Source organism: Saccopteryx bilineata, chromosome 1, assembly GCF_036850765.1.
Source record: "Saccopteryx bilineata isolate mSacBil1 chromosome 1, mSacBil1_pri_phased_curated, whole genome shotgun sequence".
NCBI lineage: Eukaryota > Metazoa > Chordata > Mammalia > Chiroptera > Emballonuridae > Saccopteryx > Saccopteryx bilineata.
In genome coordinates, this window is record NC_089490.1 from 305,871,232 (window position 1) to 305,981,579 (window position 110,348).

The 110,348-nt window shown below is 43.5% G+C and overlaps 4 protein-coding genes and 1 pseudogene across 5 annotated transcripts in view; all 5 read right to left on the minus strand.

The window, feature by feature from the left end:
• Window positions 1-4,616: 4,616 nt before the first annotated feature.
• SCN2B (sodium voltage-gated channel beta subunit 2) lies at window positions 4,617-16,703 on the minus strand. Its single transcript, XM_066245834.1, has 4 exons — window positions 16,448-16,703; window positions 9,628-9,794; window positions 9,112-9,322; window positions 4,617-8,441 (listed from the first exon to the last, which is right to left on the minus strand). The coding sequence occupies exons 1-4, from the start codon at window positions 16,515-16,517 to the stop codon at window positions 8,242-8,244; spliced, it is 648 nt and encodes a 215-aa protein (XP_066101931.1). The 5' UTR covers window positions 16,518-16,703; the 3' UTR covers window positions 4,617-8,241.
• Window positions 16,704-24,851: 8,148 nt separating this feature from the next.
• On the minus strand, window positions 24,852-55,808 carry JAML (junction adhesion molecule like). The gene is made up of 12 exons (XM_066245846.1): window positions 55,331-55,808; window positions 55,058-55,142; window positions 54,809-54,940; window positions 48,403-48,464; window positions 45,772-45,926; window positions 43,802-44,027; window positions 37,642-37,754; window positions 34,467-34,701; window positions 31,503-31,641; window positions 29,149-29,209; window positions 27,159-27,242; window positions 24,852-25,337 (listed from the first exon to the last, which is right to left on the minus strand). The coding sequence occupies exons 4-12, from the start codon at window positions 48,443-48,445 to the stop codon at window positions 25,245-25,247; spliced, it is 1,149 nt and encodes a 382-aa protein (XP_066101943.1). The 5' UTR covers window positions 48,446-48,464; window positions 54,809-54,940; window positions 55,058-55,142; window positions 55,331-55,808; the 3' UTR covers window positions 24,852-25,244.
• On the minus strand, window positions 37,941-40,369 carry LOC136331161 (mortality factor 4-like protein 1 pseudogene; annotated as a pseudogene).
• A 275-nt stretch (window positions 55,809-56,083) lies between the features above and the next one.
• On the minus strand, window positions 56,084-91,576 carry MPZL3 (myelin protein zero like 3). Its single transcript, XM_066245859.1, has 6 exons — window positions 91,440-91,576; window positions 77,071-77,237; window positions 73,954-74,164; window positions 72,570-72,735; window positions 71,398-71,461; window positions 56,084-58,788 (listed from the first exon to the last, which is right to left on the minus strand). The coding sequence occupies exons 1-6, from the start codon at window positions 91,510-91,512 to the stop codon at window positions 58,762-58,764; spliced, it is 708 nt and encodes a 235-aa protein (XP_066101956.1). The 5' UTR covers window positions 91,513-91,576; the 3' UTR covers window positions 56,084-58,761.
• An 8,207-nt stretch (window positions 91,577-99,783) lies between these two features.
• MPZL2 (myelin protein zero like 2) overlaps window positions 99,784-110,348 on the minus strand; it is a 22,002-nt gene continuing 11,437 nt past the window's right edge. The window contains exons 4-6 of one of the 2 annotated variants that reach the window (XM_066245886.1): window positions 107,075-107,222; window positions 104,289-104,364; window positions 99,784-100,074 (exon numbers count right to left, since the gene is read on the minus strand). In XM_066245886.1, coding sequence (XP_066101983.1) covers window positions 104,301-104,364; window positions 107,075-107,222 — 212 coding nt within the window. In that variant the 3' untranslated portion in view covers window positions 99,784-100,074; window positions 104,289-104,300. Of the gene's footprint in view, window positions 100,075-104,061; window positions 104,365-107,074; window positions 107,223-110,348 lie in introns of those variants that run through there. The other variant, XM_066245875.1, reaches the window with a different exon arrangement.

The following is a 110,348-nucleotide window of genomic DNA, read 5'->3' on the forward strand; positions in this document are numbered from 1 at the left end:
CATTGCCACCCTTACCATGGTGTCCACAGTCATTCTGTGGTTAGCTCCAAGTCACCCTTTACCCACCCACCTGCGTCTGGGCTACAGGAGACCCACTCACTTCTTCCTCACAGTGTGATGAGACGGCTTTGGCGTCACCCACCCTGAGAATGGATTCTCTCTTTTCTAGCCATATCATGTTGTATGTATACAGACTTAGTATAACAGAACCTTGGTCTCCTCATCTATAACAGTGAAGAAAGAATGCATATTTGGAAAGTTGTCCTAAGGATGAAATCAGCTGTTATATGTAAAATACTTAGCTAAGTGCCAGGCACTCAATAAACAATGGCTATTGTTGTTACTGGCCAACTCTGTCATTCTACCCCTCCACACACACACCCTCCAAGCCCTTTCGGGCTGGCTATAAACCCATCTTCCCACCCTTCCCAGCAGCATCAGGGCCCAGAAGGTATGTGCTTGCTGCGAGGCAGGGATGGGGAGCTAAAAGACTTTGGCAAAGCTGACAGGGCAAAGGGAGGAAAAGGCCAAGAGGACTATAACTTTTTTTTCTCCAGTCTTGACTGGAAGGACAGAGAAAATTTTTCCCAGGCTGGAGGGCCAAGGATGAAAGTTAGACTTGGGCCCTGGCTGGTTTGCTCAATGGATAGAGCATCAGCCCAGTGTGCAGATGTCCTGGGTTGATTCCCAGTCAGGGCACATAGGAGAAGTAACCATCTGCTTCTCTTCCCCTCCCTCTCCCACTTCTCTCTCTCTTAGCCTCTCACAGCCAGTGGCTCTATTGGTACAAATGTCAGCCCCAGGCACTGAGGATAGCTCAATTGATTCAAGCATCAGTCCCAGATGGGATTGCTAGGTGGATCCCGGTTGGGGTACATGTGGAAGTCTATCTCCCCTCCTCTCACTTAAAAAAAAAAAGAAAGAAAAGAGGTTAGACTTGGCCTACTCTTTGGAAAGAAGTTTCCTAGGTTGCATCACTCCTAATTTCTACCCTCTCTCAGCCTGTTTTGCACTGTGAATGGAGCTCATCACTTTCCCCTACTCACCATTGATGAATTGGCTAAGATGAATGAATAGGTAAAGGGGTACAAAGGTACAGAGGCCCCAGGGAGGAGCATGACTGAGTGAAGGCAGAGGGACAGGAGCCTGCCCGTGCAAGTATCGTGTTTATCTTTCGGCAAGCAAGAGTCAATCCCACTTCTATCATCTGAACCCTAGAAGAGAGCTGCAGAGGGCTGTTGTCAGTAAACTTAGGGGGCATCTAAAAATACGCACCTGACATGAATCTTCTCGACAATACCCCCAAGCCATGCTTGAATACCTTCCGGAATGGGGATCTCATTACCGCAGAGAAATTCAACCCTCTACAAAGCTCTGACTTCCACTCGATCAATATGCCTTTGCCCAGCAACCCTAATGTTTCGCCTTGGGGAAAAATGGGACAAGTCTAATCCCTCTCCCTTGTGGCTATAGCCCCTGCCACTGTGTTGGCCAATAGCTATAATGCACACTTCCCTTCCTGGTGGAACACACCCTCTAGATCTGCCCATTTGCCTACAGGAGTGACTCTTAATTTGTCAAGGCAAACAGTTCCTAGTCCCTGTGCCACCTGTTTCTGGGAAATTTGTCTCAGTTTCAAAACAGAGACAGCTATGGTTGAGGTAAAGGTGATTTTGCCATTGTTATAAGGGAAAGCTCATCCCATGGAACCCCAAGTAGCCAAGCTGAGTGTCCAGGGACCCTTGGCCCCTCCCCTAGCACCTCCTGGATGGACTCTCCAGGTCATTATTGCCAGAGAAAAGGAAAAAGTTGCTTCTGCAAGCTACCTACTCCCAAAGCAACTCTCCCACGCCCTCACTTACTTCCGCCACTTCCATCCCTAGTCTGTCTCCCTTTTCTGGTCACAGCCCTCCCCAGCTGTACAGGGGTGCGAGGTTCTAGGCTAGGCTAGGCTACTCTATTTTAGGACCAAATCTACATGCCATGTTAAGATGCCAGGCTGTAGTTCTCAACTGGGCTTCCTTCCCCAATGCCCTATGGAGCTTTTTCAACTCAGTGGCCAAGCCTGTCCCAAAAGGAGGCTAGAGCCCTGATATCAGCATGGTAACAGACTGCCAGGAATGACTAGAACCCAGTGGGCTTCAGGGTGACAGGTCCGTGGGGGAAATGCCACAGGGCCATCTGGGAAGACTTCTTGCAAATCCCTGGCATCATGACCTTCTGAGCCCCCAAAATGCCAATGGACAAGGGTAGAAGACATTGGGGAGGGGCTTCCTGTCTCTGTGCATCCAGCTGCCCAGCTCACATCCCACCAGGCACTGCCCCAGCCTCCTCTCCCTTGAGGTTTTAGATCCTATGCCCACTCCTGCTAGATGGAAGAAAAACAAATGGCCTTTAGGGGCCCATCTACAAACCCGTCACACTGTCGGGTGTGGGAACGGGACTCAGAGAATTATAGCTAACAGACATGTGTCTTCTTGCCTGTGGACATCAGGTCAACCTCAGGAAAGCCTTTCCCTGGGGTAGAGACTTGAGTTCCAGCCCAGGCTCTGTCATTAACCAACTGTGTGACTTTGGATGAATCACTTTCTCTCTCTGAAACTCAGCTTTGAAAACTGAGCCCTTACAGGAAGTGTAGGGGGCTCTTCTAGTTAAACTCAGGCTCCGCTGGGGAGGGACAGGCAGGAGCCTGGGCTGATGTATGATGAGCTATGTGCTAGGCCCAGACTGTGGGAAGGACAGCTGATCTGGAACCTTATGGGAGGTCCTCTCTTTGCCCCTTACTTATCATGTGACCTTAGCAAGTAACTTCCTGTTCCAGTCCTCGGTTTCCCCTGCAGGAAAATTGGGAGGCTTGGCCTGGTAGTCCCTGGGACCCCTCTCATACTGATGTTATAAAGGCCTACTTTCCCACCCCACTGCTTTTGGGCCTCAAGACCTGTCCTAGGGACTCCAAAAGATTAGGAGTACGGGCCCCTGTTCCTGGCAGTAGGCAGTGAGCAGGCCAGCGGCGCTGCCTGAGCCCTGTGAGGGCTCCTGCAGGAAGGGAAGGAGCATTGGGAATGGGGGGGGAGGCTCTTGCATGGGCACCTCCACCTTAGTTGAGAGACACAGAGAGCCGGTGACCAAAGCTGAACCCAGAGAGCTAGCCCTTCCCCCACAAGACAGCTCATTCTGCAATCAGACCTACTCTTCCAGGCCCAGGCAGGCTGGACTAAAAAACATTAATTTAGGGGAGATGCCCGAGACAAATTCAACCCTCCTAAAAGCCAGGCCCAGCTCCGAAGTGTCCTCCCAAGGTCTCTGGGAGAAAGTCCCTAGAGTGAGAAAGACACTGTCTCTACCCCGGGAGGACCAGCAGGACTCTCAGGGGTTTCTGCTGCTGAGTCTGTGTCCTTGCCTCAGTTTCCTGTTTAGCAGAATATCACCTCTCTGACATCCCGTTTTTGGAAAGTTCCAGCAGCGAACACCCTTTTAAAATTATTATTATTTTATTTTATTATTGATTGGAGGGAGAGGCAGAGAGGCAAAAACACCTATCTGTTTCTGAACTGGGGATTGAACCCCCAACCTTTGCATATCAGGACAATGCTCTAACCAACTGAGCTATCTGGGCAGACACCCTTCTAAACCAAGGTAACTGGTTCTGTCACATACCAGTCACCACTGTCTAATGCTGCCATTTCCTTTCTGGCTTCTCTCTTGGTAGCAGTAGTAACTCTTGCAGGCATCGGGACTATCAGTATCAGGATCCTCCTGGAATATTCTAAAATGCACCTGGCCACTAATGACTGGCAAAGGTCTCTAAGTCATCAGGAAGCAAACAGAAATGACAAATAAACCAACAGAAAAGGAGGATCTAACGACTTCAGCATTACCTTACCTATCTAGAGATTGTGGTGTGTGTGTATGTGTGTGTGTGTGTGTGCGCGCGCGCACATGCGCACGTATAAAAAGAGAGAGAAAGGCAAAGAGATATAAGAACAGGGACCAGAGAGTAAAAGACCAAATGTGTTTGCAAAGTGGAACCCGTAGTTCAGGGGCGGCCTTTGGTCCTGACCTTAGGACTGATCCGTAGTACATAAAAGGGATGCAGCAGTACACAGATGGGACATGAACACCCTGACTCTTCCCCCGCCACCCTCGTTTGTGAAGTTGCATGAGGGCAGACTGGCCAGCTGTCATCTGTTTTTCCCCGAATCTGGAGTCAGCAAAAAAAAGTCTGCCTAGTTAGTCACAGCTAAGAAACAGGGAGCAGGAAAGATGACCCACCTATTTGTGGAAAGAACAGACAACATCAGGGTAACAGTTAGCTTGGTTTAGAAGGTTGTTGTTCTAAATTATTCCAGAAATAACCAAGAACCCTCCAAAAAGTGGCTTCTCAGCCACCCTGTCCCCAGGGTGCCTCTGGGAGTCTCCCAGGTTTCTAGGAAGACAAAGGGGAAGAGACAAAGTGTCCACCAACCAGAGTGAGCTAGAACCTTATCTTTGGTGGGGTCCTGGCCATATCAATGGTTTTCCCAGGAAGGGAGCATCAAGGGTCCCTGTCAGGATCCTAGCAAAGCCTCAACTTACCTCAGTTTCACCCCTGAAAAAAAAGCCACACTCTAGGGAAGTTCAGAGAAAACAATCTGTTTATTATAGCAATAGATCCAATCGAGAAGACAAACTGCAAAAGAAACTCGGTCTGCTCCAAAAAGCACACACATCACAGCAATTGGGCCACAGGGGACCATTTGAGTTTCTCTCCCCAACACCCCTTGCAACCACCATATAACACATAAAACCTTGAGAGTGCATAAGTAGTTGAGTTTTCCCCTCCAAGTACACAAAAAGCAATAAAAACATTCCATAATCTGACTTGTGTGAATCAACTCAAAACACTGAGAAATGATTATTTCCCTCCCCACTGTAACATTTGGGGTGGATATAGTGAGGTCTTATATTTGTATATATATCTATACCTATATAGAGACTAGAGACTGTGTACAGAGGCATCAGCAAGCTTTCGTAAAGGAAGACATATCAGCAAGAGGCACGGCAGAAGATACAGGCTGTCTGTCCTTAAGACATAAACAGGAAGGAAGATGTCATTATTCATCACCCGTTCCAAATTCACCAAGCCATTGTTATGGCTTGGGACTATCCTTTGGATCTGGCCAGTATTTCGATTGTCCATCTGTTTCACCTGACCTTGTCAATACCTATCAGCCCAACCTCCCCAAGGAGACTCCCAGGGAGAAATATGGACCCAGTCAACTTTTCCTTTTTATTAACTGGGAATAGAGGTGATTAGTCCATATCTAAGGGGCAGATATCTCCAAAGCCAGTTCCAAGGCACCTCAAGGCGTTTCAGTCCTGAGTAATTGTGCTTTGTTCTCATAAGCTAAATTCCATGGGCTGGCCAGCCCCCGTCTCTTTTTACAAGGGCCCTTAGTTAGAAAGAGACAGGCAGGGGTTCTGGGAGAGCAGGAGTAAGGGTGGGGAGGGGTGCTGTGGAGGAAACCAGCAGACTGAGCCCAGCAGGCGCAGTGATGGGAACATGCAGTCAGAGTGGGGCTTGGACCCCACAGTGCAGAAAAAGCAGCAGCTTGCTGGTATAAACTAGACAGCAAGGTAGAGAGCTGGCAGCTGTGGGAACATCTCTCGCTTTCCCATCTCTGTTCACAGAAGCCCTGTTGGGTTCCCAACCTCCCTGCCCTGGGGGAGCAGCTCTGAGCCTTCCTTCCTGAGGAGATTCCGAGAGACTTGGGGAAAAGTGCGAATGAGCATGGGCACCTGTGGCAAAGGTGGTTCCTGGCCCCTCCCCATCTGCTCAGGCCCCTGAGGCCCGTGAGGAGGACTTGCCCTACCTATGCCCCACTGGTTCAAGGCAGAGACAGGAAGGAGCACAGAAGTCTTGGGCTACTTTATGGAGAGTTAGGATTTCTTGGAATAAACCTGGGGAATCTTACAAATAATTCCTCTGAATGTTATGAGTCCTGGAAAAAGAAAGGTCCTTAGCATCAGCATGGATCCTCACTCATCCTGGGAGAGGCGGGCACTTGAGAGGCTGCCAAAAAAGTGGTATCTGCAAACTGCAGAAGTGTCTTACAACCACCCTTGGTTTCAGCTGGCATGAGGGACCCACCACCCATCTCTCCCCTCTCGGTTGGTTGGCTTGAAAGATGGGCAATGTCTGCCTGGCCCAGGCATTCTGGTGGCGTAGCCTACCCCCCTGGCAGTGTGTTGATTGGCAGTTAGGTACTGAGCAGAAGAGTTAGAATTTCCATGTGGACTGGACCCTCCCTACCCAGGAGCTCTCTGGCTGGTCGCCCATCCACCACTATGTCAGCCTCTCACCCTCTTCCCTGTTGTCTCTTTCTCCTTTCTTTCCATCCCTCTTTTCCCAGGGCTCAGATTCTGAAATTTCTTCCTTCTTCCCTAACTCCAGCCCTGGAAGCAGTGGCTGCACAAATGGAATTAGATGCACCAAAAAAATTCATCTTAGTCCCCACAGTGCTGACCTGGCAGTTCCCGACTCTGTTATGGCTTTATGTACACCCCCATGGCCTGACACGGTGCCCGGCACACTGGAAGTATTCAATAAATGGATGTTGAACTAAAGTGAATTAAACTAAATCTCCCATATGCTATTGCTCACTCCCCAAATTGATCATCTAATGGGCAGAGGCAGAGAATGGGCCCTGAGACTATCACTGTCCTGGCTCTACCCCCTACCCCCAGACTCATTTCTGCTCTGACTCCCTGCGCCTGCCTGAGGCAGGGGAGGGGGCATTGTCAGCAGCTTTGTCCTCATTCCCATCACTCAGCCCTGCCTCAGTCATAGCCTGGACAGGCTGGACTCCTGGGAGGTGAACAGGGCTAGATGGACGCACCTCCCCCCAGGACAACTATGGCTCTGTGCATTCAAATGGGAAATGGAGGGGCCAGAGGAAAAGATGATAGGACCCTCATTTCTGTCAGCTTCCCCTTCTGCAGTATGAATGACTTGGTTAGTTGGTCTCTGAGGGTCTTCCAAGGTAGTGTTCTTCACACCAGCAGTTTCTCCCTTGGTCCCTCTCCTTCTCTTGAGATTCCCTCTCAATGAGAGTAAAATGGCAGTGAAAGTTGGCTTCTCACAGATGCTACATCCTTCCCCATAGGGAGCATCGGGGTAGGAGGGTGTAACATGCTCTACATGGGACGGGGCCGCAGGACCCTCCCGTCTCTCTCGAGGCCCTCCCTTCCCTAGCCTCTAGTCAAGTCGGATGGAAACTCTGCACAGGGTAACTGGGAAAGTCTGAATGCCACTTCAAACGAAGCCTCCACTCCGCACATCAACGCCTCTGCCCGTGGCCTCCGTCCCCTCCTAACCTCAGCGCCTTGGCTGCTCCTGGCCCAGGCCGGCGGTGGTCACCCTTTTAGAGAAGGAAGTCTGCAGTGAACTCCATTTTACAGTGATTAAAGTTTGTCTCCTGTTGGTGGGCAGCTATGGTGGGAAATGACCACTACCTGGAACAACACGACCTCCCATGACCCAGCTGAGGAGCTCCTCAGTACTATTTTCACCAGAACCCCCAAGGGATCAACAGCCCACAGAGAACCACATGGCTTCCATGGCAGCAGCCATCAGTGGGGAAGGAGGTGAAAGCAGAGCTCCCCGGACCAAAGCTCACCCCCATTCGCCTCCAATCTTATCTTTCCTTCAATGCCCAAGATGTGTGCACACTTGTCCTTTTAACATGCCCCACCCCCAAGTTAAAGGAACCCATCACACCCCAGCCTGATAGGGCTGCCCCGGGCCAGAGGTGCAATGTCCCAGCCCAGGCCTTTGAGAGGCAGCACGGGAAAGCCTCTGCCCTTCCCACAAGTCCTCTCTGTCGCTGCCATCAGATAAGTCTGTGCACTGTGCGGGCTGGACAGCTGACCCCTCCTCCACCACTACCCCCCTTCCTCTTCTCCCTAGGACCTAATACACACCTCCTGCCTCCTCTCCAGGCCTGGCAGGTTGAGCCCACTTACCCCCCCCCCAGGACCCACATAGCCCACACACCACGGCAGGTTTCTCAAATGAAAGAGAGGTGGGTTACTGTTGGTGCAGGGTAGGGGGTATGAAGTGAGAGGTTCGGAGGCCACCAGGTCGGCCCTGGGATCCTGGTTCAAGAGAAGCACACTAAGAGATGGCAGGGGGTGCACATTATACAGGCAGAGGGTAGGAAGAAGACGGGACACGGGAGGGGCCGCAGGGCCAGCCGCCTGTTACTTGGCACCATCGTCTGCATTGCCCTCACCATCTGTCTTGCCCTCCTCTTCTGTCTTCAGGTCATCCGTGCTCAGTTTTCGCTCTTTTTTCCGCCTCACACACTTCACCACCACCAGCACCAAGATGACCACAGCCAGGAAACCCCCCACAGAGGCACCCACAATCACCGCCACTGTGGAATCCCGCTTGGGGGGCTCTGGGGAAGGAAGAGAAACAGACCTGCTGAGCACTAGGGCTGGGAAGGGAGTTTTCCCCCACCCACTGCTCCCACAGTATGTGTGGGTGGTCCTGACTTTACTCTCCTCCTAGAAAGAACTTTAGTCAAAGCCAAAAATCAACCCAAGCCATTTATTTACCTCTAAGTCCCCACCTTAAAATCACAGGCTGTCTGACAGCCCCAGGGGAGGGCAGTGTGATGTGGTAATTACAAGATCACATAAACCTAAATGTGGGTCCTGATTGTATTCTTCATTAACGGTGTGATCTTAGATAACTTATCTTCTCCAAGCCTCTGTTTCCTCATTTGTAAAATAACAGTACCTCCCTCTTAGGGTTTTAGGAGGATGGAATAAGATAATTCATATATAGAGAGTTTAGTTCTCTAGCAGAGACATAGTAAGTGCCCAGTAAACAAAAGCTGCTATGACGAGTCTTAAGATCCTGACCATGACTGATAGCGGTATAAGGCCTTTCTGAGATGCATTCCCAGGCCTTAAGGACTGGAGGAAAGAAAAGGGATGCCTTGTGCCCAACACGAGCTCCCTCCCTTCAGGAGGACACAGCCTCGCCTCTCTGAAGTAGCCCTGAGCCAGTACTGCTGCCGCAGTGAGCTGCTCTGCTCCCTACTCTGGCTGCCCGCCCCTCACCTTCCATGAGAACCTGCAGGTAGATCTTCCCATGGCCACGGTGGCGGTCGGGTGGGTTCATGATGTAGCAGTTGTAGAGGCCCTCATCCTCGAGCTGCACATTTCTCAGTGTCACTGACACATCGTATTTGCTGGGGTTCCCCGAGAACTCCACGCGGTCCCAGAACCGCTCCAGCTTCAGGTTTATGATCTTCATGCGGAACTGGAGGAACTGGGGGTGGGCAGGGGACAAGACGTGGGGCTGGATGAGCAAGGACCTGCAGGGAAAGAGGTATACCCCTCCTCCCATGCATTCTCTTTACCTGGAAGACAGGCAGCTACCTCCAGATTCCCACCACCCTCCCCAGGGCCACCCAGGCATAACAACACACCTTCTACCGGAGTCCTCTGAGCAGACAGCCTACCAGGGAACCACAGGGGCTTGGTCCAGTGTAGGGCAGGTGGCAGAAAACGGGGACTTCATGCTGCAGGGACTCCTGCCTCCTCCCCCAACCCCACCTCTATCCCAGGACTCACCATCTCCTCAGAGCAGTTACTGCACTCTTGGTAGGTCCAGTTCAGGGAGAACTGTTTGTGGTTCACTCTGTAGCAGGAGTTGAAGGTGCAGGCCAGGCGGGCATCAGAGCCATTGAGCACGTTAAGGGTAGTAGGTACTGTGACTTCCATGCTCCACCCTGGTGGAACTGCGGACAAAGTCACAAACTGGTGAGTATTCTGGCTGATATGGCCAGGCAGGGGACAAGGCTGCTCTCTCTGGTGAGAAGTGGAGTGGAGCTTAGCGAAGGTGAGTTCATAATGGCTGGAATTATTCAGGGGGCAGGGTGGGGTAGGCAAAGGTCTTAAGGGGTAACAAATGTGGCCTTGGGGGAGAAATGGGGGGGCAGAACAAGGTTAAGGTAGAGAGAGACCAAAATCATCTATCAAGCCAGGGACAGACAAATGGCCCCTAGCCTCTCCCAGGACCTTTACAAGGCAGACCCTCCACCTGGCCATCCTACTCCAGTCCCACCATTGCTGACTGCTAGCTGAAGACCTTGGAAAAAATTTCACTGTGCTGGCCTCAGTTTCCTTCGTCTTCACCACCACTTCCAACCATCTCTGCTGAGCCAAAGCTATTCCAGCTGAAGCTGCAGTGACCCCAATGGGCAGGCAGCCTTGAAGGCAAACAGAGGTTCAGAAGGCCTCACACTGCCCCCCAAGTTCAGAGCAAGTGCAGCGGGCCCAGCCCCAGCACCTCCCCTAGGCATCAGGCAGACAGGAAAGAGGGCAAACAAGCAGCGGGAGGGAACAGGTGCCCCAGAACAGACACAGTCCCAAGGGACCAGCTGATGAGTCTACAAGGACAAGAGTCCCTTTGAAGATGGCAGGCCTAGAAACACTACAGCAAGGTGCTGACATGGGGTGAAAGGTTGGCAGAATGGGAATTGCAGACCTCTGTGGAACTCTGTAAGGGCACCGGACTTGGTCCAGTAGGCCTGGGTAAGGGGCTGAGAAAGGCTCATCCCACTCTGACACAATCTAGGGCAGACAAACAGTAATATTCAGCATCAATCATTCATTCACTCATTTACCAAATATTTATAAACTACCTACTATGCCCTTCATTTCATCTAGGCCTTGGGGGGTATTGTTATAAACAAGACAGGCAAAGTCACCGCAACATGGAACCTGTATTCTAGGAAGGGGACAGACATTAACAAGGAAAGAAAATAATAATGTGACTTTAGGCAGTGATACATGGCAAGGCTCTAAGAAATAAAGCAAGGTAAGGGGGGGGAGTTGTTTTATATCAGTGGTCGGGGAAGTCTGCTCGGAAGAGAGGACATATAAGTAGCCCTTGACTGAAGTGAGAGAGTGAGCCGTTTGAAAATTTGAAGAAATCAAGTTCCAAGGCAGGGAACATCAAGAGGAAAGTCCCAGTGGCTGAAATGAGCTTTGTGTGTCTGAGGCACAAAGAGCAGAGTGATCAAGGGGGCAAATGGTGAGACCTGAGGTCGCAGAGTCAGGCAGGGACCAAGTCAAATGGTCTGTGGACCAGAATACGGACTTAAGATCTAACACCTAGGAGTGAGACTGGAAGCCACTAGAGACTGGGAGTGGGGAGGGCAACTAGGAAGCTGTCCAGTCAAGAGCTGTTGCTGTCTCTGCATGAATACCACCTGAGATCTGATTAGATGTGGGCTCAATCCCAGCTCTGCCTTCAGTCAGCTGCGAGACTGTGGGCAAGATCCTGTACCTTCTAAGCCTCGGTCCCTCTACTGGGGAATGCAGCTGACGATGCCCACTTCCCAGGGTTGTTATGATAATTAAATAAGATAAAATGGATAGAGCACAATGCACAGTCTGCCTAGTCGTAAGTACTCAGTAATAGGAGCTCTCGCCCTGAAAGTCCAAGTCCTGTCACCTAAAAAGAAAAGGCTTCTGGAGCAGAGTACGACCCCTGTAGGACTCATTTTTCAGACTGTTCTGTTGTGCAGGGCCCTACTCAGACTGCAGTCTGGTAGAGGGAAGACCAAATCTTTTTGCTAGGCCATGCCTTAGGATGAGGGGCCAGGGCCAGTGGGAAGGAGTTCTGAACAGGAGATGCTCTGCTGCTGGCCCCGGAGGTCAAAAGGAAGCACTAGATGGAGGTCTAGGCATGCAGACCCGTCTGCAAGGCCTTGGCTGCTGAGTGTGCACTGAAATGCCCATCAGGGAGTATGAACTAGGGCGGCCAAGGAGAACAGCAAAGCCCAGGTCCCCTCTCCCCACTTTTGCTGCCATTATGAGAGCACCTAGTACAGATCCAGGCAAGGAGGAGGTGCAGAGAATGCCATCACCACCCCCGCTCTGCAGAGGCAGAGAAATCTGCAGAGGAGGAGCTTGGCAGGGCCTTGTCCTGAGCTTACCTCATCTGCTGGGAGCTCCCTGCTTCTCTACCACCTTCCCTGGAAAGGGTCTGCTCCCTTCCCAGGGCCCCCAAGCCAAAAGGAGCCTCCAAGTGACACCAGGAAATAGGTGTGGACCCATCCCTGGCCTTTGTCCCACCCCAGCCCACAACATCATTTCAGTTATAACTTGAATCCCATGAGGCAGGACCCTTCACATTGAAGAAACCGGCACCCTGCTGTGCAGGAGGGCAGAGCCATGGGGTGCAAGGGAACTTTTGTAGCTGGCAGGGGGTCCCTCCCCCTAATTCTGACAGCACAGGTCCTGCAGGAAGCACTAGGTAGAATAGGCGTGCCCTCTACTGGTCAGAGAGGTCAACTGCCAAGTCCCAACTGCAGAGGAAAGGAATAGGCAGTCACAAAATCACAGGAAGTCAGGAATTGTAGATCCAGCACTGTTTGTCTTACCAAAGGGGAAAGTGAGGCCCTGAGAGACACACACAGAGGACAGGGCAAGCTGGACCAGAACCATGGTCTCTGACTCCCAATCCAGGAGGCCCACTTCAGCCTGAGTCCTTACCTGGATCTCAGGCTCAAGGCAAGGACCGGTAAGCCTTTCACCACTCCAGGCCCTCACTAAAGACAAGGAAACCATCTCAAGGAGGTCAGAGCTGTAAGCAAAATCCTGGTCTCTTGATGAACACTGCTGCTTCAGTAAAGTACCGAATCCACAGCTAGGGACACAAAAGGATGAAATAATAGCAACAAAGTGCTCACTGTGTTCTAGGCCCTGTTTAAGTACTCTATAGATATTACTTCGTTTAATGCTCACATCTCTATTCCACCTGCACCTTCCAGATACGGAAACTAAGCACAAAGCAGTTAAATGAGTAGCCCAAGTTAGTAAGTGGCAAAGTGAGATTTGAACCCAGGCTGCCAGGCTCCAGACAGAGGCTTGAGGGGTTGAGGCTGGGTGGGGGTGTGATTGTTTTCCAAGGAATCTCAGGGACCAGACCTCTTGCTGTCTAACAGTAGGTCCAGCCCCCATGTCTGGGCAGGCCTGTCAGAGGGGCGCAGTTCTACTTAAAGGAGCCTCCATACAAGGGGAGCCCTTCCTGGTTCTCTGTTTGGAACCAGGTCTGGGCCTGGGTATGCTGATTTCCAGCCCCCACCCCAAAGGGAAATGATGATCAACAGGGTGCAGTAAGGAGGTAGTATTTTATCTCGGTTCCCAAACATCGCTAGCACTAATCTTCCTCATTTTCTTCAAGCACAGCTGGCCTCTCGGGTCCCGTGTCATCTAGGGTTCTCCTGGGCCATCTTGCATAGATCACAAAAATTTGCTCATCACTTGCCAAACACTATCTCCTACAGAGACTAAAAATTAATTCTCTTCACTCTTTCCAATCCTCTAGCAAACTATGAGGTATGTTTATTTTCTTCCTGGTGAAAAGAGAGAGAGTGTGTGTGTCTAAGCAGAGAAATTGTCTCCTCAATCTTCTGGACCACACTGTCCCTTCGGGCAGCCCCTGCCTTTCAGGTGAGTATGAATCCTAGCGCATTTCTACACTGCCTTCCCGTTCAGACGGGCACCCACCCCGGTCCAACCCCATGCAGCCATGAGAGCGTTTGCCCCCAAACCTCCTCTGGCTCCCTGATGCTCTCAAGGTCAAAGCCCAGTATCTTGGGCACAGCTTCCAGGCCTTTTGCAATCTGGGGCAAACCAGCATGCTCATCTTGTGTCCCCTGCCAGCTTCCAGCCCTCCATGCTTCCTCCACTCCAGTGACCCCAGAGCTCCTGAAAGCACCACTTTCACTCTTCTTTCTTTCACACATGTTTTTGCTTCAAGTTGAGAAGCTAGTTCACCCTTCTGCACCCAGAGTCCTCCCACTCATACTGCAGACACCAGCTAATGAGGCATGGCCCCAGTGACAGCCTTCTGCCCTTTTCACTGCCTCCACATGACCGGGGGTCACAAAGTGGCCAAGACCAGGGCTGCCCTGGTCTTATCTTAGGCAGCATAATTAACATCCCAGCACCTGAGTTTTCTCACCTGTGAAATGGGAGACAATAATAGTTGTGAGGATTAAATAACTTACTGGTGTATAAAGCTCACAGCAGTGCCTGACACATAGTCCTCAACAAAGGTTAGCTGCTATCATCATCATCATCATTATTATTATTGTTACCACAGCATATTCAGTGCTGGGTTGCTATTATTTGTTTATGTGCTTGCATCTCTTCAGAGGCTCTGGGGAACTGATTCTTATTCATGCTGGTATCCCTGGACCCAGGACACTATGTGACACATAGTGGGTGCTCAATAAAAGTCTATAGAAGGAAAGAAAGGCATTGAGTCCCTGCCTCCACAAGCAGATATATGCAGTGGACTTGAGTGAGGACCAGACTCCACTTCTAGGCCTCTCTTAACATAACCCAGACTTTGGTAACCAGGTCAGTGACCACAGAGCCAACAGTCTTGAGAAAAACTCTAGGGAAGCCCAATCATTTGGTTTGTTTCTAGCTAAAAACTAATCTCACATGCTTTTGTCATGTGTACACAAAGTTCCCCAGCTCTGCAGTCATCCTCACAAATTCAGTCTCTGACACAGTCTCCTCCTCCCTTGTCACCTGTAGTATCTCTCCGTCTTGAGAACTGATGCTACTACAACCCCCAAGTTCCATTGTCCACTGCGGCCATCAGCCTTGGAGTGCCAGGGCATGCCTCATCACAGCACCTATCAAGTTCATGTTCAATGTCTCCCTTCCTATATCCTCTCCCCACCCAGGTTTCCAGAGGCTTTAGCTTCCTGTCATCACCACGTCGCAGCCCCTATGCCCTAAGCTCTTCATCCAAGATCCACCTTTCCCTAAGTTACACCCTAGTCCTGGCCACTGAGCCTCCTTCCTTTCTTCCCTTAGATAAGGCTTTCACAGGCTGCCTCCCTCCAGTAGGAAGCTCCCCCTAACCCCAGATGGAGGCCACCTGTCTTCCATCCCCAGCTCCTTACTCTCAACTTTTTGCCTGCAATTGAGATCTTCAGCCACTTAGGTTACCATAGCAGTAACATTTCTTGAACGTTGGGGGCAGTAGAGTTCAACACTTAAGAACGTGCTGAAATCAGACAAGCAGGTGTTCAAATCTTAGTTCACCTTAAACTCGTCATGTGATCTTATTGGGCAAGTTACTTTGTACCCGGTTCCTCACCTGTAATGTGAGAGTTATAACAAATGTTTTCATAAGGGTTACCTATTATTGAGCATGTGACTTGCTTATATGCCAGACTCACAAAACACCTAGAGCAAAAAGCAAAAAGCTGGAGAATGCAGTAGGTGTTCTCCAGGTTACCCACGGAAGAACTGGAGCTCAGGAGGGTCAAGTAACTTGCCAACAGATATGAAGTACATGACAACGGTGGCCTTAAACCCAGATCAGATGCCAAAGTTCATACTCTGTCACACAGTCCTGCTCTGTTGTATATGTCCAATAACTCGGCAAAGCTAATTGGTCTTATCACGCCGTCTTTCTGGGGCTCCGCTCTGCCTCTGTGTGGCACTCCTGCTGAATAATCCAGTACAGCACACCAGAGAGAGAGAGAGGTTCTGTGATATGGAGTATTCCTATGGACAGTCCTTGGGCTTGCCCGTCAATTGCTATACCAGCAATAAATAAGTTTAGGAGTAAGAATGAAACTAACTATAAAGCAATCTTGCAAATAACTCTCTAGCCCACCTGCCCACTAGAAAGTTCATGAATGATCAAATATGAAAATTAACATTCGGCTCTCTTGACAGGGCAGTCTGCAGGGCTAGGCTGGACACTGCACTGGTCCATGGTTTTCTTTCCTTCTTCCCTGATCCCTTCACCTGGCCCCTCCTCCACTCCATCTGGCCCAGAGGCACGTTCTGCTGCCACAGGCCTCCTCCACTTCTCAAGCCTGTTTCCCACCCACTCCCCAATGCATTTCGAAAATCAATGGTGCAGGTTTTCAGGAAGTCAGATTCAAATTCGACTTTCTGCCCTCAACTCTCCTGCACAGTCTCTCCTAATATCCTAAATCCACCAGCCTCCCAGGATCAAGGTTCACAAAAGAAGCCCTTTGAGGAAGCATGAAGTCTCAGGACCCCACATTTGCATTGGCTTTAAAAAAATTTCGTGAAGAGACTCTGCAGATGGATCTATCCACCCCCACCCTCCATACACACACACATAGGTCCATTTCAAGGAAATCCACACGGACATCACCTCCTTTGACAAGTGTCATCCCTGAGCAACACGCAGCATATCTGTAACCAAGCAGTCCCAGAATTACGCGGTCCCCAGCAATATGTCCCCCAGTTCTGGCACCTCCCTTCCCAAGGACACCCAGGAAAGGCTCCGGCAGCATCTCTACCCCCGCCCCATCCTCTCCAGCTGCGGCAGCACCGCTGGCCCTTCGGAAGCATGCAGATGTGCAGTCTGACTTACCCAAAGAGAAAAAGAGACCGAGCCCCGTGAGACCGAAGACAGGGCGAGGTAGCCAGGCATCTTTGTGCATTTTCAGAGACAGAGATGTTAGTTGGGAGGTAGGAGAGGGGGGTTTGAGGGGCCGAGGGCTACAAGGGAAGAACTGTTAGGTGCTAAAAAGAAATGCACAAATGTACTTCAAAGACACATATAACATTAAGGAAGCTTTATTTCCATCTCTCTAATATGGCCGGCTTGTAGGTTGCTACTAAAAGAAGAAAAAAAAAGGGAGTGTGTAAGGGAGAGAGAGAAAAAAGAGGGATGGAGTAAATTCTGTGGTTGTTGGATTTGGAAAGCAGGTGGGAGGGCATAAAAAAATCTTTCTGAAAAGAAGAAAGTTGCCCAGAAATTTTTACCCTCTAAAACAAGAACTAAAGCAAATCCTGCCTGTCTTCTTAACTTGGATAATTGTTGGGTTTTGAAAACTATTAGAGGAACTTATTTAATTCCAAGCTGCTTGTAAGGGTGAGGGGATTCTTTTTATCGTTCAAACATACCCAAAAAAGGAGATACTTGTTATTTGGAAAGATTTCAGGGAAGTGAATTAGGAGACTTTCAGGAAGTAAGGACTTCCTTATTTTTCAGCATTTTCACTGAAAACAGAACATGTCAAAACAAGCTGCAGTAAAAACATCTAAGAGATCTTATCATTGAATCTGATGTGAATCAAATCAACAATAAAAAGACATTTTTGAGACAAGTGGGGGAAAAATCAATATGGACTAGGTGTTAGATTATATTAATGAACATTTCCTAATTATTGTGGCTATATTCTTCAACATCTTTATCTGTCATACACACCGGAGTGTTTATAGGTGAGATGATGTGATGACTGGAATTTGCTTTAAAATATTCCAAGAAGAAAAAAAATATTCCAAGAAGAAGAAAAAAGAGGTGGTGGAGGTAAGTGTTGTTGGTTGTTGAAACCTTTGAAAGGTACAAAAGGTTCGTTACACAGTTCTCTCTTCTATCATGTATGTTTGAAATATTTTTCTTTTGAAAAGTGAAGTAAAAAGAGGCTAATATCGCAAGTAGGAGAACTCGGGGTAGAGTACCAAGGAGGCCCTAAGAGAGAAGGTGACCCCCTTTTCAGGGAGATGTTTGAGTAGAACACAGGTTCTCATGCAGCAATCATGTGCACTTCTGCGGGGCCACTGATGCATCAGAGAGAGAATCTCTAATATTTCTGAGCATTCACTCTGTGCCAAGCACCCTGCATGTGATTCTTCAACCTGCATCCCTGAGATAGACGATTTCTTCTCCTCCTCCTGCTCCTCCTCCTTCTTTTTTATTGCAAATGAGGAAACAGAGGTTGACAAGTTTACATGTGTTTGGTAGTTAAGGAGAATCCGAGCCGGGATTCACAGTGAATCCCTGTGAAGCACTGGGTGTGTCCAGTATCCCACATTGCCCGTCACAAAGAGGAGACCCTCTCTCAGCTTGTTTAGAGACATGGAAGAGAAAGTTGGGTTACATAAGCAAGTGACATTACTCGGCCTGTGACATAAAGAAGATGCTAAGGGGCAGGGTATAGAGTAACAAAACGGGGTGCCCGCTCAGTGGTTGGCTCAGAGCAGTCACTCCATAATCAGGTGATGTATAGCTGTGCAGGGCCAGCCCTGAGTGAATGAATGAATCTGGAGAGGGGGTGGGGGAAAGCAGACACCATGAGGAATCTGGCCGGGGCCACTGCTGCTGTTCTAGGCACGGAGCAGAGCAGTGGGCCAGACTCTGGTGGCAGTTGCTGAAGGCGGAGGGCTGGTGAGGAGACCGCTGTGGTTGTCCACCACACTAGAGGTGATTGTTCGTGCCTGGATCTTGCAGAGAGTCTCTGTCTCCAAAGTATCTTCATCATTTTGTTCGAGTCTGGCTGCGGCCGGCTCATCCACGGGACACACAGTCCATAGGAATGAAAACAGGGTCAGAAGGGGCAACCTGGGAGAAAAGTGTCCTCCCGTTGCCACAGCCAGGCTCCTCCGCAGTGCCCCCAGGCCCTGGCCTCCTCCACAGTCAGCAGTGGCGGACTGGCAAGTGTGCCTGGAGGGGTAGACGGGCAGTCTAGCCCCGGCTGCTGCTCCAGACTCTCATCCCGGTCCTGCAGCGGCACCGTCATCCGGCTGCCGCCGCAGGCACATGTCAGGCAGAGAGTTTTGGTTTGACGTAGCCGGCCTCCTCCTTTTTAGCAATACGGCTGAGGGTGTCTGTGAGGCTCAGGGAAACCACTTATCTAGAAGCTTCTGTTTGGGGACATCTGAGATAAGAGGTGGATCCAGAAGTTCCTCTGCTTCTATTCAGTATTTAAGAGAAACAGGTGTGTGACTGACAAAGAAGGGTCAGAAGGTGCCAATTCAGAGGTGAGTCACCCCGGCAGCTGGAAGCAGATAAAGAGCCCCCCACCTCAGAACCTTGCTCACTGGGGCCTCCTGATGCTCATTTGGTCCAAAAGAGCAAGTCTTCCTGAGGAGCTAACAAATCCTGGGGAGCAGAAACTCAAAGAATTATTTTGCAGAATGAAATACTAATATCAGAGATAAACTATTTGGAGAGTGAAACCCTATTTTGGGCATTTCTACCAAGTACCATTCACCCCTGCAGATTTTACTAGATAACACTCGTTACTGGACTTGCTGGATGAAGCAGAATTACAAATAATCCAAAGGAAGATCGTTTCCTTGGCCTTTGGAAGGTCTGGTTGAGGCCACAAAGAAGCTGCCTAGTTACATGGGCCCTAGGGCCTCACTCCTCAGAGTGTGGTCCCCAGACTAACATCCTCATCAGCATGACCTGAAAGCTCCTTAGAAATACAGTCACAGATCCCACCTCAGGCCCAAGAAATCAGCATCTTCATTTTTAACAAGCTCTCCAGACACCCAGGCCAAGTGGCTCAGATGGTTGGAGCATCATCCCAATGTGCAAAGGTTGCTGGTTCACTCCTCAGTCAGGGCACATGCAGAAGAAACAGATCAATGTTTCTCTCTCTCTCTCTCTCCCCCTCTCTCTCTCCCTTCTTCTCTCTTTAAAATCAATCAATAAATGTTTTTAAAATCTCCAGGTAGTTTTTTTGTTTCATTTTGTTTTTTAAAGGATCCTTGAATTCTTTTTTCTTTTTTTTAAAATTATTTTTAGGCCCTGGCCGGTTGGCTCAGCGGTAGAGCGTCGGCCTGGCGTGCAGAAGTCCCGGGTTCAATTCCTGCCAGGGCACACAGGAGAAGCGCCCATCTGCTTCTCCACCCCTCCCCCTCTCCTTCCTCTTTGTCTCTCTCTTCCCCTCCCGCAGCCAAGGCTCCATTGGAGCGGCGTTTGCCCGGGCGCTGAGGATGGCTCTGTGGCCTCTGCCTCAAGCGCTAGAATGGCTCTGGATGCAACAGAGCGATGCCCCAGAGGGGCAGAACATCGCCCCCTGGTGGGCATGCTGGGTAGATCCCGGTCGGGCACATGCGGGAGTCTGTCTGACTGCCTCCCCGTTTCTAGCTTCGGAAAAATGGAAAAAAAATTTTTATTTACTTATTCATTTTAGAGAAGAGAGACAGAGAGAGGGGGTGAGGGAGGAGCAGGAAGCATGAATTTCCATATGTGCCTTGACCAGGCAAGCCCAGGGTTTTGAACCAGCGACCTTAGCGTTCCAGGTCGACCACCAGAGGTCAGGCTCCAGGTAGTTTTCTGAGCACATTGAAGTTTGAGAAGTATTGCCTTCATCTAGTACTAAAAGGTCTGCTCCCCATGAGCAAGGGGCCAGGTTTGCGGTTGAGAAAAGGGGCTGGTAGGCAGGAGCAAGTTTAGGATTAAATGCTGGCCTCAGGTGACATGCAGAACACTTGGAAGCCTACTCAGGAATCACAAAGTAGAGATCTGTTTGATTCCCCTCCCTTCTCTGGCCCACGGCCGTGTCAAGGCACCCCATACCAGGTAAGGTTTCTTTTGCCTCACGCGGGGCTTCACGTTCTGGTGTCTCTGCCTCTGCAGTTCCCTCTTCTAGGAACGCCCTTCCTCTCTTGTCTGCTCAACAAGCTCCCAGTCTTTTCTTTAAAAATCGCTACAAATTCACCCACTTTTTAAAATTATTATTCATTTTTAGAGAGAGAGAGAGAGAGAAAGAGAGAAGGGGGGGGGCAGGAAGCATCAACTCCCATATGTGCCTTAACCAGGCAAGCCCAGGGTTTTGAACCGGCAACCTCAGTGTTCCGGTTGACACTTTATCCACTGTGCCACCACAGGTCAGACTCACTCACTTCTTACCTTCTACATATCTCTTCTCTCTTTGCTCCTGTGAGACTAAGTGCATTCACCCATTTGTGTATCAATTCCCTCATTCAACAAACTCAAATATCTATTTAATGCCCCACATGTGACAGACTAAGCTAGAATCTGCAGACCCAGAAATGCATGAAACACAGCTCACCCTTTGAGAGCTGACATTCTAGATAGGTAGACAAATGGATAAACTCTCACTATAACACAATGAGGACAATACCATTTCCTAAGGAATGGGAATCAAGGTACACCTGGTATTTGTTGGGTCTTCATGTTAATAAAAGTTGGAGAGTATTGTCATTTTTGTTGACACTTCCTATCTCCCCAATTAGACTGTAGCTCTTTAAGGATAGGGATTGTCTTATTATTCTGATGTTCTGCTGGGCCTCTACTGGTCTCTGAGCAGATGAGAATGAATGAATGGAGAACAAATGTCTGTTTGTATCTAGCGCCCAGTAGAACCTCCATCAGCCTGACCTTACACAGCCTCGCACAGTGGTCGAACCAGGACTGGGAGCCAGGTCAGCAGCTGCCTGTGCACATTTTCCCACTCCACTCCCCAGGAACTCCATTCCACAAAGGATTGTCTCACATGGGGTCAGATGCTGCAGAGCTCACAGAAAGACCTAACGCAGGATCTCTAAGAGCTTAGGAGCTCTGGGAGAATTAAAGCCCTACACCTAAAAACAACTAGAGGACAACAGAAGATAAAATCTGGTAAGTGTAGGGACATCTAGGAAGATATGAGAAATAGGAAATTCCCCAGGCAGGACTCACGCAGCACCTTAAAGGAGTATTGATTTGGGTAGGTAAGAAGAGAAAGGGAGTTCTAGGCAGGGGAACACCAAGAGCAAAGACTCAGAAGACGGAAAGACAAGGCTATATGTAACACAAGATTCCTGTCATGAAAAAATATGGACAGTGTGGATGGATAGACAAGATGGCACCTGAATTCTGAATTCAGAAGGCCGTGAACATACGACATGGAGTTCAGACAGGTGCTTTGGAAGTTCTCGCCACAAAGGCCTTAGCTTTCTGAGAAAGCTCCGAGTTTCCTTATTTTTTAATAAAGAAGAGGTGTTTTGAGAGTTGGGTTTTACAGAAGTGGTCATGGGTTGCCTAATCACTCTTGAGGAAGACTAGACCACATTTGCAAACAACCTGGTCAGGACAGGTCTGTAGTCCTGGGAAACTCTGTCTATTCTTAGTAAGAGGACGAAACTTGGAACCTAAGCTTGTTTGGCTCTAGGTAGCTGAGCTTATTCAGCGGCAGCATGAGCTCTGCCAAACACACACACACACACACACAGTGGGGGTTTTTTAATGGCCAATGTAGACATGTAAGCACAGTGACCAGGCAAAAGGGAAAAAAAAGAGTGGGGTGGCAACAAGGAACAAAAGACTGAAGGACAGGCGGAAGGTTGAAGCCTTTTAAAGAAAGCAGATCCTCTACTGGTCCCCAGTGGACAGACTGAACTGTTTTCAATGCCAATAACCAAACTCTGGTGCTACAAATGTAGCGTCATCTGATGCTTCATTATTCATTGGTGGCCCCACTCCCTCCCCCTCAAACTGCTTTCTGTTGGCAGAAACCTGTGTGCTTCTGGCAGCCTTTGAACATGGAGGCATCTGGGATTCTGTAGACTTAACTCATGGCAAATTCTTGTAACAAAACTGCTTGCTGATGGGCTTACTACAAGGAGACCTAACTCACTTCATCTCCAGCAGCTTTCCTGCCCTTCAGAATGGCAGCCCTCAGCTATGCAGACCTCTTCCCCAAGCTCTGCTTCCCAACTCTCTCCTTGGAAGGGAAGAGGGACTTGGGTATTTTGGGTTAAAGGGGTTCCTGCAAATAGAATAAAGAATTAAAGAGAGATGGGGACTGAATCACCAACTGGGGAGCACACGTTGGAAGAGGATGGAGGGCTCAGACCAGGCAGTCATCCCTGAATGACCTCATCTAGTCCTCCCCCCAAAATATTATGACTCTCCATTTCACACGTAGAGAGAACAGCCTCAGTGAATTGAAGGCCGCAATACTGGAGAGCAGAGCCAGGATTTAAGCCAGGCCTGCTGGACCGTGAAGCCCACTCCGTGTGCCCTATGCCTCCATGTTCCTGAATGTAATACAAAGTCACCCCTAGGAGAAAGGCAAGACGGAGCGAGCAGGTCTTTTTCATGGCCCCCTGCAGTACTGTCTTACTTTTAGGCAAAATTAATATTTGACAGCTGTGGGTTTCTACTCTCAATCTTTTTTTTTTTTTTTTAAACTTTATTTATTCATTTTACAGAGGAGAGAGAGAAAGAGAGAGAGAGAGAGAAAGAGAGAGAGAAGGGAGGAGCAGGAAGCATCAACTCCCATATGTGCCTTGACCAGGCAAGCCCAGGGTTTTGAACCAGCGACCTCAGCATTCCAGGTCGAAGCTTTATCTACTGCGCCACCACAGGTCAGGCTCTACTCTCAATCTTGACTCTATCCTGCATAAAACAGGAAGGTTCATGGGGAGGCAGGATTGGAAGACAGAAGTGGGCTTCCTATGACTCTCCCTCAGTTACAACTGCTGAACCAGAATGGAAGTCAAACTTTGAATCAAATTCAAATTTAGGCAAGTCAAACTTGAGGGGTGTGCCCACACTTCCATGATCAAAAGGCCCGGCCCTGGCCGGTTGGCTCAGTGGTAGAGCGTCGGCCTGGCGTGCAGAAGTCCCGGGTTCGATTCCTGGCCGGGGCACACAGGAGAAGCGCCCATCTGCTTCTCCACCCCTCCCCCTCTCCTTCCTCTCTGTCTCTCTCTTCCCCTCCCGCAACAGAAGCTCCATTGGAGCAAGGATGGCCTAGGCACTGGGGATGGCTCCTTGGCCTCTGCCCCAGGCGCTAGAGTGGCTCTGGTCGCAGCAGAGCGTCGCCCCGGAGGGGCAGAGCATCGCCCCCTGGTGGGCGTGCCGGGTGGATCCCGGTCGGGTGCATGCGGGAGTCTGTTTGTCTCTCCCCGTTTCTGGCTTCGGAAAAATACAAAAAAAAAAAAAAGGCCCCTTGTTTGGCCCACCCTCCAGCTCTTACCCCAATTATTCTCTTCAACCCAGAATTATAGATATGAAACCACTGTCCACCCACCTAATCCTGTGTCCTGAAGGTCTTCATCCTATGCGGATAATATTCGAGGAAGTGGAAAAGGCCCACTTGGCCCAGGACAACATGTTATTGAATAGCCCAGAAATGAAACCACTTCTCTATGAACTATTAGGATATCAAAGAGTCATCATGACATTAAGTGCCCTTCTAGTATGTCTTGTACAGGATATTGCCTTCAATATACATATTATAAACTATTGACATATTCCTCATTTAGAGCTAAACGGTAAGAAGGAAATATTTAACCCTTTGAATAGTGAGTTTTTTGTTAACCCTTTGAATGAGGAGGTACGTGAACAATTGTACTACTCAAAGGGTTAATGACTCCTAGCTGTGGCTGAACAACAAAAAGAAGCTAAGGGCCCACAAGTGGAGACCCTGAACAGCTGGAAAAGAGAGTTAACAATGGGTGTGTTATGAGGGTCCTGATCTTTAGAGAGATAAAAGGGATTTATTTTTAATGTAGCTTCACTTGAAATTGTATCAGAAATCAGAGAACCATAAAAAGGCCTCTTTCTCATGCCCTGAATAGCTAATAGAAAGGGTGGGGTACAGAGAATGAGTAAGGGCCCACAGCAATCAAGGAAAGGGCTGAGTTGGACCCAGTCTAGAAACAGGAACTCAGAACCAAAATATTTTAAAAACTAACCCCTTTAAATCTTACAATAGTAACCAAAATGTATAGGAACCTCAGAAGAGTTAAATTGTTATCTTCCCACCTAGGAATTCCAGGGTGCCTCTGGTGAGACTCAGCAAAGAGCCACCAGCAATTCTGATACCCAGCCAGAATTAAGAAGCACTGGGTCATATCCTAGAGGTGTGTTCAGACCCCACTTCTAACCTCCCCCAAAATTTTCCCAGGACCAAAACCAGTCCCCAATGTGTTAAATCACAGTATAGCATTCCTCCACTCCCTCCAGCTGTCTCCGTAGTGCCTCACCAACACTCCACTCGACCCTCAGCCAGGCTATACAAACAGGACAATTTCCACAAACCACATTTATTTAGGGATAATGTGCCAAAGGAATCATTTGGTTGTTTTTTTATTTCTGCAATTCTTCTCAGTAACTCAATCCACAAAGAACGCCATCCACACTGAGTGTCTAATCAGATGGAGTGCTTGACGCTGCTTCAGCAGCTCAGACGGGGTCCCCAGGGCCAGTGTCCACACTCCCTCCATTGGAGCCTCTTCTGCCAGGTTGCCCCATCTTTCTGCCAGGCTCTGAACCTTCCATCTTCAGCCCTCTGACCAACCAATGAGGCAGGAGGACAGCTGGGAGTGGGTGGTGGTCTGCAATAGCGGGCACAGCAACTCAGGATAAACAGAGGAGCATCCCTGCCCCTCCTAGAGGTAAAGCAAACTCTCCTTTCTTCTTAAAAGGTTTGCTCTGTTCTTGGCATTTCCCCGGTTGGGTTTTTTCCAGGTGGGTTATTTGGTGCTGACCTCAGAGAAGGCCAAACTGGGTTCTACAGGGGAAGGGAAGAAAGAAACACAAAGAACATTTGTAAAAAGTATTTAAATCAATAGTTACCACTAATTGAACTCTTTCCATCTATTCACCCAGTTTTGATTTTTATATGTGCTATTTCTTCTGATCCTCACCACCTACCTGGGAGGTAGGTATTATCCCATTTTAAGGATGGGAAAACTGAGGCTCAGAGAGGCTGTCACCTGCTCAAGATCATCAAGCTTCTAACAGAGTCAGGATTTGAACCTGGGTCTGTCCAACTCCAAAGCTTGTCATGTTAGCCACTGTGCTGTACAAACCCAGAAAGGGGACGCAGCATGATGCCCCTTCATTTAAGGTAATTTAATCAATTCAACAACAACAACAAAAATTAAAAGTTCTATGCTACCCCTGCTCCCTATCCGAAAACACCTCTATACTTGAGCTCTCAAACAAGTGGCCTGCAGGCCAGAATTTGTCCACAGGCTTATTTAATTTGGTATATAGTGTTTTAAAATAACTTGACCTTGGGGGGAAGGGGTGAACACACTATACGGTGTAAAGAGATGTGCTGTAGAATTGTGCACTTGAAACCCATATTATTTTGTTAACCAGTGTCAACCCAATAAATTCACTTAAAAATAGATCAATAATATCAATAAAGAAAAAGAAACCAATAATTTGAGCAGTCTTGGTCCTGGCCCCTCATGCACTCGCTTTACCAGATCCGTTTCCAGAAGGCAGAGGGGCTGCTTCCTGGAGTGAAATCACAAGCCCCTGAGCACTGAGCATGGGGAGGCAGTTCACACCCACGTCATCTCTACCCCACAGGCTGTAGAGACAGCGTCACCCAGGTGGTGACATACTCGGTAGCAGCCACAATGCCGCTGTCTCAACAGGTCTCTAAGAGGCAGGATGAAGCCTGGAAATTACCATAGTGTCACATGGCAATAATGGGAGAAGGACTGATGGACGGGGGAGGGGCTAGAGTCAACTGCAACCTCAGCATGGAGCTACCTTTCCACTGGGTGGAGCCAAGTCAGGCCTGACCTCCCTCTTTCCTGGCGGAACCCTTCTCTGCGGCAATCGGCATTCATCCAGGAGTCATGTGCCCTCAGTGAGGGCTCACCAAGAACAAACACGAGCCATGGCCCACCCCGACCAGAACACTGTGCTGCTCACAGCCTGGTGCCTATACCTAGTCTACAAATAGCATCGTGCCCCTTGCCAGCTCACTCCTTTTGTCCTTACCCCTCTCACTACACTCCAGGTGCCTTTTCTAGGTGCTGCACTTCTGGGGAGGTTGAGCAAAGAGAAAGAAGGAGTCAGACTCCATGTCATCATACAGAATTTGGCCTTCCTAGCAGTTAAATTATGTCAATGCATAATGTCACAGAATAAAAATTTTAAAAATCTAAGAGTTGGGAAGGACCTTTTGATAAAACGGAAAACAACCCCTTATAACACAACACTTGTCCAAGGGTCTGCGGTGCCCCCTTTAGTAGGTTCCATCTCCTGATCAGGCAGAGGCACTTGGCCTACGCACTAATGAAGGTCCCTCTTTTCACCACTAAAATCAATCCCCTCTAACCTTAATGCCCCTTAGCACTCAAGATTGGGTGTGAAGAGAAGTTTGATATGACTCTTCTACCCAGCAGAGTTTCAGCTTCTGACTTTCCTAATACTTAGAAAAATCTCTGACCTCAGCAGTGTCACCTCGGATCCCCTCCCCCGCCCCCCAGTGACCTAGACACATTCTACCCCCTCGCAAGTGTGCCACATTCTTCCCGGGTCCCCCCATCTCCAGACACCTGGCTCAGCCGCCCAGAATCATCCTCACCATGGTCATGTAGGTGGCCTCCGATTTCTCACTTGAGTCTTCTTCGATCACCTCCCGTGTCGTTATTGAGGAATACACATGTTTCTAAAGGGGGGAGGGGATGGTATCAACATCTAAAAATCAGAGGATCTTACATGACAGAGAAAAGGCAGGCCATCGGCTACTATTCGCAGGTGTCACCCACGAAAACTGGCAGGTTCAAAAAAACAAAATAAAAATTAAAAAAGTAAATAAGAAGAAAAAGAAAGCAACAACAACAAAACGCTGGAAGGGTGAAAGGGTTATTGAGAGCTAGAGAATTATCAGTAACGATAATTCAGTCCTCAGTAGTCCTGAAAATTAAGTCAATTAATCCATTAGCAAAGGGCACTATCTTAAGCCAAATAGTCCTTGTTCCTTGGGTGTTTGGGGAGCAGTAGGAGTCCTTCTCTTGCCCAATTACATCTACTCTGGTACTTCCTTCTAATTAGCACCATAGCAGGACAGCTGGCATCCATCGGCAGCTAATTCGCTGTTGCTCTCCCAGGGTTTACATGGCAGGGCAGCCCTCACATCTGTGAGGTCAGTGGCACTCTATGACTCCCCTTTCTGTTATTATTTGGGGAAGCAGTGCCACCCCATAAAAAGTCCCTAGGCTTCTGGAAGCCCTGCACTACACTGTGAGAGAGCCCTGCTCTGGGGTCACAGACAGGCCAAAGGATGGGATGGTAACTTTCCAAGAAGTTTTTTCAAGTTGAAAAGAAAAAGGGAAAGGGAAAGGGAAGGGGAAGGGGAAGGGGAAGGGGAAGGGGAAGGGGAAGGGGAAGGGGAAGGGGAAGGGGAAGGGGAAGGGGAAGGGGAAGGGGAAGGGGAAGGGGAAGGGGAAGGGGAAGGGGAAGGGGAAGGGGAAGGGGAAGGGGAAGGGGAAGGGGAAGGGGAAGGGGAAGGGGAAGGGGAAGGGGAAGGGGAAGGGGAAGGGGAAGGGGAAGGGGAAGGGGAAGGGGAAGGGGAAGGGGAAGGGGAAGGGGAAGGGGAAGGGGAAGGGGAAGGGGAAGGGGAAGGGGAAGGGGAAGGGGAAGGGGAAGGGGAAGGGGAAGGGGAAGGGGAAGGGGAAGGGGAAGGAAAGGAAAGGAAAAAATAATAAAGGTTCAAGGAAATGAATCCATTTCTCAGTCCCTAGAGAAGCAATCATGTAGAGCCCCATTATGGACTAACATGGAGGAAAAAGTGCTTTTTGATCCTCTCTTTGTAAAGGTCCCTGAATATTTAATTCTTTCTTAAAGCACTGAAATGCTTTTTATTTTATGTAATGATTTTTCAAAGAGAGGAAGGGGGGTGAGAATGAGAAGTATCAACTCATAGTTGTTTTTTCACTTCTTTTTGTTTTTTTTTGTTTTTTTTCACTTTAGTTGTTCATTGATTGCTTGTCATATGAACCTTGACTGGGCAAGCCTAGGGTTTTGAACTGGTGACCTCAGCATTCCAGGTGAACACTCTCTCCACTCCACCACCACATGTCAGGCTGAATAGTTCATCTTAACCATTAGGTCCTTTCAAATGTATCATAATTCTCCCGTATATTTACACACTGCCTCGAAAACTATGAAACATTTTCATGTCATCACGTTATTAGAACCACACAGCAGGGCCTCTATGTTTGTCCCTATCCCGGTTTGATGAGAAATCTCAGTCTCAGAGAGGCAGCAGAGCTGGACTTGAATGGGGACTTTCTGACTCCAAGGCCAGTGCTCTTTCCTCAGGCCCGCCCAGGATGTGCTGGCCATGCTGGGTGGGCCCGGCCTGCCCCACCACACTCTGCAGGTGCCTGTATTCCAGTGGTGATGAATTCCTGAGCCCCTGCCCTGTGCCAGTCACTCACCTGCGTGTGGAGACATAATGACGAGTAAGGCACAGGTTGTGGAGAAATGATAATGACACCACCTTGGTCCTGGAGCGGTATTCCCCTCACCCTCATTGGGCACAGCAGCAAAGTGGCAGCGGGTTCTCTTACCTCTGGCTGAGCCTTCTTTGTGTTCTCCAGGCTTCTTACCAGGGCTGTGGAAGTTTCTGAACTGCAAGGCACAAGACACATGTGGAGTTAACTGGCCAGCACTGTACACTCACAGGTGCCTACAGAGCTTTGTGAAGGGAGAGTCCAGGGCAGGAGCCATTCTCTCTAGACTCCTACCCAGTTCACCTGGAAATCTGTGAAGTGCATCTCTCTCGTGTAGAGCAGGAAGGTGTTCTGGGGAACAACAGCTTCCACGTCTCCATTATCACTCTAGGAAGTTTCTGTCTACATCAGTGTTAAATGAAGGCACAGAGCCAGACCCCGGGATTGGACTTTATTATCTCTGAGGATGAGGGAGATGGAGCTGCACCAGTAGGACGGGCAGCTAGAGCACAGCGAGATGTCAGTTCAAAGGGCCACACTGAACTGTCCTCACAAACATCCCATATCAGAAGCCCTGGCCCCTTCCCCATCCTCAGCCACTGCCTTTAGCCCTTGCCACTGAATTTGCACTTTTTTCTATTCTGGCCTAAAGTACAGCCTAAAAAATAATTCTAGTTAAAGCTAAAAAAGAAACATATATATATATATATATATATATATATATATATATATATATATATATATAGTTTCAAGTAGAAATGTTTTTATTGCATTTTCTAATTATAAAGTTATATATCCTCATTGTTAAATACATAAAATAATATAGAAATGTAGAGAGTTGGAGGCTGACATTCCAGCAAACCCTTTACCTTCATAGGACCTACCCTTTATTTTATACCAAATACTACTGTTAATATTGAAGAATTATCCTCCCAAACTTCTCATGATATACACACAAGTACACTCACACAAAATACATTCACAATATATGCTGCTAAAATGAGCATTATGTAATTTCCTTTTTTTATAAGCATGAGGTCATACTATATATTCTATAATATGGAACTGGGTATCTTTCCACATCATCGCATACAGGGTTGGGTGGTTATGTCACTGAATGGAATACCAAGTATTTGAGTAACCACCTCTCTGACAGACACTGAGGATGATTTCAATTTTTAATCATAAGAAATACTACAGTGACCACATGTGTGCACACAGTGTATGAGTATTTCTTTATAATAAACTAGTAGACATGGAAGTGCTGTTCTTCATTCTCAGAAAAACTGAGGCCCAGAGGGGGGAAGTAAGAGGGTATGGAACCCAGCTGGTTTAACTCGGTTTGGTGCTGCTACCAGCATGCCCGGAGCAAAGACTCTCAGAGAAGACAACCAAGTTCAAAACCAAATCAGAGGACCCTGAGGAGTAGAAGTGCAAATGTAGCAGGCATATGCACTCTCTGTAGAATCCATGTTACATGGGAAAAGGAGGCTCAAAAGCCAGCCTTACTTAGTCTTAATGAGGGCCCTTTCCCATGAACACTATTTCAATGACTGAGTCAATTTGCTCCAGCAACATATGTCATCTGGGCAAACAGTCAATGAAACAAACACAAGTGCCCATGTCAGAGCACCTGGGCATTTTGAGAAGGTTGGAGAACTACTGATGAAAATCAAGCCTTTAAAAATACATTCCAACGATCAATAATTTAGGACGTGAGGGCATCCATTCAAAAATAGCCTGTCATAATTAGGATGTGGTCCTTTAAATGAAGTCACTTACAGCCCTCACAATCTGAACTTCTATATGAAGCATATATTATAAATAATTTAAAAATTATTTCTCTCAGGCATTGAATGGCACCATTATAGTTCATGCTTAAGATTTATACTCTTAATTATACTCTACTCAGACCACCTTTTGTAAAAGAGCTGGTAATCTTGTGACCATAGATGGTCAAGGAACCCAGGGGAATCTATCCCATTAACCAAGATGGCTACAGGAGAGGTTCCTACACCAAGCACAACAAAAGCTAAAAAGATGAATGGACAGGGCCCTAGCATGCCAAAAGTGAGCAAGAAAACTAGATAGGAAAAAATGAGCCCTCTGCCGTCCATATAAGAACCACAGGCTTGAGCAGGAAGGGGAGATGTTCTTTGAGACAGGAGTCTACCAATCTCCCAGGCTTCAGCACTGGAATAAACCTCTTTGCTCTGCACCAGCACCTGTCATGATTTTGACTTTTGTCAACGCAGGTTATAATCTTCACAAAATATCAAAGTGAGTGAGGGGCGGGGTTACTATACAGATGACATCTAATATAACATTGTCCACAGATGATAGTCTATTTTGAAACAGCCCTTCTGTAAAAATGGCACAGTGAGGGTCCCCTACCACTCCCTTCCATTTCAGGGTAGTGGCAGTCCCATACCTCCAGCCTCCCAACCCAAGAGGTGAGAGCAGCCGTGTACCTCTTATTCCTGTGGGTCCTCTTCACAATCAGTATCAGAACAGGAAGCAGCACGATAGTGGCACAAACAATCCCCACGATGATCACCAGCTGATTGCCACCCAGGATCTCAGGTCTGAGGGCCACTGGGGTTGCCCATGCTTGGGAAAGGAGAGAGGCAAGGAGAGGGCCTCAGTATTCCAGAAAAGGGCTCAGAGCCACACCAGCTAGATACAGAGTAGCAGCAGCCAGGTCAGGAATTTGGGGCAGAAGGCCAAACTCCACTCCATGTTAAAACACTAAGACCCCAGCTGTCTCTATTAGATTGAGAACCAAACCTATTAGATTGACTGACTCCCTTTGCTTACTCCTAAAATATAGATGAAGGTGGGTAGAAGAGGATCGCACCTCACCTATAGTAGGGTTTCCTTTTGCGTTAACAATTGTCTTAAAATGTGGCTTACCAAATGAAATAACAGACATCTTAGAGGCTACTGATCTTTTTACGGGAAAGTGATTTTTTTCAAAAAGATCTAGGCTTTAATACTCAGTGTCAAGTAAGACCTTCAGAGGCACTTCCAGCCATATGGTACCCTTCACTCATCTCCTCAATTCATTCTCTAAATAAAGACATCATAGGCCTCCTGGGCACCAGGCATCACAGACACGGAAGATACAAACAGGAATAATGTGTGGTCCCTGCCTCCAAGGAGAGGGACACCATGTGAACAGAAAACTCCAGACTGCTAGATAAAAGTCCACATGGGGTGCTGAGGGGCACAGAGAAAAGGGCATCCAACTCTATATGGAGATGAGGATTTGTCAGCAAAAGTTCTGAAGTTTAAACTAAACCTTAGAGGGAACGTCAGGTTTGTTGGGCAGATAACACAGAGAAGGATGGCGGGGACATCGTGTACAGAGTCTGGAGGCCTGACAGGATGGTGTTTTTAGAAACAGTCCCATGGGTCTGGCGCAGAAGTTGCATTGGTGAGCGTGGGGAGGAATGAGGCTGGATTGAAAACTGGATCTCCGTCATGAAGGACCTTGGTTATCTCGACCAGGAATTTGGCATTTTTTCTGTAAGCAATGAAGAGGCCCCCTGAAAGTTTAGAAAGATGGAACTGAGCACTGTGTGAAGAGTGAGCTGTGGCCGAGAATGAGGGGAGCGATCAGTGAGAGGCCTGCAGTCCAAGATAGAGACAAAGGTGATCCAGATACAGACAAAGACGATCCAAACTGAGGTGGTGGTGAGCGACCAGAAAGGGGGCAGATTCAAAATCAGTGGTGGAAAGGACAGGACGTGTTGACCTCTTAGTTTGGGGGTCATTGGAAAGGGAAGAACCAAGTGCATTCCACAGGCACCCAGTTAGATAACTGTGTAGATGGTGGTGGCACCAACCGAGGTTGAGGAGATGGGCTGAGATGTGTGCAGGGGAGGCTGGATACCTTGTGTTTGAAGCAATTGTGGAATGTTTGAGTGATATACAGAGATAGATAAATATTTGAGTGATATACAGAGACAGATCAATAGTGTCCAACATAGAATCTACTGAATATATACAGAATGCATTATCCACGGCTCCTGAGGCAGAGAAGGCTGAGGATGTGCGATCAGGGGGCGGTCGGTGATCTAAGCCAGAACAGAGGCCAGCGCAGAAGCCAGAGCTCGGTGCACCGAGGACTTAACAGGAACTGAGATGAGAGACACCACACAACCCTTTAGCAAGCTATTGGGTTACATTGAGAAATATACAATTGATTGTGCTGAAGGCTGCACAACTCTGAGTATACTAAAAAAACAATGAGTGGTGTACCTTAATAAGTAAATTGTATGGTATGTGAGTTGTATCTCAGTAAAGCTGCTTAAAGAAAAAGAAAGAGACAGGTGAGAGCTAAAGAAGCCAAGGATACAAGGTAAGAGGAAGAGTTGGGCAGATTTACATGCTGACTGGTAGAGGCCAATGGAAAGGGAGTGAAGAGGAGCAGAGAATGCACCTGAGCACAGGGGCCCAGATGAGCCTGGGCAGAAGGCAGCTCAGGATGGCGAGGATGGCGAGGCATTGATAAGGATGGGGGCAGATACAGACGTGTTTGTGGCCCAGAGGGCTTGGAAGTTGAATGAGCTCCCACTAAATGGCTTGTATTTTGTTTGCAAAGTGTACATAAGACTTCTGAGGGTGAAGAAAGCTATCTTCCCTGCTTCCCTCTCTATCTGGGACCTTTGCTATTAACAAAGAGGGGCCTCCATAGGTTTAAGTCTCTGGCCAGCGGCATCAAGGTGTGTTTCATCCTCACCCCATCCCCGCCCTCAACCAACCACGGCCAACCCCTGAGGGCCTGAGAGAAAGGCAAAGTCCACAGGCCACATCCTGACTGCTAACTGGGTTATGGTTTAACTTTAACCCCTCACTTATCAAACCACTCTCAGTCAACACAATTGAGTCTTTATTCTCCTACACACTGGCCTCAATGTTTACTGTTTCCCAGAACACAGAACCTTTGATCAGAAAACCCCTCTATTTTTGGTTCTGGCCCCTTCCTGTTGTCTCTGTTCTTTGCTGTCTCTCACCAGCTCAAGATCATCTTCCCCTCCACTACAGATCACAAAACCCCTTTCTTGAAGCTGAGTAAAACTGACTGAACATCAACTCTAATCTTCTAAGTTCCTGTATCGTTAAATTGGTAGATTACACTGGCAACAAGTGAGATCTGGTGGAGGGCCGGTGTTCACTAAATATTAGCTCCCTTTTCATTCACCTACCAGCAAGGCCAGAACTAGGGTGAGGCGACCGAGGTGCCCAGGGTAACAGATTCAAGGAGGCGTCAGTCTTAAGGTTGGTCTCAGGGTCATACCAGCACAGGCAGAACCTGAGGGTGATGGCGCAGTCAAGTTGGCACTCTCAAAGCCTCTAGAGCCTCACTCTAGTCCTGGCCATGCTTGCCGGCTAGGAGGTCCCTAACCCCTCCCCAATCCAGAGTTAGATACTTTGGGGTTCCTTAGGAGTCACACGCAGCACAACGGTTTTCCTGAATATCAGGTTCCCCAGGTGGATAAGGCAGGTGTAGCTTCCTGCATCAGATTCCTTCACTCCTTGAAGCACGATGGAGCCATCATTGTGGGCAGTGTCCCCCACCAGGTTTACACGGTTCTGGAAGCGGCCCCAGCTCTGGGGATACCCCACAAGGACTTCGTTGGGGTAATAGCGCAACATAATCTCCTCCTAGAAGGGAAAGACAGAGTGCATGAGATGGCAAGGTGGGGTTGGGGTGGGGGGCAGGGGTGAGGAGGGTTATGAGCCTTGGAATAGGTAGGCAGTACAGGTATTATTGGTAAGTATTAGATAACATGACAGTGTAAACACACACACGTGTGCAGTCATGTGTAGTTGTGAAGGATGCCGCCAAATTACGAACTGTTCTACCTGAAGAGAAGGGTGAGGAGTTGAGCATGAGGACTTCTTACTTTGTACACTCCTCTAGTACAAGGAAGTGAAAGCACACCCTTACTCTTGATGGCATTTCCAGTTGGATTTCCAATAGGAATTCTGAAAAGACTAAAACTGAACTTCCAAGTTTCCCCCCCAGATGCTCAGGCTAAATATCCTAGAGTCATCCTTAACGCCTCTCTTTCTCAAACAACTCACATCTAGAATCCCTCAGCAAATCCCATCACCTCTACCTTCAAAATATATCCCAAATCTAGCCACTTCTCACCTCCTCCATGGTAGCCACTGGGTCCAAGCACCATCTCTCACCTGGATTCCTGCCTTACTTGTCTCCCTGCTTACTCCCAAGTACAGTCTAATCTCAGAAGATGAGTCATCAGAAATACAAGCTAAATCATGTTACTCCTCTGCTCAAAACCCTCCAATGGCACCTCCATTTCTACTAAAAGTACAGACCCTTTTCCTCTTTGACTTCATCTTTTACTTGTTCATCCTTCACCTTCACCTACCTCCCCACCATTTTATTCCAGCCAAATAGACCTCCTTGCTTATCCTGGAGTACTGGCCTCAGGGCCCTTGCATCCGCTGCTCTTGATACCTGGGACATTCTTCTCCCCAGACATACACAGGGTTTGTTCCCTCATTTCCTTCAGACCTCTGCTCAAATGTCACCTTTTCAGTGAGGCCTCTCTCACCACCTATATAAAATAGCAGCAAGATTCTGCTTTCTTGTCCTCCATAGCTCTTACTACTACCTAATGCATTCTGCATTTCTTCATTCTTTTACTATGTATCTCCCTCCATCTTGATTGTAAGTCCCCTATTAGGGCAGATGCTTTAAAAATACTTATTAAATGAATAAGTGTTACAATTTTTTAATTAAGGTATGTAAATATAGTTTTTTTAAAATTTTAAGAAAAGGAAATGAGAATGGGTATACAGACACAAAGATAAATAAAAAGACCTCGCCCCTAACCTCTTGTCTCTTGTGATTCAAATTCACAACTCAAAATGTCAATCCTCATTCTATGTTCTGCTGTGATTCACTTCGTAGATGATACTTAAATGCATAACAAGGTATGTAAATATAGTTTTTTTTAAAATTTTAAGAAAAGGAAATGAGAATGGGTATACAGACACAAAGATAAATAAAAAGACCTCGCCCCTAACCTCTTGTCTCTTGTGATTCAAATTCACAACTCAAAATGTCAATCTTCATTCTATGTTCTGCTGTGATTCACTTCGTAGATGATACTTAAATGCATAACAAACTCCCAGAGGGGAACCTGAGACTACATGTAATTCCCCATAATCCACCATGATGCTACCCTTTCTGACCTACTAAGACAGCATGTAGGAATCAAGTTTAAATGACCTTTTGTTTTAAGAGAGAGAGAAGGGAGAGAAACACCAGTTTGTTGTTCCAATTATTTATGCACTCTTGAATATACTCTGACCAGGGACTGAACCAGCAACCTTGTATATTGGGTGACACTCTAACCAACTGAGCTACCTAGCCAAAGCTGAGCTTCAGTGACTTTTTTATAGGGATGACCTGAAATACGTCTCTTTTAAAAAAATTTTGATTGATTTGAGAGAGAGAGGAAGGGAGAGAGACAGAGTGTAAAACATCAATTTATTGTTCTACTTATTTATGCATTCACTGGTTGTCTCTTATATGTGCCCTGACCTAGAATCAAACCTACAACCTTGACATATTGGGACGATGCTCTAACCAATTGAGCTATCTGGCCAGGGCTTCTGGAATATGTCTTAATTTATAATATATTTTTTGAAGACTTTATTCAATTTTCAGAGAGGAAAGAGAGAGAGAGGAGCAGAAAGCATCAACTCCCATATGTGCCTTGACCAGGCAAACCCAGGGTTTCGAACGGTGACCTCAGTGTTCCAGGTCGATGCTCTATCCCACTGTGCCACCACAGGTCAGGCCTATTTATAAAAGCTAAAACTTTTATAAACTTTCCACCTTAACTTTTCTTAACAGTAAGGTATTCGGGATGTCCCTAACAACACAGCCTGATCCATGAATGCATCACCATGCCATAAGTGATATCAGTGGTCTACTGAACTAACTTGCTATTCATTACTTCACAGTTCTCATGAAATACTCCTCACCCTGGCCCTCAGGATCTACTAATCCCAACATTATGTGATGGAAGTTCCCTCCATCACAAAAATGGGGTAAGGGAGCACAGAAGAAAACTCACAAAAATAACCCCAGTAAGAATAAAAATGTAATCATTCTTATGTCTAGCCCATAGCTTTTCTGGCTAGGCCACAAAACCATCCCCCTCATTATCCCATGAACTCTACAAAGAGAAAGAGGGAGAAGAGGGAGGAAACGAAAATGGAGCTGCCAACTTGTGTATGAACGCTTCATATGAACTATCTTGTACATGTGCCTTCACTATCCTAAAAGCTATGCATTTTATTCTCCTTCTCCTTCTCCTACTCCTACTTTACCTTCTCCATTATCTTCATCATCTTCATTAGAGCTATTTTTCCCACCAGGAAGCTAAAATTGCTCAGCCAAGTGGTCAAGCTAGGAGAAGGCTCACTTCTGACAAGATCCAAAGCCCAAGCCTTTGCAATGCCACAACATGGCACCTGATGCCTCGATTCACTCCCTCCCCCCCTGTCCTGACACCACTGGCAAGGGGCTTCCACCATGCAGTGATGGTTCCTCCTCTTTACCTTGTTGTGCTCCCTTGATGAGAACATCCAGACTACTCTGGTCATGAGCTTCTCTTCTGTACTCTGGAAAACACAGCCCATCTGAGTTGAATCACCCACATGGACCATGAGCTCTAGGGATAAAATAATACATCAGGTCAAACCCCAGATATTATCTATGGAAACAAAGAACTTCTAAAAGAGATCATGTTTTGTCAAAGATCCTCAATAGTAAAATCAACGTTACCAACAAATACTACACACATTCTCTCCACAGATGATCCAGATGATCTTGTATGGAAAAAGTAGTCAGAAGCCTCTCACTCTAACCAACATGAAAATCCAAGGCTAAGAGAATACCCTCTAACCAGCCATATGTAACAAGTCTAAGGGGTCCTGTTGTCTCCGTACTAAACACTTTCTGGTCTTCTTTAATTCCCTTCTCCCTCCCCTTTGCAGGATTTTCTCCATGAGCCCCAATTCCACGTCAAATTAATACTAAAGAAAGGACGGGAAATCTTGAAGCCCACCACTTTCTGTTCACCTACTTAGATACCACATCTGCTTAACATAAACAGGAAGTGGAAAGTTATATAACTCTCATACACACACACACACACACACACACACACACACACACACACACACACACATCTCCTAGCTGAAAAAACAGAATCACGGGCGAATTTCCTCAATTTCCTTTATTCTTTTTACAAGTTGTCTTAGGACTTGCTTAGGACAGTTCTGGCTACAGAATAGGTCATAGGACTCCTTGCAAATTAAGCCAAGACAACAGACAGTTTTCTCTAAATTTTATTTCTGTTTCAATCCCTGCCTGCACTCCTCCACCTGATTCTCCTTCGCATGCTTCTGGCTTTCCAAGTACTGGGCTATTCCTTCTGCTCATAAATTTATAAGCAGCTGGCCCCATCATGTTTTACTGCACAAGTCATTTTAAGAGGTCCTTGAAAAAGAAAACAACTAGAAAAATGTTTCCAATTTTTTTTCAATGATGCTCTACATAAATCAACCACAAAGTCAATTAAGAAATGAAAGGTATGGCCTGACCTGCGGTGGTGCAGTGGGTTAAAGCATTGACTTAGAATGCTGAGGTCACTGGTTCAAAACCCCAGCCTTGCCTGGTCAAAGCACATATTGGAAGCAACTAGGAATTGATGCTTCCCACTCCTCTCCTTTCTCTCTCTCTCCTTTCTCTAAAATGAATAAATAAAATTTATTTTGATCTGCAACCCAAATCAAACAGAAAACAAACATCATACAGAAAACAAACATCCATTCTGTTATACATTAACATTTTCAAAGTACATCATTTGTACAAGAGAAGGACTAAGAACAGAAATGTGTTGCAGAGATGGGACATTAAGTGTAAGTAAGCGCCTCACACCTTTCTGGTGGTGCTCAGGAGGAGCTATCATAATGGCCAGCACCAAACAAAGCTGCAGAGTTCTTTGCCAGGTGTTTTAGGAAATCATGAAGATAATTCAGTAAAAAAGCAAGGCTCTCAGCCCTGGCCAGTTGGCTCAGCAATAGAGCATCGGCCTGGCGTGCGGGGGACCCGGGTTCGATTCCCAGCCAGGGCACATAGGAGAAGCGCCCATTTGCTTCTCCACCCCTCCCCTCCTTCCTCTCTGTCTCTCTCTTCCCCTCCTGCAGCCAAGGCTCCATTGGAGCAAAAGATGGCCCGGGCACTGGGGATGGCTCCTTGGCCTCTGCCCCAGGCACTACAGTGGCTCTAGTCGCGGCAGAGCGACGTCCTGGAGGGGCAGAGCATCGCCCCTGGTGGGCGAGCCGGGTGGATCCCGGTCGGGCACATGCGGGAGTCTGTCTGACTGTCTCTCCCCGTTTCCAGCTTCAGAAAAATACAAAAAAATAAAAAATAAAAAAATAAAAATAAAGCAAGGCTCTCCTCATCCAGAGGTACTATGCATAGGGCTACATCACTCCAACTGGTATAAATAATTCCAGCAGAGGTGGCGCTCCATACACCTGGGACGTGGGTGCATCCAGGTGGTCTGCGAGGGTTTCAGCATACTGTGGTCTCTCCAACTTGTAGAGCAGCTGAGTGCCCAACATGACATCGAAGTATTTATTCCTCTATGCCTGCCACTACTTCATTAACAGCATGCTCATTATCTGTGTTTCCTCAAGATTCTCTGTCATTTGCATAACTCTCCAGAATGGAATCCACATTTTTCCTGACAGGAAGACAAAGAGCTGTTTCTGTGGGGTAATTAAGTCCGAGTCATCAACAAGCCCTGGTTTCAGTTCTTCAGGATCGATTGAACTCCTTCTGAGTGTTTCCCCAGCCTCAAAGGTTCTACTTTAGCTCTTTTCCTCACAAAGAGGTCTAACTAGGACTGCCACCGTCTCCCTTTCCAGGTGTTTTCTGTTTGTTCGCTTCTGTCTTCATGTCAACATTGTCCTGTTGCAGACCAGCCGTCCTCTGGCCTGGCGCAGCCCTCACATCTTTCCCTTTGCATGCTGCTCCTGGTCGGCTTTTCAGACACTCCTGCTGTTTCTACAGATCCTTGTCCACGTACTTGAGTACTCTGCTTCCTGGAACCCATTCGTCCCAATTTTTATTCCAAACACTGTAATGTGTAAAGTATTTCACTTGTTTGTCCTTTATGATGACGTTTACACACGTTGCTTGGTGAAGAGGCCCAGGAAAGCACAGCACTCATTCATGGTCCTGGAATATAGGCTTCAGGTCCTGCTTCAGGGCCATTTCACTGCCTCCTCCTCCTCCCACCACCCCAACTACTGCCCCACTCACCACCCCCACCCAGCTCCGTGTGGGAAGCACCAACTCTACATCCTGGGCATGAGTTGCTGGTTAAATAAATAAAATCTTTTTAAAAATTAAAGAAAAAAAGAAAAGAAATGTAAGGTACAGCCCTGGCCAGGTGGCTCAGTGGATAAAGCATCAACCTGGCACACCAGAGATCACAGATTAGACCCTAGTCAGGGCACATATGAAAAGCAATCAATGAATGCACAAGTAAGTGGAACTAAGTAGAACAACGAGTTGATGCTTCTCTATCTCTCGCTCTCCCCCTCCTTTTCTATCAATCACTGAAAAAAATAAAAAATAAAAAAGAAATGAAAGATAGGATGGTATTTAGGAAGACACAAGCCTAGGTCTTAACTGGATAAAGTTCCTTCAAAAGAGCACTAAAGCAAAGTTCATGAAGGAACAAACACAGTGCATAAGCTGACCTTTTCATCCAAATTGTTTCCCTGGGAGAATATTAATTTCCTGCCCATCATAAAAAAGGCATAGTGAAAGAAAAGCAAAAGAAAATACTATAAACCTAAAACTCTGTAGAGAAAATTATTATGAAAGTAATAAATAAAAATTCACTCCAAAGAATACCAGTAGAGAAGGAGACACCCTCTAATTCCAGCACTACATTAAAAACTAAACTTTATTTTTTTTGTGTGTGACAGAAACAGAGAGAGAGACAGAGAGAGGGACAGATAGAGACAGACAGACAGGAAGGGAGAGAGATGAGAAGCATCAATTCTTCACTAAGGCACCTTAGTTGTTCCTTGATTGCTTTCTCATATGTGCCTTGATTGGGGGGCTACAGCAGATTGAGTGACCCCTTGCTCAAGCCAGCGACCTTGGGCTCAAGCCAGTAACCTTTGGCCTCAAGCCGGCGACCCTGCGCTCAAGCTGGTGAGATTGCACTCAAGCCGGATGAGCCTGAGCTCAAGCTGGTGACCTCGGGGCTTTGAATCTGGGTCCTCTATGTCCCAGTCCAATGCTCTATCCACTGCATCACCCTCTGGTCAGGCAAAACTTAACTCTATTTTTTAAATACTATAATAATAACTAAACTTCTAAGACTTTTCAATGTACGAGGCATGTGCTAGACACCCTGTACATAGTATACCCGCTAGTTATTACAGTATTTTTAGATAGTCACTATTACCCTCAATGGGGAAGCTGGTCTCCCCAGAATTGGTAAACAGCTCACACAAGATGGAGTCAGTGTGGACAAGTCCATTGATAAGAACCGGCCATGCATTACTAAGTGAAACAGGCCAGGATGGTACACATGTGTGCCCGCCTTATACAATTGATAATGTCACCCCCCACTTTTTGTAATCATGGGTTGGTGTCACTTTTGTGTGATTTACTATAAAACTCCTGCATGCTGCATCAGGCTGTCGCTGATGATACTGTATCTGGCTGCCGCTGCCACCCAATAAAGTATGTACCATCTGCCTACAGTTCCGCCCATCTTCTTTCAGCTCCTGGCCCCTTGCACCCCTCCGTCCCTTGCCTCTGAACTCAGACCCAACACCCTCCCATTTTACAAAGGAAGAAAGTAAAAGAGACCAAAGCTACACGGCCAGTAAAACATGGGGTCAGCAGAAACCCAAACCTGAGTGAACACAAAGCCCAAGCTTGCTCGCTCACTATACTCTACCACCTCACATAAATGGAAGGATGGCTGCTCCAGAGCAAAAGTACAGAAGATGACTATTATTATATTTGTAAGACTATTTTAAAATATCTATAGTATTTAAATAAGAACTATGAAAAAAGAAAGTAATAGAATCAGAGAGTTTATAAGTTGAATGGGTACTTTGTAAAGAAAATTATAGATGACTGCAAGAGGAGTTCTCACCTGGGAGGAGAAAGAGCCTCCATCAGGCAGGATAGAGGACTTTGTCCTGGTCACCAGGTGAATTGTTAGGGGTTGTATCTATTCCCACTCTGGCTAGAGAGAAAAATATAGACGGGCTTTCCTCTTGCTACTAGGGAAATATCTAACTACCCCAAAATTCATTCTAGCCTGTTTCTATGGATTCAACTCTTGAAATCAGCTCCTTGTGGTTCTCTCCATTTGTTTCTTTTTGAAGCAGGAAAAGGCACCCATTTGATAAGCTGTGCTTGTAGGGACAAGTGTTTGGGCATTAGCATTAAAAGACAAAGCAGAAAGACACAGCCCAAAGATAATCCCTGGGAATACAAGCAGCTGATTCGCTTCCTCTTCCTAGAGGACTACTGCTTTGGAATCAAAAGAAAAATGTCAATTGAAAGAAAGGTAGCAAAAGTTAGGAGAGAGGCCAGAAGCTACCTTCTACAGCTCTGTTTTTTTTTTAGAAGTCAAATTCAAGTGAATGACACTAATTCCAGAATTGCACTCATTCAGCACGTTTATTGATTGCTTACTCTGCACTAGGCACCGTGCCCAGGACTGGTCAGGAGACAAAGAACATGGACTCAGGCAAGCAGGGAAGACCCAGCTGAACAGTGTGATGAGTATCACCAAAGAGGACAGGGTGCTCTAGGGGAGCTCATTAGAAGAATGGGCCGGGGGTCCAGATTCTAGTTCCCTAACTAGACCGCAAGCTTTCCTGAGGCCTCTGACTATTCCTTCTATCTCACACTTTTAATGAACGTATCGAATTCTGAGGTTTTCAAACTTTTACAAAGTAGCAGAATTCCTTCTTCAAACAAAATCTTACCTGGTAGCCCAATAATAAACTCAACTATTTATATAAGGGCTGTGGCTGCAGTGAAGGTGGAAGTCGGAGGCCCTACCTGCCCAGGTCTCCTATCACCACCTCCCTGTTCTCACCCTCTGTGTAGCCCACCAGGTTCCTTGGACCTTGAGGGTTCTGCAGAGCAGTTTTTAAATACCATCAGTCCACTGAAGCCACTCTCTCCATTCACAGATGGGGAAATGAGAACCAAAGAAGTTAGCAACTCTGGCTCATTTCTTTTATATCTCCCACAGCACTTACCAGAAGTCCCTAGAAAATATAGATGTGGCATCGGTGTGGATAACTGATGGGGAGTATCAGGTATGAACTCTGTGGTTAGAGGTGACAAGGTGCCAAGTACTAGATATGACATTTGATAAATAGGGATCCTTAGGCAGACTCACTTAACCTCTCTAAGCCTCAGCCACTTCATCTGTAAAAGGAAAAGAACAGTACTTCCTTCACAGCATTTTCAAGAGGATGAAATGTATCTAAAGTAATAATAAAATAATGATCATCATTAGTTTAACTTAAAAAGCGCTATTTACCAAGGACTCAAAAAGACACAACCCAAAGGCTGGTATATACTCACTAAATCAGTCCCTCCCCTCCTTGTTCATCAAATCGCTAGCCCCTCTCTGTCCTCGCATTCATGTACCTTTGGGCTCCTCTGGTAGTACACGCAGCACCAGTGACTTTTTGAACACCTGGCTCTCCATTTCAAGGCGGACTTCGCAGGTATATTTTCCCTGGTCAGCCTCTTCCACATTTTCGAGCAGGAGAGAACCATCATTGCGTAAGACGTCCCCTACCAAGCGCACGCGATTCTGGAAGCGCCCCACAGGTACGCTGAGGTTGGCGTAATAGTACAGCACGTAATCATCCTGGATGGCAACACAACATCGGGGAAAACCTAAAGTCAGTGCCCCAGGGGTCTGGACTCAAAAGACCCAGTTCTGTGGAGGCAGCACAATCATGATCATCATCGTCGTGATCAAAAAGTACTTGTTCCCCAGTTTTTAAACCACCAGTCCAATAATGTGCAAGGTAATAATCTAACTTGCACAGCACTCTGGGGTTCACTCATACAAAGACAAATGGAGAAACACGGTCCACACATTTTCATCTCTAACAGTTTAAGCTAAAGTGTAACACCCACTCTGAAGATCACTCTAAAGACTCAAACTCACAATTTCTGAAAACCACCTCCCATCCTCACCCTCTCTCTCACCACGGCCCCCGGATTAGATGGCATTCGAAGGCACAATGTAACCCATGGCTGTCTGTACTTCTCTGGGCAGCTCGGCATGAGGCATGAGAAGGAGTCGTCAACAGCAAGTGGTTTATAGACTGGGATGGGGAGCCCTGGAGGATTCTCACTTACATGGTGGGGATATCCCTCTTATAATAATAAATCGCAATAAGGCCCTGGCTGGTTGGTTCAGTGGTGGAGCATCGGCCCAGCATGTGGATGTCCCAGGTTCAATTCCCAGTCAGGGCACACAAGAGAAATGCCCACCTGCTTCTCCACCCCTCCCCTTCTTACTTCTCTCTCTCTCTCTCTCTCTCTCTCTCTTTTCTCCCCTCCTGCAGCCATGGCCAGATTGGAGGTAGTTGGCCCCTGGAGCTGAGGATGGCTCCATTGCCTCTGCCTCAAGCGCTAAAAAATGGTTCCTCATTGCAACGGAGCAAGGGCCCCAGATGGGTAGAGCATCACCCCCTAGTGGGCTTGCCAGTGGATCCCGGTTAGGGTGCATGCAGGATTCTGTCTCTGCCTCCCCTGCTCTCACTAAATAAAATAAAGTAAGACAAAAACAAATAAATTACAATAAAAATTTGAGTGACAGGAACATTATAGGAATAACCTGTTCTGAGCTATAAAAATAACATTTCATTTGCAAACATTGGGAGCTTGTTATTAATAGCACACTACTTAGGATGTATTTCACAATGATCCTGACATGTAAGTATCTGCAAAATCTCCGATGAGGCTTAACACTCTTGTTTCCTACTCCAAAGAGCTCCAATGAGATGCCCCCACTCAGCTGGGCTGCATCTGCTAATCCCAGCCTGCCCAGGTCTCCGATCGCCCTCTCCCTGTTCTCACCCAGCATGCACATCAATGGGGCAGTGGAATGCTCAGAAAAACTATGACTGTGACGTCATTCTTAGGCTTAGGCCATAACCCTTCTGTCTCGACCAATGCTCTCATACCATCTCACTCCTCCCCCACTCCACCTATGCTCCTCTATTTTAGTATATGTGCTGCCGAAGCGAGCACCACCTATGCTCCTCTAAAAAGCATAGAAACTGAGAAAAGAAACTATAAGAACTTTATGTGTATGTTCCCCATTAGCTTCTCCATCACCCGAATAGTTAAGCATTACCGTTATGATAATTGTCTTCACCTTCACAGATGGGGAAGCAGAAACTCAGGAGGGTGAGTAACTTGCCCAGCCGATCACACGGCCAAGCATCCAGGCTGAGAAGAGTTCTAACAAGCTCCAGAGAGCCTAAACTCTTGCAACAACACCTCATCACACCTAAAGACCTAACTCCCTCTTCCCACACTGTCCGAACACCATCAGCCGGGGGCTTCTACTATGCTGTAATGTTTCCCCCTTTTACCTTGGTGTGCTCCCCTGATGAGAATATCCAGTCTACCTTGGTCACACGTTTCTCTGCTGTGCTCCGCAAAACACAGCCCATCAGGACTGAATCGCCCACGTGGACTGTTAGCTCAAAGGAGGAAACAATCAAGTCATTCAGGCTCAAGAAATAACCTACAGAAGTCAAAGGCAAGAGGAAACATCACTTAGACAAATACCATCAACAACAAAAATCAGTGTTAATCACCAAGTACCATACACCTTCCCTCCCCAGATGACCCAATATGCACAAAGGCCTTCCCAAGGGTATTAAACCACCATCTAGCGACCCACATGGCTAAAGTCGGGATTCTGCAATCTTCATACTACATAAATGCTAACAGGCCTCCTTCTCCTGGCTAGACCCTGACCCCTTTTCCAGGCTTCCTCCTCCCACCTCCACATCTCCTTTTAAAAAAAGAAGAGAAACCCTGAAGGCCCTCCTTTCAGGTCATGTATTTAACGCCATAAACAGGAACTGGGATGTGTCTTGCTCTTAATTTACCACCAGTCCCCTATCTGAAAAACCAGTTCACATGTGTTTTTGCTTCCTTCCACTTTTCTCTTTCTTTAGTTCGAAAGCTTATCTCTGAACCTGCTGAATGATTCTGGCTGTAGTGCAGGTCCTTGTACTTAGGCCAGTGTAGAGCACAGCTCTTCCCTTGACTTTCCTTTCTGTTTGCCTTCCTCTCGTGCCCCCTCCAGCTTTGCCGACAGCCCTGGCTTTTCAGCTTTTAGGTGTTTGCAGACACGGTGCCACTCCACTATCTGCTCAAGTAATTTCTCTTTTCACTAAAAGATTAAACTATTATATGGATATTTCTATTTTCACAAGATATGCTCTATTCAAAGAGACAACAACATCAAGAAAGACATATTTAGAGGCTGATGGCTGACAGAGGGGCGGGGGTTGGAGGACTGGGTGGAAAAGATGAATGAATTAAGAAGTACAGACTGGTAGTTACAAAGGAGTCACAGGGATGTAAGGTACAGCACAGGGAATATAGCCAATAATATTGTAATAACTGTGTATGGTGCCCAGTGGGTACTGGAAATATTGGTGGGGGGGGATACTTTTCAAAATACATGATTGTGTAACCACTCTACGCTGTAAAATAAAATCGAAAAATAAAGTTTAAATTTAAAAAAAAGGAAAGACATGTTTAGATAGTGGGCAGTTTATATGAAAGAAGAGCCAAGGGAACACATACAGTAACAGTGCCAGTCTTTTCATCCAAGCCGCTGCCCCGAGGGGAGAGCGCTGACTTCCTGCCAACAGCAGGCACGCACAGCAGGGAGGGCGTAAAAGAAAATATGAACTCCAAAACCCTCTGCAGGGAGTGCTTTTGAAAGGAGTCAAAATTGGCTCCAAAAACAATTTGGAATTTTCCTGTCAAGAAGAATGGAGCAAATTTACATGTGGTTAAAGGTATAAGAAGCTAATTTAATTTAACATTAAGCATGCTATTTGCAGAATTAAATGAAGGTTTGTCAGAAAGCAAGATCAGCAACCTAAGCGAAGAGAAACTTACACCTGATGGGTAACCTATGTAGAGAATGGCTGAAGGAAAGAGGACTTTCTGAAAGAGGAAAACCTGTCCACAAAGGAGTACAAAACCCCAATGCCACCAAGCTATCATCTACAGGGACAGACTGTTATCTCTGGATAGAAGGACAAAAACCTGCAGGCTGCTTTATGGACCTTTGGAAAAATGTCTAAATAACCTCTGAAATCATTAACTAGCATGACTAAAGGATGAAAACAATTAAAGGGATTCCAAGACTTTCTTTGGTAATTTCATTTCCTGATCTAACACAAGCTGTGGTTTTATTTATTTATTTATTTATTTATTTTTAATTTTTTTTTTTTTTTTTCTGAAGCTGGAAACGGGGAGAGACAGTCAGACAGACTCCCGCATGCGCCGACCGGGATCCACCCGGCACGCCCACCAGGGGGCGACGCTCTGCCCACCAGGGGGCGATGCTCTGCCCATCCTGGGCGTCGCCATGTTGCGACCAGAGCCACTCTAGCGCCTGGGGCAGAGGCCAAGGAGCCATCCCCAGCGCCTGGGCCATCTTTGCTCCAATGGAGCCTCGCTGCGGGAGGGGAAGAGAGAGACAGAGAGGCAGGAGAGGGGGAGGGGTGGAGAAGCAGATGGGCGCTTCTCCTGTGTGCCCTGGCCAGGAATCGAACCCGGGACTTCTGCACGCCAGGCGGACGCTCTACCACTGAGCCAACCGGCCAGGGCCACAAGCTGTGGTTTTAAAGATGACCACTCAAAGTGCCAGAATGTAGGAGGGAGGTTTTCTTTATATAAGAGGAGGGTCTCAGACCACCCAGTAAGGACCCAAAAGCATTCTGTTTCTACCAGAAACAGAGGGAGATGCAACTTTCCAAGAAAGAGTTTGCTACACGGCTTCTAAAACAGCTGTTTGAGCAAAACAACTGTTTCAGCAAAACTATGAAGTTTCAGGTTAGGGTTTTCCATTCCAACAAACCAAGGGGAAATGAAAATACACAAAACTGGCTTTAAAAATTCATGAGACTTACAAGAAGTCACAGATCCCCACCCCACCCCCATTGCCACTTGGTCCCTTGGCTTCCACTTACCCAATAATACTGGCATCAGGGTGAGTTTCAGTAGGCAAAACATGCTGCTCTCAATTTTCAATCTTAAGATAAAAGGAAAAAAAATCAGAAAATGGTTTCAAGAGGAGTTCATTAATTTAACAAGCCAACAGTGAGTTTCTCTGTGGGCCAGCCTTTGCCTGAGGCTCTGGGATGCAGCGCTGACCGAGTCAAGGCCCCTGCCCACATGCAGTTTGTATGTGGGGGAGGCAGAGAGAAAAAGAAGCAACTGAATGAAAAATAAAATAGCAGAGGCTGGAAACTGCTATGATGGAACAGAACAATGGTGCTGGGAGAGTCACTTGGGGGCTGCTTCAGATTAGCTGTAAGTGATGATTAAAGTTGCTTTCCAAGTGAAATAAAACAAATACTTTCAGCACACCCTTGAGATGACAACCCGAGTCATTCTACAGCCTGAGAGTTTCACATAAACAGAATATTCCAGGATTGCCTGAAATTCTTAGCTATCTCTGCAACTAAATTAAAATGACTACTTTTATAAATATATGAAGAATATTCAGGACACATGGGAAGGATATATAAAAAGAAGGGGAAATATTTTAATTTAGTTAAGGCATTCACCAAGCTCAATGACTAAGAAGCCACATAAAAGCTTTTTTATTTCCTTCTTTACAACATTTTTAGGCACGGCAACCTGGGTAGAAGAAGAACTGGGCAAAGTATTTTTTAAATGTCTATATGATCTCTGTGGTATTCATTTCATGGCAGCCACCAGCTCTTGGGAAAGGAATCGCTATTTTATACAATGTCCCACAATTTTCTTAACGAAACAGAAGGACCCAATTCAAAGGAGTTCCAGTTCAACCAGCCTCACATGCCTACCTACTCCTGCGGCTGATCTCGGCCGTGACCCCTGCACCTCGAATATCTGGCACTGGAGGGATCCCACCTCAGAACCTGCTAGGAGTAAAGGTCTTTTTTGTGTGTTCGCCTCTACCCAGCTCTGGTGAGAAGCACTTAATGGTGGCCTTTTTAATTTATAAAAAAAATGATTTCCTAAAAGACTCCTTACCTGGATTGTAATTAACAAAACCTTCCATCTGGAAAATCAGGGTCAAACTGTTCAAGAAGGTCCTACCCTAGGTCCCCACTTAGGCAGAGAAGTAAGTTGACCTTGCTGAATCTCAGTTTCTCACCTATAACATGGATCAACTATGAAAACATAGATAACAGCGCTTTGAAAAAAAGAAATCATTACTATGTAAGCTCCTATTTTTTATAACATAAAAGTCAGATAGGAAATAGAGTATGTACAGCTTTCAGGGGAGATTGTGGGTTCACAGCATCTATCTTTAGAAGAATGGCAAATGATTTATCAGAATGAACTGGAAACTTTGAAGTTTCAACTTTTAAATCCCATCACAATGATCGTAGATAATTACTACACTGACTCAGATATACCAAAAACAACATTAAGTTTTCCCCCGTGTAAATACGTCTAATGCAAACACAGATCTCTCTCAAGATAACCACAGCCCTACCGCTGCTCCATGATACCAACATCACCCCACATATGCACGGGTGAGCATGACACAGGGCTCCCTTTATACCACGTCATAACTTTAACACATCATATCTGCAACCTAAGATCCCTGTCACGTTCTGGACGAATTCTTTCCCAGGGAGTTGGCTGCACTCCCTCCTCTGCCTAGCTAATAGCTCTTGTGCATCTTCCTAAGCAGTGCACCAACTGAATGGAGAAGTAATAATTGATTTACATGTCTAACTCCAAGCGCATAAAGTCTACATTCCTGAGGGCAGAACCACACGTGTCTTATGTATGTGCGCCCTGTGCCTGTGCTACCATACCAAGTAAAGTGCCTGGCATCTACTGGATAAGTGTTGATAGTCGCTGTTATGAACATCAACTTGAAATCACCTCAGATATGCTGCAACCGTACCACTCTAAGAGGAAACCAGCAATCCCAAAAGGATCCTAAATAGCCAAAACTCATCACTCAGAAGCCCACCCAAACCATTTTCTTTCTTTTTTTTTTTTTTTTGGATTTTTCTGAAGATGGAAATGGGAGGCAGTCAGACAGACTCCCGCATGCGCCCAACCGGGATCCACCTGGCACACCCACCAGGGGGCGATGCTCTGCCCCTCCGGGGTGTCGCTCTGTCGCGACCAGAGCCACTCTAGCGCCTGGGGCAGAGGCCAAGGAGCCATCCCAAGCGCCCGGGCCAAATTTTGCTCCAATGGAGCCTCGGCTGCGGGAGGGGAAGAGAGAGACAGAGAGGAAGGAGAGGGGATGGGTGGAGAAGCAGGTGGGCGCCTCTCCTGTGTGCCCTGGCCAGGAATCGAACCCGGGACTTCCGCACGCCAGGCCAACGCTCTACCACTGAGCCAACCGGCTATTGTGCTTTCCTTTAGGGCTCTGGTCACAATCTCTAATTTTTCTATTTACCTATGTCCTTGGTTGATTAAAGTCTTGCTCTCCACCCTAACCCTTCTATGACTATAAGCTCCATGAGGCAAGATCTGTGCCTCTGTGCCCCTGAATCTCCAGTGCCATCGTGGAGGGAGGCCCAGGGTGAAAACCCAGTGACCACCTGTCCAATGAGTTAGTATCATAGGGCCCAGAACACTCTAGTCAAGTTTCAATGTCCTAGTTAATTAGTAATTACTCAGAAATTCCTATCATATATGTGTACATATATATGGTCACCAAACTATGTATAGTCACGTACATATATATGATAGGAATTTCTAAATATACAAATGTTTATATATAATTAATTATATCTCATTAATAAAATTCTGAATTTTACATATAATACAGTTGATCCTTAACATGCAAGTTAAGGGTGCTGACGCCCGCACAGTCAAAAATTCAAGTATAACTTCTGACCTCTGAAACTATTAACTATTAATTACCTACTGCCGACCAGAAGCCTTAATGGTAACAAAATTGATCAGCATGTGTTTTGTACGTTATCGGTTATATACCAAATTCTTACAACAAAGAAAGCTAGAGAAAAGAAAATGCTATTAAAAAAATCAAATAAATAGCAAATATATTAACAGTACTTACTGTACATATTTATTGAAAAAAATCTGCATATAAGTGGGCCCACACAGTTCAAACACAAAATGTTCAAGGGTCAACTGTATTTATGTACATCAGGTCCTTAAATAACCTTTTTTTTTTTCAACATCATTTCATTGTAACACTGATAAGCAAAAAAAAATTGGTTCCCAAACAGGGTCACTGTGTGTATGAAGTCTGCACTTTCTCCCCATGTCCATGTGGGTTTTTTTCATAGAGTTCGGTTCCTTCCACATCCCAAGGTGTGTGTTAGGTTAACTGGCGTGTCTCATTTGTCCCAAGCTGAGTGAGTGTGTGGGTGGGGGTGGGGGTGGGGGTGGCCCTGCAGTGGAAGGACATCCTGTCCAGGGAGGCTTCCTGCCTTGTGCCTGAGCTGCAGGGATAGGCTTGGGCCATCGGTGACCCTGGACTGGAAAAAGTGGGTCGGAAAATAATTATCTTAACTAGCTTTTACTAATCTTTTTTATTATATGAATAGCTCACTTTTATTTCAATGTTTAACATTAGATGTGTTTGGAGTCTTTCTTTAGAAGTTGAGAGATGCTTTGGTGACTAGAAATATGCTGTGAGAACTTAATTCTTGCTTATATCAGTCTATGGCAAAATCAGTTGTTTCCTTCCAAGCACTTATTGAAGACATTAAGTAAGGACGCATGGTATATAAAATATATTGTCTTTAAAAATCCAACAAAGCATTCAGATGCACCTTAGGCCCATTAATAATAACAGACTCCATTTGAATTCTCAACTTCTACCCTGCCTGCTTCTTTCTCCAGATACTGATTTATCTCCGCAGCAGACATTCCTGAGGTAACTCTACATCAGGGGTTGGGAACCTTTTTGGCTGAGAGAGCCATGAACACCACATATTTTAAAATGTAATTTCGTGAGAGCCATACAACACTCATGTATGTTACGCATTATCCAATAAAAATCTAGTGTTGTCCCAGAGGACAGCTATGATTGGCTCCAGCCACCTGCAACCATGAACACGAGTGGTAGGAAATGAATGGATTTGTAATACATGAGAATGTTTTATATTTTTAATGTTATTATTTTTTTTATTAAAGATTTGTCTGCAAGCCAGATACAGCCATCAAAAGAGCCACATCTGGCTCACGAGCCATAGGTTCCCGACCCCTGCTCTACATAGTTAGTTATCTCATATCTTGGCTAAATGTTTTGACCTGAACTCATGGCTCTTTCACCACATAACACCTGGCAAATACCTTCTCTCATTCCTGGGAGCTGTAACCATCAGGACCCACTCTCTTCCTATTAACTGTGCAAGGGAATTGTTATTCTCAACACAGTTACAACAGAAAAAAAAGTCTTCAGAGAAGAGACATATAATGGTAAGACTCCCACAAAGGACATGAAAGTAACCCCACATATTACAATATTACAAGACAAAATGGAGAGGTATCTCAGAGTGTTTGCCCCTAGTAAGAAAAACTAACCACTGAGCAGACACAGCTGCACAGCCTTCCCTCACCCACACAACGGGCACCACCTGCAATGCTCTGTCCCCTCCATTTCCACAGGGCGGTGTCCTCTACAGTCTCCACTGGCTTTAGGTATGCATGTACACGTAACCATTCTGAGGCATGAACCTCTTAAAATATGCCCTCATTTTGCCTTCCACAACCATTTACTGCAGACTTAGGTTCAAAGCTTCTTTTAACAGAGTCTAGTTTACGTCAATCAACCTTCTACTGGAGTGAGGCAGGATAGAAAGGAGCTAGGAAAATTCCTGGGTAAGTGGGACAGGGAAATTGAAACAAAATAATTTAACGCGGTCAATTTGTACAACTCACAGCTAGTGAACAGCAAGACCTTCCCTTCCCTAGCCATGGATACCTGAAAGCAAATGGTTTATACCTCTTCTCCTGGACCAGAGAGTGAATAACCTAAATCACCCTAGTCAGGGAGAAAGGCAACAGAGACCCAATTAGTGCCATTTGTGCTAGCCAAACCCAAGGGCGGATGAAGTCAGGGAAACAAATAACAAAAACCCAATTAGAGCTAGAGAAACCCAAGATAAAAGTAGAGCAGTAAAACTGATCATAAAATAATCCCAAACTCCCCTATACACTCATTTGACTAATCAACATGTTGACACACCTGAAAAACTAATGAATATTCTGATAAAACCCTGCCCTGAGAACTCCCCTAGGATTCCTGCCTGGAGAATTGAGATTAACCTCAAAACAAAGACCCAGCATGAAAGCCCCTTCTCAGGCATGAACTTTTTACATTCTTTCTCCTAAACTCTAAGGGTCCACACAAGACGTGCAACCAGGGAAACAGCAGGCAGCATCAATGTGTCCCAGGCTTACCCTTGAACCTGTCTCCAAGGCCCCTTTTCTCTGACTTTCCAGTGAGCTAAAACCAGTCCCACCTTGGCTCGCTTCTTTCCTATAATATCTCTACAGAGCCAGAGCAGCCCCATCTAGGCTCTCTCCTGTTGCTTCTTTTATCCTAGACTTTCCAGTGAGCTGAGAGCAGCCCCACCTGGGCTCACTCTTTCCCGTAATGTTTCTACACAAAGCATAACACTGCCTACTCTTTCTCCTGTTGCTTCCTCTACCCTAAGTCCTTCCTTTGTTTCACTGTTCCCAGCCTTAATAAACATCCTCTCAAATTCACCTAGACTCTTTTTGTGAAAGTTTTCCTGCACAAAGTCAAGAACCCACACACTACTGGCCGGCCTAAGGCAGACCCACTCTAGCCCAGGCCCCATCGGGAAACAGAAGGGACTGTGGAAGTCAATACACCTGCTCATGCCTTATGACCAAGTTACCTAAACCATGGCTACATCATCAGTCTTTCATGAGATCAGGACTACACAGAGGGTGTGACAAGTATGGACAATAGCCTAGATCTCTTGCAAGGTTTAAGTTCCTGACTTCTGTAAGGTTTGATATTAGTCTGCCTTGGATTGAGACAAGAGAAACAGTGAAGGAAGAGTCTTGCCATGAGTTCAAGGACGAGTCGTAGCTTTATCTAGAATCACAGGTTTGTAGTTTTCAGCATCAAGCTGAACTCAAAAGTTAAAGCTTTATCATCATCAATCACATTTTTATTAAAAGCAAACCTCACACCTCTCCACTCTGAGGACCTCTACACTACTGAAAGGGAAACTGCACCCACCCCTGGACCACCTGATGACAGTCCCCCCGCAGAGGCTGAGAGTTCTGCGATTGTGGCCTCACAATCCAAGAGGACAGCCATTAAATGAAAACCTTCAGAACTAGTCTCCTTCTGAGAGAGAAAAGTTCAAATCATGGCTTAAGAAATACAGAGCAACTGCTTACCCAACATGAAGAGAGCCCAGGAGAAGCGACGCCCTGCACTCCCACAGCTGCTGTTCTCAAGTGTGACTGAAGAGACATCTGCCGGCACAGGGTCAGGCTCAGAGAAAACCAAATGCGTGAGCTCTAAAGTGGCTGCAGAGACACAAACAGGAACATCTGCATTCAGGTTCTCGTTTCAGTCATCCTGCCTATTACCTAATTTTTATTTAATACTTTCCATGTAAAAAAGAGGTAATAAGTTCTACTTACTGAGAAGAAGCTCATACTTCAGCCCTCTGCTAGATTACAAGCTCTCCGAGAAGTGGGATCTTGAATGGCATCAGGAAAACATTTGCTGAGAAAGAAAACAGCCTCATGCAACAAAATACCAGAAATTTAAGATGAACACAAAACATTGTGCTCTGTGTTTAAAATATATATAGCAACCTCTTATTTTTCTCTCTCAACACAGAGGTGCCACAGAGGCAGGCAGTCCCCCAACCCCTGCCTCCACAGCTATGCCTGCCCAGTCCTCGAACTTACCATCTAGATATGTCAATTTCCTCTGACCCTGTGATATCAACATTTCCAGAAAAAAAAGATAGTATCTTATTCCCCAGAGAATTCCTTGGGTGACTTGGACATCCTAGTAAGAACTCAAGGTTTCTTCACTTGAAGGTATCTTCTGCTTTTAAGTTACCACTTCAAAATAATGTTCTCAATGTACATGCCTTCAGCTCCACTGGCTTGACCTATACATGGGCATACTTCTTTTTTTGCAATTTCTGTATCATTTGAAAAATTGTTGAATGCTTGCTGTTCTCAAGGCTTCATGGCTCTTTAGGAGTGGTGTACTGGTAAGTCAGCAATTTACCTAAATACACCCACCATGGCCTATATCAAACTACCAAAAATGTAACAATGAGGAATTGAAATATTCCTAAAAATTTAACAACTAGCTCTTGCTGTGTGAGCTGGCTCCAGCACCCCAGTGCATCTATGCAGGTTCTTGCTGGGGCACGGCTCGGAGGAGAACGGCTGTTTGATGCTGAAAACCACAAACCTACCCCTCTTTCACATGGCAGTTCTCATCTTATATATCAGTATACACTGGAAAGTGCAAGGACATTTATTAACTATGATGTGGTAAAGAAGATCAAGAGTTACAATATCTATGCATATGGTCCAATAGTGCATATCCTCCTACCCCTTTTACAAACAAACAAGCAAACTCAGTGAAATGTAGCAATTAAACTGTGGCAGAAAAGTTTTGAGTTGTGCAATTAAACGGTAGCCTTTTTTTTTTTTTTTTGGTTTTTCTTCCTCTTTATTGATTGAATATTGGGTTGACACTGGTTAACAAAACTATACAGGTTTCAGGCGCACAATTCCACAACACCTCATCTGTACACTGTATCATAGTCTCAATTCACTCCCTGTGGATCTTTCTACAGCTCCCCTTTGGAACCATTACAGAGTGACACAATAGAACATTCAGATTCAGGATCTGGCCTCCAGTTTTTAAGGCAGGGACATGCCACGTTCCCCGTTGAAGCACCGGTGCCTAATTTGGGAGCTGCAGAGAACTAAGCTGTTCCCCAAGAAAGCCCATAGACCATGTGGGCAGCAAAGCATTTTATAAGTTCACATTTGGTTATAGAATTAAGAGCTTGATGCACAATATTCATAAAGTAATGTAACCACAAGTCAAGATTTCAGCAGCCAAAGAAAAATTCTGAAAGGCTTTTTCCCTTCTGAAGACTTTAGAATGAAATTCCTTTTCTAGGCAAGGCTAGTCCCCATACAGTGTGATAAAAACTCATGGAGCATCAAAAAGAAAAAAAGATAAATAGCACCTAGAACATATTAGAACAGTGGGTTAAAAAAATAAAAAATACTTTATCTTCCTTCCATCCTTAAAGAAAACAGGTATCCAAACACTGCTTTGTGCTCCTTTGAAGAAGAAAAGCTAGTGCCCAGACCTCAATATAAGGGATGAAGAAGGAGAGCAGCCTTATGACTGTGATATGAACACAAACCCATTGAGCAGACAATATCAACTTACTCTCTTCCCATGAAGGGCTCTATTGTTTATTAATTTCAGAAGGAAGGGACTGGCTCAAATCATGATCAAGACTAAAAAATAACAGGACTAAGGATCATCTAAAGTGATTAATCCTCAAAACATGCCTAAAAGGAAATTATAAGCAAACCTAGCTAAAACTGGTTCCTCATTAAATGGGATGTGGCTTTAACAGGGTTCCTGTAATATCTCTTTATCGGAAAAATGAAGACTCACAAAGAGTGCCTCACAATTAGATCTCTATCTTCAAATCTCCTAGCACCCAAATTGTTTATTCTTATTGTTCAAACTGTTTTCCTCTCTCTGTTGAGGTGCCAGACAGGCTCGCTACATTGGCCTCAAACAACCACATACTTAACAAGTAGCCCAAGACTGTGAGGTTTAACCACTGGAAATGTAAACTGTCAAACTGTCTTGCCTCTTCTACTTCCTTACATGACTGGAGGTAAATCACAATATCTATTAACTAACCAGACTTTCTGATCTACAGCCTAGCTTAACAAAAGAGGCCAGGCCAACTCTATGAGACAGAGTTAACAACCCAGATTTTTAAAAATAGATCCTAGCAACAACAACAACAAAAATCAAAGTGATTTTTAATAACACATACAGTGTAAAATGCTTTACTATGAAAATCTCCTGAGTAACCTAGTGAAGAAGCATGGAAAGGGACTATCCTCTTAGAAAATCAAAAATGGGAGGAAGGAGTAATTTTGTCTCTCGTAACTGAGAAAAGTGAACTCGATCACTTCATTACAGAAGACTATACTGTCAATCCTTCCTGACACATTAGACATATTTCTTACTGGATTTTAGAAATTCCTGTGTAAATTAAAATTTGAAATAGATTGCTGTAGAGAAATGGAGGAAGTGATTATAAGGTTTTGAGAAATCAGAAGGGAGAAGTATAGGTTATATACAACATCACTTCCTTTTCTCAAATATTATGTAAAAAGTTTGTAAATACCTCAATTCACTCATATTTGGTGCAGTTCAGAAATCAAAAACGTTTTGAACAATAACACAGGTTAAAAGAATATTTTATATTCAATAACTGGTAGAATACTTTATACAGTCCCATACTTTATCTTCCTTCCATCCTTAAAGAAAGCAGGTTATCCACAAAATGTTTTGAAGAGTTTTTCTTGTCTCTGATCTTAGAAGTCAAGAAGGAAACCTGCTATAAGAAAGTAAAATAACAAATTGTACCTGGCATGACAATAGAAAGGACTCCTCTACCTCACCACTCCTTAAACTGTAAATTGATGACACTTTAAAAACCCAGTCAAAGCACTGACTCCTGATCCTGCCTACTCTAAGGAAATTAATGTTATACACTCCAAGTCGCCTAAACACAACTGATGATGAGATAATCAAACCAGTGGGTATATGCTGTGTGCTAACTCACAACAGAAAATGTACATGGAGCAAAAAACAAAGAATACTTATCTCAAATAAACATTGTGTCTGGCAGCATATCAGGAAGCCACAAACTCCATCTCAATTAAAAAATATATACATTTGGCATCAGTAGTGTGACCAACATGTAGGATTCTCCTTCCAATAATTGGAAGAAAACATGTAATACATTCAAGATCAAAGGTGAGATAAAAAGTATCTTTCTATTCAGGAAAAGAATTCCTTCATTCAATTCGAGTATGTTATAAAAGGGGTATTTTTGAGTCTCTTCTGAGTTTCTGAACAGTCTATAAATACAAAAAGAACACTTCTTCAATAAATAAATGGCTCCTAAAGTCTTTCCTGACCAGTTCCAGAATCCTCCATCAATACTGTGCAGGTCAGCTCCACATTTCTGAGAGACTTTAGCTGCCAGCGGAATGGAATATTTTCTTTTATTTAGGTGACTCTTCTTATATCCTGCAGACTTTCATCAATATGTCTCTTCATAGTCTGAATCCTGGAGGGGAAAGAATAGTATGTATATGAAGTATAATACCACCATCAGAATTTAGGCAAAGGCCACACACTGGGATCCCCCAATGGAACCCCACTGGGGAAACATTGCAGTGAAGTGGCACTGACTCGATATACCTAAATTCCCATGAAACATGAAACGTCACGGGGCCTCAATAGAATTGGTGTCTATTTGATGAATTTCCGCTTTGTAACCCTAAGTGTTCCATTTTCCTTGATGAAATTTTTTTAATTTCAACACTCATAGAAAGGTGCCTGTTTGCTGCAGAATGTATAAGATTGTAGCTTGGAGTTTAGGTTAGGAGTCAGCCCACCTCTGAATTTCAATCCCTTACTGGCTGTGTGATCTTGAGTAGAATTATTTAACTTCTCTAAAGCCTCAGTTTCCTCATCTATAAAATAGGGGTAATAAAAAGACTGATACCACATAGAACAGCTATGAGAATTGATTGAGGCACTATATATAAATCACATAACACTCTGCTTAGCTCTTTGTAAGCACTCATTCAAGAAAAGCTACTATGACCATTATTCTTATTTTTATTATTAAACTCATTGCTTCGAACCTCAAGTGGACCATTAGAACTACCTGGCATACCACATTTCTCTAGTTCATTCATTCTCCTATTCTCCTAGATGACTATTTCATACTTTCCCCTCTTTTCTCAAACTTCCAAAAATCTCTTTCTCACTTCATTCTCAGCTGAGGAGCTTGTTTTCTCCCATCATGGGAACAAAGAAGCAGTCAAGAGTGAACTTCCACAAGCTCCCATTATCATATTTATCCACTCACGTAAACCTGACCCCATCTACTTGGCCTTCCTTACTCTTTTTATGAATGCACCCTCCCTGCCCTTATCTAAGGCCAATATCGTCACTTATGCACTAGACCAGAGATCGGGAACCTATGGCTCGCGAGCCAGATGTGGCTCTTTTGATGGCTGCACCTGGCTCGCAGACAAATCTTTAATAAAAAAAATGATAATGTTAAAAATACAAAACATTCTCATGTATTATAATCCATTCATTTCCTACTGCTCATGTTCATGGTTGTGGGTGGCTGGAGTCAATCACAGCTGTCCTCCGGGACAATACCAAATTTTTATTGGATAATGTGTAACGTACACGGGTTGTTGTATGGCTCTCACGGAATTACATTTTAAAATATGTGGCGTTCATGGCTCTCTCAGCCAAAAAGGTTCCTGACCCCTGCACTAGACTCTGGAGTCACTCCAGTGATCCTCACCTCTCTCGCCTGCAGGTGAGGATCACCTACCATTGCCTATAAATATGCTACAATTTCTCCCATCTTAAAAAGAAAAACAACTCTTTGACACACACCTCTCTCTACCTTCTGCCCCATTTCTACACATCCCTCCACAGAAAAACTCCTTAAAAGAGTTGTTTGCACCCACAGTCACCAGTAAATATGTTCCTATTCTTTCTCAATCTTACCCAGTCCAGCTTTCATCTCAATATTCCACTGAAGCTGCTCTTGCCAAAGTCACCATTAACCTCCACATTACCAGATCATCCAATAATCAATGATCATTTTACTTGACTTGCCTCAGCAGCAATTAGCACAATCATTCTCTTTTTCCTTTTTAAAACACTTTCTTCTCTTGGCTCCCAGGATACCCAAGTCGCTGGTATTCCTCCTACCTCAGTGGATATTCCTTCTTAGCCTCCTTTGATAATTCCTCCTCATCTCCCCAGTCTCTCAACCTTAGAAACCTTTAGGGCTCAGTCCTTTGACTTCCTCTCTATTTATATTCATTTCCCTGGTAGAAATAGCTCTACCAGTCTCTATCTGCTAATGACTGCTAAATTTATACCGCCACTCTATACTTCTTTTCTGAACCTCATATCTATATAACAAGTTGCATAGTCCACATCTCTGTTTGGACATTTACAAGTATTTCAATTTAATATATCCAAACTCAGCTCCTCATCTTCCTCCCAAAACTTGTTGCACAAAGACTTGTACATATTAGAAAATAATAGCAAGTCAGCCCTGGCCAGGTAGCTTAGTTGGTTGAAGTGTCACCTGGATGCTCCAGGTTTGTGGGTTTAATCCCCACTTAGGGCACATGCAAAAATCAACCAATGAGTGCATGGTTAGGTGGAAAAACAAATCAATGTTTCTTACTCTCCCTCCCTTCCTTTCTCTCTCTCTAAAAATCAATCAATAGATAAAAATTTAGAAAAATAAAGAAAATAGCAACTCTATTCTACTAGTTGCTCAAGACCAGAACCTTGAAATAATCCTTGATTCCTCTTATTCTTTCACATATACATGTAACCCATCAGTAAATCCTTCTGACTTTACCTTCAAACCATAATCAAAATACAACCACTTCTTACCATTTGTACCACCACCCTGATCTAAACCAACACCATCTCCCCTCACCTGCATTATTCCTAAAGTCTCCTATCTGAACTCATTGATTCTTTTAAGATCCCTTACCACCTGTTCTCAACACAGAAGCCGGAATGACCCATTTAAAACATGCATCAATTCATAGTGCTTCTCTTGTCAAAAACCTCCAGTGGATTCTATTTCAGTAAGAATAAAAGTCTAGGTCATTACAATCACTATACTACTCTATAAGACATGACATTATCTCTCTGAAGAAATATAGGGGTAGGCAAAGTAGGTTTACAGTTGTGAGCACACAGAACACAGAGTTTATTCTTATACTATTTTTTATTAATTATTATATTATTTGTCTTATTACTATTTGTAGTCATTATTTTGTATCCTTACTTATGATTTATGTGTTGGATAATGACCGCTGGTGATTTAACCAATGACCACCAATGTGGTCCTTCTGCCCACCCTGTACCAATCTTCACCTTGCTCCTTCATTCCCACCACACTGCCTCCATGCTGTTCCCAGAACATGCCAATTATGGCCTCTTTTCAGGGACTTCACATCTGCCATTCCTATGCCTGAACTACTCCTCCACATTAGCCATATGGCTTGCTATCAACATCTTTTAGGTATCTGCTCAAATACCATTTCAACAAGGGTATTCCTGACCATCTTATGGATTCCTACCCCATCCATCCATCCATCTCAACTCCCTTATCTATTTTATTTTTCTCTATATCATTGAGCACTATATGATATATATTTTTTTTTTTATTTTTTTTTTCATTTTTCTGAAGCTGGAAACAGGGAGAGACAGTCAGACAGACTCCCGCATGCGCCCGACCGGGATCCACCCGGCACGCCCACCAGGGGCGAAGCTCTGCCCACCAGGGGGCGATGCTCTGCCCATCCTGGGCGTCGCCATGTTGCGACCAGAGCCACTCTAGCGCCTGAGGCAGAGGCCACAGAGCCATCCCCAGCGCCCGGGCCATCTTTGCTCCAATGGAGCCTTGGCTGCGGGAGGGGAAGAGAGAGACAGAGAGGAAAGCGCGGCGGAGGGGTGGAGAAGCAAATGGGCGCTTCTCCTATGTGCCCTGGCCGGGAATCGAACCCGGGTCCTCCGCACGCTAGGCCAACGCTCTACCGCTGAGCCAACCGGCCAGGGCTATATTTTTTAACTAGCTATTTTTATACCTCAATTTAAGAGGGGTAGGTGACATTTCAGCTGTGCCTTGGAGGATGAGTTTTCCAGCCAGGGAAAAAATGGAAGTTCACAGTCAACACGGCGGCATAGGTCAGCACTGTACTTACGTCCTCCCACAACCACATCAAAATTACAACTAAACTATAGAAAAACCATCATTCAGAACCACCTACTGACTAGGCAGTGGCACAGTGGATAGAGCGTCAGACTGGGATGAGGAGGACCCAGGTTCGAGACCCCAAGCTTGCCAGCTTGAGTGCAGGCTCATCTGGTTTGAGCAGGGCTCACCAGATTGAGTCCAAAGTCGCTGGCTTAAGAAAGGGGTCACTTGGTCTGCAGTGGCCTCCCGGTCAAGGCACATATGAGAAATCAATCAATGAACAAGTAAGGAGCCTCAACGAAGAACTGATGTTTCTCATCTCTCTCCATTCCTGTCTGTCTGTCCTTATCTGCCCCTCTCTCTGACTCTCTCTCTTTCTGCCACACACACAAAAAAAGAACCACCTGAAATCAGGATGTAAAGTAGACGCCACAAGACTGGTTGAGGGGCGGAGATGCAGAACGGGCTGGTCTCACACTCAGATGTGGTAGATAAAAATGGAGAGAGATATCTCAGCTGCAAAGGTCCCCCTAAGAATTGAAGAGTCCCAGCCCCATACCAAACCTCCCAGCTCAGGGTTCCAGTGCCAGGAAGAAAAGTCCCCATAATGTCTTTTTAATTCACTGATTGATTGACTGATATTAGAGAGAGGAAGAGAGAGAAAGAGAGACAGAAGTACCAATCTGTTTCTGTATGTGCACTGACCAGGGATCAAGCCAGCAACCTCTGCATATCGGGACAGTGCTCTAGCCAACCAAGCTATCTGTCCAGGGCCCATAACTTATGACTGTAAAAACCAGCAGAGATTGTGGCAAAGTGAGACAGAGGCCACTGGAGTCACAGGCCACCCCTCTTAAAGAGTCTGCACATGGACTTGCTCAACTCCCTCACTCTGAGCTCTAGCACCAGGGCAGCAGCTAAAAAGGTACCAGAAACATACAGGAAAGAACTAAGCTGTATGGCATTAAGAAGAGAGCCAGAGGGACAGCTTTCTCCAAGACAGAGGTGCTGGAAGAGGCCATTGTTCCTTTGCTGAGCCCTGCCCACACAGAGCTGGAAGGAGGGCACCATACCTGAGTCTCTATCAACCTAGCTCACACTGTTCACCCTGTACTGGTGATTCCCCAGAACCCACCCCACCAACTTATGGGCCCATCCAAGCTGCTTCTTGCAGTCTTTCCATACTAATAGCCTCTCTTGGCTCATGCTTCAGACTTTTCTAAAATCTCTCAAACAAGCATCATCTGGTCTCAGCATACCCCATACCTCACACTGAGCAGCCCCAGGCCTAGCACTAGCATCAGCTAGCCTTGGTTCTCAGCTTAGTCTCTCCTGGGAACATCCAGGCCCACCACAAGTAGCAGCGATCTGAAGATTGCTTTGTAGCTCATGGCAGGTGGCCCCAGACAAAATAAAAATGGTGGCTGACCTTGACCCACATCTCCCAGTAGGTCCCAGAGCCAACGAACCCAGTGGACAGCTTCAGACCATGTCAAAGCACCACCCAACACCTCCATAAGTGACATGCTCAAGGGGAAGACTCAATGGGTATCAGAGCCTGGCCTAAAGTAAGTACTGCTCCACAGGGTGGACCTCTGCACAGCTGATCCTCCATGGTAGTCAGAGGCGGTGGTCAGTTATCACACCAAGTCCTTGCAGCTGATCGGCCTGGGGATAAATCCCTCCCACTGACATGCCAACAGCAATCAAGGCTCAATTACAACAGGAGGGTGTATACAGCCCACATGAGGAAGGGCTGCACCTGACATGCCCAGCTCAAGTGAACCAGGAGGTTGTGTCACTGGACCCTACAGGACACCTACTACATTAGGCCACTCTATCAATCCCAGGAGATGTAGCACCTCTACCTAATACACAGAAACAAACACAGAAAGGCAGCCAAAATGAGGAGACAAAGAAATATGTCCCAAACTAAAGAACAGAACAAAAACTCCAGAAAAAGAACTATACAAAATGCAGACAAGCTATCAATCAGATGCAGAGTTCAAAACACTGGTTATAGGCCCTGGCCGGTTGGCTCAGCGGTAGAGCGTCGGCCTGGCGTGCGGGCGACCCGGGTTCGATTCCCGGCCAGGGCACATAGGAGAAGCGCCCATTTGCTTCTCCACCCCCCCTTCTTCCTCTCTGTCTCTCTTCCCCTCCCGCAGCCAAGGCTCCATTGGAGCAAAGATGGCCCGGGCGCTGGGGATGGCTCCTTGGCCTCTGCCCCAGGTGCTGGAGTGGCTCTGGTTGCGGCAGAGCAACGCCCCGGAGGGGCAGAGCATCGCCCCTGGTGGGCGTGCCAGGTGGATCCCGGTCGGGCGCATGCGGGAGTCTGTCTGACTGTCTCTCCCGTTTCCAGCTTCAGAAAAATACAAAAAACAAAACAAAACAAAACACTGGTTATAAAGATGCTTGATGAACTTAGGGGAAGAATAGAGGAACTCAGTGAGAACTTCAATAAAGAGATAGGAAACAAAAACAGAACTAGAAAACATTAAAAAAAAACAGTCAAAAACGAAGAATACATTAACTGAAATAAAGAATATATTACAGGAAGTCAATAGTAGAGTAGATGAAGCAGAAGATCAAATCAGAGATTTGGAAGAGAAGGAAGCAGAAAACACCCAATCAGAATAACAAGAAGGCCTGACTTGTGGTGGCGCAATGGATAAAGCATCAACCTGGAAATGCTGAGGTCGCAGGTTCAAAACCCTGGGCTTGCTTGGTCAAGGCACATATGGGAGTTGATGCTTCCAGCTCCTCCCCCCTTCTCTCTCTCTCTGTCTCTCTCTCTCCTTTCTCTCCCTCTCTGTCTCTCTCTCCTCTCTAAAAATGAATAAAATAAAAATTAAAAAAAAAAAGAAGAACAAGAAGATAAAAGAATCCAAGAAAATGAGGACAGTATAAGGAGCCTCGAGGATAACTTCAAGCATACCAACATTTTGCACCATCATGATGGTGCAAAACGAAGAGAGAGAGCAAAGAATTGACATCCTATTTAAGAAAATAATGATGGAGGCGATCCCATCCTAAGACAGGTTGCTGTGGGGGCTGTGCACCAACCATGAGGAACAATGTTTAATGGCCAAGCAAAATTGGCATTCAAGACCAAGGCTCCTGGCTTCAAGTTCAAGATGGCAAAGTCAGAAGGTCCTGAGTTCACCTCCTCTCACTGAGCAAAACTATAATTACATATAGAACAGCTATCTCTGAGAACAACCTAACTACTAAAAGAACAGATTTTCTACACCCCAGATATAAAAAAAAGAACACATGGAAATGGGTAGGAGGGGTAGAGACTAAGTCTAGTCAGGTCCTACCCTACCCCACATTCCCATGTGGTGACTCACAAGTGGGAGGAATATTACATCCGCGGAGGTAATCCCTGGAGAGTGAGGGGTCTGGACCCTAGCCTGGGAGACCTGCACCAGGAAGAGGAGCACCCATAACACCTGGCTTTGAAAAACAGTGGGGCTTACATCTGGGAGAGGCAGAAGGCTGTAGGAAACCCAGGTTGTATTCTTTCTGAGTGCTAGGACAGAGGCAGCCATTTGAAAAGCACCTAGGTCATACACGAAAGAGATATGTTAACTAATTTTAGGGTCTGTGTTGGAGGGACAGGAATTTGTTGGAACTTTCTCCTGAGAGGTGCTGGCATCTGCCATAATCTAGCTGATCTGACACTGGCAGGCACCATTTCTGACATTCTCCATTAGCCTTGAAAAGACTGTTCACCTCACCCTGGTGTTTTCCTGAGGACCCATCCAGGCTAGCATCCCTCCAAAGTAACTCTTGTTTTGCTATACCAACTGGGTAGCCTCAGTCAGCACCAGCACACACCAGTGTGTCTGCAACAGCATGGCTGAGCCTTGCAGCCAGCCACACCAAAGCCTGCCCTGCACAGGCTTTGGTGACTAGTGAGCCTGTGACAGTTGTGTCCAGGGCTCACAGCCAGCAGGCCAGAGACCAGCCTCACCTGCCAGTGTGTCCTTAGAAGTTGTGGCCCAGATACAGCAGCAGACCACACTAGTCCACCCAGGGAACACCTCTGGAGCACCTGGCTCTGATGACAAGGGAGTTCCACCACTGGGCCCCACAGGCATCTACTAAATAAGGCCACTTTTTCAAGACTAGGGATTCAGCCTACATTCCTCATACCCAGAAACAAACAGATAAAATGAGAGAAAAGAATGTTCCAAACAAACAAAACCCCAGGAAAAGAACTAAATTAAAATAAAGTAAGCTGCCTACTAGATAAAGAGTTCAAAGCAATAGTCATAAAGATGTTCAGTAAATTCCTCAACAAGTGGATAAATTCAATGAGAATTTAAAGAAAGAGATAAAAATTATAAAAATGAACCTATCAGAACTGAAGAATATAACAATTGATATGAAAAATACACTGAAGGAAATCAGCATCAAATCAGATGACACAGAAGAAAGGATCAGCAATCAGGAATACAGGATAATGGAAAATACCCAATTGGAAGATCAAAAAAAAAATAATAATTAAATAGAATAAGGATAACATAAGGGCCTTGTGGAACACCATCAAGTATACTAACATTCAAATAATAGGGGACCCAGAAAGAGAAGAGAGTAAGAAAGGGATAGGAAACCTATCTGAAGAAATAATGACTGAAAACTTCCCTAACCTGGTTAAGGAAACAGATATCCAAATCCAGGAAGCACCGAGTCTCAAACAAGATGAATACAAAGAGACATTATAATTATATTGTTAAAAGTTAAAGATAAAGGTAGAATCTTAAAAGCAGCAAGAGAAAAACAACTAGTTACATACAAGGGAATACTCGTAAGACTATGCAGGCCGGAGGGAGTGTCATGGTATATTCAACATGATGAAAGGAAAAACCCTACAACCATGAATACTTTATTCAGCAAGGTTATCATTCAGAATTGAAGGAGAGATCAAGATTTTCACAGATAAGCAAAAGCTAAAGGAGTTCATCACCAGTAAACTGGCATTACAAAAAATGTTAAAGGAAATTCTTTAAGTGGAAAGGAAAAGGCCAAAATTAGAAATATAAAAATATTTAAAAGAAAAAAGTTACTAGTAAAGGCAAACATAGTAAAGATAGACCAATCATTTATAAATCTAGTATGAGAACAATGAAAATGGTAATAAGTACATACCTAGCAATTATTACTTAAATATAAATTGACTGAGTGTTCCACTGAAAAAACATAGGGTGATTGAATGGATAAAAAGACACATATAGACAGAAGGTGAAGGGATAAAAAGATATTTCATGAAAATGGAAACAAAAAACAAAAAAAAAAGGAAGCTGGGACAGCAATACTTGTATCAAGACAAAATAGACTTTAAAACAAAGGCTATAATAAGAGACAAAGAAGGACCCAGCAATTCCACTTCTGGGTATTTATATAAAGAAAACAAAACACTAATTTGAAAAGATATATACACCTCTATATTCACTGCCACATTATTTACAATAGCCAAGATAATGAAGCAACCTAGGTCTTCATCAATAGGTGACTGGATAAAGAAGTGGATACACACACACACACACACACACACACACACACACACTGGAACATTACTCAGTCATAAAAAAAGAATTAAATCTTGCCATTTATGACAATATGGATAGACCTAGAGGGTACTGTGCTAAGTGAAATGTCAGAGAAAGACAAACACTGTATCATTTTACTTATGTGTGGAATCTAAAAAAATGAAACAAACACATAGATTCATAGATAAAGAAAAACTGATAGTTTCTAGAAGGTTGTGTGGTTGGGGTATAGGCAAAAAAGTGAAGGTGATTAAGAAGTACAAATTTATAGTTGTAACATAAATCACCGGGATGTAAAGGAGCACATAGGGAACAAAGTCAGTAATATCACAATGACTTTTAATGGTGACAGATGGATAGTGGACTTTTTTTTTTTTTGTATTTTTCTGAAGCTGGAAAGGGGAGAGACAGTCAGACAGACTCCCGCATGCGCCCGACCGGGATCCACCCGGCACGCCCACCAGGGGGCGATGCTCTGCCCCTCCGGGGCGTCACTCTGCGGAGACCAGAGCCACTCTAGCGCCTGGGGCAGAGGCCAAGGAGCCATCCCCAGCGCCCAGGCCATCTTTGCTCCAATGGAGCCTTGGCTGCAGGAGGGGAAGAGAGAGAGAGGAAGGAGGGGGTGGGGGTGGAGAAGCAAATGGGCGCTTCTCCTATGTGCCCTGGCCGGGAATCGAACCCGGGTCCCCCGCATGCCAGGCCGACGCTCTACCGCTGAGCCAACCGGCCAGGGCCTGATAGCGGACTTTTTGTGTTGATTACTTTGTAATGTATATATGTGAGAAATCTCACTATGTTGCATGCCTGAAACTAATATAATGTATGTCAACTATAATTTAAAAAGAGCTTTACATTCCAGAATAAAAATTAGGCATGAAAAAAATAATAATGATAGAATAAAACATACAAGTCCAAGAAGTGCAGAGAGTCCCAAACAAGATGAACCCAAAGAGGCCCACACCAAGATATTATAATTAAAATGCAAAAGTTTAAACACAAAAAGAGAATCTCAAAGGCAGCAAGAAAAAAACTTTGGATAGTTATCTACAAGGGAGCTCCCATAACACTGTCAGTTGATTTCTCAACAGAAACTTTGCAGGACAGAAGATTGGCACTAAATGTTCAAAGAGGTGAAAAGCAAGGACCTACATCCAAGATTACCCAGCAAGGCTATCATTAAGAATTGAAGAACAGCCTGACCAGGCGGTGGTGCAGTGGATAGAGCGTCGGACTGGGATGCGGAGGATCCAGGTTCAAGACCCTGAGGTCGCCAGCTTGAGCGCGGGTTCATCTGGCTTGAGCAAAAAAAGCTCACCAGCTTGGACCCAAGGTTGCTGGCTCGAGCAAGGGGTTACTTGGTCTGCTGAAGGCCCGTGGTCAAGGCACATATGAGAAAGCAATCAATGAACAACTAGGGTGTCACAACGAAAAACTGATGATTGATGCTTCTCATTTCTCTCCATTCCTGTCTGTCTGTCCCAATCTATCCCTCTCCCTGACTCTCTGTCTCTGTAAAAAAAAAAAAAAAAAAAAAAAAGAATTGAAGAACAGCTTTCCAGACAAGTAAAAGCTAAAGGAGTTCATCTCCACCAAACCAGTATTACATAAAATGTTAAGTCTTAAGGTGAAGAAGAAAAAAATATCAAAAATATGAATAATAAAATGGCAATAAATACATACTATCAAAAATTGAATTTAAAAAACAAAATCAATGAACAAGCTAAAGAGAAACAGACTCATAGATACAGAAAACATTTTGACAGTTGCCAGATGAGATGGTGGTTGGAGGGCTGTGAGAAAAACGTGAGGGGATTAAGAAGTACAAATTGGAGGTTATAAAAATAGTCATGGGGATGTCAAGTACAGCAGAGAATGTAGTCAATAATGTTGTGATAACTATGTATAGTAGCAGGTGGGTACATTTATTGGGAATATCACTTATTAAATTACATAATGTCTAATCACTGGGTTGTACACCTGAAACTAATATAATATTGTATATCCACTGTAATTGAAAAATAAAAGGTCCTGGCCAGTTGGCTCAGTGGATAGAGCATCAGTCTCGCATATGGACATACCAGGTTCAATTTCCAGTCAGGGCACATAAGAGAAGCAACCATCTGCTGCTCTCTCCCTCTCTCTCTCCCCCTTCTCTATCTCTTTCCCTCCCACAGGCAGTGGCTTGGTTGGTCCAAGAATCAGCCTCAGGTGCTAAAAATAGCTCAGTTGACTCAAGCATCTGCCACAGACAGAGGATGCCTGGTAGATCCTGATCAGGGTGCATGTGGGAATCTGTCTATCTCCCCTCCTCTCACTTAAAAAGAAAAAAATATAATAATACTGATAATAAACTAAAGAAAAAAATAAAATAGAATGTATGGGAAGTTTTTTGACATCCAAGATTTTTGTCAGTTTTGTTCACTATTTCCTAAGTACCTAGAATCATATCTGGCACATGTCAGATGCTCAATGAATAACTTGAATGAATTAATATCTGAAACATGGATAATAATATTATAGACAATTACTTCTTTTGTGTTATCTAAATATCCAAACCCTAAAGGTTTGGTATTAGATCCTCTCCACTGGCACTATCAACCTTTCCCTTCTCCTACCTATTATACTCAAGTACATGCGAGAAAGAGAAACAGAGAACACAGCAATGAGTAATTAGGCCACGGTCATCTAGTTAATTGCTGAGCTTGGAAATAAGTAGAAAGAGGACTCAAGTTTAAACCCAGAAATGACAGGTGTGCTTTCTATTAGGTCATAAGTTGCTTTTGACCTGTTTCCAGTTTTACCACATCAAAGAATCTTTCTTCTCCCTAGGATCCTGGGATAGCAACACAAGCCTACCAGTCACAGCAGGAGCTCAAAAAGGGAAGGATGATGGCCTTTTGAAATTTAAATCAAAATTCTGGCTTTATAATCTGAGTATTTCTTATTGACAAAGCCATCACCAAAAAGGTTCTATCACTAATTCCCTGGGAGGGGGGGGATGGGACTGAGGCTCTACAGAAAGGGCTCTAGATCCAGCCAACAGGAGTCTCCAGGCATGACCTCAGTAGCAAAAGACACTCCTCTCTCAGAATGTTCTCTGTCAGTGAGCAGAGACTGTTCTACACAGTTCCCTTCCCTAATCCAAAGATACTGCTCTGTGCCCATGCAACAGAAAACAAAAAAATAACAATTAGAGTTGCAGGCGGGGTCTCATGAAACCAAAATGCTTTGGAGGAAGACTTTGGTTGATACCATGCTTTGGACCTATGGGCATACCCTCTGCTGCACAGTAACCCCATAAGTAAGCAAAAAAGTGAAATAGGAACAGGGAACAGAAGAAATGGCATGGGCTTACCAAGCAGTCAGCACAACGAACACAAAGCCTTGTCATGCAATCATCTTTCTCCTCTTGGTCAGTGCTGAAAAAAAAGAACAAACCAAGTTAGAACAGTCACTAGCTTACTGTAATGGAGCAGCTAAAAGCACAGGTGCTGAAGTCAGACAGGTCTGGCATTAAATTCCAGTTCAGCCACTTATTAGCAGGATGACAGGGCAAATTACTTAAGCACCATGAGCCTGTTTCCTCATCCATAAAATGCAGGTATTATCAGCTATGCTTAAAGGACAGTGGTTAGGAGTAAATAAAAAATAAACACATGTAAAACACATACCACAGTGCCTGGCATATATGTAGTAAGTGCTCAAAAAATAGGAGCTAGTCACAGTCATTCATTTGGAAATGTACTGAGCACCAAGCATGTCTGTGGCATTGCTCTGGACTGGGGACAAAGATGTTAATGAAGCACAGTCCCTTGAAGAGTTCAGTCTCATGGGGGAGAGAGACCTTTTGAAACTTAACATGTATGTCATAATACAGTGTGATAAATATTTTAATGAAGTTTAGATCAAACTGCTATGGCAGCAAAGAGGAGGGAGTGACCAGTTCTCCTGGTAGGACTCAGGAAAACTCAAGAAAAGGGGACGCTGCAACTTGGTCTTGGAGGATAAGGAAGAAGAGTATTCCAGGTTAAAAAGGGGAAAATGCTCAATGAGGGGATTCTAGGTGAGAGAAAAGTATGTGGAGAGGGGATGAAGTATGACCTGAATGAGCAAAGAAAAATAAGCTAACTGTAGCTGGAATGCAGACTGAATGAGAAGAAATGGAAGGAAGCAATGGGACTTGAAATTTCCTGTTAATTTTGAAAGAATGGGACATCCACTTCAGAATTTACATTCAGAACCAAATAATCATACCATCTGATTTCCAAAGCAGGAAACTAGGACCATACTATCAAACCCCTCCATCTCTCTCCAAATCAATATCCACAGGCTTCACTTTCAACTTTCCTACCAAGAACTATTCAACCTTCCTTCAGCAGAACTATTCTCATCAAAATGAAGTTTCACCTGCAGAAATTAACACAGCCTGGAAGAAAGGAAGACATGGCTAGGGACCTGGGTACTAGCAACAAAGCAGGGATCTGAAGAGGCAATGGGTTTACCGCTCAGGGCTCCAGCTGGACTTACTCATCTGAAACCTCAATAGATGACTTCTTATAGCCAGATTTGCTCCTCTTCTTCAGCCCCGTAGACTTCTTCACCATTCTCACCAGCAGCAGAACAACCACCACAGTTGAGGGAATGAAGACAAGAATGGAAAGAAGGGCCACAGAGGAGAGCATAATGCCAAAACCTAGAGGAGGAAAAAGAGAAGGTAAAAGAGAGAGACATGCAAAATGTTTCCCTTGACATAAGATAGGTTTTACTTTTGCTCTTGCATTTCTTCTCATTACAAAAGAAATAGATCCAATGTAGAAAAGGTAGAAAACATAAACAAAAAGAGAATGAAAATTTACCTATAATCCTACTACCTAGGATTAACACATTAGTGTTTATATGGGTCTGCATCTAGGGAGGGCAGTGTATATTTTTTAAAGTATAAATCGTATTTTACATATTATTTCTAACCTCTTGTTTTACTCAATATATGATAAGTATTTTCCATGTCTATTAAAAGTTACTTCCAGATGTTTTTTAATAGCTGCAAGGTATTCATCATATTGAGAAGTTTAATGAATCAGTCCTCTCATTCTTTGAAATATGAGTTATATGACGATGATCATCTTTGTACATAAATCTTCATGTTTAACTCTATTTCTTTAAGATAAAATTTTAAAATGGAATTCTAGGTTAAAGAATGTATACTTTTAAGGCATCTGATTCATACTAAGAACTGTTTTCCAGAAAAACAATATCAGTTTCTATTCCCACCACCGGTAGGAATGTGCTCATGTCTTTGAAACTTAAAGGTTATTGTCTTAAAAAGTAATAATAATAATGTACTCCTGTATCTCTAAGTCTTTGGTTCAAATTCAACTAAAGACTAGAATGACCACTCATAGTTAAGAGGGAATAATGTGGGGAAAAAAGTTGTCTTTATCCTACTCTCCGTTTCATACTAAAAGGAAACCGCTGGTCTTTGCAACATAAAAGACACATGCTGTATCCATTATTGGGGTGGAGGGTACCCTTTAAGGACGCAGACAAGAACACTGTCTCGTAACTGATGCTATGAACAAATTAGGAAAACCAGAATGACCTCTATCTCACAGAAATAACAACCCTCCATTTATTCAAGGATTTGACATACATCCCACAAGACCTCTGGTCCCCTGAAGTAAAAAAAGGGAGAAGGCAAGAATGGAGAAACTATGACAATATTTGAAGAAAAACTTCAGTTTGCAAAATAAAGATTAAAAAAGTCATCCTAATAGACAATTCAGGATGGCAGAATGCTCCAAAGACCAGCTGGCTTACAGAGATAGGTAGCTTTGCTTATCATGGGTCTCTCCAGAAAGCACCATAGTAGTCACCGAGTCGTGCAGAAGAAGGCTGCTGACAGGTAGCTTACCCCTTTCTGTGACTATTAGTTCTGTCATGGGAATATTATGGTGCACGTCTGGGGGATTCTTCACAGCACAGCTGAATGTCCCATTGTCCTTTATGGTAGGGTTGCTTATGCTTATGGATGCGTCCCCTTTGTACACATCTCCAACCCAGGAGATTCGATCTCGAAATGTGCCTGCTGTGGTTGGGTACTGGAAGGACTGATAATGAAAAATCTAAGAAAGCAATACCATGAGAAAAAAATAGTTAATTTGGAAAATGCAATAAAAATCTAAAGCTTAATAGGTCTAAAGTAAAATACAAATGTATAATGGGTTTTCTCAGTTGGGCAATTTCTATGCTTTGTTCACCTCCATCCCTTAGGTTAAAAGACAGGTTGATGGAACATCAGAAAAAGGCCTGATAAAAGATCTTGGTGCCCTAACTCTGGAACCTCTTCTAGATTCTCCCTGAAGTCCTAAAGCAGTGATTATCAGCCGGGGACATGGTGCCCTCCAGGGGACACTCAGCAATGTCTGGTTGTCAAAACTAGGGGGAATGCTACTGGCATCTAGTGGGTAGAGATCAAGGATATTACTAAAAATTCTACAATGCATAGAACAGTCCCTACAACAAAGAATTATCCAGCTTAAAATGTTGACAGTACCAAAATTGAGAAACCCTATTCCAAAGTAGCCTAGTTTGGTTTGCAAATGATTTCTATGCATTTAGTCATTTGAGTCTCATGACAACAATATATGGGGTAAGTAGACTGTTTCAAGTTTATAGAAAGGGCCCAAACAAGGCCAAAAACAAAAAACTAAGTGAGTCACTCAAAAGCACAGAGCTACTAAATGGGAAAGGGGAGATTTTTGTATATTCTCAAAAATCACCAGGAGGGCATAATGTAATCAAGACTTGAGTCTCAAGTTATCTATCTAAGCAATAAACAAAAATCCTAAGTCAAATGCATGATCAGTACTCAATGAATATATGCTGAATTAAAATGAAGCTGCTTCAGGGAAGTGATCAGATACTTCATCACCAAAAGCACCTAACTATATCTGGTGGTAGGCCCAGCAGGTACTACAACACAATATGATCTCGATCTCTCTCTCTTACACAAGAGTCAAGGCTTTCCTCTTTCTTTGTTTACTTGGTACCTCACCACTTAAGAACAATTTCCCAATTTTGAATAGCAACTTCCCAAAGAAGATGCTGAATCACTTATTGGTTCATTTGGTCATGCATTCATTCAACAAATATTTACTGCACACGTACTATGAGCCAGGCACCGTGTTTAAGCAAAAGGATATAGTGGAAGCCAAACAAGCACAGTCTTTGTTCTCATGGAATTTGCAGCCTGGTGGAAAATACAGATATTAAGAAATAATAATATGTGTAACAAAATAATATGTGTTCCAAAAAGGGAGGTAAAGAATGCCTTCTGCTGATTACCAGCATCAACATAAAAGGGTGTGGAATTCCTTATTGATAAAACAAAGCCTACTGTGTATCTTCGAGATGAATCTAACCTCTAATTCCAATTGAAATTAGTGAGACTCCAATGCTTGCTAACTGATTAGTCTCACAGAACCCCGACTGACCACATAACTGCAACATAATATTATGTGACTTTTAAGATCCACTAATTCCAACTTTGACCAGCCTTACAGAGAATAGCGCCATGTGAGAACAGCTTGCTGTTGGCATTTAAGGTTTCTGACCCAAAAAAATCTGCATAGTTACTGACCGAAAAAAATCGCCATTGCTTTCTCTCTCCTACTTCTGGCCACAGAGGCAAAGCCAGTAAGGCTAGCCATAGTTTCCAACCTATCAAAATAAAGTGAACTATTTTAAATCTAAAAAAAAAGGACCATGAATAGAGCCTAGCTTCCTTCACTGGAGTCACCTACCGACCCCCAAGCTACATGACATTCAATAACAGCTCCTAATGCAAAACTCAAAGATATACATTAAAATCAAACTGGAAGTTTTTCCAATGAAGGAAACAGAAAAAACAAACAACAGGTACTTCAAATATACAATCTTATATATAATCATGACATCCACATTCTTGATAGCATCTCTCCTGAGCTAAGGATACTGCTGGAAGCACAAAGAGAAAGGGTATTTTATAGCATGGCTATCTTCAGTCAGACATCCCCAACAGGATTTGAACCATGAATGTGTTTTATATGTGTGACTAAAGTATACTGCTGCTAATATTGCAAGACCATCTGTCATCAACATAAGGTGCCACCATTTCCTTCTAAGGGAATAATATAAATCAGTGCAGATGTTTACACAGTTTGGAGAAAATGCCAAGATAAATCTACAGAGTATAGATAAAGAAGCAGATACACCCACTGAGACAACTTCACGTGACAGGAAATGAGCAGCGTTAGGAAAAAAAATGTCTAAACCTGGAACCTACGAAATTTTTCTATCCAACAGTCTAGGAGGTGCCATTTTTCAGTATAAGGAATCTGAAAATAAAGCTATGAAGCCATGCAAAAAGAAACAACAAAGAGGAAACAAAACTAAACCACATTTTCTCTGAATTTCTGACCATTTTTTCTATAGCTTATTTGCAAAATTCTTACAGAGAAGAATAAAAAGACTTATATGACCAAATGAATGTCAGGTAGAGTAAAAGATCATCTCCTATTCTAAGATGAGAAGACCTAAGGAGTACATGGGACTTGGAATAAGATTTCAGAGGTGTTGACCACAGAAGACTCAAAGGAGAGTTTTGTTTGTTTTTGTTGTTTTGTTTCATTTAAGAGACCGGCAGGAAGAGGGAAGCAGAGACAGGAACATTGAGCTGTTACTGTATGTTCCTTGACCGGGGATCAAACCAGCAACTCTGTACTTCCAGACGACGTTCCAACCAACTGAACTATCTGGCCAGGGATTTTTTTTTTAATTGATTTTTAGAGAGACAGAGAGAGGAAAGGGAGAGAGGAGAGGGGGAAGGGGAGTATTCATTTGTTGTTCCACTCAGTTGTGCATTCCTTGGTTGCTTCCCATGTATGCCCTGACCAGGGACCAAACCTACCACTTTGTCATTTCAGGACAATGCTCTAACCGACTGAGCTAACCAGTCAGGGCCAGAAATTTATTTTAAATATACACTTACTGATTCTGTGCGACTGCTGCTGGGAGGGCGGTATGTCCAATCTATGGTGAGTTTGTCAGTAACAGAGGAAGTCGACTTGAAAGTGCATTTCAGCTTGATCTTTTCTCCAACATAACCCCGAACATGAGCATCCACTTTAATGTCCAAGGAAAGGACAATGTGAGCACCTAATCAAAGCAACCCCAAACATTTAAAGTGTTTTCATTCGGGTGGAATATACAAATGATTAAACAATATAAAGATGTTATCATGTTTAGGGCTTTCATAAAAACCATAGCAATAAATACCTTCTCACACAAGTTCAAAGGGACAAGGAATGAATGTCTATGTTACTCAAGGATACTATTTTTATCATTTTACAATATTAAATCAGAGGATGAATGTTTGGATAAAAATTCAAAAACTGGTTGCAACAACATTTTTCTAAATACAGACTTGTGGTTAAACAAGCAGGTCAGCCCACAAGAGACTAAAACACCAGTCACTCTCCCAAAACTCACTCTCTCTCTCTCTCTCTCTCTCTCAATATATGTCAGCTGTTGTGGTCTAAGGCAGTGGTTCCCAACCCCCGGGCCGCTGACTGGTACCGGTCTGTGGGCCATTTGGTACCGGTCCGCAGAAAAAGAATAAATAACTTACATTATTTCCATTTTATTTATATTTGTCTGAATGATGTTTTATTTTTTTTAAATGACCAGATTCCCTCTGTTACATCCATCTAAGACTCACTCTTGACGCTTGTCTCGGTCACGTGATACATTTATCCATCCCACCCTAAAGGCCAGTCTATGAAAATATTTTCTGACATTAAACTGGTCTGTGGCCCAAAAAAGGTTGGGGACCACTGGACTAAGGGGCTTACCCCAAGTACAGCAAGGTTGTAACCCGAGAGTTAACCACTGCCTCAACTACTAGCAAAATGGGAACAGAAAATAAGAACAGTATGTTTCTTTTTCAAAGAATCTTATAAAACTGCCAAAGGTGCTATCTAGTTTTGTTTTGTTTTTTCCTTTCTTAAAATAGGTTAACGAATCACACATCCATTAAAAGTAAATCAGGGAAAGGAAAATAGAACAACTTAATGCCTTCTAAAATGTAAAATTAAAATATCATATTCAAATTCCCAAGAGACTTACTCTTTCCAAAACCACCACATTATCCAATTTTGACACTCTACTACCCCAAAGAAGTTGGCACCAACTTCTAACCAATCCCCTCTGCTTTCAGAGAATGGCGAGTAGAAATTTATCTCCCCCACTAGGGAGCCATTTTTTAGGAAAGTAAGCCTCCAGTGTTTTATTTTTCCTGCTTCCTTTTCTAAGAAAGTAAGTCATGATTCTTCTGGCAGGCTAAAGGCAAACAGAGCAGCAAGGTCTCAAAGACAGCAAACCCATGCACTGTCCTGAAAACATAAGAGTCCTCCAGTAAAGGCTCCAGTACTACCATTTGCCGGCTCTGTGGTCTTAGCACATTTCTTTACGTCTTCAGTTTCTCACTTTGGTAAGAATGAGAATAGCACTTATCTTAGAAGCTCGTTGTGAGGAATAAATGAGTTAAAACATGTACAACACTGAGAAGCCTAACTAACTCAGAGTAAATGCTCAGTACATGTTAGATAGTTTCATCATCATTATTGCCACTTCTTCGGTTCTGCCGGTCTCTCCCAACCCTTCCTATCACAGACCCAGTTATGAGTCATCCATTCCACTCCTTTATTTCTGCTGCTTTGAATCATTTTTCTTGCTCCTCTCTAGACAATCTGGTCTGTTCACATTCCTCTTAAAGGAGGAGCTCAAGACTGAGCTCACAACTCTAATAAGAATATGACCCATCCCAAAGATGACACTTACTTCTGGTTCATGAATAGCATCCTCTCTAACTTTGCCAGGCTGAACTTATCATTCCTTCCAAGCCTCTGCAAATGCCATTCCTCTGCCTGAAAAGCTTTCGTCCCTCGGTACCTGCTCTCTTCTGAGTCCTCACTCCTGATCCAGTTCTTTAAAAAGGAAGGTGTAAATGGATAAACTACACTCTCCCTATACTCCATTCCTTTATTCTAAAACATAAGTACAGTAGAGAGATTTTTAAATATGGATTTAGAATTAGATAGACCTGGATTTCAACTTCTAGACCAGCTACTTTCTAGCTATAAGAACTTGATTAGTTACCTAATCAGTTCAACCTTCTATTTCCTCACTTGGTAAATGGGAATAATAAGATCTACTTCACTGGGTCCCTGTGAGGATCTAATAAGATTATATAAGACAACCACAAAATACTTAGCAAAGCACCTGAAATAGAAACCTTCAATAAATGTTAGCTACTATCATTAAAATAAATACCATAAATATTCAAAATCCTTCAATAATTCTCTATTGGGCTATAGAATAAAACCCAAATAGGGACAATCTGGTCCCAAACTTTTGCTTCTTCACCCACCTACCCATCCCATCCCCTTCACCATGCCTTGAATGTTCTTCCATCTCCTAAATTTACTATGTCCTGTCACACTACTGTGCCTTTTTTGGAATGTCTTTGTCTGGAAGGCTCTCCCCATCCCTACCAATCCTGTCTGGGTTGTTTTCCCCACACGACATCCCCCACATGTGAGCTGGGTGCTCACATAGGTTCAAAACCCAGCTCAACTATCAGCCCCCGGTGGGGCCGACCCCATTCCTTGATGCAGGTCACTGTTCCTTTTTCAATGATCTCATTACATGTAGCACGTAATGCTACTCAAGTACATATACCATTGACTACACTCAGTTTCAAAAGACAACTTCCTCCATTAATGCAACAATCTTTTTTTCTTTTTCTTTTTTACAGAGACAGAGAGAGGGATAGATAGGGATAGATAGGAACGGAGAGAGATGAGAAGCATCAATTATCAGTTTTTCGTTGCAACACTTTAGTTGTTCATTGATTGCTTTCTCATATGTGCCTTGACCGCAGACCTTCAGCAGAATGAGTACCCCCTTGCTCGAGCCAGCGACCTTGGGTTCAATCTGGTGAGCTTTGCTCAAACCAGATGAGCTCATGCTCAAGCTAGCGACCTTGGGGTCTCGAACCTGGGTCCTCCGCATCCTAGTCTGACGCTCTATCCACTGCGCCACCGCCTGGTCAGGTTAATGCAATGACCTTGAGGGCAAAATTCAGAAGGAGGGGAGTAGGCAGAAAGTGACTGAAAGAAAAAAGTGGACAGGTCACCAGAAATTCTAGTACAGGAATAAAGTGCACTCTATAGTCACCCACTCTCTTCCTATCCCTCCTTTACAGTATTTTTTAACATTACTAAGACCCCTACACGCCTATGTGACCACTCCTAGGCTATTGCTGGGGTACAATGAAGGAGGAAAATCACAAAACTGCACAGATAGTTACCATAAGAAATTCATGGATTTCATCCATAGCTGAGCCATTAATGAAGACTGATGGCCCTTTACCCAGCCTTAGTTAGCTCCTTGTTCTGAATCCTCAAACTCTGCAATTCTCTTTCATCCTCTGTATACCTACAAGCCCCTCATTCTCAGAAGAAAATGTCTCCTCTTACTTATTCAAGAAACTTGAGGCCATACACACTGACCAGCCACACAACATCCTGCATCTGCATTTATCCTTACTTCCAATCTCATAGGGTGCCGTGCCCCTTTTCCTATGCAAGGTCAACTCCTCTGCTCAGCCCTCGACCAGTCCCCTCCAAGTCCTGCTCTAGCACAAAAACCCTCTCTACTATCTTCAACCTCTCCCTTCCAAGAGAGACTCTCTATTCTCATTCTCTAAACACAAAGAAGTCTCTCTCATCCTTAAAAACAAGCAAACCAATAAATCACAACAAACAAAACAACAACAATCTTCCCCTAACCCTGGAATACTATTCATTACCAACTACTCCTCTCTCTTTCCTTTCTAAGCCCGCTTCTACACCTAATATCATTTTCTCCCATCCCATCCACTGCTGGACCCTTCAGTACAAGCTGGATTCTACTGCCACTTCTGATAAAGGGCATCAGGTCTTAAAACTGCAAAATATAAGGAATTAAAACCCCAGTAGGTACTTTTCTACCCTGATTTTACTGGCTCTCTCTGCAGCAGGGACTGCTTTACCTTCTCTATACCAAGGCTTCCATGACAAATTCTCTCACTCATTCACTCAATCTTCATACACGTATTCATTGAGCAGTGTTCTGTGCCACCCTCTCAGCATGGAATTAAATGTGAGCCAACCAAATACACTCCCTGCTTTGGAACTTAAAATACATAAGTTCCATATATTTATCAAATCATAAAGACAAATGTATAATGACAAGCTCTAATAAGCACTGTGAAGAAAAAACAAAGAGAGAGGCTATGAGAACTGTACTTGTCAATGTAGGGTTAATGAAAGCATCCCTGAAAAAGTTACTTTTGAGATGAGTTCTGAAGGGTAATAGGTAATGAGAGTATTCCAGGCAAAGGAGCAGCATGCGTAAAGGTTTGTGCCAAGGAGTACAGTCAAGTCAGAGAACTGAAATGAAGGCAGTATGGCTGCAACACAAAGAGAGAGAAATGAGGTATGGCTAGGAGGTAAGAAGGAAGTTAAAAATTTGGTTCCTTATTCTTAGAGAAATGGAAAGCTGTGAAAAATACATAAATGTGGACCCTGGCTGCTTGGCTCAGTGGATAGAGTATTGGCCCAGCATGCAGATGTACCAGATTCCATCCCCAATCAGGGCACACATGAGAAGCGACCATCTGCTTCTCTTCCCCTTCTTCTCCCCCTTCTTTCTCTTTCCCTCTCACAGCCAGTGGCTCAACTGGTTTGAACATTGGCCCCAGGTGCTGAGGACAGCCTGGCTAGTCTGAGCGGCAGCCTCAGGCACTAAAAATAGCTCAGTTAATTCAAGCATCAGCCCTAGACGGGGGCTGCCAGGTGGATCCTGGTCAGGGTCCAGGATAGAGTCTATCTATCCTCCTCTCACATAAAAAAAAATACATAGATGTGATACTGAGTGATTAAAAGATATGATAAAGCTTGCATTTTTAAAAGATTACTCTAGGGAAGACAATCAGGGGGAGCCAAGAGTGAATATAATAAGATCATTTAGGAGGCAACTACCATAGTCAAGTGAGAAATAAGAATAGCTTGATCTAAGATAGTGGGAGCGGGCAGGAGAGAACTAGGAAGACAACAATAGTTACAAGGTAAAATCAGCAAGAATTGGTGATGGATCGGACATGGAATGTTAGAAAAAGAAGAGTGTCAAGGATGACCCCCCAGTTCCTGACTGGGTGATACTGTTCACTGACACATCCAGGGAAGACTAGAAAAGTACTAAGCTTGGAAGGAAAGAATATAAGTTGATTGTGGATAAATTTAAGGTGCCTTTGAGATACACAAGGGATGATTCAAGGAGGTAGCTGGTTTAGGGAAGGGTCGGCAAACTATGACACACAGGCCAAATATAGCCCTCAACATCTACAAAAAATGTGGGGTTTTTTGTATTTTTCCAAAGTTAGAAGTGGGGAGGAATGAGACAGACTCCCACATGCGCTCGACCGGGATCCACCCGGCATGCCCACCAGGAGGCGATGCTCTGCCCATCTAGGGCATTGCTCCTTTGAGGCTGGAGCCGTCCTCAGTGCCTGGGGCAACTTTGTTCCAATGGAGCCTTGGCTGCAGGAGGGGAAGAGAGAGACAGAGAGAAAGGAGCGGGGGAAGGGTGGAGAAGCAGATGGGCATTTTTCCTGTGTGCCCTGGCTGGAAATCAAAGCCAGGACTTCCACATGCCAGGCCGACACTCTACCACTGAGCCAACCGGCCAGGGCCATACAAAAAGTTTTATTAGAACACAGCCATGTTGACTCATTGACATACTGTGTCGGAATGCTTTTGTGCTATTCCAGTAGAGTTGAGTGGTTGCAAGAGACCATGTAGTCCACAAAGTGTAAAATATTTATTCTCTGGCCTTTTACAAAGTGTAAAATATTTATTCTCTGTGTGTCAAACAGTTTAGAACAAAGAATATGGATTAGAGAGTTATAAATCAGAATCTCACTAGTCTCCCTCCAACCAACCGTCCACACTGATTGTGTTATATATTCACATACACACACACACAAATTCCTGTCAAATCTCTTTTTAAGGATCCCCCTTTCCTACCCACCCCTTAAACACGGGTGTTCCTTAGAGTTCCACCATAAGTCCATGATCTTTCATTTAACACATTCTCCTTGGACAATCCTATCCACTTTTATAGATTTAATAACTGCTAATAGGCTAGTGATTCCCTAATTTATATTGCTAGCCATGACTTGCCTCTGAGTATCCAAATATTATTGGATATACCATTGAATATCACCACAACAGGATCTCAAATTGAAGGTAGTGAGCTTTTATTTGTTGCCAGCTCTATCCATTCCCCCTATCTCCTTTCCTAACAATACAAATTTTATTTGGCTCTCCAACCTTTTCAATGTGGCCCAAGAGCTTGGGGAAAGATGCTGGTCCATGCAGGAAAGAGAAGGCACAATCAGCAGCAACTTTGAAAATTGTATGGACTACTTTCCAAAAGGGACTTTTCTCATGGTAAAGGAAGTCAACAAAGGCATAAAGCCTTTGCCATCCCCAAGCCTGAAAGAGCAAAGGGGGAAATGGTGTTACCAGAGCCTGGTATGGTATAGAGCTATGGCTACCTGATAGAAGTTGTAGCCACAGAGGGACACAGCCACTATAGATCATGCACTAAGACAAGGAGGGAGTAGGGAGGAAATGCCCTGATGTCTTTCACCTCCTGCCCTCTAATCTGCCAATGCCTCCCACTGACCAAACCTAAGTGAGAGCCACAGAAAGCAAGCCTGGCTGATGCAATCTAAAGGATCAGCTTTCCAGGGAGTAGAGAAGAACAGAAAAGGGAAGTAAAGGACCTAGTGAGAGAGGAGCAAACTAAGAATAACTAGCAACTGACCCTACTCCCAGCTCAGCGAAGGACCCAGACTGGACCAAACCAATCATTAGTTCCACAGGTGTGCTGATAAACAGCTAAAGGAAAAAAAATCAGATATGTAGGCTTTGACAATTTCTGTAATAAAATATTTTCACCATGGCTAATTTCAAGCTACAAAGGCAGCCTCCAATGCTGAATTAGGAAGAGATGTGCATAATCAGCCCTTGAAAGCCATTTGGAGCTGACTTTAGCACACCAGCCTCCTGCCCACAGAGGTATGTTTGGAAGTAACCCTGTATGCTTTAAGCTAACTCAATCAAAGTAAATTTCAGAAAATTTGCTTGGAAAGGTATTTTATGTCTCCATGTCTTGTTTATGTTCTTCTGTATCTCTGGAATTTTCCTCACTCTTTTATCTATAAGTAACTTTCATTCTTCTTTTAAGATTTAATTTTGATCAGACAAAAAAAAAAAAGAAAAAAAGGCATCCAAATCGGAAAGGAAAAAGTAAAAGTGTCATTGCTGACATGATACTGTATATAGAAAACCCTAGTCTCTGCCAAAAAACTACTAGACCTAATAAATGAATTCAGCAAAGTAACAGGATACAAAATTAATATTCAGATATCAGTGGCGTTTTTATATACCAATAATGAACTATCAGAAAGAAAGTTAAGGAAACAACCCCATTTACTACTGCAACAACAACAACAAAGTACCTAGGAATAAATTTAAACAAGGAGGCAAAAGACTTGTACTCAGAAAATTATAGAACATTGAAAAAAAAATTGAGGAAGATACAAACAAGTGGAAGCACACACCATGTTCATGTATAGGAAGAATTAACATCATTGATATGTCCATACTACACAAAGCAATCTATAGGTTCAACACAATTCCTACTAAAATACCAATGGCATACTTCACAAATCTAGAACAAATATTCTAACAATTTATATGGATCCAAAAGAGAATCCAAATGGCCTCAGCAATCTTGATAATGAAGAACAAAGTGGACGGTATCATACTACTTGATATCAAGCTATACTACAAGTCCACTGTAATCAAAACAGCCTGGTACTGGCATAGTAACAGGTATATAGATCAATGGGACAGAATAGAGAACCCAGAAATAAACCCACACCTATATAGTTAATTAATACTTGATAAAGGAGGCAAGAGTATAAAACTGAGAAAAAATAGTCTCTTCAATAAATGGTGTTGAGAAAATTGGACAGGTACATGCAAAAAAATGAAGCTAGACCACTAACACCATTCACAAAAAATAAACTCAAGATGGATAAAAGACTTAAATGCAAGTCATGAAACCATAAAAATCCTATAAGAAAACATAGGTAGTAGACTCTCAAATATCTCTTGTAGCAGTATTTTTGCTGATATATCTCCAAGGGTAAGTGAAACAAAGTTAAAAATAAACAAATGGGGCTACATCAAACTAAAACGCTTTTGCACAGCAAAATAAACCATCAACAAAATGAAAAGATGAAAAGACAACCCATTGTATGGGAGAACATATTTGCTGATATCAGACAAGGGGTTAATAACCACAATTTATAAAGAACTTATAAAACTCTACACCAGAAAGATAAACAATACACTTAAAAAATGGGCAAAGGACATGAAGGGACACTTTTCCAAAGAGGACATACACACAGCCAATAGGCATATAAAAATTGCTTAACAACACTAATCATCAGAGATGCAAATTAAAACCACAATGAATATCACCTCACACCTGTCAGAATGGCACTTATCAACATATCAACAAACAAGTCCTGGTGAGAATGTGGAGACAAGGGAACCCTAGTGGTGGGAATTCCCTGCTGGTGGGAATGCAGACTTGTGCAGCCACTGTGGAAAAGCAGTATGGAGTTTCCTTAAAAAATTAAAAATGGCTCCGCCTTTTGACCCAGCTATCCCACTTCTGGGAATACAGTGTGTCTGTAAAGTCATGGTGCACTTTTGACCAGTCACAGGAAAGCAACAAAAGATGATAGAAATGTGAAATCTGCACCAAATAAAAGGAAAACTCTCCCAGTTTCATACCTATTCAGTGCAGTTCGATGTGGGCTCATGCACAGATTTTTTAGGGCTCCTTAGGTAGCTATCCCGTATAGCCTCTACAGACTCATCACTGACTGATGGCCTACCAGAATGGGGTTTCTCCACCAAACTGCTGGTTTCCTTCATCTGCTTATCCCACCGAGTAATGTTATTCCTATGTGGTGGCACTTTGTTATAAATGTGCCGATATTCACATTGCACTTTGGTCAAGGATTCGATTTTAGTGAGCCACAGAACACACTGTACTTTCCTCTGTACCTACCATCCACATCTCAACTGGCATGGCCATGGGCTGCTCCACTGTATACACGGTGTTAATTCATCATCTGCACATGCGCACATGCTGCCACATCATCTTACAGAAACTGGGAGGGTTTTCCTTTTATTTGGTGCAGATTCCACATTTCTATCGTCTTTTGTTGCTTTCCTGTGACTGGTTAAAAGTGCACCATGACTTTATGTACACACTGTATATCTTAAGAATACCGAAACACTAATTCAAAAGAATATATGTAACCCCAAGTTCATTGCAGCATTATTTACAATAGCCATTTCTGGAAACAACCCAAGTAACCATAATTGGATGAATAGATAAAAAGCTGTGGAATACTATGCGGCAGTAAAAAGAAGGCAATGATTGCCACAGCATGGATGAACATGGAAATTATTGTGCTAAGTGAAATAAACCAGGCAGAGAAAGACAAATACCGTATGATCTCACTTATATGTGGAATCTAATGAACACAATAAACTGATGAACAAAACAGAAATAGGAATGGAACAGACAGACAGCTGTCAGAGAGAAGGAGAGTGAGGTAACTGGATGAAAGGTGAAGGAATTAGCCAAAAAATATACATAAATAATACATAAAACACAGACAACAGAGTAGCAATAGCCAGAAAGGAAGGGATGGTGGAGGTAGATGGAGGAGGGCACTGTTGGGGGGAAATGAGGGCAGAAAGAGACTTTGCTATGGACGGGGGGTGCACAATGCAGTGTATAGATGGTGTTATATTGAGTTACACACTTGAAACCTATATGGTTTGGCGAACCATGTCATCCCAACAAATTAAAAATAATTTTTTTTAAATACTGGAAATAAAGCTGTTAAAGAGCAATTCTGTACTCTAAAGAAATATAAAAAACAAAAAGATTCAATTTTGATGACACCTTCAGGAAGTCTTCCTTGTATCCTCATGGCAGATTAAGGGCCCTCTTCTGTGCACCTATGGTTTCTAGTGCATAACAGAAACATGCCTCTTAGTACAAAATTCTAAAATCTGTTGACTTGCCTGTCTTCTGCAACAGAGGCTAAGCTAATCAAAACAGAACCTAGCACATTGTGGATGCTCAGTAATATTTATTCCATTGAACCAAAACAACAATTTCCTTTTTATAAGACAAAAATTTTTACAAAATAAACATAAAAATGAAAAATTCTGGCCCTGGCTGGTTGGCTCAGTGGTAGAGCATGGGCCTGGCATGTGGATGTCCTGGGTTTTATTCTCAGTCAGGGCATACAGAAGTAACCATCTGCTTCTCCACCCCTCCCCATTTTCCCTCTCTCCCCCTCCCACAGCCATGGGCCCAGGCACTGAGAATAGCTCCCTGGCCACTGCCTCAGTTGCTAAAGATAGCTTGGTTGCCAAGCAATGAAGCAAACTGTCCAGATAGGCAAAGCATCTCCCCTTAGAGGGCTTGCCAGGTGGGTCCCAGTTAGGGTGCATGCAGGAGTCTCTCTACCCCCCTACTCTCACTGAATAAAAACAAATAAGTATTTTTAAAAATTAAAAATTCTGCCTGACCAGGTGGTGGCGCAGTGGATAGAGCGTTGGACTGGGATGCGGAAGGACCCAGGTTCGAGACTCCAAGGTCGCCAGCTTGAGCGCGGGCTCATCTGGCTTGAGCAAAAAAGAAGCTCACCAGCTTGGACCCAAGGTCGCTGGCTCCAGCAGGGGGTTGCTCGATCTGCTGAAGGCCCACGGGAAAGGCACATGTGAGAAAGCAATCAATGAACAACTAAGAAGTCGCAACGCGCAACGAGAAACTGATGATTGATGCTTCTCATCTCTCTCCGTTCCTGTCTGTCTGTCCCTGTCTATCTCTGCCTCTGTAAAAAAAAAAAAAAAAAAAAAAAAAAAATCTGAGCACATTTGGTTACTGAACTATATATAGTAAGTACACCGTTAATAAACCTACATACCTACAAGATCTTTCTTGTTGATATGTTTGAACTCCATGTTCATGAACGTGGTTTTGCCATAAAGTTATCAATATTACTGTAAAGTCCCTGAAATCTAAACACTACTTAAGCAGGTCTTAGATATACAGTTACAGAAAAGTAAGATCCATGAATGAACTAGTCTATATTACTAATCTATCCATCAGGAGATGGGTTCCTCTTGGGGGAGAAGAGATAAGGACTGGAAGGAAGCACAGGGAAGGCTCTGGAGTGCCAGCACTGTCCTTTATCCCAATCCGGGTGCAAGTTACCCAGGTGTGTTCAGTTTCTGGAAGGCAGCTATGCTAACCACTATACCAACGCCACTGTTCAGTTTCTGATAATTCATTGAACTGTATGCTTATGACATGTGCACTTTTCTCTCTATATATAAATAGTATACTAAAATTGTTTTTTAAATCAATGGATGTAAAATAATGTCTCCTTCGCTCATAATAAAAATAAGAATATCAATCCAATATTACATTCATTCAGAAATTTCTATTGTAGGCCTAATGTGCTTATACTTATCTTTTCACATGAGTAAAAAAATTTATCACCGGGTAAAAACAGCTAACTATAGAAATACTCATGATAATTAAAATGTTTAATCTGGGAGGAAAACAAGAAAATCACATAAGAAATTTTTGACAGTTTTCCAAAATATAAATCTGTCAGCCTTTGATCCATAAAATTGCCCACTTAAATGGAAATGCGAAAGTTTAAGAACTTTCGGTGCCTCGTCTGAGTGGTGGTGGTGGTGCAGTGGATAGGGTGCTCACCCAGGATGCTGAGGTCCCAGGTTCAAATCCCTGAGGTTGCTGGCTTGATTGTGGACTCATTCAGCTGGAGTGCAGGCTCATCAGCTTGAGGGTGGGATCATCAATGTGATGATCACTGGCTTGAAGCCCAAGGTCACTAGCTTGAACAAGGCATCACTGGCTCAGCTAGAGTACCCCATTCAAGCCTCACATATGAGAAGCAATCAACAAACAAGTAAAGTGATGCAACTATGAGTTGATGCTTCTCATCTCTGTCCCTTCCTGTCTGTCTGTCTCTCTCTCTCGTGAAAAAAAAAAAAAAAGGCAGCAAGCAAGCTTAGGTGCCTCACCTACTGTTTCTAGTACATACTTAGACAACTGATGTAGCACTAGTACTTAGATAACTGATATAGCGGTACATTAATAACTTAGGGAGAATTCAAACAAGCTAATAATTTAATGGGTCTTATCTTTAAAGAGGAAAGACAAACACTGGTAAGAAACAAAAGGTATCATCCAACAGATTCAAAAGATTTTTTTTTAAAGAACCTTGAAAACATGCTAATTGAAGGAAGCTAGTCACAGAAAAAAACCAGATTATAGGATTCCATTTATATAAAATGTCCCGAGTAGGCAAATCCAAAGCAATAGAAAGTAGTTTGATATATGCCAAAAGGTAGGGGAAAAAGGAATGGGGAGAACTGTTCATGGGTACGGAGTTTCTCTTTGGGGTGATGAAAATGATGCCAAATTGTAGTAATGCTTGCACAATTCTGTAAATATACTAAAAATCACTGAAGGGTACACTTTAAACGGGTAAATTGTATGCCATGTGAATTATATCTCAAAAAAAACTGTTTTGTTTTTATTAATTGATTTTGGAGAAAGAGGAAGGGAGAGAGAAAGAAACACCAATTTTTTGTTCCACTTATTTATACATTCACTGATTGATTCTTGTATGTGCCCTGACCAGGGATTGAACCTGCAACCTTGGCATACTAGAACAACACTCTAGTCAACTGAGCTACCTGGCCAGGGCTCAGAAAAATCTTACTTTTAAAAGGCAAAAGATAAATCAATTTGACAAGCATACAGATCATAAAATCAACTTTTAATGTTTTAATAGTTTGGCTTGCTAGATTTGCTGCATGCTAGATGTGAAATGATGTCAAATTTAATAACCCACCCATAATTTCTATATTTCTTTAAAATAGTACAGTATTTGAACTTGCCATAGTGGGGAGGAGGTCTAGGATTATTATTTGGAATGACAGTAGGTCAACCTAAACATTCTATTGCAAAATAATTTAGCTGAAAAACTGGACACTTGTAATGACACAGGTAACTGGGAGGAATCAGGAAGTGTGCTGGCAGCATGATTACTCATCAAAGAAATAAAAACTTCCCAGCCTTACCCACTGAGATTTAGAACACCTTAAGTCTTTATGTTAAAGGTCCCCTTCAGAAATTTCTATTACTCACAGAGAAATATGTTAAAATTCATCTTGATGCTAGCTCCACTAATACATGATTCTTTCCTCCAAAAAACCCCATACATACATGTTTTTTTTAATTCAGCAAATAACTGCACCCTAGAATAAAGGTAATCAGGTTGGATTAAAATGTATGCAATTTGAAAACTGCATAAAAGCAAAACTTAGCCAAATTTTAAGAATGTCATAGGATGAAAACTGTGCTTCTGATATTAGTTAATACTATACATTAACATTTTAACAGAATTGAGTGCCCTTTCTTGTATTTTTTAAAAATGTGCTATTATACAGAGACGTGTGGTAGAATTGGGCACCTTAAACCTGTATGTTAACCAGCGTCACCCCAATAAAATTCAATTTTTAAAATAAATATTCTATTAAAATGTTAAAGCAGTTGCTTTTTCCTCAACAAAATACGCCTCTATAACCAAATCACAGCACATCTTTCCTGTAACTAACACACGTTTTACTTCATAGGCCTTGTTAATCAGCCACCAAACATAAACTTACCAACTCATGTTCTTTTTTCCCAAAATACTGGGACAAACTACTACACTCTAGAACTGCCCTTTCCTAATCACGGCACGCAGGCCACAAAACCAAGCGGAGTCCCTCAGTCACAAGACTAGCAAAACACAACTTGCGCCATCACCAGAAGGCATCGCAGTCACGCAAGGTGGTCGAGGTCCCAAGGGGCTCCAGAAAGTACTCACAAACCACTAGCGCCACTGAGTGGGCGGTGACTACCCACACCCTCCCGCATCCTTCCTTCCTTTTCACAGAAGCTTCTTGGGGGCTTTCCTGAGACCACCGCGGCCGGAACCGGAACAGCGACCATCTTCCCTAGCCCCCGACCGGAAGTGGGTCTGAGCCGCGGGCTACTCGCCTTGGAAGAATAGGACGCCCAGCAGTGGAAGCAGAGTGCAGCCACGACCTCGTGCCACGCCGGCTTGCTGCATCCCGTCAGCTCTCCAGATGTTTGCACACCTTGTTTACCGCTCCCAGTAACAACGCAGGTAACACCGGAAGTGATGTAGCGAGAGGCAGCGGAAACGCTTAAAATGGCGATTCAACGTTGCCATGGGAACATGGCTCCCCCCCCCCCCCCTCGCCCCAGAACCACACCTGAACTTGCTCACTGACCAGCGATTCTTTGTCATGTAGGAGTTGGTTTGGTTTATTCTCTTTTGCTTGCAAGTGAGATAGGCTACAGGCTTTGAGAATTTTACTGTTTAATTTTATGGACTCCTGCAGGACAAGCTAATCTTATTCTCTGACTCTTCCTGAAGGTTTTTTGGGTTTTTTTACTCCTTATGTATTTTATTTGAATGCTCCCATAATAGTAAAGTTAGAGTTCAGAGGACCTAAGAGATAATACAGGATAAGGCAATAAATACATATGTGTTAGGACTTCGTGGTGAATTTAAATGTGCCTTAAGTCTCATGTTATTTTTTTGTTTGGGGGTTTGTTTGTTTTTTGTATTTTTCTGAAGTGAAAAGGGTGGGGGCAGCAGACAACTCCCGCCTGTCCCCGACCGGATCCACCCGGCATGCCCACCAAGGGGCCATTGGCTGCAACCAGAACCAATCTAGCCCCTGCAGTGGAGGCCATGCAGCCATCCTCAGCGGCGGAGCCAACTTTACTCCAATGGAGCCTTGGCTGTGGGAGGGTGTTGGGCAGATAAAATATATTATGCTCACTTTGTTAAAGATGGCGCTGCCCACATGGAAGCTGTTGCCCAGGTGATATTAATGTGTGTTGGGGGCAGGCTGTGGGCAGGCAGGATCCTTGTAGCCTGGGGTTAATTTCTGGATTAAGCCTTTCCCACCTTTTTTTTTTTTTTTTTCTGAAGCTGGAAACGGGGAGGCAGTCAGACAGACTCCCACATGTGCCCAACCGGGATCCACCTGGCACACCCACCAAGGGGTGATGCTCTGCCCATCCGGAGCATCGCTCTCTTGCGACCAGAGCCAGTCTAGCGCCTGAGGCAGAGGCCATGGAGCCATCCTCAGTGCCTGGGCCATCTTTGCTCCAAGGAAGCCTTGGCTGCAGGAGGGGAAGAGAGAAACAGAGAGGAAGGAGAGGGGGAGGGGTGGAGGAGCAGATGGGCGCTTCTCCTATGTGCCCTGGCTGGGAATTGAACCCGGGACTTCCGCACACCAGGCCGATGCTCTACCACTGAGCCAACCGGCCAGGGCCCTTTCCCACCCTTTTTGATGTGGGGTGCTACAATCCCATCTTGACTCAGATAAGTGACTTTGTATTAGAGACTTCCCTATTTTGTATATTGGATTAAAGGTTTGGATTTCTACACTATAAAATAGGGGCAGAATAGGAGCTTGTTCTCTTGTTTCCTGAGATTATCATTAGAGGAGAGAGCAGAGAGGAGAGCAGAGAAAGACCACGTGGAGGAGAGGAGAAGCAGCCAAGATGGTGGAGTGTTGAGTGAGAAGCAAGTTTGTGCAGGGAGAAGAAAGGAGATGGGGAACAGAGGTGAATAAGTCTGGTGAGCTAGAAACCTTTGATTCTAGGAAACTCGGATAAGTCAGTAGCTTTGTGAGCACTGAATGTGAGTGGGGTTTGGAGCCCAGTGTGTGTTTTTACTTGCCCGCTGGGTGCAAGCTAGGATTAAAGATGATGGCCCACCAGTTTTTGGCTCCGTTGTTTCTTTACCGACTGTCCGAATCCTATGCGAACCTGCACAGGCCAGGCGGCTGTGATGGTGGCTGTGGCCACTACTGGCTTTACAGAGGGGAAGAGAGAGATAGAAAGGAAGGAGATGGGGAAGAGTGGAGAAGCAGATGGGCACTTCTTCTGTGTGCCCTGGCAGCGAATTGAACCTGGGACTTCCACACGCTGGGCCAAAGCTGTACTGCTGAGCCAGCGGGCCAGAGCTCATGTTACTTTCTAATGTAGCTATTACATAATCCAGCTCAGTACCTACTGGAATTGAGTGTTTATTAAATTGCTGTTGACAGTAGTATTGAAACTATTACAGCATTTAATAGAGGGGGAAGGAAACTGATATTTGTTTATCTTTTACTTGATAAAGTGGGAAAGTAATGTTTTCACGGTGCTTGAAATGGAAAGAGATGGTGACACATTCTTCTGGAAAAAATGTGGAATGGTACCCTGCTTTAATCATTAGTCAACCTAGAATCTCAGTATACATATTTATTGAAAGCAAGAGGGAAACAAAATTCAGCTTTTGGGAACATTTAATAACTTTTCATTTTTCAACTCATTTTTTTACTAAACTTGAAAGCCAGTAGTTTTCACTATTAAGAAGGTAATGCAAAAGTACCAAATGGAATAGGTAATACTCTTCCTTTGAAGGAACCCCCAAACTAAGTGTTTGTTGTGCCAGATTCTGAGATAACCAAAGCAATGTGAAAATTCTGTGGAACTCCATATTGGTTTATTTATCCAGTAGAAATTAAGTCTATCTATCATTGACTTCTAAGTGGCCAGAAAAAATTTTTTTTCAGTTAAGATAAAATACATACCCATCGGCTTTCTGTTACCTGGTGTGTAAAATTTAGATTTGTATGTAAAGCAAGTTATATAACTGGTAATTCTTTATTGCTAAAGGTTATTTACATAAATGTTTAAGGCATAATAGAATTTTAAATTATGATACGGAAGTTCTCTTTAAAAAGAAGACACTGAACAACAGGGCCATTGGCCTTTGAGTATTTAGCCAAGACATAGCTACAAGTTTTGCTGAAAAGGCATTCCATGAGTTTTTAATTACTTCTTCATTACACTTATGGCACACCATCCAGGCTATTTGTTTTGTTTTTGTCTTTTGTTGTTGTTAAGTGAGGGGAGGGAAGGTAGTGAGACAGACTCCCACATGTGCCCCCACCAAAATCCACCTGGGCCAATGCTCAAATCATCCAAGTTATTTTTAGAATCAGCCAAGCCATCCTCGGCACCCAGGGCCAATGCTTGAACCAATGGAGCCACTGGCTGCTGGAGGAGAAGAGGGAGAGAAAGGCAAGAGGGAGGGGGAGAGAAGCAGATGGTCAGCTTCTCCTGTGTGCTCTGACTGAAAATCGAACCGAGAGACATACCATTCCCCATGTATAAGACGATCCCATGTATAAGACACACCTTAATTTTGGGGCCCGAAATTTGAAAAAAAATGTATTACATAAAGTTATTGAACTCAAGTTTTATTCATCATAAAATTCATACAACTCCTCATCACTGTCAAAACTCCCATCCATTAGCTTGTCCTAATTTGTGTGTGTTGATGAATCACTGTCTTCAACAATGAGCACAAAAACAAGTGCAAAAAAACAGAAATGCAAGTAAAAAAATCTACAACCACTGTATAAGACGCACCTAGTTTTTAGAGCCTAAATTTTTCGAAAGAAATTGCATCTTATACATGGAGAAATACAGTAATATACTGGGCCAACGCTCTATCCACTGAGCAACTGGTCAGGGTCCAGGCTATTTGTTTTAAGAAACATCCAGTTTTTATACTTTGAAAGCGTTGATTATGGAGAAAATAGAAAACATGAATTAAAAGTTACTATAGACTTTTTTTAAGAAGAAACTTTTTTATTGATTTTAGAGAGGAAAGGGAGAGAGAGAAAGAGAAACACTGATATGTCGTTCCACTTATTTATGCATTCGTTGGTTGATTCTTGTATGTGCCCTGACCGGGGATCAAACCCATAACCTTGGCATATCAAAATGATGCTCTAACCAACTAAGCTACCTGGCCAGGGAAAAAGTAATACAGACTTTAAATTTAATTTTTAGTTTCAAAACTAGGTATTAAAACTTTACTTCTTGGAGCAACCATGACAGATTGAGCAATTCAGTCTCATACTATTCATCACCAGAACGCTGCAGCCCTGTGTAAACAGTTTCAACTTTCTCGGGAAGCAGCATGGCAGATTGGGAAATCCTGTCCAAGGGGTCCTATACTACAATCTGCCCCTTCATTTGGAGTTAACCCTCAAGGACCCCTACCAAGACAACTTTGGCAAATGGATGTTACTCATATACCTTCATTTGGCAAATAGTCCTATGTCCACGTTACAGTGGATACATATTCTGGATTTATAGTAACCTCTGTCAGAACAGGAAAGGCTGCTAAGCATGTTATAGCTCATTGTCTGTATGCATTGTTCTATTATTGGATTTCCTAAACTGGTTAAACTGAAAATGCTCCTACATATGGAGCAAAAGCATTTACTGTATTTTGTCATTCTTACAGTCATAATACATAATACAGTTAAGGTATTATTAAAGTGTACCCAGCAAATATTTTAAGGTCAATTTAAAAAAATTTAAAAGGGAGGAGTCATATCCTGGAACTCCTACGGGTCTACCATATCATGCTTTTTACTTAAAAAATTTTTAAATTTCTTTTGAATGCTGATGAACAGGAGGCACCAAATCTTTTTCTCCTGCAACTACCTTCTTTATTTCATCCAGCTAATGACACTGTTTTGTCTTTTACCAAATAGCTCCAGATATATGTAAAAGATTTATATAGGCGGATGGGGATCCTCAAACCCCTCAGCGAGATCTACTGAGCATGGCTTTTAAGATACCTAGAGGCAGAAAAAGCCCAATAGAGATCAGGGGAACTACCAGCTTTTAGGATATGCCCTTAAAGGCTCCAACGCCCCAAAGGGGTCTCATAGGATGCCATCTGGGTCCTGCTTCAATAGTGGAAAGGAAGGTCATTGAGCTAAAGCCTGCCAGACTTACATGCCTCTGCTGTGAGGAAACAGAGACACTGGAAGGTAGGCTTCCCCCTCGCTCCTCTAAGGGAGGGTTCAGTCTCTTCCAGCCCTGCTCCAGCCACCTATGACCTAACCTTGCCCAGAATGCAGGGGTTTGCCACTGAAGGCTGAAGGGGCCCAGGGCTGTCGGCCCCATCTACAACACTGTGGACGGAGCCTAGGGTATTTCTTCCAAGAAGCAGGTAAACTGATCTCATTTGCACAAGGGCCACTTAACTATGTCTTGCCTGAATAGTCAGGTTTTTTATTCTTCCCTCGAAGATCTCTGTTGTGGATGTTGATAGTCCTATTTTCTGCTGCTTTGTTTAATATATAGTGTTTCCTTTATTCCTCCCACCTCAAGGCCCCACTCATATTTCAGGCTGGGACCTACTCCTAATTTAGAGCTCTCTTTCCCCCTTTTGCCAACTTCTATTATGAATCTACCTTTGCCACCCAGCTTAGTGTATCCCAAGGTTCTCTTTACCAAGCCACAGTCACAGAGCTCCAGGGAAAAGCAACCTGGTCTCATCTCTCCAGGCAGAGGAGAACAGAAGCTCCATCTCCACACATGCTGCAGATGGCTTTTCCAGTCTACCTGAATCATTACCAGCTAGAAGCTGTGGTCATTGGGACTTGGACGTGAGCTGCAAAGTATAGAATTGTGACAATTCCAGTGCCATGCAGACTTTTCCTGGATGTGTACTTTTCCTGGACTCCTGCTCCTTGGGACAGCTCCTAACAGACTGAACTGGAGTTGGGTTGCACTTATCAGGGACTTGGCATGGTGTTGGAGCCAACTTAGACTTGGTGAACTTGTTAAGGACACTACTCTTTTATGGATTCTTGCTATATTGGCCAAGAGTTTGCTTAAAGGCTTTAATCACTGTAAAAAAAAGATAGAGGTCTGGATAAAGAAGATGTGGCACATATACACCATGGTATACTATTCAGCCATAAGAAATGATGACATCAGATCACTTACAACAAAATGGTGGGATCTTGATAACATTATACTGAGTGAAATAAGTAAATCAGAAAAAAAACAAGAACTGCAGGATTCCACACATTGGTGGGACATAAAAACGAGACTAAGAGACATGGACAAGAGTGTGGTGGTTACGGGGGGCAGGGAGAGGGAAGGAGGAAGAGGGGGAGGGAGAGGGGGAGGGGCACAAAGAAAGCTAGATAGAGGGTGATGGAGGACAATCTGACTTTGGGTGATGGGTATGCAACATGATTGAATGACAAGATAACCTGGACATGTTTTCTTTGAATATATGTACCCTGATTTATTGATGTCACCCCATTAAAATTAATAAAAAATTATTTATTAAAAAAAATCTTTATTCTGAGCAGGTGGTAGCACAGTGAATAGAGTGTTGACCTGGGATGCTGAGCACCCAGATTTGAAACCCCAAGGTTGCTTGCTTGAGCATGGGGTTGCCAGCTTGAGCATGGGATCATAGACATTACCCTATGGTTGCTGGCTTGAACCCAAAGGTCTCTGGCTTGAAGCCCAAGGTTGCTGGCTTGAACAAGGGGTCACTGGCTCTTCTGGAGTCCCCCATTCAAGCCCCACATATGAGAAGCAATCATTGAACAGCTGAAGTGATGCAACTACAAGGTGATGCTTCTCATCTCTCCCTTTTTGTGTCTGTGTCTGTTTCTTCTGTCTGTTTCTCTCTCACTCGCTAAAAGAAAAAGAACTTTAGACAATGTAATAGGCAAAACGAGAGAGGTATGAAATGTATTTGAGAAGCAAGGTTTGTGTATAAATTATACCAATTTTTTTAACTATTGAAAAAAATACCAAAGTTCAGCATCTTTAAATACAGGTAACCTATTTGAAAACTTCCTTTTGTTAAAAGAAATAACATCTTCACTTTCACCAGTGAGTGAAAACTGAAAATATTATGTAGTAAAGGTTTTTGGGAGCCTAAACCTTTTTTTCTTTTTTGGAGGGGGTGGGTTATTTATTGATTTTACAGAGAGAAGGGGTGGAAAGCAAGAAGTGTCAACTCATAGTTGCGTCACTGTAGTTGTTCATTACTTGCTTGCTGTAAGTGCCTTGACCAGGCAAGCTCTGGGTTTAGAACCAGTGACCTCAGAGTCCCAGGTTGACGCTTTATCCGCTGTGCCACCACAAGCTAGGCAGGAGGCCTAAACTTTTAAATGTTTTCTATCTTTTGAATAAATGCTGCTAAAGCTTGTGTTTGGAAAGAAACCAGGAAACTAGACACTTTATAAAACACTCTCTCTTGCCTGACCAGGCAGTAGCACAGTGGATAGAGCGTCAGACTGGGACGCAAGGAAGACCCAGGTTCAAAACCCCAAGGTCGCCAGCTTGAGTGCAGGCTCATCTGGTTTGAGCAAGGCTCATCAGCTTGAGCCCAAGGTCGCTGGCTTGAGCAAGGGGTCTCTCTGTCTGCTATAGCCCCCTGGTCAAGACACAGGGGAGAAAGCAATCAATGAACAACTAAAGTGCTACAACCAAGAATTTATGCTTCTCATCTCTCTCCCTTCCTGTCTGTCTGTCCCTCTCTCTGTCTCCCTCTGTCCCTGTCAAAAACAAAACAAAACAAAAAACCTCTCTTCTTTTTATAGACCACTTATTAAGTTTCTTTTATCTACTAGTATAAGAGAAAAAAGAATAAAGTTGGTTTCCTTCTGTTAGTTTTGGTATTTCTTTGCCCTATAGCAAATTCTCTCCCAAAACAAGCAAATTTTTAAAAAGAAAAGAAAAAATGCAAATAAATTTTTCAATTCTCAGAGCTTTGTATAACACTGTACAAAATCATCATCATTTAGGGTTGAATTTTTTCACCAGCCCTAAATTTTTAAGGTCGTAAAATACTATTTCAGAATTCTTCTATTTAACTGTTTAATGATTCCAGTCTACAAATCAATGAGCATAGACTTTGCTCTGTTGTCATAGATAACTGAAATCAGGGAAGAGGTGGCAGGAAGGACAGATAAGCTAAGCAGTCATTCACTGCTCATAGAAGACCTGCACTGTTGATGGTTTTTCTCAGCATAGAAAAAAAGTGACAGGCAGATCATCCTGAGGTTGGCATTTGTCAATCTATTAGCATTTAGGTAACCTTTTCTTAATTACTCTGTGATTGAGACTTGCACTATAGTAAACCTTAGATCAGTTGACAAAGAAAAACAATCATTATTCTAGGATATTGAAAGAAATTCAGTAAAACAAGATGTATCCTAAATTTAAAGAGAGCCATAAAAATCAAACTGTTCTTTAACACTTTAGGATTTTCTGTTAATCAAAAAGAGCTGGGAAAATTGGCACACCTTTTGACTGAGAGTGTGAGAAGGAAAAAACAAACACATTAACTTGAGTAGCAAGAGTGCTGCTCTAAAGGAAATGTTAAAGTAAATGTAGTGATAGACAAATCAACTTTTATCCCATTTGCTGCCAGTATATGTGTGTGTGTGTGTGTGTGTGTGTATACACATATATGTACACACACAAGTCAAAATCCACGAAGGAGTATTTAAGAGCAAAAATGTTGCTTCATAGTATACAAAAGCTAATTTGAAATTATTTGCACTCTAAAGTTAAGTAAGCCCTTAGTAATGGGGCTGTGTATGAGTCTGGTGGTCTCTCTAAAGAAGGGCCCTATGCTGGTTCCAGGTAGTTATTTGTTGCAGCTGGTTAGAAAATAGGTTACAACTGAAAAAAGCCAAAGAAAAGCTTCCATTAACTTCAACTTATTTTAGGGTTCTTGTTCTTGGAAATCTTCAGCTTCCTGAAATACAAAAGTTTGAATGGATAATGCATTTGGGAAGAGTGCAATAGTAATACCCGGCATTGTGAATTACATACATATTGTTAGATCTGTTCTCCATTGTGAATGAAAATATTCTTAAATGTGTTTATTCTCCCCCTAATTTAACTTTTAAAAGAAGTTTTCTGATCTTTATTCTCAGAGTCAGTATCCTTAATTCATAGCCTCTTCCTCGTGTGGATGATTCATAGCTGACACATATATTGCTTCTTTCTCATCCCTCCTTTCTTCCCTCCCTTCTTTTTATTATAAGCAAAATCAAACGTACAGAAAAAATAGGAAAGACAGGAATTCACTGATCACCTAATTTTAAAGCATTTTGGCTTAATTTTTTTTTTATTTTTGGCTGACAAGTTGCTGACATTTTATCTCTAAATACTCCAGTTTGCATTTTTAAAATAGCATTTTTCTGTATAACAGGAAAATATAGTTATTATACCTAACAAAATTTAATAAATGTTCCCTAATATGAACCATATTCAAACTTCTCATATTCAGGACTTTCCCAATTATCCCCCAAATCTTTTTACAACTAATTTGTTCAAACTAGTATTTGTCTAATCAAGTATCACATATTGCACTTGATTGTGTTAGTTTGTTAAATTCCTTTCAATGTAAAAGAGCTCACATCTCCCCCACACACACACATGTTGGAGAATCTGCTTGATTTTAAAAAGAAATAGCCCTTGGTAAAATATGTCTGATACCAAAATTGTTTTTCTGGGCTTACAATAGAATCATTTCTCTTCATATTCTATGTTATAAATTCTTAAGGTCTTTCACAGGAGTTTTAGGCTATAAAAATGTGACTCTTTTTGCAAATAATAATAGTGGACCTACTTCAGAGAATAGAAGAAAATTATGATAATATTTTTTTAAATAAATTTTTATTAATGGTAATGGGATGACATTAATAAATCAGGGTACATATATTCAAAGAAAACATGTCTAGGTTATTTTGTCATTAAATTATGTTGCGTACCCCTCACCCAAAGTCAGATTGTCCTCCGCCACCCTCTATCTAGTTCTCTGTGCCCTCCCCCTCCCCCTAACTCTCTCCCTCCCTCCCTCCCATGTCCTCCCTCCCCCCACCCCTGGTAACCACCACACTCTTGTCCATGTCTCTTAGTCTCATTTTTATGTTCCACCAATGTATGGAATCATGTAGTTCTTGTTTTTTTCTGATTTGCTTATTTCACTCCTTATAATGTTATCAAGATCCCACCATTTTGCTGTAAATGATCTGATGTCATCATTTCTTATGGCTGAGTAGTATTCCATAGTGTATATGTGCCACATCTTCTTTATCCAGTCTTCTATTGAAGGGCTTTTTGGTTGTTTCCATGTCTTGGCCACTGTGAACAGTGCTGCAATGAACATGGGGCTACATGTGTCTTCACGTATCAGTGTTTCTGAGGTTTTGGGGTATATACCCAGTAGAGGGATTGCTGGGTCATAAGGTAGTTCTATTTGCAGTTTTTTGAGGAACCACCATACTTTCCTCCATAATGGTTGTACTACTTTACAGTCCCACCAACAGTGAATGAGGGTTCCTTTTTCTCCACAGCCTCTCCAACATTTGCTATTACCCGTCTTGTTGATAATAGCTAATCTAACAGGAGTGAGGTGGTATCTCATTGTAGTTTTGATTTGCATTTCTCTAATAACTAATGAAGCTGAACATCTTTTCATATATCTGTTGGCCATTTGTATCTCTTCCTGGGAGAAGTGTCTGTTCATGTCCTCTTCCCATTTTTTTATTGGATTGTTTGTTTGTTTGTTTGTTGTTGAGTTTTATGAGTTCTTTGTAAATTTTGGATATTAGGCCCTTATCTGAGCTGTCGTTTGAAAATATCAGTTCCCATATAGTTGGCTGTCTGTTTATTTTGATATCAGTTTCTCTTGCTGAGCAAAAACTTTTAATTCTGATGTAGTCCCATTCATTTATCTTTGCCTTCACTTCTCTTGCCATTGGAGTCAAGTTCATAAAATGTTCTTTAAAACCCAGGTCCATGATTTTAGTACCTATGTCTTCTTCTATGTACTTTATTGTTTCAGGTCTTATATTTAGGTCTTTGATCCATTTTGAATTAATTTTAGTACACGGGGACAGGCTGTAGTCAAGTTTCATTCTTTTGCATGTGGCTTTCCAGTTTTCCCAACACCATTTGTTGAAGAGGCTTTCTTTTCTCCATTGTGTGTTGTTGGCCCCTTTATCAAAGATTATTTGACCATATATATGTGGTTTTATTTCTGGGCTTTCTATTCTGTTCCATTGGTCTGAGTGTCTATTTTTTTGCCAATACCATGCTGTTTTGATTATCGTGGCCCTATAATATAGTTTAAAGTCAGGTATTGTAATGCCCCCAGCTTCATTCTTTTTCCTTAGGATTGTTTTGGCTATTCGGGGTTTTTTATAGTTCCATATAAATCTGATGATTTTTTGTTCCATTTCTTTAAAAAATCTCATAGGGATTTTGATGGGAATTGCATTAAATTTGTATATTGCTTTGGGTAATATGGCCATTTTGATTATATTTATTCTTCCTATCCAAGAACAAGGAATATTTTTCCATCTCATTGTATCTTTTTCGATTTCCCTTAACAATGCTTTGTAATTTTCATTATATAGGTCCTTTACATTCTTTGTTATGTTTATTCCTAGGTATTTTATTTTTTTTGTTGCAATCGTGAAGGGGATTATTTTTTTGAGTTCGTTTTCTAATATTTCATTGTTGGCATATAGAAAGGCTATGGACTTTTGTATGTTAATTTTGTATCCTGCGACCTTACTGTATTGGTTTATTGTTTCTAATCTTTTTGTGGAGTCCTTCGGGTTTTCGATGTATAGGAAGGATCATATCATCAGCAAAAAGTGATAGCTTTACTTCTTCTTTTCCGATATGGATGCCTTTTATTTCTTTGTCTTGTCTGATTGCTCTGGCCAGAACTTCTAGCACCACATTAAATAAGAGTGGAGAGAGTGGACAACCCTGTCTTGTTCCTGATTTAAGGTAGAAAGTCCTCAGTTTTATGCCGTTTAATAGGATGTTGGCTGATGGTTTATCATATATGGCCTTTATCATGTTGAGATATTTTCCTTCTATACCCATTTTGTTGAGAGTCTTAAACATAAAATTGTGTTGTATTTTATCAAAAGCCTTTTCTGCATCTATTGATAAGATCATGTGGGTTTTGTTCTTTGTTTTGTTGATATGGTGTATTACGTTAACCGTTTTGCGTATGTTGAACCATATGATAATATTTTTTTTTTTTGTATTTTTCTGAAGCTGGAAACAGGGAGAGACAGTCAGACAGACTCCCGCATGCGCCCGACCGGGATCCACCCGGCACGCCCACCGCTATGCCCACCAGGGGGCGATGCTCTGCCCCTCCGGGGCGTCGCTCTGCCACGACCAGAGCCACTCTAGCGCCTGGGGCAGAGGCCAAGGAGCCATCCCCAGCGCCCAGGCTATCTTTGCTCCAATGGAACCTTGGCTGCAGGAGGGGAAGAGAGAGACAGAGAGGAAGGAGGGGGTGGGGGTGGAGAAGCAAATGGGCGCTTCTTCTATGTGCCCTGGCCGGGAATCAAACCTGGGTCCCCCGCGCGCCAGGCCGACGCTCTACTGCTGAGCCAACCGGCCAGGGCCCATATGATAATATTTTTAAAATACCTTTTAAATCTGATAAACATGGAAACTGGAAAAACAAAATTATATACACTACTAAAATTGGATTAATGATCCCAATAACTGAGAGGACTTCAAGTCTATTCCAAATAGTTCAATGGTTCTGTCAAAACGTCAGATATCTGTTGAGTCACTCTCTTAATACCATGATTGATTTACAACAAAACAAAACAAAAATTCTTTTGTTTAAAAAATATTTATTTACATGTTAAAAATTAATTTATTTTTCTAGATGAAAAATATACTTCAAAGCCTCAAATAATCTTAGAATTCTCTCAGCTTTAATGGAATAGCTTTCTAATACTTGATACAAATTATACTCAAAGGGGAAGCTATCAATAGTACTAATGGAAGACTTTTACCTCCCTGACCTAGTTCCTCTAATTTCATATAGGAAACACCCAAAAATCATATAATCTAGGCCGTCCACATTAGAGATGAGACAAGAAAGCTAAGGAAAGAAATTAACCCATATGTGGACCTCACCATCTAAGAATATTAGTCTGTGTCTTCTAAATAAACAGCAACCTTTTTTTCCTGGTTGAGTCTTTCTTCTTCTTTTCTGTAACAAAAAAGCAGAAACCATTGTCAAGTGAACAAGACAAGAAGCAAGGGAAGCAGATCTTACAGAGCTTCAGGTGAGGTATTTCCCCATATTTTGGGAAGAATTACATGCACCTGAATGTAGATACAGGCTTACAGAGAGTGATATCACTAATGCCTTCTAACTTCATGCATTCACATGACATTGGGTATCTAAACCCAGAAACTTTTCAGAATATTTTTAGAAGAGAACAGTATAATCTGGGAACTCCAGGGATTTAAAGTAGACACCTTAGTTTATATTAGTATCTTACCATTAATTCTACTCCTTATTTAAAGAAGAAGTTTCAGGGGAGGGAGATTGGGGGACTGGGAGAAAAATATGAAAGGATTAAGTATAAATTGGTAGTTGCAGAATAGTCATGGGGATGTAAAGTAAGACATAGAGAGCATAGTCAGTACTACTGTGATAACTGTATGGTGCCAGCTGGGTACTAGAAATATTGAAGGGAACATTATATAAAATATATGATTGTCTAACCACTATGCTCTATATCTGAAACCAATACAAAATAATATTGAAAATTTAAAAAAAGAAAGTTTTGCATTGATCTAGAAGTCATCTTTATTGATTATACTGTATTTCGTTTAAACCAGAACCTTGGAGTTGGCTTCATTAGGCTCCTTGAAACCAATTCCATTTACTTCAGTAAATATTTCTTGAGGAAAAGAAACAAATGGTGCTGGGAGCACCAAAAAACTGCAACTTGTTCAAAAGAATGAATTTGGATTCATACTTCACCCCATACACAAAAATTAACTCAAAATTAATCACACCTCCCTGACCAGGCGGTGGCGCAGTGGATAAAGCATCGGACTGGGATGCAAAGGACCCAGGTTCGAGACCCCGAGATCGCCAGCTTGAGTGCGGGCTCATCTGGTTTGAGCAAAAAGCCCACCAGCTTGAATCCAAGGTCGCTGGTTCCAGTAAGGGGTTACTCAGTCTGATGAAGGCCCATGGTCAAGGCACATATGAGAAAGCAATCAATGAACAACTAAGGTGTTGCAATGCGCAATGAAAAACTAATGATTGATGCTTCTCATCTCTCTCCATTCCTGTCTGTCTGTCCCTGTCTATCCCTCTCTTTGACTCACTCTCTGTCTCTGTAAATAAATAAATAAATTAATTAATTAAATAAAAATTAATCACACCTAAGTATAAGAATGGAAAGTGTAAAATTCTTAGAAGAAAACATAGGCATAAATCTTCATGACCTTGAGTTAGGCAATAGTATCTTAGATATGACACCAATAACACAAGCAAAAAAAGAAAAAAATAGATTAAATTAGACTTCATCAAAATTTTAAACTTTAACTCAAGAAAGTGAAACGACAACCCAGAGAATGAGAGAAAATCATTGCAAATCACATATCTAATAAGGCTTTTTTAGATACTCCAAAATATATAAGGAACTCATACAACTCAACAACAAAAAGACAACCCAATTTTTAAATAGGCAAAACATTCAAATAGCTATATCTCCAAAAAAGATAAACAAATGGCCAGTAAACACATGAACAGATGATCAACATCATTAGTCATTAAGAAAATACAAGTCAAAACCTCAGTGAGAAGCCACTTCATACTCACTGTGGCTATAATCAAAAGGACAGACAATTACAAGTGTTGTCAGTGCTGTGGACACATTTAAACCCTCATATATTGCTTGGTAGGATGTAACATGGAACAGCTGTTTTGGAAAACAGTATGGCAATACCTCAAAAAGGTTAACATAGATTCACCATATATTCCAGCAGTTTCACTCCTAGGTATATACAATACCTTGGAGAATTGAAAACATATGTCTGTGCAAAAACATTCATAGCAGCATTAATTATAATATCCAAAAAGTGGGGAAAACCTAAATGTCAATCAATTGAATGGATAAACAAAATGTGATATATATGTACAGTGGAATACGGTGCAGCCATAAAAAGGAATGAAATACTTACTACATGTTATAACATGAATGAATTTTGAAAACATTATACTAAGTTGAAATAGCCAGACCAAAAAAACCCACATATTGTGTGATTTCATTTATATGAAATGTCCAGAATAGGCAAATCCATAGAGACAGAAAGCAGGGACAAGTGAGAGAGGAAAATAGGGAGTGACAGCTAAAGGTTGGACAGCTGAAGGGTATAGAGTTTCTTTGGGGGGCGATGAATATATTCTAGAATTAGTGGTGACTATAAAATATTAAAAGAGTGAAATTTATAGTATCTCAGTAAAAAAATTTATTGAGCACCTATATTATAAGTATGGCTGACATTCCTAGATACTGATTCATAGTGCCCCTGCTGACTGCCTAGTGGTTCTTAGAAATGTATGCTTTAGATTAAATGTACGGAGTATTAAAAGCTTTACATAACAGATTTTTTTTAACTTCTTAGGCAATATTATATTAGTTTCAGGTGTAAACCCCAGTGATTAGACATTTTATAACTTGCTAAGTAATCATCCCAATAAATCTTGTACACATCTGACAACAAATTGTAATGATATCAAAGAAAGGTTATAATGAAATCTGTAAAATTAATAATCCCTTTGTAGAGTTACTAATTCACTCCCTAATTTATCCATCCTGTAATACCAAGTGTCACCATAAAAGAGTATTAGAAGAAAAAAAGGATTAGAAGATTTTCCCAGAACTGCTGAGCCTTACGATTTTATCTCCACCACTTTCTGCGCTCTTTCAGCCCATCGCTTTTTCCGGAAATGTTGGAAGAGGACCACCACAATTACTATAATGACCATCAGTGCACAGGCGGAGCCAATAGCCAGAGCCAGGAAGTAGATCTCAGAGAAGCGTACTGTAAGGAGAAGAAAGGTCAATTTAGGATTCTATAAAAGAGGAGGATTATAATGAAATCTAAAGATATACAAGTCATCCCTCGCCATGTCGCGGTTCACTTTTTGCGGATTTTAAAATTGAATATATCTAATTTGTATTGTAGATTTTTTGCTATATCATGGATTTTGCGGCATATAGGTATTTTTATATATTTATTATTTTCATTGTTTTTGTGGCAAAATAAGCATTTTTGCCTAAAAAATTGAAAACAATATAAAAAATATTAATTAAAACATATTAAAAGAATATTAAATCAAAATAAACCTTTAAAATATATATAAATAATAAAATAAATAAAGGTTGCTACTTCATGGATTTTCGACTATTACAGGGGTTCTGGAACCTAATCCCCACGATAGACGAGGGACCACTGTAATAGGGATGCATTTTCACTGTTAAATGGAATCATTTCTTCCCCTACCATATTACCGTGTGAATTCTAGTAGCAGTAGGAAAGCATACAGACTACTTTTAGTGGTTCTCAGACTGTGGTCCTAGCAGCAGCAGCAACAGAACTTGGAAACAGATGACCAGCCCCACCCCAGGCCCAATGAATTACAGGTGGGGCCTGGCCATTTGTTTTAACAGATCGTCTAGGTTGATTCTGATGAAGCTACAATTATGAGAACCACTGGGCCAGTTGAATAAGTTTATTGCTGACCTAATCAAATCCAGGGCCCAAACTCTTTCTCCTTAACTCCATTTGCCATTCAATCAGTCATGTATTCAAATTTATTAAGGGTCTACCATGTCCCAGCCACTGATGCAAATACCAAGTCAAAAAAAGACATTACCTTCAAGGAATCATGCCCACTGGGAAGAAAGGTGAGTAGAGCAGTGACTATAGTCATGCATCATTAACAACAGGAATACTTTCTGAGAAATGCACAGTTAGGTGATATTGTCCATGTGCAAACATCACAGCATGCACTGACACAAACCTAGATTGTAGAGCCTACTGCTCCCAGACTACAAACCTCTGCAGCACGTTACCGTACTGAATACCATAAGCAAATATAAAAAATGGTAAGTATTTGTGTGTCTAAACATAGAAAAGGTGCAATAAAAATATGGTGTAAAAGATTAAACATGTCGCACCTGTATGGGACACGTACCGTGAATGAAGCTCGCTGCACCGGGAGCTGCTCAGGGTGAGTCATGAGTGAGTGTGAGTGCATGTGAGGGTCGAGGACAGCGCTGTAGATGTTATAAACACTGCACACTGAGGCTACAACAAATTCATTTTAAAATATTTTCAATAATAAATTAACCTTAGCTTACTGTAACTTTTACTTTATAAACATTAATTTTTTAACTTTTCAACTCTTTTGTAATAGCACCTTACAACACAAATACATTGTACAGCTGTACAAAAGTGTTTCCTTTACATCCTTATTCTACAAGCTTTTTCCTATTTGTAAATTTTTTATTTTTTACTTTTTTAACTTAGAAAAAAGATACAAACACCCATTAGCTTAGGCCTACCCAGAGTGAGGACTGTCAATAGTCACCTTCTTCCATCTCCACATCATATCCCACTAGAAGTTCTTCAGGGGAAATGACACACACAGAGTTGTTATCAATAACAAGGCCTTCTTCTGGGCTCTGGCAGGTAGCTTAGTTGGTTAGAGCATCATCCCAATACACCAAGGTTGCAGGTTTGATCCCAGGTAAGGGCACATATAAGAATCAACCAGTGTATGCATAAATAAGTAGAACAACAAATCAACGTTTCTCTCCCTTTCTCTCTCTCTCTCTCTCTCTGCCATAAATAAATAAATAAATAAATAAATAAATAATAAAATGAAAACGATGCCTTCTTCTGGAAGGCCCCGCCTGAGGCTCCTCTGGGAGAGGCATCACTCTTTTCAGAAGTTTGTCCATGGCGGTTTGCTTGGCTGGTTGGTTGATATTCATTGTAGATTAGCTAGTAAGCAGATAAGACACCATGAACAATCCTTTATTAATGAAAACCTCTCAGTGTCGGAGTCCATGTTGTCAAACATTTTATGGAGCTTACTGAGGTCTGCCAAAGCCTCTGCTAACCCTTCCCCGAGAGTTTCCCTGAGGGATCTTCTTCCGCAGCTTCCTTTTCTCCTGCCTCCTCTTCAGCCACGTGTCGCTGTCCCCGTGCCAACATCTCCTCCTCAGTTGGTTCCTCAGGAACCACATCTTGGAACTCCTCAAGTCGTTCTCATCCACACTCAGGTTAAAGTCATTTGCTATCTCAACCACAGTCGTATTTTTTGTAACTTTTGTGCTATGGCATCATGATGGCTATGACATCACTGGGTGACAGGAATGTTTCAGCTCCATTATAATCTTATAAGACCTTCATTGCATATGTGGTCCATCACTGACTGAAATGTTGTTATGTGTCACAGGACTGTATAATCTGGTAGGTAAATAATGCAAGAGGGAACCCAGAGGTAAGGGTGCCTAAACCAGGCTAGAATCTGTGATGCAACTTGGGTCTCCTGTCTTTTAGCATGCTTTCTGATTTAAACTTCAGTACACTCTCAGAATCAGAAAAGATATCAAAGAATGTCTAGCTCAGGGTTCCCAGTCCATGAAAGAAGGGGCAAGGAGGAGAGGAGATCACAGGCCAACAAAGTCTATGTCCTACTGTATGTGTACATTTTTTTTGCAGAAGCAGGGCCATGACTTTCACTAGATCTCAAAGAGCAGTGATCCCAGTATACTTAAGAACCATGTGTTCTTGTCTAACCTGTTCATTTTGCAGATGAAGAAACTGAGGTCCAAGGATATGATGTTACTTTTTTTACTACTCAGATTACTTCTCCAAAGTCACACAATTTTATATTGATAGAGCCTTGAAAGATGGAACTAGGAATGAATGGAGGAAATCATACCACTCACCACAAGGCAGTAATATTGTTATGTTGGTTTGGGACACACCAGAGAAAGCTTGGTTAAAATAGCAGCTCCACCATTTACTAGCTTTTATTTAGGGTAATTGACTTCTTTAAGCATCAGTTTCCTCAATGTATAAAATAGAGATAACAATATTCATTTCTTAAATTCTTATAAAAAATAAGATTATTCAATTCAGTAGGAGACAAGA

What these genes read in the sequence shown, in the direction of transcription:
- SCN2B (XM_066245834.1), bottom strand. Translation starts at nt 16,517, where the DNA reads ATGCACAAAGATGCCTGGCTACCTCGCCCTGTCTTCGGTCTCACGGGG. An exon ending in CGGTCTCTTTTTCTCTTTGG is followed by an intron (nt 9,795 to 16,447) that starts GTAAGTCAGACT and finishes CTTTGTCCGCAG; the next exon opens with TTCCACCAGGGTGGAGCATG. An exon ending in CCTGCAGGTTCTCATGGAAG is followed by an intron (nt 8,442 to 9,111) that starts GTGAGGGGCGGG and finishes TTCCTTCCCCAG; the next exon opens with AGCCCCCCAAGCGGGATTCC.
- JAML (XM_066245846.1), bottom strand. Translation starts at nt 48,445, where the DNA reads ATGTTTTGCCTACTGAAACTCACCCTGATGCCAGTATTATTGG. An exon ending in CATCAAGGGAGCACAACAAG is followed by an intron (nt 34,702 to 37,641) that starts GTAAAGAGGAGG and finishes TTTCCCTTCTAG; the next exon opens with GAGGAGATTATGTTGCGCTA. An exon ending in AGGACCCACAGGAATAAGAG is followed by an intron (nt 29,210 to 31,502) that starts GTACACGGCTGC and finishes TGTGCCTTGCAG; the next exon opens with TTCAGAAACTTCCACAGCCC.
- MPZL3 (XM_066245859.1), bottom strand. Translation starts at nt 91,512, where the DNA reads ATGCAGCAAGCCGGCGTGGCACGAGGTCGTGGCTGCACTCTGCTTCCA. An exon ending in GCAGCAGTCGCACAGAATCA is followed by an intron (nt 74,165 to 77,070) that starts GTAAGTGTATAT and finishes TTGCTTTCTTAG; the next exon opens with ATTTTTCATTATCAGTCCTT. An exon ending in TTCGTTGTGCTGACTGCTTG is followed by an intron (nt 58,789 to 71,397) that starts GTAAGCCCATGC and finishes TTTCCCCTCCAG; the next exon opens with GATTCAGACTATGAAGAGAC.